Raw genomic sequence first — 116559 nt, 5'->3', positions numbered from 1 at the left:
ATGTTTGGGCAATAGTTAAGCCAAAACTCAAAGTATGGGCGGTTAAAGAGTTACCAAGCCAAATTCGGGAGATTTGCCTCCACATCTTGCACAGAATGAGAGGCTTGTTAAGTGAGTGGGTTTAAGACGGCCCGTAAATAGATGGTAGCATCGTAGGTAACTTCATCTGCCCGGCACATCATCCCCCTCCTTCTAGACCCAACGTGTCGAAACAGAACGTTTGCTGAACCTACCATTAGATGAGTTAAACGGTGGCGATCGGTGACTACACCGCACTAGCGGGACCTAGTGAACTGCTACAACTTGCGCAAAAATAAACACAAAGTATGACTCGAAGATATGTAGCCATAATAGCTAATGGTGGTGATTGTAGATTTTATTGATTATATTGCGTTTTATAAATATTATAAGCCCATACAATGCAGTTTGTTAGAATCAAATTGGTCAAATAGTTTCAAAGTTATCGTGGGAACGCTTCTATCAGGTTGACTGTATGTATTTTTTTTTTCTCAATGTAGATTTTACGCACGTTAATTTGGATCATTTGAACGATCCCACCCATAAATATACATACCACTGAACTATTTACCAATGGCTGAAATTTTTTTAAAATATCATATATACTAGTTTTCCGATCAAAACCCGATGTTCTACGTTACAAATTTGCGGGGCACTTAAAACAGCGAAATGATAAAAATTAAATTTGAAACCTAACCTTCGAATGTATTTCTTCAATGAAAAAATAAGTTCAAAAAGAGGCTTTCAAGTCTTGCAACTATTGCTGCAAACTAGAAGCTGAATTTAAAAAATATTAAATTTCATACTGTTAGTTTAGAAGAATAATATTCCTTTACATAAAAGCATTAACTTTTTATTATTTTACTGAAGTCTATTTTGGTAGACATAATCTTTCCACTTATTTTCCGATATTCTAAGAAAAGTGGTAATTATTAAAGTAATCTAAACTATACGATTGTTAATAATGAGAACTGACACGAATCACAATTCATTTGGAGAACATAAAATTATTATTACATATATAAAATTTCAAGATATTATAGGTACAAATTTAAAATGCACTCTTAAATATATGCAATTTATTTCAATTTAAAAATATTCTTTAATAACTCTACCTTAAAACTCAAAGCACTAATTCAATTCAAATCGTTTATGCCGGTAGTTGTAGTTTCTTTCCCTTTAGTACTTTGGTTATATACAAATAGAAGAAATCGCAGTATAAAATAGTCTGCACTATTCCAGCAAATATCGCAATCAAATCGTAATGAGTTTCTGCAATATAGCGATGTATCCAGTTCAGTAAATAAAGAGCACGATATGAACCAAGCGCGAAGAGATAGTGACTAGTAATTGATTCTGCTTCTCCTGTTTTGCTAACCATAAACAGCTGCGGTAGAATTGCCACCGACTCCAAATATATTGAAAATGTCCAAAGTATCTCCATTAAAGTAAATTCGTGATTTATAATCATTGCTAGTAAGCCACAAGGAATCAGCAAAAACTCGATGCGGAAGGTGTCATGGTTGTGGTCGTAAGTTCCTCTAAATTTGCCATACATCAAATATAATGTGGTTCCAGAAGCTGACAGGAATAATATCTTCATCAAAGAATTATATAGGCTGACATAAGTAGTAAACAAGTCCAAATAACGTGTTAAGTAAACTAAAGCAAAAAGAATCTGAGATTTTCCCGATATTCCTGCGCACGATCGAGTTTTCCAAATTTTTAACAGGAGAATTATAATTGCAACTACGTGCGACAAATCCCCGGCTAAACGGAAAATATTCATTTCTTGTGATTGGTCTAAAATGTCACTTCTTATTCCATAAAATCTTTTAACTTTTCAAAAAAAAAAACTTTTAGAATCTGCCGTTTCTCACTAAATACATCAGTATATGATAGGCAATAGAGAAAGATAGATAAGCACACAAATGACGTGGCTGACAAATCATATTTCCTAATTTGCAATACATAACATTAAGCGGTAAACACACTACGCAATGGGATTACAAATTAAGTCAACATATTTTGTTGGATCAAACTAGTTGAGAAGTGTACAGGGATATTGTTTTTTTTTTTTTTGTTTTATTACAAGCCGTTTGACTCTTGCTTGACTTGAAAAGAATTTTTTTAATTTTTTGTCCGCCATGTCGAATTAACAAAATTTTCATAGACTGATTGAAAATGAAGAGCCAACAGACATTTCTAGTTTAATTCTTGGAATATACAAGTACATATATTGTATGGATTCATATATACATATACATATATATTAGAGTTAGTACGATTCTACATTTTTGGTCGATGGCGCTATTGAAATAAAAACAAAAACAAAAAAAAAATAATAATCTGTTCAATTGTCATCCTCTGTCACTTCATCCTTAAATATGTGTCAAAAAAGAGTATACCACTTAAATATTGTCAGAGTGTATATGCCGAGGAGCGCTGAATATAACCTGGATATAAATCCATCCAAAACAGCCACCACTCCCTTCACCAGGAAAATAGTCTTACCAGGAATGGGGAAGATCAGTATGGGCGGGGTTGTCATTAGATTGGTCAGCGAAGTTAAGTATCTTGAACTTATCCAAGCTGATGCCAAGCTTAACTGGAAGAGGTATGCTGACACATCTTTGTCCAAAGAAACAAAGGATCTTATGGTCTGTAAATGTCTACAAGGAAAATCCTGGGGCTGTAGCCTAAGAATTCTGAGATGGGTGTACATCATTGATGCTTGAGCTGAAAACGATTTTCAGCAATCAGCCAAGTGGACCATGTTGAATATTACTAGGGAAGGTTTCGGTTTCACTAAAGTCATTAAATTCGAAAGGAAGTTCGTAAATGGAAATACACCTGCATTTGAAAGGAAGGCATAGGCGCTTGAATATATGGCCCCAGAACCAAGCGGTCTGTGCCGATTGGCAGTTTTCCAAACATCTTCCAAGCGAAGGTCTTTACTATCTATCTATGTGCAAAGATAAACTTAGACTAGCTCCTGAATACACGAATGGCCATTCTGAGCGCCAGTCAGGCATCATTCAAAACGTTGCCATCCTTTCAGGTTAAGTCCTCATTGTCCACCTTCTCCTTGAATGCAGAGCAATAGCATGGAGAAGGTTGAGATATCTCAGTCATTTTCAGCCAGAAGAAAGGCACATATGCTCAATCCAACCCAGCTCTATTTTAATTTAATAAATGAACTGGGTCTGGATTAGGTACTGTGATGAGTAGAGGGCACAAAAGGCCATGAAGTCAAAGTGCAAACTTCAAATTAATTTGATCTAAACATTGCTTTACAACACTTTGACGAATCATGAAAATTCACATAACAATACGTTCCTACTAGAATGAAACTTAAGTGACAGACGACAAAATAGAATTTACTAGAAGCAGAGTCTTAAGGTGAACCTGTTAGCGTAAAAAATTACGATTTATAGAATACAAAAGGGCCACCTTCCGGAAATCGCTACTTAATTCTTAGCGATTTTGAAATTCAATGACTGCCGCGCTACGAACAAACAAAAGGAAGAGATTTTACTTGTTTTATAATTATTCAGTGAATGGCTTAGTAATTTTGTGATTTCAAGATTTGTGATTCTTAAATTAAACAAATTAATTTAAATGAAGTGCCGCGTGTTAAATTATGATAGCAGGAATCATAAAAATACCTCCAAATGCAGTTGTTAGTTTTTTTTTCACGCCGTGAGAAGAAAGTGTGTGGGGGTGTATAATATCTTGTGATGGAAAGTCATTCCGATTGCTGTTTCTCTTCACAAGCACGCTGTTTCTTTTCCTTCCTTCCTGGTCTACTGCTTGACTTAGTCGTATATAATATTATTATATATATATATGATTGGCGCGTACACCCTTTTTGGGTGTTTGGCCGAGCTCCTTCTCCTATTTGTGGTGTGCGTCTTGATGTTGTTCCACAAATGGAGGGACCTACAGTTTCAAGCCGACTCCGAACGGCATATATTTTTATGAGGAGCTTTTTCATGGCAGAAATACACTCGGAGGTTTGCCATTGCCTGCCGAGAGGCGACCGCTATAAGAAAAATGTTTTTATTAATTTTGGTTTCACCGACGTTCTATCTGTGAATTCCGAATGGTAATCACGCACCAACCCATTCGGCTACGGCGGCTGCGTCTTATATTATTACTCGTCTAATAATATAGCTTTTGAATTGCAAGTGACCAATTACTTTTGAAGTAAGCTTTCTAGTATATTTAAAATATTGTTACAATCGCGGAGTTTCGCAAGCCGACTGGCAACAATAGCAAACGAGAGGCCAAAACAAAAACATGAATTAGCCTTGATGGCGACAGCAGATAGTCAGATATTGCTCAGAGAACTGTAATGTATAGAGACGTCTCACGAGCTACGAATGGTGTAAATTGTTAAAAATTAAGTGAAACCGCGAAGACTTTTTCACCTTGTTCAACTCGACAACGGGGAGCTTCAGTACATTGGCTCTGCTCAGTTTTTGGTTTCTGTATTAAATGAAATTGACGAATGCCGACGGCATTTTGCAAGGAATTTGCTTATGCATTTCTTTGTTCGCTTGATAAACGAAAATTTATTCAATTTATATTTTCAAACAAATACAATAAATAAAAGATTTCAAATTGCGTCAACATTTAACATTTTCATGTTTGTGATTTAATTTAAAAAGAATAATTTAAACAAAATACATTATAAAACGACCTCACATTTTGTGTGTGTGTTTTAGTATTTGAAACTTCATACAAATTTGATGAAATTTTTTACTTATTGTTCGAGTCGAAATTAATTTTAGACGAGAATTCATAGGGCATGCAAGTGCTGCTCAATATATGTATGTATGTATGCATATTATATTGTATGTATATTATATTGTATGTATAAATCTTATAGTGTTACATAGTATGTGCATACCCACTGCAGAAACCATGACCTGAATTTATTTCAATTTACATTTTACAACAGGGAATAATATATGTATGCATTTTCTAGATGGTATAAAACTTTGAAATTTAAAATAAATAAAAGAAAACTTCAAAGAAACGTGTTTGCATCTATAGGACAACTAAGTTCCATTGCATCTTTAATAAATATAGTGTTTTGCACATATGCGTGCACTGAAGCAACCATGACTCACCTCACGAGCATCGCCTTTTCATAATATTTCATGCAATAATTAGGGAGTAAATATCCGAATGATCGAATTCCTGCCTAACAAATACTAAAACAATTCTCTTCTACATATGTATGTATTTCCATGCTTGATGCCCTAGCCTATATACGTACATATATGTATGTGTTTTGACATATATTCACATATATAATTTGATCAAATCAAAAAATTCTTTATAGAAAACGCTTCATTACCAGGCACACAGGAAGATGGCATATGCAAATATAAATATGTTTATTTTTTATACATATGATATGCTATAGCAACTAGAATCATGGCATAGCAACGTACATACATATTTGTGTTCTGAACTTCCAGCAAAGCAATGCTTATTAGCATACACATACAAATGCATGTACATACAGCCGCACACACGGGCCACTCACTTTATTCCTGTATATGCGTATGTCGTTCAAAGCTAAAATTCTATGCCTAGTGACTACAAGAACAAAATGCATTAATAGGCGCAGGCGTAGCTACCATCATTCTAGTTGCCATAGCGCTGAACAGTCTGAAATAGTCGCGGCGGCGCCGAACAGTTTCAATTATTGACCTGTACAACCAAAACTCATCATCAAAAAATTCATTGATAAATTCGAGCTCTTAGTTTCATTCATAAAACGAGCCGCCCATATGCCAATTTTCTCGACCATTCGAAAATAGTCAATATTGGAACATTTCTTGTAGAATTATTTGCCAATATTTGGTAAACCTTGAATTTTTGTCAAGTCGAGTTCCCGCGGCTCCGTATATATGTTTACACCCGTATATGTATGTAAATTTGTCTTCTAAATGCTCGACAACCGCAGCTGCTGTGCGTTAAGTGCGCGCATGAGTATACAGTAAGTTGCAGAAAAACACAAATAGCTTAAAAAAAAGGTCTGTTTCGGACATTTTAATACTAGGAGAAAATTTGACGACAAGTTGTTAATAATACCATTTTGTTAAGGTTTTTATTATTAATTTATTAGTGTATATGAAAGAAAAAATTTATGGTAATGTTTGCCATATGTGTATATAATATTCCTACATGCGTTGTATACTAATATATGTATATAAACATGCATACAAATCATATGGACATATCAAATGAACGAATCTATTCTGTACGCAAGCAATTGAAAGCTAATGCAAACTATATTTTTCCACACTTGCGCGGCAATCTCTCCCTCTGATTTCTCTCCAGTAGCTATATTAAATAATTTTGTACTGTTAACTTGTGGTGAAGTAATTTCCGAGTTGAATTTCTTACCCTTATTTTGTTAGAGCCCAATATGAGGAACGGGCCGGGATTGAACTTTCTCTATGCATTTACGTTCTCTGGTTAAGTTAGACGAAGACGACAGGTGACTAGTAAGCTGCTGCTACAACAGAACTTTTAAGAAGATACGAGCTGCCATAATTAGAAATTACGATAGGGCACAAGTGTTAACCACTTAAAACCACTTTAGTGTGTGGCAGCTCTAAGTGTGAAGTTGTTGGCATAAAAACATTTCGATATTTTATTACACTTTTCTATAAACGCACTAGTGTTGCGTTTGTGGAATGTGATATTTAATGCATTTCCTCTTGATTTAATAGAAACATTTCCTTTCGCATCGTGGCTTTTGCGTATATGGGTGAGTTTCTTTTTTGATGCGTGTATTTGGGAAGTAATTTAAGTCCAAATTAAGTTTTATGTGTACTAGAAAAAACTTAATTGTGATATCCGTAGTATTAAATTAATACTATATCTATTTGTAAGTTTAATGTCAATATAGATATCAATTGTGTGAGAGGAGCAGTTATCTACATAAACATATTTGGAAGTGGTGTTGTGTTATTCAATTTTTTTGTTTTTAGTTCCAAAAGTAATTCATCATGCCTCAAAATGAGTATATGGAACGCCATGTGAGACTTTACGGTCGGCGATTAGATTATGAGGAACGTATTCGTAAAAAAGAGGCTCGCTTCCCTAAGGAAAGGGCACGCAAAGCACGTAAACTGCGTGGTATTAAAGCAAAATTATTTAATAAAGAACGTAGAAATGAGAAAATTCAAATTGCTAAGAAAATAAAAGCTCATCAGGAAAAAAAATGCAAAAAGCAAGAAGAAAATGTTGAGGAAGGCGCAGTACCTCATTATTTATTAGACAGGGGCCAACAGGCCCGTGCTAAAGTCCTGTCTAATATGATAAAGCAAAAACGGAAAGAAAAGGCTGGCAAATGGGATGTACCACTTCCAAAAGTACGAGCACAATCCGATGCAGAAGTTTTCAGAGAATTAAAAACTGGAAAGACCAAACGAAAGAGTTGGAAACGTATGGTAACAAAAGTTACATTCGTTGGGGAGAACTTTACCAGAAAACCTCCAAAATTCGAGAGATTTATTAGACCAATGGGGCTAAGAATGAACAAAGCTCATGTTACACATCCTGAACTTAAGACCACGTTTTATCTCCCCATAATTGGTGTTAAAAAAAATCCTAGTTCCACGATGTTAACTTCTTTAGGAGTAATAACAAAAGGCACTGTCATCGAAGTAAATATTTCCGATCTAGGACTTGTGACACAAACTGGAAAAGTTGTCTGGGGCAAATATGCTCAAGTAACAAACAACCCAGAAAACGATGGGGTTATAAATGCAGTGTTGCTGGTTTAAATTCAAAAACTTAGACTAGCCTGAATTTGTTCAATGTTAATAAAAAAATAGAATAGAATAAATACTTCTACATTTATCGTTCACGATGTTTATTGTTTTTGGTCTCTAGTCCCATTTTGTTTTTGTTTTTTTAATAGGTTTGTAGAAATATTTAGCCATGCAAATTTTCGTTAAAACCCTAACGGGTAAGACCATCACGCTTGAGGTCGAGCCTTCTGATACCATTGAGCATGTCAAGGCTAAAATTCAAGATAAAGAAGGAATTCCACCAGATCAACAGCGGCTAATTTTCGCTGGGAAGCAACTGGAAGATGGTCGCACATTGGCTGATTACAATATACAGAAGGAGTCTACCTTACATTTAGTACTTCGTCTTAGGGGTGGTGCGAAGAAACGCAAGAAGAAGAACTACTCAACCCCAAAGAAGATTAAACATAAGAGGAAGAAGGTTAAGTTGGCGGTTTTAAATTATTATAAGGTATGAGATTTTATTATATTACAATACAAAATAAATAAAATATTTTCTTCATTTAGGTCGACGAGAACGGAAAAATCCATCGTCTCCGTCGGGAATGCCCAGGTGAAAACTGTGGGGCTGGTGTTTTCATGGCCGCTCATGAAGATCGGCATTATTGTGGAAAATGCCAATTAACTTTCGTTTTTTCAAAACCAGAAGATAAATAAAATGTGGAAACAATTTTGTTAAACACGGTATTCAAAAATCTTTCGTTTGAGCATTCAGTTCAGAATACAAAGTTGGGCGCCATATGATAATCGTTACTCTTGTTTTCTTTTTACGTCGATAATTAAGTGAAGTCTATAGAAATATCAGATCTGCAATCATTCGCTTTTTGTAAGCATTGGTTGACTAACAAGAAAAAGTACTAGAGAGATATAAATAAAAGAAAAACATTCAAGCCTACCCGCTAAACTATTTTACGCGCATATACTAAGGGTATGAACAATAGAGGTGAGATAGGTGTCTTTGTTATGACTGTATTGGGCTGGGATGTCTATACTTTCATTTTGGTTTGGTTTCGAATTCGATTGATTGCGGAAACGACAGGGGTCGGCCATGCACATCCGCATTCTGTCTTTAGGCAGGTTTGTAAAATGAGTATACCCTCCCAATAATCGTTTGGTACTACCTTATATCTCTTAGGTACATATATTTGTTTCTGTTAAATGGCACTGTTTGTTTGATAATTGCCATTTGAAGGTGTCATGAAGTTGTAACTGTGAAATATCAGATAGTGAAAATTTAAGTAATTTTCATATTCAGTACGGCATTAGCTTTAAAAAACAGTTATATAAAGGGGGAATAGGGAGTGTATTCTCATTCCGAAAATGGAAGCTGGTAGTTTTTAAGTATTTCACCCTGTCGCGAAAATTGTCCGACAGTAGAATATATTTTTCTAGCAGCATAAGCATCTCCCTAACATATTTGGAGAATGCTGCTGAAGTGACATTTCTTGGCCAAATATAAATCTGGGTCGTTCCGGTTAAGTAGAACCGGCTATTGTGGGAAGGCTTTGTGGTTGTTGTAGCAGCATAAACATTCCCCTACTTACATACGGGGAATACTGCTGGAGTGACAGTCCTTGGCCGAATATAAATCCGGGTTTTTTCGGTAACGTAGAACCGACTGTCGTGAAGGCTTTGTCGTTGAGCCGGTTCTGTTCATTGTATAGATCCATAATTAAAAATACTCTTAGCTGTTGTCAAAAAATGACCACAGCTGAGATTCCTTGATTCTAAAACCCTCTTTTATGTAACATGGTTACATAAAAAATTATTAAATGTCATAGAAAATCGTATCAAAAAGTCTAAAAAAATTACGTAAAAGTTCAGATGTTTTTCAATAAAAAAAAATAATCGCTAAGAAATATATGTATTAAAAAAATTTCTTATGGTAAATTTTCCAAGTCAAAGATGTTCTATTTTTTTGTCGATATTATATTGTGTTTAATGTTGTCATAAATATTTTAGTTTGGCATATCAACTTCGCCAATATGCCAAACACTGCCATCATACACTTCACTATCTCCCCAAAAAATAGGAAGAAGAGTGTTCTTGTATTTTTGTGCAATGGTTGTACCGATTTTTATTTAGGCCTCTTCTAGTCGTCATCTCGCTATCTTTATGCTCGATTAACTTAACGAAAAATCTCCATGCCAAGTTATCGAGCATAAGTATTAGCTCCTTGCAACGCTCAAGCATGATGTTCTGCAGCTTATATGTGTGCGTGTCGGATGCTTGACGCTAATATCTAAAATTTTTGATTTTCATCATGCAAAAGTATGTGTGACACGAAGCAAGTACGAGTGTCACCCGACACGCACACATATAAGCCTGGTGGACATGCATGCTTGAGCGTTACCAGGGGCTATATAAATAAACATGTAGGCATCGCCGGACTAGAACTGCCTTAAAGTACGTTCACATATACATTAATTAGCAATAAATCCAAAAAATTCATCTACCCGTTAAGACTGTTTTGAAAGATTTTTCTTGGTTTTGGTATTTTGATTTGTTTAATTATTATTCACGATATGATGAAAAGACAAGGAGAACGAAAAGCTAATTTAATTGCGCAACTGGCTGCTAGTAATAAACAGTTGAAGGAAGTCCGTAAACGACGTTTACTGAGTTTTCAAAAAATTATGCCAGTAATACGCGTGCAAAATTCGATATGACATAATAACTAATAAGAGGAGAAAGCGTTTATGGACACATTTTTCTTGTAATAAGAGTGCATAATTAATAATATTTAGCCTACATTTTATTAGAACTATGTCTACAAACCTGTTTTCTTTTTCGGCGTCCATTTTATTTAGTTTTTACTTTGACATTTTTCGACATCGTCAATAAATGTTATCAAATAGTTGCTCAAACTGCTAAACAATAGTGCACCACTTGAATTCTCGATGTGGTCCAGATGTCCATCAGGAAAGCTAAAGCTTTCAAAGCTTCCCCGACGGTAGCAACGTGTTTATGTGAAAAATTTGGGTCCGACGGGACTACCCTATATTACGAAGTTGATCAACCTGTCCATGATCGGTCTCATCATTCGAAGTGTAAATTATTGCAGAATGAAAAATTGTCGCAATTCAAAATAAATTTTAATTTAATTTAGTTAAATGATTTGCTAACATAATGAGTAGAGCAAAATTCGTGGAAATATAGTCCCAATCACACTACGGAATGAAATGCAACCACAATGCGGTATCTTTGCTCACAGCTTATTTCATGCAAGCACTTGTTTATGTTGTGGCGGTGGCTAGTCGCTTGGTTAACGGTATTTTGAATTTCTATTTTATATAGGTAGCGCACAGTTATTGTTCTATGCAATTTTTAGTATGTGATCGCCACGTGAACAATATAAAAATATATAATATAAAAAATGGGCCGACGTACTACGATTGAACAGCGAGAACTGGCCATCAAGTATTTTCAAAGCGGAAAGTCGGAGCGGAAAGTTCCGAAAATAGTTTGTTTGCGTAGTGCTACAGTACAAAGTATCATTGAGCTCTTCGTCCCTGAATATCGGGTGCAAAATAAAGGCCGATGTGCCCCAAATAAAATTTTTGACGAACGTGATGAGCGTTTAATTCTTCGAAAAATGAAAGAACACCCAATGCTATCGGCTTCAAAACTGCTAAACGATATTCAGCAGGAAGTGGGCAAGACATGTTGTGTCCAAACAGTGCGACGGGTACAAAGTGAAAAGGACTTTAATGGTCGAGTAGCACGAAAGAAACATTCTTAAATACAAAAAATTAATTGAACCGAGTTACCTTCGCCAGAGAGCTCGAAAGTCCAAAGTCAATCTATTCGGCTCAGATGGAATGTCTTACGCCTGGCAGAAACCTCATACAGAGCTCCACAAAAGCAACATAAAACCAACTGTGAAACATATTAGCAGCCGGAGTAGGGTTTGTCGAGGGTATTATGAACAAAATAATGTACTTCAATATTCTAAAAGAAAATCTTCTCCAAAGTTCTGCGAAACTTGGAATACCTCAAGATTTCCGTTTCTACCAGTACAATGTCCCTAAACATAAGGCGGCAATCGTGCAAACATGGCTCATATGGAACTGTCCACATTTAATGGAACTAAAATACAGCATTCGCAGTTTTAGTAGTTCGCCTGCATGAAATAAGCTGTAAGCCACTGTATATGAACGGCGAAATTCGAGGTCTTACGACCTACTTAAATTTTTCTAAATTTATTTTATTTACCTAAATAGGAGAAAAGTTATGAGAAAACGTAATAAGCTTATGCGATAATCATTATATTCGCCAAATCCTACAAATCAGTCGGGGGGAAATATTTTTCCCGGTTTTTGATAACGTACAACAGGTAACAAGATCACATCATTTGAAGTCGATATACTGCGAAAACCCTATCTTCTTTGACCTAACCAGAGCTTCGGAATGCGATTTTAAGTCATAACACAGAGGCATGTTAAAGTACTAAAACGATTTACTGAATTATTATAGAAAAATAGTGTGTGTTGCGTAATCACAGGTCGTCTTCGTCTAGTTCATCTAACGGTAGGCCCAGGATACTAGCTGTTTCGAAAGGGTGGGGTTCAGAGGGAGAGGGGTATTAGATGAGTGGGTTTAATAGGTCATGTGAAGAGGTGGTTAGTGTCGTGCGGGGTGCCTCCACATGCTGGACATATGTTTAGTATGTCGGGGTCGATTCTGGATAAGTAGGAGTTTAACCTGCTACAATATCCAGAACTTAATAGTGTCAAGGTTACGCGGGACTCGCGGGGAAGTTGGACCTCTTCGTCTGCGATTGGTGGTGGTTGGACTCCGATAACGGCATTCGGGGGCCGGAGGTTAAGAAGGTGGTGAGACGCGTGGTGTTGTCTGCGTTGGTAGTGCTGTGCGTTCCGTAAGAGTTGTTGTGGCCTGACGTTGACAGACAGCCGCACCGCAGGGGGCGGTTGAGGGTGCAGAGCACTGCAGCAGGCGGCAACGAAGTCGCGTGTCCATTCACGGGTCGTGCGCAGGCCAGAGCACCTCCGACGTCCTCGCTGAACTTGCGCAGTCTTCAATAAAACTTAAAACGTATGTAAATTCAGCTTTATTTAACCGGTAATTTTTGATAAACCTGTTTTAAACCGTATTTAAGTAAACTTTTTCTAAAACAAAGAGGGTTCCTTGCATCTCTCAATATTTTTAGCTCAATTCTGAGACTCCATTCGCTTCTCTCACTTTCCTTCTCCATTAACACAGCCGCACATGTCAGCGAACACATTTTAATTTGAATATTCAGCTAACTTGACAAAAAACTTATTTGCTAAATTGTCTTGTTTACATTGAAGTGAGCTGTTGTCGAAATATCAAAATTTGGTTACAGACATTTCTACGACGGATTCCATGATAGGACTGATTAGGATATCGCCTATAATGCGAATCGCCCTCTAACACTCAAATGAGTCAAGCTGGCCCCCAAGTGTACTATGGCCTGTTCGTAAGCTATTCGGCGTGAATAATTCGCTCAGGTTGACTAGTCTTGCTGATGACCGATTGGTCGATCACCAAAGCCAGAAGAACAGCGTGTCGTTCCTTCTTCTAATCACAGAAGAGAGCCTTGAACCACTGCAAAAATTGGAAAATAAGTGTCGGTTCGGCGTACGGAAGGCCCAGCTGAAGATATTCCGTTCTGCGAATCCGGAGGAGGAGTAGGGTGAGGTCGACGGCACCAGCGAACTACTGACCGGCATGCAGTTAAATGAGGCCGATCCTGGGAAAACAAACCAATAAAAAATGGTTTTAAAGGTTGTCCAAATTAACCTGTAGCATTCACAGACTGCAACGGACAACCTGATCGTTCTTCTAGGGGAGGAGAACGTTGACATAGCCTTAATCCAGGAACCCTGGGTGCGGAGCAACGAGGTGAAGGGGTTCTCGGGAAAAATTACAATGTGTACTATAAGCGAACTCAAGGTGATCCTATATCATGTATTATAACCAAAAAACATTTAAACATTTTTTTAATCCCATCATAAAGTTCATAGGATATGACAGCCGTTGAGGTGGAAGTCGCTGACGGTGTCTATATGGCCATGATCGGCCAGCACCGTCTGAGGAGGCGTGTAGGATGCGACGTCAACGCGAGGCATGCGTTGTGGAGAAGCTCTGAGACAAACGGCCGGGGTGTCTTTTTATAATTTTATTATCAATACTAACTTATCGGGAAGTACAGAGTACTTCAGAGGGTGAGAGGAAGTGATTGATGTTACTTTACTGTCTGAAAATAGCTCAGTAAGGGTAGATAATTGGAAGGTATCCAATAAAAGGTCCTTTTCGGATCATAGTTGGATCCTCTACGATTTGGATCTTAAGGTAGGTCCACCCATACCGTATCGAAATCTTTTAAGAACCAACTGGAAGAGGTTCAAAAATGCAGGAGAGATTCCTATCCACCAAATCACTCTCACGAAAAGCCTTGAGAGTCGGGTTATAACACTGGAAAAGGCATTTAGTAGGGCCTACAAAACGTCCTGCCCATAAAATTTAGTAAAAAAACTCACCCTCCTTGGTGGAGCAGGAGCTCTTAAAACTAAGGGAAAAATCTAGATCAACGTTTAACCTCAGCTACTCGACGGGAAATTGGGAATTGTACAGAAAAAGTCGGAGAAAATACAAGAAGGCAATCAGGGCTGCCAAAAAAGAGAGCTGGAGGGAATTTTGTTCGTCAATCGAATCCACCAGGGATTCTGCTAGGCTCAGACGTGTTCTTTCTTTTCAATGGCTTCTTGGGTTAAGAAACCTGATGGTATTTGGACTGCTACGGCAGAAGAACGTCTGCTAAACACGCATTTTCCGGGATGCAGCGCTCACGAAAGTGGGAGGGGAAATATTAGGCGGAACCAATATAAGCCACAGCATCTTGCACATGAAATAATTACCAAGGAGAAAGTTGCATGGGCAATCAAATCTCCGGGGCCAGATGGGATCATTCCAAAGATGGTACAGGAAAATTGGGCTGTATCCTACCATGGCTAAGGAAATTTTTAAAGCTTGTTTAAAATTAGGCCATATTCCAGATAGTTGGAAACTAATCAAGGTCGCCTTCATACCAAAAGAAGGTAGGAGGGGACATGAATCAGCGAAAGACTTCAGGCCAATAGGTCTTTCGTCTTTCCTGTTAAAACTTTTGAAAGACTTTTGGATATACACCTCAGAAGCTCTCTGGAGGGCTCTGGTATATCAACTGCACAACACGCATACCTTAAAGGCAAATCTACGGAGACAGCGCTTCACGAGGTAATCCGAACAATAGAGGGCTCTCTAGAGAAAAACATTATTCCATGGCGGCATTCTTGGATATAGAAGGCGCCTTTAACAATGTTAGTACAGATGTCATCCAACCGGCGTTGACCTAGAGGTGGACAGTTGCATTAGTAACTGGGTCATCTCTATGCTATAAACTAGGATCATCAAAGCTAATATCAACATAACCAAGAAGGTTCACAGGGGCACTCCACAGGGGGAGTATAATCTCCACTTCTTTGGCTAAATCTTAATAAAACTTAATAGAGGTGGGGTAAAAGTGGTGGCGTACGTTGATGATGTGGTGCTAATGGTTTCAGGACTGTGTCCCAATACGATCAGTGGGATCATCCAAAGGCCGTTAGGCGAGCTTAACTCTTGGGCCACAGGATGTGGCCTAAGTTTAAGCCCGCGTAAAACTGAAGTTATGCTTTTTACCATCAGATACAAGGTACCAACTTTTACCCTACCAAATATCAACTGACAAACTCTTTCACTTTCACCCAGTGCAAAGTACTTAAAGTTAATTCTGGACTCCAAACTTTGCTGGAAATTAAATATCGAAGAACGGGTAAGGAAAGCAGAAATTGCTTTATATGCCTGTAAACGTATGCTTGGAGGAAGATGGGGTCTTCAACCTAAGCATACATTATGGCTGTATAAGGCGGTTATACGAGCTATTTTATCGTATCGTTCGATAGTTTGGTGGAAAGCTTTAGGGAGAGAGTACAATACCAAATTACTCGGCAGAATACAAAGATCAGCCTGTGAAATAACGGTCGGTGCAATCAGATCATGTCCTAGAGAGGTTCTCAATGCACTGACACACGTTTTTCCGTTAGAAGACGTGCATTTAGGTTAAATGTAGCGGTTCGCTGGAAAGAAAAAACTTATGGTCACACTAGTCTATTATTGCGACAAACTCAGTCAATCCCAGTGAATACTGACTACATCGTCCCGACGGTAACTTTCAATATTAATTTCGCCACTCTCTTTCCATCTAAGAAAGAATGGAATAAGGGAATCTCTCTAAACAACTTCAGCACTACAGTCTATACAGATGGCAGTAAAATGGATTATGGTGTTGGAGCTAGCATATATTCTCATAGACTTGGAAATGAAAAATCTGTGCGCCTCCCTAATACCAGCAGTATCTTCCAGGCGGAAGTACTGGCAATTGGGGAAGCTTGTAGGCTACTAATCACGGATTTCCCTTTTAAGGACAATATCTCTATTCTTTCGGATAAGCTTTCAAGCTGCAATCCAGGTACTGGACTCGGCTACAACAGCCTCTAAAGTTGTGGAGCAAAGTAGGAATAGCCTGACCACCCTGAGTGAAAATCATAAAGTAACTTTAATTTGGAACATCGGAACATAGAAGGTAACGAAAAAGCCGATGAACTGGCAAGAGGGGAATCTGCCATGAATAACGTTCTTGCAGTACCGGTATTCACACCATTAGGTGCAGTCAAGAATGCAATTTCCCTAAAATACCTTCGAATCGCAGATTGTAGATGGCGAGACCAGACGAAATCAAAATCAGCAGGACGTTATGGCCCACCTACAAACTCAAGCAATCGTCGACATTGATAAGCATGAAACGACGGGATGCCTGTAGACTAACGGCAGTCATAACTGGCTTCTGGTCTATCGGAGAACAAGCCGCCAAAATGGGCATCCCTCACAACACATACTGTCATAGTTGTAAACAACCGGAGAAAAAGGAAACAATCTTCCATTTCCTGTGCGAATGCCCTGCACTATGGAAGGATAGAATGCTAACCCTGGTCTAACCGCTCTTCGAGAGTCTCGAGCAACTGTCTGGCTTAGACGTCAACAGCCTAATAAAGCTCAGACTGGATATAGTCTTGCTGTAAATAACTGTTAAACAAGTTGGTAACGAGGATGTGGCAACAAAATGGTGCGGTAGCGCTAGTTGGGAATCTGGATGAATCAACACTCTAACCAACCAACCAACCAGACTAGTCTTATTTAAAACTTTTTAATCTATTGCCGTTTACGTAATGTTTAAGACAAATATACATGACTTGCATGATTGCCCTATAAATGTACTTCTTTCAATTATGAAAAAAGAATTTTGAGACCTATGATCTGCCAAGCTATTATAAGCTGCCAAACTAAATTACATTTGTCATATATTATATATAAACTAATTTATATTTATGCTAAACATAACACCTATGTATTAAAAACATGCTCGACAAAATTTTAAAACAATTTATTGGTGGGTTTTAACTAGATTTTCACTATTTTTCAAGAAAGGATAAAGTTTGTATCTCTAAGACGTGAGACTTCAACTTGAACGCAAACTAACTTCATTAAAAAGTTTATTAACTGTACAAATTTAAATGTTTTAAAGTAACAAATAAAACCAAGAAATCGAAAAATACATATTGTTAGAGATTAATAACTTTGACATTTATAGTCTTGCTTATAAAAGTAAGAATATCAGCTGCTTCTTCTATCCTCTTGGTCGTTGGCTTACCAGCACCATGACCAGCTTTGCTATATACGCGTAAAATAATAGGGTTTCTTTGACAAGAGTTCTGTACTGCTTCCTGAAGAGCTGCTGCAAATTTTAAAGAATGCAGAGGACTTACACGATCATCATGATCAGCGGTTAGAATCAAAGTTGAAGGGTATTCTTCAGATTTGGTTTTTGGAACGTGTACGTTGTGCAAAGGTGAATATTTAAATAAATTTTCAAAATGCTCCTTTGCATTAGGGTTGCCATAGTCTGAGCACCAAGCTTGACCAATTGTAAATTGATGAAAGCGTAACATATCCATAACACTATTGAAATTAAAAATAAGTTAAACACTTAAATATAATTGTCTCCCATACATATAATATTAACTCACCCAACTTGAGCTACTGCCGCGCCGAAAAGATCAGGTCGTTGATTAATGCAAGCACCTACTAACAGTCCTCCATTTGATCCACCTTGTATAACAAGACGATCCTTAGTTGTATATTTATTATTGATCAAAAACTCTGCGGACGCTTGAAAGTCATTAAAAACATTTTGCTTATTTAACAGACGCCCTGCGTTGTGCCACTTCTCGCCGTATTCACCTCCACCACGTAGATTTGGATACGCTAATACGCCGTCAAATGTATCAATAAACATTAATCCAGTTGCAGAAAAAGAGGGCTGTAAACTTATATTAAAGCCTCCATATCCATAAAGCAGACACGGTCGTGGATATATTGCTTCTTTCCTTTTATGAATAATAAACATAGGAATTTTTGTTCCGTCGTAGCTATCATAGAATATTTGTTTTATTTCGTAGTCTTGTTGAGTAAAGCCATCCAGTTGCAAATTAATTTCACGGAATATCTTGGGTGGTTCCTCTGGTGTCTTAAAATCATATTGGTAGATAGTACCAGGATTTAAAAATGATGAGAAGTTAAAAAAAAATTCAGAATATTTTTTCTTGCCGGACACCGCCACAACTGTACCAATATCCAAATGAAATTTTCGAATTATCGCTCCAGTTTTTAAGCAATTTACTTGAAGAGCACTCTGAAATGAAAAAAATAAATGTAAGCTGCTCATATTTGAATTCAATGACTATCTAAAAAATTTAAATAGATTTTAATAAACAAAATACAAGCGTCCTGCACATCACTAACACAAACGGTTATATAATTCCATTGCGCCTGAAATAGGTATGCAATGAAAATCCACAATACATCTATCACATTTTTTTGCCCGACTTTACGCGCATTTGACTATAAATACCAAAAAGTAATGTCCTCTCTGCACATGCCTTTTTTCCGTTTATGAGTTCATTGCGTAATTGAGGGTCGTGCTACAAACATTTCAAAGTTAAAGTGAAACATTTTATTTTGCCATTTGGAGTGAAATGGCTAGCCAAATACCAGAAGAGATTCATATCCGCCATTGCATGATTTTGCAGTTTGACAAGGGTAGTAATGCAACATTTGCTACTCAAGTGCCTTAGATTGCCGAAGGTGAATTTCTAAGTTAAGATCCGGTAATTTTGATCTTTCCGACTCCAACAACTTTAGACAATGATGTATTAAGGGCGGAAGTGGAAGCAAATCCATGTCAGACAATCGAGGAACTGTCAAATACTCTTAACCAACCTTGGGCAAGAACCCAAGAACATTTGTAATAAATTGGTAAAACAAACAGAGAAGGTTTTTGGGTTCTGCATAATCTGTCTGAAGAAAATAGAGTTCACCAACCCAAAACATGCAACTTTTTGCTTTAACCGTACAATACAGAACGTTCTTCGATTCCTTGATCACTTCTTCTTCTTCTTAATTGGCGCGATAACCGCTTACGCGATTTTGGCCGAGTTTAACAAAGCGCGCCAGTCGTTTCTTTCTCGTACTAACCGGCGCCAATTCGACACACCAAGTGAAGCCAAGTCCTTCTCCACCTGATCTTTCCAACGCAGAGTAGGCCTTCCTCTTCCTCTGCTACCACCATCTGCGGTACCACATCGAATACTTTCAAAGCCGGAGCGTTTGTATCCATTCGGACGACATGACCCAGCCAATGTAGCCGCTGGATCTTTATTCGCTGCGCTATGTCTAAGTCGTCGTAAAGCTCATACGGCTCATCGTTCCATCACCTGCGATATTCGCCGTTGCCAACGTGCAAAGGTCTAAAAATCTTACGCAGAGTCTTTCTCTCAAACACTCCAAGCGTCGTTTCATCGGATGATCACTGCAGATGAGAAATATAGGCTCTCTCCGCATAAACCGCCAAGGAGGACTGCTAAGCCAGGTTTACTTCGCAAATCAATCATTAATTGAATAGTATCCAGTGATTACCAATAGAAAAGGCGTTATTTTGCAACACTATAATGCAAGACAAAAAAATTAATTGATTTTATCGATCCGGCATTGAAACTTTGCACACTAGATGGCAAAAGGTTGTTGACAACGAGAGTAATTACATCATTGATAAAAAATGAAATGTATTTATTTATTTTAAGAAATGTATTTATTCGAATTTCCTGTAAAAAAAACGACATTATTTTCTGGTCACCCTAATATTTTCCTTGCCGTAAATCAGAAATTTCGTATGGAATTCCAGACATAAAAACTAGAGGATTAGAGGCAGCCGGTTCTACGTTACCGAAATGATGGTTTTTCCCAACCAAGGGCTGCCGCCCGAGCAAACTAGCTCTGTCTAGTGTATCGCACCTTACCTCACCAGAAAACAAGAACTCTACCGTTAGATAAGTTAGACGCAGACGATCGCTTACTACACCGCACTGCCAGGGTTTAGTAAACTGCTACAACAACAACAAGTGATTACCAATAGAAAAGGTATTAGAGGAATAGAAGAAAAAAATAACACGTTCCAGAAAAGTAGTTCAGAACTGCAATATTCGCTCTGAAAGACTTCATAGACTAAAAGTCAACCGATCGTGCCCACTCTGCGTAACGAAAAAAAAAAAATTGTTCCATAATTCATTCAATAGGTAACAATGTAAAAATTGTATTTATGCTCTAATTTGGCGCAAATTCAAAATATACGTATTTAGCCAAACTAAGAGAATTTATTCATTCCAAAATTTACAAGATAGGTCGGTAAAGTTGACATATTTCTAAAAATAGTATTTATAGTATAATATAAATTACAATATATTATAGGTACATGCAAATTGTTCAAGTAAAAACAAGTAAAAACTACAGTGAACCAAAAATAAACTGGGGCACTTGTTTGTTCTGACTTTAATCCTTATATATAACTTGAGACCACCGGTTGAACCAATTAACAAAACGCAAGAGCTAATATAAAGTATTCAATTCAATGTTTTATTATAAAAAACTAAAATAATAGAATATATTTTTTTGGAATTTTTCCTGTAAGGAATATATGGAAATAAAGGACAATTGATGAACAAATATTTTTGCACTAATTACTGCTTGTAGACGTCGTTGCTCGACGTCTACTAGAGTTTTGGGGACATCTCTTGGAATATTTGCCCATATCTTTTCAATGGCTGATTTTAGGTAATTTTTACTACTCATCTGCCGCTTCCGTAATTATCTTTGAATGTGGGCCCAAAAGCAGTCGATGGGATTGAGAATGGGCTCAGAGGAGTATGGGCCAATACATTGGAAATCAACCATTCAATTACAACCAGCGCAGTATGCTTTGGGTCGTTGTCGTGCATGAATATTTCGGCAGTTTTGGGAAAGTGTTCCTTCAATATTTCTAGATAACTTATTTTAGTCACGGTGTCTTAAATAAAACAAAACGAGCTCATTTAATTTGCCGTCATTAATCCCCACATCATAACGTGCCCGCCACTATGTTTCACAGTACCAACCACATTAGACAGATTGAGCGCTGTACGTTCCCTTCTCCAGACAAAACTGCGGTCATTCGACCCAAATATGTTGAATTTCGACTCGTCGGTAAAAATAACGTTGCTCCAACTTTATTTGGAATGCTAACGCATTCTTCAGCTTAGTTCAACCTTTTACGCACTTTAATCCTTGAAAGAAGGGGCCTTTTTCTAGGAGTGTACACTCTGTATTCGTTACTGTGAGAAAATTTCTGATTGTGTGTGGGTGTACGTCCACAATTGTCGAATTTCTAAGTGATTTGGCAATATTAAATTCAGAAATTTTCGGGTCCACAGACGAAAACAAAATTAAAATTTTTTTTAATTGAAGAGGTTTGCCTTTGTGAGATTTGGCAAGCGTAACATACATCATCGGCGGCCGCTGTAGCCGAATGGGTTGGTGCGTGATTACCATTCGTAATTCACAGAGAGGTCGTTGGTTCGAATCTCGGTGAAAGCAAAATTAATAAAAAAAAAAAAAAACATGTTTCTAATAGCGGTCGCCCCTCGGCAGGCAATGGCAAACCTCCGAGTGTATTTCTGCCATGAAAAAGCTCCTCATAAAAATATCTGCCGTTCGAAATCGGCTTGAAACTGTAGGTCCCTCCATTTGTGGAACAACATCAAGACGCACACCACAAATAGGAGGAGGAGCTCGGCCAAACACCTAACAGAACGTGTACACGCCAATTATTTATTTATTTTATTTAAGATACATCATCATTTTGGTAACAGCTTTTTTCTGCTAATACGACCAAAGAGTCGAACTTTTCTTGAGTTGTCTCCTGGAAACATCCAGATCATATTCTTGATTTATTTCAAGCGTTATTCGCCATGATGATTTAAAAGAATTTGCTTTGCTCTTTCCCACTATAGCGCCGTCAGCACTAATATTTATTTTTCTTGGCCTAAGTTGTCGTGTAATTTTTTTTATTTAAGGGCCTTCTGTAACTAAATTAAGAGCAGTATGTACCATTTTTGGAGAACAAATTCTTATTTTTGCCTTCTCGGTATGGATTTTACCATTATTGATCATACGGGGTATAGACTACTGTCTTCCAGTCAGAAGTGTTTACAACGTCCCATTTTGACAAAATATCAATACCTTTAGAAATATTTGGAATAATGAAGCTAAAAAACTGCGAAACTGCCCATTCTCAATTAGTGTTAAGCTCAATTACATTCGACCGTAAAGAATTCAATGCAAAGAAACGGTATTTTTTTTGTATAAATGTAAACTTCATTGTGGAACATTTAAAATTTACTAATTTAACAAAGTTTAGACAAAAACACAATATTAGTTTAAAATCTGCGTTATTTATGTGTCCCTAGCTGCAAATGCTGGGAGGATGGTTCCATGTGTAGAAGTCCACGCAAGTGGGGAAAGTTACTAATCGCCATTCACTTGGGAGTGGCCAGGACGATTCTTCTGCATATGGTTCAAGCAGCTCTCAACGTCCGGGATTAGCCCACGTATCCTCTGGGTAGCTTCCGAACACCCGTTCGGGAGTGAGCTAACGTGAGAAGGCGAAGCATTCCAGAATAGCTGGTTGTGCGCTCCGCTTGATATTGACATCATCGGCCTTAACAACCGCGCTGTTAGTTCTGCCTTCTCCAAACTGGATAAAGAGGCAAAGCGAATGGGTCTGGTGGTGAACGAGGACAAAACGAAGTACCTCTTGTCTTCAAACTAACAGTCGGCGCACTCACGTATCGGCACCCACCTCACTGTTGACAGTTATAATTTTGAGGTTGTAAAAGACTTCGTGTATTTAGGAACCAGCATTAACACCGATAACAATGTCAGCCTTGAAATCAAACGTAAGTAGGCAACTGAGCAGTAAAGTCCTCCCTCGACGAACAAAACTAACTCTACAAGGCTCTCATTATGCCCGTTCTAACGTAGAAGCTTGGCGAATATCGCAGGCGATGGAACGATGAGCTGTATATGAATAAACATCCAGCGGCTACGTTGGCTGGGTCAGGTCGTCCGAATGGATACAAACGCTCCGGCTTTGAAAGTATTTGATGCGGTACCAGCTGGTGGTAGCAGAGGAAGAGGAAGGCCTCCTCTGTGTTGGAAAGATCAGGTGGAGAAGGACTTGGCTTTACTTGGTGTGTTCAGGCTAGCACGAGAAAGAAACGACTGGCGCGCTTTGTTAAACTCGGCCAACATCGCATAAGCGGTTATTGCGCCAATTAAGAAGAGGAACCTGCAAATGCTGAGTTGGGTAGAAGTAAACAAAGCCAGCTAAACTAGCTCATATTGAGGCAGCGGCCTAGCGACACTTTAAATGATCTTATATCAAGGATATTAAACAGAAATAGCCAAAAGATGGAAAGACAACACAACTTGGAACGTTGCTATCAAAGATAAAATATTGTAATACCCTTGGGCGCAAAAGGACGCAGGTATAAAAATCACATCATAGTATAAAGATTTCATATCATAGTATAGAATTTTTACTCACTTTGACATCTTGCATGTAACACAGTAATAATTTATCTTCATCCACGCATTTTGCCCAGTCCAATACGTCGCTTTCTTGTTCCTAAAATGGTTAATGTTTTGTTATTTATTCATTTTTTACAAATCTTCATTTATAAATGCTTATATTAATTTCTTTTTAGTTTATACTTAACACTGTAATACTTAATTTTGTAATAGTTGAGCCCTTCTGGGAAATGGCTAAAACGTGTCATGTGTGGGGCGTATGTTTTTAAATAGTCGGCGGTCGCCGTAACCGAATGGGTTGGTGCTTGATTACCATGCGGAATTCACAGAGAGAACGTAGGTTCGAATCTCGGTGAAACCAAAATTAATAAAAAAAAAAACATTTTTCTAATAGCGTCATGAAAAAAAGCTCCTCATAAAAATATCTGCCGTTCGGAGTCCTCTTGAAACTGTAGGTCTCTCCGTCTGTGGAACAACATCAAGACGCAAAAGGGTGTACGTGCCAATTATATATATAGGGTTGTTCAATAGGTGCGCTTCAACTTTTTTCCGATAGGGAGGGCGAACGACGCAATATTTTTTTATTTTTCGCTTGTCATTTGTAAACTTCATTAGTATACATTTCATCATGGAACGCTACACACTTGAGCAACGATTGCAAATCGTGCAAATTTTTTATGAAAATAATCGTTCTGTTGCTGCTACTTTAAGAGCATTACGGCCATTTTACGGTCCATTTAACAAGCCGTCCCGTTTTGGGGTTATGTGAAGTCATTGGTCTACAGTAACAAGCCGGCGACGATTTGTGAGCTCAGAGCCAATATTGAACGCGAAATTGCTGGAATTTCGGCCGATTTATGCAAAAGAGTGGTCGAAAATTGGGTTCAACGATTGAACTTCGTAAAACGTGCACGCGGTGGTCATGCAAAAGAAATCGAATTTCATACTTAAATGTACATGTTCAAACTCGATAATAAAAAAAAAAATTAGTTAAAAAAGTCAAACCGTTTGTGTTTTATTCAAAAAAGTTCAAAAGTTGAAGCGCTCTTACTGAAAAACCCTATATATGTATATATGTTTTTAAATAGTAGTCTTAAATAAACGCAGAATGTATAGAAAAAGTTTCAAAAACGTAATTTATTATAAATTTTATTTAATAGGTCTATGAATAAGTTCGTGCGGTTTTTTTTCGAAATTTTAATTTCGGATCATTCCCATGGCTTTTAAACGTTTGGAAATGGTTGATTGATCAACTCCCAAAGTTTTTGCAACCTCTTCTTGCGTTTGAGCCGGATCTTGATCGAGCAATTCCTCCAATTCGGTATCCATGAACTTTGGCGGCGCGGCCAAAATCACCACTTTTAAAGCGTGCAAACCACTTCTGGCACGTTCGCTCAGCTAGAGCATGCTCACCATAAACTTCCACCAAGATACGATGACTTTCGGCTGCTTTTTTCTTCATATTAAAGAATTCCCCGCAAAAACACATTATTTGGCACGAAATTCGACATTTTCAAGTGTGGTAAAAATATTGTTGTTTACGCTTCAAATAAAAAACTTATACTGACGTTTGTGCCTTACGACAGTAGCTCTCCAATGAATGTTTGGAAATGTGGATCGATGGAATAATAATCAAGTTACGCCATCTGTTGTAAAACCGCACGAACTTATCCATAGACCATTCATTTTGAATATCGACACAGAATTTATTCTCGGATTTTTGGATGCTTTTTGAAATAAGTGCTTTGAAGTGATTGACTTCCAAAGAGAATATTTTGAAAAACAATAAAGCCATTTTCATTACTACGTACGATATAAAATTCAGCCCTCGTAGTACATCGAACTAAATTAAATATTATTGATAAACAGCTCCGAATACTTAAAATAACACAGGCCGACAAAATTTAACCAACATTCAGACCCAGAAACCAGACTACATATTTCCGAAGGTTTATGATGCGCTGAATTCAAATCTGGCCTCAGAATTCTGTCAGCTCTGGTTTTCGAGATATCCTAACCTAAAAGTGCAAAATACACCGTTTTTGCCCATATTTGAGCTTATGTAGCCTTGCAGATGTTTTCTTTCACCAAAATTAAAGGATAGCATCTGTAAATACAAGCCTTCTTTTTTCAAATGGCGTTGAGTTTGCTCAAATATCATTTTTTTCGCTGAGATATCGCATTTTGAAATTTTCATGTTTCTAAATTTTCCTACACCTGAAAATCGATTGAGATAACATAGACATGATATAGTCGATTACTAATTTTCTTGAATTGAGTCTTATTTTTCTTAAAATTTTGTCTCACACCATAAGTGTGCTGACTCATCACACCCCTACACTATCTAACCTTTGGGTACCGAGTCACACAGTCCTAACCCCTAGAAACCACCCCTATCATACCGATAGGGGGGTTGGAGCACTTCGTCTGCGATTGGTGGTGGTTGGACTCGGATAACGGCATTCGGGGGTCGGAGGTTAAGAAGGTGGTGAGAAACTCTCGATGAATGTCGTTTATGGGTGAGGCCTACGGTAACACCCTAGCAGAAACTGCTTACTGAGCAGTTTGTTATGCTCCTTAACAGGCAGCATTTGGGCCTCATTATGTAGATGTTGTATAGGTGACATCAGAAGGCATCCTGTCCCGGTCCTTAAAGCAGTGTTTTGGCAGGTCTGAAGCTTCGTCCACTGCGAATCACTGGTTCCAGGCGACCAGACAGGCGCGGCATAGTTTAGAACCGGTCGGCCTATTGTTTTAAAAGTCGACAGCAACATTTCCTTGTCTTTGCCCCCAAGTGCTGCTGGCGAGCGACTTGAGAACCTAGTAGCGTGGCGTGGCTGACAGTCCTCTCGCAGGGGCGGTTTTGGTTGAGGCCGCGGTTTCCTGGGTATTTATGACGGTGAGTGCCATGGTGGTGCTGTGCACTCTTCGGAAACCATGCTGGTGCAGGGCTGGGGTCAAGTGTTTCGTGAAAAGTGGGAGTAGAAGAGAGAGGCCTCAAGAGTCTTCACTATTGGGGAAAGGAGAGTTATCGGACGATAAGACTCCCCTTGATTGGCGGGTTTCCCAGGCTTCAGTAGTGGGACCACTCTCCCTAATTTCCACTGTCTGGTGGCACTACGTTTGGATCTGTCGGCTGGAGGATGCACAATAAATTGCCGGCTAAAGTTGCACGCGTATCTCTTCGGATCCGACGAAGCACGACCGTTGAAGGCGATATCAATCTTGAGATTGTGCTTCGTCGGGTTTGACAGAAACCTTACGGTGAACCAGAGCTTGCTCATACCAGAGGTGAAGTTGCAGGACTTCAAATGCTCTTCCCATTTGTTCCTCTTGTGTAGGGTTACCAGTTGCCGTATCTCGGAATTGAGATCCTTTATCCGAGGATCCCCTGGATCGGCCTGGCGTAGGCGATCACGCTCGTTCGTCAGAACAGCTGGTTTAGCTGGGAAATTGGGACGTATGTCCCTGATCCTTCCAGCGGGTATGAAGCGAGCAGCGGCAGCTGAGATCGCCTGGCGGAATGCGGATTCGCCTGCGCGCACATCGGTGGGAATGGGGAGAGCGGAGAAGATGCCTTCAGTAAATTCCGCGAATCTGGACCAATCAGCTTTGTTGAAGTTGATGTATGACCGGTGATCCGCGGAAACAAAGTCGGCAGGTCTCTTGATCGAGATGATAAGGGGCAAGTGGCCTGATGCAAGCGATAGCATAGGTCACCAGGTTATGCTATTTATCAGACCCGCGCTAGCTATTGTGATATCAGGCGAGCTGCAGCAATTGCCCACTACCCTGGTGGGGGCGTCGTCGTTTGAAGTGGGCACTGAGGGCGGTAGCGCCGTTGAGGCAGGGGCCGCCTGATGGCGGGAGCAACACGTGGCCACATACCTTGTGGACCACTCCTTATGATTCTTAAGGCCTGAACAAGTCTTAAGATGACACCACCCGTTGCACTTGTTGCACCTAACCGAGGTGGAGTTCGGGTGGAGCCGTTTGTGGCAGATGCAGCAGTAAAATACCTCTGGTCCAGGGTTGGGTTCGACGCCATCCCTGAAAAGAAGTATTCGGAGCAAACGTGCTGCAAGGGATTGCTCCTGGGACGAAAGATTGGGGGTGGGATACGGTACACTAGGCAGGGCTAGTTTACTGGGGCGGCAACCCTTGGTCGGGAAAAACCCTGAGTCATTCCGGTAACGTAGAACCGGCTGCCATGGGAATGCTCGTATATAACTGCTCGTCGAAGGTTGCGGGTAACAAGTTGAGTGACAATGTGCGATACTGTGCGATTTCTTCCCTAACAAACCGATTGGCCGTTTTGGTGCCATATTCTGGCCACCCAGGTCGCCCAATCTTACCCCTATGTAGTTTTACTGAGGGGGTAACGAATAAGCAAAGTACAGTCTATGAAACAAACACAGCGAACATTTCAGCTTTAAAATAATAATATCGTTCACGAGGTTACTGGCATCCAGACATCACCTTCCCAGAGAGTGACACGGAGTAAGGAGGCCAGATTCCAAGAATGTATCCGACAAAACAGTCAACATTTAGATAATAATTGAAAAAAAAAAAAAAAAAAAATGAAGTTCGCTCTTGTTTTGAAATAGCATGGAACCTTAACCTACTCAATTCCCTGGCGTTGAATGTTTTCAATTACGTACGTGTTAGAAAGAACATCTGTTTTAAAATTTTAAGAAGAAGCTTACCGGAATGATTGTTTCCCAATATTCTTCAAGGGGATTTTCCAAATCAATTATAACAATTCTGTAGTTAGGAGCATTTTTATTTGTCCTGAAATAAATTTTTGATCCCACATTGGTAATGTACTGAAAATATTCTTATGAAGTGCTTTCCTTTCATTTATTCACTTGATTTACTTACCTCGTAATCATACTCAAATACATCTATCACTTTAATAACCTTTAAGCCTGGTCGTATGTTTTCGGCTTCGTTTAGATCAATGTAATAAATAAGGTTATCACGACAACCTTTCACTATTGGCATAATCAAATACCTTCCGCAATCAGATACAACAGCTTGTCTGTAAAATAAACAGATAATCAGATTTAATAAGAGCAAAATTAAAAAAACTCCCCATAGAAAACCATCTATTAGAAAACTTTTTCTTAAGAGTAAGTATATATACTATATATTAATGATAAACATAGTAGAAAATATATTTTGTTTTAGAAGTTGCAATAAGAAGCATCAAAAATAATTACATACAATTGTTATAAGCTACTTGATTGAGCGAAAACGATAGTGCTCTTATTGCCAACAATTATAGTTTTAAATATTACTTTCAGTCGATCCAATAGTCTGTTAAATTTGGTTAAATTTCGTGCAATAAAAGCGACAAAGTTTGAGACTATTTTGTTTATTTCGCTTAGTGACGAAGCTATATTATTTAGAAGAAATTTTCCAATTCCCGTAAAAACTATATATAAGTGTGTACATATGTAACTATATGTATGTATGTATACTCTCTTATCGCTTCCTTTCCTTATTAGTTATGTTCCAAATACATGGAAGCTCACTAAGAATTTACAATTTTTTTGAAAATTAGCAAAAACTGTTGTTACTCTAATAACTTTTAATTATTGGCAAACCGTTTTTTATTACACAGTGCGACAATTTTCAGGTCATCGGCTCGGACCCAAACCAAACCAATTGCGAATGAAAGTACTCATGTAGAATAGTAAAACCTCAATTGGGTTTTGGTCTATCAGATTACAATTTTTTTACAGTGTATTAAAGTTTCGCAATATTGATCAAATGCTATATTAAATAATATGGTAAATCCAGTACAAATATTAATTTTTCTTAAATTTCGTCTTAGAAGACTTTTAGTAAAATTCAATGAAACATTTTTTTGTAGAACATTTTAACCCGTTGAATCCCACCATTATGTGACTATTTAACCCATTTTTTTTTTTCAAAAATGGTTCAAAAGCCTTCTTAAACTGGGTATTAAAGGGATAATATGTTCTACAAAAAAAAATCCTTGGAATATTTCACTAGGAGTTGTCAAAGCCATTGAGCACCTATGGGTTAAACGTACTTGAAAAGAATGTAACAAATAAATCCATATAAATATTGCATGCATTTTAACTATACCAAGCTCCCATACATATGATTACCTTTGTGTTTACACATAAATAATATATATATGTACATATTTATATGCATGTATTTTTGTATATGTCACCTATATATGTAAATGTAAAATATAAAAGAAAAATATATTATGTACCATACATATATATACATACATATGTATGTATATTTACAAATGGCTAATTCCAAAAAAACGTCAACCTAGTAAAAAAAATTAAAATATCTTATTTTCTTTTCCAACTTGATTAAGAAGCCGAAATGTTCAAAGTTTACAATTAGAAAATATCCAAAATTGATCTTTAATGGTTCGTAAAAATCAACTTTAATTTTAATGAGCTTTTATTAGATTTGGGAACTGTTTTCCGTGTGCACTTCTCTATAGTGAGAAAAGGTAATACTGCAATAACAGCTCATAATTTATCTTACAAGAGCAAAATGCAAAAAATGTCTAAGAGAGTGATAAGAGTCGAAATTCTGTGGACTGTGTTCCTCAATTTATGGTTAGAACCAATGACTGCACTCGTCGCACCAATGCGGTGATAAAATACCGTTGCATATTGTTGTGGAATGGATCAACTAATAAAGTGGACAAAAATGTCAATAATTCGATTTTCGTGGTAAGAGCAGAAAGTATTCGCGAGTGATCATTTAAAGTGACAACTGTTTAATTAAAATGGAAGCTTGCAAAAGGAAACATTAACAAGTTTTGTTCTATTTGTGGCCATTTTACATTAACTAATCGCAAAAATGTCTTTTAGTGAAGAGTTCAAGTATGAATACGAGAAATACCTTGACCAAAGTGTTATTACAAATGTCTCGTGAGCTCCCAAAAACAATTGTAAAACGTGCTACAACTCTTTACTAGAATGGCTGCATAAAAAACGCAAATGTATGCCTTTCGGAGTTCCAACAATCTGGATTGAACCCATTGTGCACGAGCCGTCAAATTTTTATTGTGTCAATACTTTTTGGGGCTTTACGAAGAAACAGATGAAGAATTTTGTGTACAAAAACGTTGTTAGTGCACAGACTTCGCTGTCACATAGTAGTAACATTCCGCAAACTATTTTGGATGCATTAGAAAAGTTTCATGACAAAATGTCTCTCAAAATTCCGCGACAGTCGGTTCTACGTAACCGGAACGACCCGGATTTATATCCGGCCAAGGACTGTCACTTCAGCAGCATTCCTCGTACATGCACGGGGAATGTTTATACTGCTACAACAACAACAGCATGGAGAACGATATCATCAGGTATCTTTGCCATTTGAAAAAGGTGACTTTAAAAAAACGATATAATTTTACAGCAATTCTTTTCTTATTGAATTCTTTTATATGTTGGCTGAAATTTGTTGGGGGTCAAAAGCTGTGGAAGGTGTGGCGTTAGTCAGCGAAAGAGATTCGGAAATATGTCCTCCGAAAAAACAGTGAATTCAACCCTGCCTCTAAGTTTAACTTCAGCATCACTAGCTAAATGAATTAAACGGATTATTTATTTCCAAGCCCAGCTCGTTTTCCACCAAAAACATCTGAGAGTTTTATTTGATATGGAGTACATGAAATTTTTGAAAAAAAAAAGAGTTAAATAGTCACATAATGGTGGGATTCAACGGGTTAAAATGTTCTAAAAAAAAAAATTTATAATTGCATATTACTAAAAGTCTTCTAAGACGAAATTTAAGAAAAATCAATATTTGTACTGGATTTACCATATTATTTAATATAGCATTCGATCTATATTGCGAAGCTTTAATGCACTGTAAAATAAAAATTGTGACCCGGTAGACCAAAACCCAATTGGGGTCTCACTATTCTACATGAGTACTTTCATTTGCAATTTGTTTGGTTTGAGCCCGAAAATTGCTGTCGCACAGTGTTATTAGTTCGCCTGCTAGTCCTACTCAAAAATTTTGTTTAGTATTTTTCTTAAATACTCAATACAAACCCATAAATAAAAATAACCAGACACATCCTCATGGAATTATACTGGTGAAGTGACAAGGGTAGTGCGTAAGTGCCAACCTCCCGTTTACGAATCATTCCAGCGAATGGATTACTCGGCTACGCACTTTAAGTTTTTTGTTCCAATTGCACTCGCGCTCAAAAACAGAACAAAAACCAATGCAACTAGAGGTCCCCATGTTTGGGGTTTAATTGTGTTTTTATCTCTGTAACGGTTTAAGGACTTTCATATGGAATTTTAATAACTTTTGGTAGAATTACAAAAAATTGCACTATATCTTTAGACTTTTTAAAACATTTATTTAGTAATATAATTGCAGAGGTTTTCCCAGAGGATTTAAAATGTGCGATTGTAATACCACTTTATGAAAAAGGCAATATAATAGATAAAAATAACTACAGGCCTGTTTTTCTCAGCTATACAGTTACAGGCATAATGTCACTCTTTTTGAATTCAGTTCAGTTATATATAAAGCAATGGTTGATAAGACATTTCGTCAGCCTTTTTGTGATATACCAAAAGCAATATGGTTGATCATAAATTTTTTTTAAGTAAACTTGACTCTGCAGGTTTTCGCGAAAACGTTCTAGATTGGTTTAAATGCTATTTAAGCAATAGAAGAAGTAAAATTTACAATAATCTGAGCACAAGCAGACTCATAACATTGGGTTTCCCCCAATGTTCAGTTCTTGGACCAATTTTGTTTTTTTCATAGCCTTACATGGTAAAAGTTATAGCATTTGCTGACGACTTGGCGATTGCATATGGTTCAATTAATACATTCAATATTTTTGTTGATATTAATCACAATGTGCTACCTGAACGAGAGAGTGGTTCGCAAATCATAAGCTAGTCTTTGTAGCAAGGAAGTGCCGAGAGGCGATATTATTTTTCATTCCATGGAGGGACCTATCGTTTTAAGCTGTGTGCGACACAAATTATTTACCCATTCATATATTTGTGACAGTATATTTTCAAGATCAAAGTAGAATTCTAATTTCAAGTATATCTGGTCGACCAAATTTTAAGTTCTACGATCATTTTATCATCGCAGAGCAGTCTACTGAAAATTGTCCACAAGGTATTGTACAATCTAAATTATAAAGGGTATAAGCTGCTTGGGTGGAAGCCTTTAAACAATCGCTTTGTAGGCATTCACACCTGAGTGGCAAATGTGTATTTAAAGTTGGTTCCAGCGAATGGTAAAGTGGACAATATTTTGAAAAACAGTAAAGCCATTTACATTATTTTAGTACTTAATACTATTAAAAAAAAATATACATTAAATAATTGTTGCGTAAACTTGTGTTAGGCGTTTGGCCGAGCTCTTGCTCCTAATTGCTGCGTGCTTTTTGACGTTGTCCCACAAATGGGGGGACCTATAGTTTTATGCTCCGGCTAGGGCCGTCCCGATTTACTCACGTGTACTAAAATTAATCAGAGTTTGATGTACCCACATTTGAAGTTTTCTTATTTTCATTTTTGGGTTTAGCTATAAGTATTCCCGCAAACTATATTTAAAAGGCATCCGGATCAGTAAAAATGTGTATCTTCTAGGCGCATTGCCCCAAAAAAATGTTCTATGATATTCTGACTAAGCGTCAGGATGTATTCCATATCGTTATGGTCATTAGCACACCCTTTTGAAAACGAAATGTTTTTCCTACAAATTATACTTTTACTCAAAATTTCTGGAGTTAGCAACCCACATCTCATCCACACGCAACACCCTTATTTAACTAAAAGTCCCCTAGATTATTTCGTGGAATATATCAATGACGAAGCATAACGTCAAGGCACACAGTATAGTTACACTATTGTAAAATTAAAAAAAAAAAAAAACAACTTACATACGCCAAGATGGCTCCTCGGGAAACTCCACTACCAAGATATCTTCAGTTTGATTTTTTCCGATATAGTGATAGTAAAGCTTTTGATTCTCATTCTGCTTTACTTCAGCGCCGTTAGCAATTCCTTTCTGATCGGAATATTGCTGTAAATAATTCAAATAATTTAGCTAAACAATTATGTAAAAGGAAATCGAACGCACAGAATAAAAAAAACCCTGATTATCAATTGTCCAAGAAATCGCGCTAAATTTAACATTTTCCAAGGTCTCCTTTAGATCGTTACCCGAATTTACGTCGCGTATTCTTATCTTCAGCCAGTCGGATCCATTTTCACTTATGCCATATGCCATGTATTTTCCATCTTCAGAGAAAGACTTTTGAGATAAAGCAATAGTTCCGTCTTCGGACCATGTGTTCGGATCCAAAAATATTTTTGGTTTATCCTCCAGTCCAGTCTGCTGGTATAGAACACTAACGGCGACAACATATTAAATGAAAATCATAAAAAGTCTACTTTCTGTTACTTATGGTTTTGTAATCCTGTATTCACGAAAAAATAGTAGTAATCTCCATGCTTCGTTGGACAACTATATTTTGGATAATTCCATAACTTTGTTAGCTTCTTTAAAATACGAGACCTTTCATCCCCTTCTTCAATAAATGATCTGCTAATTTTATTTTGCTTTTCAATAAACTGTTTGGTTTCAGCGGAATCAGGGTCTTCCAGCCATCGATAACCATCGGCCACTTTAACACCATGAAAATTATCCACAATTGAAGTGTCCTTCCGAGCAATTGGATATTTCATTTTAGGGATTCTGTTAGGAATTTTTCTTATAAAAGTTAACACTAAAGTTTTGGAAATCTTTTGGATATTTAATTTAGTGACACCGCACACTATAGACATTAGTTGGCTGACTGTATTATCGGGTTGGACTGTATGAACGCAAATTAACCCAACTAAAAAGTCGTGTTGGTAGTAGGTGTGCACACTGAAGAGTAAATCGTCTAGTAATTGCTTGTGCAGGGTTGCATACGTACTAGCTATATATATAATTAAGGTTTTTATTTATAAATGACATCCCCAAATTGGCATTGAAAAATTCGGCAATGTTCGTGTTTGCTAGCTGATTGACAAATTCTTGCCAAAAAGTGTAGTTATTCCAATTATTAACAGACGAAAAAGAATTAACAAGAAATTAAGATATTATTTTATTCACTCCGTCTACAGCGATCTTTTAGTAATCGCATTATTTCACATGCTCATTCTAGACTGCTGGATTTTGGCGTAATAACGTCTTATAATTCGATTTAGCCGGCTGCACGCACGAAAAAATGTGTCGTTATCTTGCTCAATCGTCGTTATCTTGCTCATTCGTCGTTATCTTGCTCAATCGTCGTTATCTTGCTCAATCGTCGTTACTTTGCTTGAACTGCAAGCGAGAGCGCGGAACGAACGACAAAGAGCACAATCGGCCCCCGCGTTCGGCAACGTTCGACATCTGGCCCTTTCCTACTTGAGTGAGCATATATATGTATGTATATGTATGTGTATGCGCATTTGTATATAAATTCACATATTTGTATTTGCATATGCCTTCTTCCTGTGTGCATGGTAATGAACCATTTCTCTGTTGAGAATAGGACGATGATAGGAAAAGTAGTCCATTTACCTCCTTCTCTATATCCATACAAAGTATCTATCAAACAAATAAAATTAAAATTTTGTTTTGAAAATTGCAACCATTACATCAGTATTTTCTTATGACGTTGTCACGTTAAACTATCGTCAGTAAACCCACTTTACAGACAACCTCTTTTTCGGTAAATTATTACAATTTTCTAGAATGAGCATAACTATCTTCAATAAACTTGTTCAGCTAGTTGCGTTACAATAACATAAGACAAAAAGAATTTCAGACTTTTCATTATAGATTATTTTTAGAACATCAGAAATAGTTGTGTACCAAATGGTCATTTGAGACAGATTCGAAAATAGGAGATTCATCTAAGACAAAACTAAAATAAGACTGAATTGAATTAGAACTTTCTGGTGATGGAGTTTTTTGAATAATTTATTTACAAGTTATCCTATTTTATTTCTCCTCAAGGCTGCGTCGCATCTCAATATGATAAAGGGTAAATGATTCGTGGATTATGAATGAATTAATCAAAAGAAATAATCAAACGTAATAAGTGAATATATATATATATATAGAATTGGCGATTACATCCTTTGGCCGAGCTCCTCCTTCTATTTGTGGCGTGCGTCTTGCTGTTGTTTCGCAAATGGCGGGATCTATAGTTTTAAGCCGACTCCGAACGTCAAATGGATTTTTATGAGGAGTTTTTGCATGGTAGAAACACTTTCGGAGTTATTTCATTGTCTGCCAAGGGCCGACCGCTATTAGAAAAAAGCTTTTTCTTCATTTTAGTATTTCACGGGATCATCTACTTATATGTGAACGTATTATATTAAGAGGATAAAAAAGTATTGGTAACGAGTTAATCTGTCACGACAATATTTATATTTTGTAGAACCCGCTCTAAAAAGAACTTTTTTCACTTTGTCGTTTATACGATTTGGTGTGAAACGACAAATTAGTGGATTTGAGTATTTTAAAGAACAACGTTTTGCAACAATTTTTAGTATTAGCTTATAAAGCTCTGATTGCATAGAATCACCTGAAGTAGCAATAAACGAATTCCATGAGAGAGCGAAGGAGTTGCTTCGCTTGGCCGAAAGCGGCCAATTTCCGCCCCAAGTAATGGTTTAGGCCACTGTAACCACCGATGGGCGCTCTGCAATCATTTTCATTAAGCCTGGCGTCAAGGTAAATGTGAAATATTATCGGGAAAGTATTCTGGGTTTGCTTTAAAGCTGTGGGATGACCAACATTTCGGTGGCAGACCATGGACGTTTCAACAGGATCAGGTGCGAACACGGTGTGATAAATTTTCAAATTAAATAACCTAATAACAATACGTTCGGTCTTCTGCAAGAATATTTTAGGCAATATGCACGCTTGCTTGGAGCTCACTAACAATCACCGTGAAAACAATTAAGAATGAGCAAGTATTGAATCAAAACATTTAAATAAAATAATACAACTTAAAAAAAAGGTCCTGGGGACGTTTAGAAAAACTTAAATTCAGCTGGCTGCTAATTATTATAAATAAAATAAACTCTTAAACATGTGTACGGAGAGCCGAACATTGATATACCTTTTTCGATTACCTTATTCTGTTACGTACAACCTCTCGCCAGTATGTGAACCCTTGGGTGCAGATATAAAATATACTGGAATTTTTGCCACATGTATATTACTTGTGTTCTTGAAAATGTTCGAATCGGTCGTTCTCTAAAATAAAACCATGTATTACTAAATATTATTATTAAAATCATGTTTTATTGGGCTTCTATGTCCTAATTTTTTGTTTATTACAAGGATTACTTAGATCTATATATCTTATACACCGTTCGTACAACATAGAACAATTGTAAACGATCTTATCTTGCGCCATAACCTTCAAAAGAATATTAATGTTTTTTAAATCATTGTTAATATGGTTTTTATTCAGATAAAAGTCGGATGGTTTTTTGGTCCCGCTTAAACACGATTTTTGATGCCCGTCCTTAAGCAAACATAAACGAGTCTCGGCTATGAAACACAGAATATCAAGGAAACCAGAAATACTTAACCCGAAATTCGCCTTAAGAATTTCTTGACATGTTGATACAAAGTTACAATTTTTCCTTAAATCGTTGATCTCATAAATTACTTTTCTCAAATTTTCCGAAATATTACACCAAATATATTTTATATTAGCTGCATTAAACCAGTTATGGTTGACGGAAATGGTATCGGTAATATTCCATACTTGGTGATACCAACCGCTCGGCACGAATACTGCTTCATTTTCTTTTTGGTAAATCACAAAGAAATTTACATTGTTTTCATATAATAGCTTCTCGCTAACATTATATGCAATATTTCCGAAACGGTCTGCTATTTTATATTGTTCACCGGGAGGTAGAAGAATCCATTTTTTGCATCCGCACACATTAGTAGACCAACTGAATGATCCGAAGACGTCTACATGGAAAGGGGTCCTACTCTAAAATAGTAAAGACTGTATAATTAGTTTAGTATGTGATAATGTTTTACCATGAATTTTTCGGTCCCATATAAACAAATCGATAATCGTCACGGTTATGCTTCACAAGATACTCATTTAACCAATCTGAGCAAAAATAATCTGGCACTTTATAGAACTCATAGCTGGGTAGTTGTGCTTTTAAATGCCAGTCTTTCAGATATAAACTATTGCACTCTTTTATAGAGTCTACGCTGTGAGTCCCAGTTTTGTGCTGCCCTTCCCAGTATTCCAAGAAATTGTGAAAGTGCATCTCCATGACACTATTTTGCTTAAAGTACCCGGAACAGTTCGTTACAGGCACCAAACGATTGCTTATTTTATGCTTAAGATAATCGAAATTAATGACGCTTGTCTGGAAACTCTCGTCGGAAAGGAAATTTCGAAGTACCCAGTTTTTACTACATTCCCATTCATTGGACACGTTGGTTATTATAGCCGGCCAATTACTCTCAATATACCTCGCATAAAAACTTCTGTACGGTATTGTACCGTCACTTAATCTTTCAATGGTATCCATCTAATTTTGTTTTCATAATTTGTAAATATTAACTAAATCCAGGAGTAGCAATATTTTTCCTGAACACCTAGTAATGGAACTTTTGAGAAAAGTATCGATACTCATAGAAAAATCGATGTCAGTTTTAAAAATATTGACAATACTCATACGTCATATTAAAGCCTACGGTTTAGTTAATTACCAAATGATTTCGAGTTATAATACGTTCACATATGCATTAATCACCTATAAATCCAGCAAATTAATCTTCCCGTGGGAAACTTATATAACATTTTACAATAAGTAATAAGAGGCTGCGGCCGCCGTAGCCGAATGGGTTGGTGCGTGACTACCATTCGGAATTCACAGAGAGAACGTCGGTTCGAATCTCGGTGAAACACCAAAACTAAAAAAAAGATTTTTCTTATAGCGGTCGCCCCTTGGCAGGCAATGGCAAACCTCCGAGTGTATTTCTGCCATGAAAAATCTCCTCATAAAAATATCTGCCGTTCGGAGTCGGCTTGAAACTGTAGGTCCCTCCATTTGTGGAACAACATCAAGACGCACACCACAAACTGGAGGAGGAGCTCGGCCAAACACCCAAAAAGGGTGTACGCGACAATTATATATATATATTTATTAAATTAGTTCGCCTTGTTTTATTCTGTGCTGACAGCTACATGGACACAGCGAAAGAAAAAAAAAACAAATCAGTTGATTTACCAACACCACCTTTAATAGATTCGCCTTGACTGAATCACTCCATTAGTTTACGTTTATTCGCTTACAAGCTCAATTTTCAACTGAATACCTTATGCGCATTCACCTCTGCTTATATACATATATATATATATATGTATGTATGCTTCCAAACAAGTGATATAGTATTATCATTATAATTATCATAATTATAAAAGTGCTTAACATACGACTCATTTTTGTTCGAACCTCGGGAAAAAATTTAGTGCTTTGCTCCTGTCATTGCAAATTCCATTGCTGTACCATTAATTTTTATTTTCTCATGGTTGATAAGTATTAAACTAATATATTCCGTTACGTGTGGGATATTCCAATTAATAAGGATATTCCAATTAATAAAAAGTGCACAAGAATATTTATAGCCACAAAGTTAGAAATTTATTCATAAGCACGAGAGAGACTTGTTTTTTGGACTGTTAGTTAATGGTCACCTAAAGGATAGAACTCACTATTAAAGGACAGTCCTACAGTGACGATATTGAATGATTATTTTCTGCCTATATTGAGAGAATATCCTTCATTTAGTATACACACATGGTTTCAGATCATAGTGATACGGCGTGATTTCGTCCCTTCTAATTGATAGGAAACAAGCTGCTTTAATCGATTGTATTAATAAAAACTTATTGACGTGATAACGTCTTATAATTCGATTTAGCCGGCAGCAAATACAAATGTGTCGTTACCTTGCTCAATCGTCGTTACCTTGCTCATGGTCGTTACCTTGCTTGAACAACGTTTGACATCTGCACACCTACTTGAGTGAGCATATATATGTATGTATATGCGCATATGTACATATATAAATTCACATATTTGTATTTGCATATGCCTTCCTATTGATTATTATTAATTTGATTTACTTGAAGAATTTAAAATAAAACCAAGTGTATCATCATCATCCCTACTGAATTTATAATTAGTGTCTAGTTGTTAATAATACCTGTTGTTTTAATGTTTTTATTATTAATTTAGTATTATATATGAAGGAAAAAATGTATGGTAATATTTACCACATACCTTATAAGATATGTTGTATACTAATATATGTATATAAACATGCCTACATACATATACTTTGGTGCAATTTTCATAGACTAATATATGTACAATGTACATATGTACTTGCCAATTATATATATATAAATATAATATACAAATGTTCTATGCCAATACATAGTATAAACATGCATATATAAAATTTTGCGCAATTTGCAAACAAAAAGTACAAATCTATATGTAAAGATGCATACAAGTCATATGGACATATCAAATGTACGAATCTATTCTGTACGCAAGCATATGTAAGCTAATGTACATTGCTTGAACGGCAAGCGAGAACGCGGAACGAACGACAAAGAGCACAATCGGCCCCCGCGTTCGGCAACGTTCGACATCTGACGCTCTCCTACTTGAGTGAGCATACATAAATATGTATGTATGTGCGCATATGTACATAAATTCACATATTTGTATTTGCATATGCCTTCTTCCTGTGTGCTTGGTAATGAACCATTTCTCTGTTGAGAATAGGACGATGATAGGAAAAGTAAGAAATATGAAAGGGAGTGTTTCGAGTGTAATGTTTCTTGAAAAAGTCAAATCGATGATGGTGCTTATTCGTGTTGTTGATATATCTTTCATATCTTTCATGAATTTGATAAATGTTTCGTAATTTTTCACGTTTGTGTAAATGTAACATTTACCTCCTTCTCTATATCCATACAAAATATCTATCAAACAAATAAAATTAAAATTTTGTTTTGAAAATTGCAACCATCACATCAGTATTTTCTTATGACGTTGTCACGTTAAACTATCGTCAGTAAACCGACTTTACAGACAACCTCTTTTCTTCAATACTTTATATGTAATGCATATATTCGTCACTGTATCTTTTTGGCACAGTTCAACGGGTTGGAAAACTGTTTTGGGCCATTCCTCGGACTTTATATTGCAAATTATTTTATGCCAAAGATTTAATTCCATCTCGTCTTCCAACGTCTCAAAGATCTCCTTCTAAGCCTTCACTATTAAAAATATTAAATTTTTTAAATTAGGATTTTTTTTATTTTTTATTAAAACAGAAAAAAATTATTTACATTTCATGCTATTACACCTAGTTAAAAAAGAGTAACAAATAATATTTTTTCCAAAACATGGACATATTATAACAATAGGTTAACCACAAGGTCTAGTGGTTTGCCCCTTTTCAATCTTCTTGTGTAATATTGCTTGTTGCAAAGAGAGGTAGCTTTAACGTTGGTGTGCGTTGTATTCTTTAGCATGCTTAGCAGCGAAAGAGTTTATTGCTGATTGTGTTCACCTACAGATCTCTGTGTATGTCGCCGATCCGAATGAACCAAGGTGCTTCGTTGTATTATCTCAACATTACCTTACGCTGTACACACCCATATTGGTTTGGTGCATAAGTCCATACTGGTTTAAGAATCTGGTTGTAAATAAAGAGTTTACAATATTTCGGAGCACCTTATTTTGAAATCGTTGTATAATCTCAACATTACCTTACGCTGTACTACTGTGTCCAAAAAATAAGGTGACATTTGATTTTAAACTGCGCGCTTTGAAGGATTAGGAGAATTCTTTTTTTTTTTAGGTTGGTAGTACTGTGAGTGACATCTATGTCAAATTTCATGTGAAATATTCATTTACTGTTTGAGATACGCGTCGTTTTGTGAGCTGCTAAAAGTGAGTTTCTCGTTTTTTGCAATGTCGAAATTTGTTGAGCAAAGAATTTGCGTTAAATTTTGTTTGCGGAATCAATTTTCGGATACGTTGAGGATGGTGCAGAAAGCCTTTGGTGATGAGGCTATGTCTAAAAAAAATGTTTACAAGTGGTATAGTGAGTTCCAAGCCGGTCGTGAACGTGTCGAAGACGAAGAGCGTCCTGGGCGACCATCAACCTCAACTGACGAAGCTCACGTCCAACAAATCAAAGATTTGGTGTTGAAAAACCGTCGATTAACGATTAGAGACCTTGCTGATGATGTTGGCATATCGAAAGGCTCAGTCAATACCATTTTGAAGGATGTTTTGGGCCTCAAGCGCGTCAAATCTCGACTGGTACCGAAAACATTGAATTTTTTGGACTCGTAATTCGTGATCATTTCATCAAAAACTCAACCCATATCGTTCCGCAACCACCGTATTCACCTGATCTGGCACCGTGCGACTTCTGGCTGTTCAGCAGGCTCAAAAGACCGCTCCGGGGACACCGTTTTGACACGATAGAGGAGATTCAAGCCGCAACGAAGACGGAACTGAAGGCCATCCCGGAAAGTGACTACAACCAGTGTTTCGAAAATTGGAAAAAACGTTGGCATAAGTGCATTGTGTTGGGAGGGGATTACTTTGAAGGGGATGAAATTGATTTGGAAGAATAAATAAAGAATTTTCAAAATAAATACAATGTCACCTTATTTTTTGGACACAGTAGTACATATCCATACTGGTGTAAGAATCTGATTGTAAATTAAGAGTTTGTTTTCGACACTCAGCTTTGAGTTTTTGCCGATAAGTCAATTAAGTTTATTCAGTTCAGCTCTTTAGTTTTAATATGCTCCTTACATTTCAGCTTGGCATCTAACGTCATGCCCAAGTACTTTGCGCTGTAAGCGTGTGGAACGTTTTAGCTAAAGTTCGATGTATTATTGGAAAGAGAGTGCTTGAAAGCCAAGGAGTATATCTTTATTCTTAAACATCTATCTTCTATTTGAACCCACAAGGGGGGTTTCTTGCGTTCATGCAAACGTACACACATACTTCCGTAAATAATTATATAGCTCACATAGGGTGAACTAATTAAAGCACACATATTTCTTTATATTGCTCCGTTCTCTCTCATTTTAGCTAGAAACTAGATTTAACTGGTTTCAAGTTAGAATTCGGTCTAACTAAAATGCGTCTTTGAAAAATCGAAGGGCATTTTAGTCTTGCTTTTTGTCTAAATAACTGTTACCCTTGGATTTTTTTCTCATTTCGAAATGGAGTCTTAACTCTATGCTTAATCAATTATTTTAGGTAACGTAAGGTTAGTCTTCTTAGTTAGTAAGAATCGTTGTATTCATTGACTAATAAATAAATAAAGAGTCTTTTTTCAGCCGTTTTATAAAACCATTATGTGAACAAAATTATAATACCTGAGCGCACAAGTGCGTGCTTGCATAAAAATTAATGGGCTCACCCTAACGAACCTACATTCATACATAAATCATTCAAAAATTAATTGCTTAACACTTATTTTACTGGATAAATTTAATATTTAAGTATTAAGTACATGTAAATATGAAATATGAAGGGTTAATATAGGAAAATTAATTCCTAAGAAATTCATAGTTAAGAATACTGTCTGCACTATGATGTCGCCTCCCGGAGTAATTACATTTCTGCTATATATAATAATTCCAAATTTTTGCGTTCAAAGTGACTATCACAGTATCGCCGGATGGATTTTGACAAATTTTTCTGTTAATTTTACAGTGACTATGAATGTGTTAATTTTCGCATGCAATCAGAAAAGTAAGTATCTAGACACGTATACGAGTATATTTAAATAAAATTATCGTATCCGTACCGGTTTTCCACTGAGTTTCAGGTGTTTTTGTATTACACGTTTTAGTAAATAATGTTACACTTGGGACTTGGAAAAAACTGTCAGTCGTGGATTAATATTCACAAGGTAGTTATGTTGACCGCCATAGCCGAATCGGTTGGTGCGTGACTACCATTCGGAATTCACAGAGAGAACGTAGGTTCGAATCTCGGTGAAACACCAACATTAAGAAAAACATTTTTCTAATAGCGGTCTCCCCTCGGCAGGCAATGGCAAACCTCCGAGTGTATTTCTGCCATGAAAAAGCTCTTCATAAAAATATTTGCCGTCGGAGTCGGCTTGAAACTGTAGGTCCCTCCATTTGTGGAATAACATCAAGACGCACACCACAAATAGGAGGAGGAGCTCGGCCAAATATCCAAAAAGAGTGCACGCGTCAATTATATATAATATATATAAATAGTTGTGTTGCACTTTTCTTTCATCGTCAATTTTGATGGGCGTCCTAAACGTCATAGGATTTCGTTTGCTTGAAGTTGTTAATCAATCTTTGGATTATTGAGTACTGCCTGCCAACAATTTTCGCAATTTCCCGAAGACTCTTACCATTTTTCCGGCAATTAACGATGATATTTCTTTCGCTAATATCAATTTCCTTTCTTTTTTATCCATTGTTTAACAAAATATCTTCCTCTGATCTGTTATAACTTGCTTCTTAACCGCGACTACTCATCGAATGGTAAAAAAATAAAAACTATCTTAAAAAGCGTCTTTATCATGCAAATTGCAATGTGAAGTGAACGTACACTTTTTCTGTTCAACGTATTTGAGTATCGCTACTTTAATCCCGTTATCTTACAAAGGCATAGCTAAAATTCCGCGAATTTTTGCGCATGTACTCTACGAATAATTACCTTTAATTAGTAAAACGAAATTGCATGTAAAAATTTAAATTCCTTCAGCGTTTTTATTCAAAATACGACTCTTAACAATTATATGTGAAAAATTAAATAATTTAAATGTCCACCATGAACAAGTCTACATGTAAAATCCGCCAAAGAGTCGATTATTGAATGCCTTCATGTTGAGATAGTCGTTAATGTGGAAGGTTATTCTGCAACACTTTGCGCCGCAGCAGCAATACCAACTTTCTTAACAGAACGTCCAGTCCTTTTACATCCTCTACAGAACCAGTTTTTTGCAATTTCTTCACCAAATTTGAAATTTTCGACATCATTTTCAAGGGTGATAGATTTACTAGGTTTGGCCAATGACTATGGTGAAAAACAAAATTGTACGGCAATTTTGGCTGACATGTCACAGGGTTCGCAGTAAGGATGATAGATTACTAGGTTTGGCCAATAACTAAGGTCATCATCATCATCTATTAGTGTTACAGCCCCGGGGTGGCCTTAGCTGCCCCTGCAATCTTCCTCCATTCAACACGATCCAGCGCAAGAGATTTTCAGTTTTTGACGCCCAAATTTTTCAAATCTTCCGTTACGTTATGCAGCCAAGTTGTTTTTGAGTCGTGAGCAAAAAAGATCGTAGTCCACTTGTAGTTTTTACTTTTGAGATCCTCATATATGTATTTGGTTGGTTTATTTATTTGTTTATTGCCAGTCCTACCAATCTCACATTTTTTTCTATCGCTAAGATTTCATCTAGGTACCGTCTACTACGGCCGACAATGGCTATATCGTCCGCGTATGCTATAGTCAGTGTGGTCCTGGAAAATAGGTTCCCTGATTTCGAGAAGTTTTTATATTTTTGTATAGAAACTCTTCCTTTCGTGCCTTTCAGCGTAAGCATCGTCAAACGAACCAACTTTGATGGGATTCCTAAATCATGTATTGGTTGGCGATGGATTCTCTATGGATGCTGTCGAACGCTTGTTTGAAGTCAATGAATAGGAGGTGAACGTCACAGCCCGATTCAAGACATTTGTCGATATTTTACTTAAGGAGAAACGCTTGGTCTATGTCGATCTGTTTGGTCTGAAACCACATTGATATTCACCTTGGACCTGCTCGGCTAGGGCTTAATTGCGCTCCGATAACAACGTTGAAAACAATTTATAACATACGTTAAGCAGTGTTATGCCCCTATATTTCCTGTAGTTAGTCTTGTTCCCTTTTTTGTAAGGAGGTTGAAATCAAAATGTCAGAAACATCTCAGAGGTGACGTCACACCAATGGTATGTGGGGCACGCTCCCACTAATACTATAATAATCCTCCACCTCGGCTAATTCTACCCTGGTACCACAAAAGTATAACGTCTGCGTTTGTGTCAGAAGACACAACAGTTACCTCCGTCCGGGTTCCTCTCCTGCAGGCATACGAAGGCTATACACCGTCGATAGTCCCAATTATTCCCATTGTGTTTATAGGTAACGGAGACATCGGAAAACTTGCAGTAGTGTTATCTTAACTCACTACCGTCTTGTGTTCTGTACGATACTGAATTGAGACTTTCACTCAAACGCTTGTGCTTGTTGTCGGTTCATCAGAAACTGTCGGCTTTCTCTGTTGCTGAAACGCTTTGCGTTCCCAATCAATATAGCGAAGTCCCGTCATGATCTTACCTGCGAACGTTTGCGCTGCCTCCCACTTACCGCTGGTTGCGCACATATCTTGTATGAGGGTGCTGGGGGATGGTTGATGACCCAGGGCTTGCTCCAGGATAGCTAGTTCCTTTCTGAAGCGGTCGCAATAAAACATGACGTGCTCTGCGTTTTCGTCAGTATTCGGGCAGTTTGGACAGAAAGGGCTGTATGCCAGCTTAGAACGGTGCAAGTATTCCTGAAAACAGCCATGTCCGCTGAGCAACTGAGAAAGGTGATAGTCGCGGGCATGTACTTCCAGTAGGCATATTGTACAGATCTTCAAAGTAGGATTTGCACCTCTGTAATATTTGTTCTTTTTCCGTTAGGTGTTCTCCGCTTTGCAGTTTGCAGGTGTTCTATCTTGGCTAGTATACTCGAGTTTATTCTTTGATTCCTTTGAAAAATGATGTGCTCTTTTTGAGGTTAAAGTTGTTATCTATTTCCCTAATTTTCCTTTGATGTAGTTTTCGAGGCTAGCCGATTGTTGCGCTGAAGCTTTTTTTTTTGTCCTAGCAAGAGGTTTTTCTTCCATTATTTTGACGCATTCGTCGTGAAATCAGTCCCCATTTTTTCAGACCGACACATTTGAGTGCCGTCGTAAGCAATGCGTTTTTAATCATCTCCCAGCTTTGGTCAACGGATGGGCATATACCATTTTCGTTTTCGTTTTTGTTTAAAGAACCTCGGAGATTTTCTTTGAACGCGTTATTAAACACTAAACGGGTTTTGAGGTTGGACGGCTTGTTCCTTGTCCCATATTTTTTTTTTGTACCTTTCGTCTTGGCTACTATGGACAGTTTTTGCTTGAATCTCGCCTTAACTTATAAGATAAATATTTGATGCTTTTATAAAAACTTACTGCTTTTGCATTTAAAACAAGCGAATTTGAAGTTTTTTTTTATATATTAAGACGTAATAATGTTCACATTGAGTAATATAAAATAAAAACAGATCTTTTGCAGGTCGCAAAAAACGTAGGAAATCACACTCATTTAGTAAAAATAGTTAGTGTGAATACGAACTATGTTCCTGAAATTGTTTTGACTCGTGCAAGTTATAGAAGAACGTCGATAATGATTGATTGTACTTGTACCAATACTGATTATCTTCTGAGACAAGCATCACTTGGACACTATTTCAACAAAACCTACCAGTGGTTTCTATGGTCTTATGAAAATAAAAACGTCGAAGAAATTATCCCATCTGACATTAACTATTTGGGACCAAATTCGCAAGTAACTTGCATTAACGGAACAAATTCTACAATCTGGAACGTTTACTCAAATGGAAGGCATTTGCTAAGTCCATTGAAATTTTCTTTAATCTCAAACAGCGTAAGTGAGTCGCCATTTACGAAATTGCCTGATATAAACATCGGCAAATTGATCTTAAAAGCTCAACATGCAAGAACGAGGAATCAATTTGGTGGTCTCAAAATGAGAGCTGTGACAGTTGTAAGTGACTAATAAAATCATCATATATTCGTATAAGTTTATATTAATATACATGTATTAATTTAAAGATTCTTATCCCCATTGTAGCTCATTTCGCCCGCAGTTATTCCAAAAAATCCCTATAACTCATTAATGAGAACCAATATAAGTATATTACATATATTTCAATCGGTGTCAATTCATTTAAAATTTTACTCACTATATGTAAGTTATATTATAGTTTTATAAACAATACTGTCTCGCTTATTACTATTGTATATTTTGTAAAAAAACTCAGAAGTGCAAGCGAGAGCGCGAAACGAACGATAAAAAGGCACAATCGGCCCCCGCGTTCGGCAACGTTCGACATATGTATGTATATACGCATATGTATATAAATTCACATATTTGTATTTGCAAATGCCTTCTTCCTGTCTGCATGGTAATGAACCATTTCTCTGTTGAGAATAGGACGATGAAAGGAAAAGTAGGAAATGGAAGGGAGTGTTTCGAGTGTAATATGTCTTGAAAAAGTCAAATCTATGATGGTGCCTCTTAGTGTTGTTGACATATTAACGTCTGATGCACAATCGAAATTGAACATATCTTTCATGAATTTGGTAAATGTTTCGTAATTTTTCACGTTTGTGTAAATGTAATATAACTTGATCAATTCCATTCCGATTCCATTTACCTCCTTCTCTATATCCATAAAAAATATCTATCAAACAAATAAAATTAAAATTTTGTTTTGAAAATTGCAACCATTACATCAGTATTTTCTTATGACGTTGTCACGTTAAACTATTGTCAGTAAACCGACTTTACAGACAACCTCTTTTTTTCATTGAAAACGACTTTAAAACGTCAAGGTTTTAAATCCAAAAACATTTCTGGCGACGAGGATGGTATATAGTATGTTAAAAGATTGTATACTAAAGACCTCAAAGAAAGCAGCAGCATTACGTAATTTAAAGAGGTAAAATTCGTAAAGAATAAAGAAGATTAAAACAAAGGATAACGGAAAGCAGGCAGCAACGAAAAAATGTAGAACGCTGAAAAATGTGTCTTCAACACGACGTTGGGAAGAAATTCTATCAATACGATACGATCAATACGAAAAAGATAAACCAAAATTTGAGGGAGGGTGAATCAAAAATCAAGATTTTGACGGAAGTAGCGGTAGAAGCGTAAAAGCCAATGGGTAAAGATAAAGAGCGCGAATTGATTTTCTTCAGATATCATGATTCAATTATAGAAGGCTTTCTCGCTGCCTCTTGACAAATCGGCTCCTTTATTTGAAAGCGTGTTGCTTCTTTATAAAAAGAAGTACATGTTTCACAAAAAAACTTTTGAATTGTAGTAAAAACTAAACTTTTGGTGCAAATTATATGGTCGGCAACACTGTTTCCGGCGGCCGCCGTGGCCAAATGAGTTGGTGCGTGTCTACCATTCGGAATTCAGAGAGTGAACGTCGGTTCGAATCTCGGTGAAAGATCAAAAAATTAAGAAAAAAAGTTTTTTCTAATAGCGGTCGCCCCTCGGCAGGCAATGGCAAACTTCCGAATGTATTTCTGCCATGAAAAAGCTCCTCATAAAAATATCTGCCGTTCGGAGTCGGCTTGAAACTGTAGGTCCCTCCATTTGTGGAATAACATCAAGACGCACACCAAAAATAGAGGAGGAGCTCGGCCAAACACCCAAAAAGGGTGTATGCGCCAATTATATATATATATAACACTGTTTCCATTTTGACACGTTGCTTTATTCATATTCGTTGAAAACCGTTTTTTTAATTGGGAACATTCGAGTAAGTATTATAATAAAAACAAATTATTTTGCAAATTAATAATGTTTTTCATTATTTAGATCGAACATGTTCTGATTCTGGTTATAGTCGGTCATTTGAAGCTGTCTTTCTGCTACAGGCAACACTCGTTTGTGAATACTCATGCATGTAAATCTCGATCAGGCATTTGTACAAGTTCTTATTAAATCTTTTCCTTCATAGGTTGTTAGAACTGCAAATACAATCGCGGTCACCTTACATATACCAGAGTTAGTAAAGTATTAAAAGTTTTTATTTGCAGGAGTTCACATGCGCGTAAGTGCAGCGGGAGGTGTGTTGAAGAGCTAAGTGGTACAACTGTTCTTCGGACAATTTCATGGATGACATTGAGCGAGCTGTGGTGATAGTGTAAATAACTTCAAATGTTTGGCACGTGAAGGTCGGTATGTGTCTGGTGCTGGAGCCACTGAAATCGACTTGGGTTCCGAATTGGCTGTCTCCGCCGATACCTTAAACGGGCTGGAACAGTACGCTGTACGTAGATCTACGATCAAACCCTCGCACTTTCTGTCTCCAAGGGACGTAAGTCGTAGTTATATATTTGAAGTTAACAATTTTGAAGACTTCTGGTTTATATGCTTTTGGTTTCTGCGCAAGCTCAACGACCCTACATCTGCTTGAATCAGTGCAGCGTTCCAACACCCATACGAGCCACTTTCCGGAATTTTTCTATTGCATTTGATTAACGTAAATTTATGAATTATATATATAAATAAATGAAATATTTGTATATAATATAATATATGTATATAATGTAATATATGGTCTAATATGAATACATTTTCCCAACACTTACTAATATTAGGGCCAAGTATATTAAGGTAAACAAACTTTAAACTATAAACTACACTACTTGTAATAAAAAATATATTCGCAAACCTACATAAAAGCATTTTTTTTTTAATTGCAACATTTCCTTTTTAATGTAATGAAAATACTTCGTTAGAGACTCCATGTTTTTACTTTTTCTCGTTTCACATCTAACTAATATTTGCTGCGTGCTCTTCTGTTGTTAGATAAACATCGAAAATATTCTAAATAAATATTATATTTGCTTTAAAAGAAAACAATATTTTTTTTGTTGTTTTATTTTAATGTAGTTTAAATAACCCATATACTTAGTTTTTCTCTAATTATAAGACTAATTAGCTACTTAACGTACTTTTTTACTACCTTTAGGCAAGAAGGGAAAAACATGTTTCCCTCTTTCTCCATCCTTCGTAAATGCAGCCCTAAAATAAGGGAGTGTCAAAGCGCCCTTGTCATTACTTACCTAACCTTCTATAATTGAATCATGTTCAGATATAATATCCAAGAAGTGAAATTAAACCAAATAAGAAAGAGCAGAATTGATATACTGCGTGTAAATCACGTGTATGAAAGTGAAAGTTATAAATAAAGAAGCAGCAATGTCCCTGATTCTAGCAGAATACATATGCCAATTATTCAAGAGACATGGGTGTAGTTCTTCCGTTCGCTCCTAGGGAATATCATCCCACTATATAGGCGGTGTTAAGTGGGTAAAGCTCTAAAGATAGTTGAATCTTTTATCAATCTATCATAGGAGGATACTAAAGGGTGATTTTTTAAGAGCTATAGGCCGCCGTAGCCGAATAGGTTTGTGCGTGATTACCATTCGGAATTCACAGAGAGAATCTCGGTGAAACACTAAATTAAGAAAAATATTTTCCCAATAGCGGTCGCCCCTCGCCAGGCAATGGCAAACCTCCGAGTGTATTTCTGCCATGAAAAAGCTCCTCATAAAAATATCTGCCGTTCGGAGTCGGCTTCAAACTGTAGGTCCCTCCATTTGTGGAGCAACATCAAGACGCACATCACAAATAGGAGGAGGAGCTCGGCCAAATATACCCAAAACGGGTGTACGCGCCAATTATATATACATATATGTATATATAGGAAAGTTTTTCAAAACTTAAACACACGTAAAATTCAGAAAAATGCATGAAATTTTTATTTAAATCGATAGTACAGTCCATATAATTTAATGTTCGAAGATTATTTAATGTAAATGTTGACCGCGATTGCGCTTCAAATGGTCCATCCGCTTAGTCCAATTTTGGCATACTCTTTCCAGTGTTTCGGCCGGTATCTCACATATAAATGCTTTAATGTTGTCTTCCAATGCGTTAATTGAAGCAGGCTTGGCTGAATGGACATGAGCTTTAACATAGCCCCACAAAAAATAATCCAAAGGCGTTATATCGCACGATCTGGGTGCCAATTGACAGGTCCCGAACGTGAAATAAAATGTTCACCGAACTCGCCTCTCAACAAGTCCATTGTTACGCGTGCTGTGTGGCATGTGGAACCGTCTTGCTGAAACCACATATCATGCAAGTCAAGCTCTTGCATTTTGGGCAAAAAAAAGTTGGATAACATTTCACGGTAGCGCTCACCATTCACAGTTACGTTACGATTCGCAGCATCTTTGAAGAAGTACGGTCCAATGATACCTCCAGCCCATAAACCGCACCAAACTATGACCTTTTCTGGATACATTGGTAGCTCTTGCAATTCTTCTGGCTGATCTACACTCCAAAATTGACAATTCTGCTTATTTACGTACCCATTGATCCAAAAATGAGCTTCGTCGCTGAACACAAGTTTTCACTAAAAAAGTGGATCTTCGCCAACTTTCCAAGAGCCCATTCACCAAAAATCCTGCGTTGCGGTAGGTCGTTCGGCTTTAATTCTTGCACCAGCTGTATTTTGAAAGGCTTTACACCTACATCCATTCGCAAAATTTTCCACGTTGTTGAGTAACACAGGTCATCATTAACACTGGCCCATACAACTGCGATATTTTCTTCAGTTCGCTTTCTATGTAATCGTGTTGGTGGTTTTATGTCCAATAATGTAAATTTGGTTCTAAATTTAGTCACAATAGCTCGAATAGCCGCTTCAGTGGTTCGATTAAACTGACCATAAAATAGAAGAAGCGCGCGAGAAACTTTCTTAGCAGAACACGCATTTTTATAATAAAATTCAATGATTTGCAAGCGTTGTTCGTTTGTAAGACGATTCATGGTTAAATTATAGACGAAACTGAAGATGTTTGACATTGAAACAAAACACGAAACGTGCGTCAGCTGTTTAAACCAACTGTTTAAAAAGATAATAGCTAAAAAATCATCCGTTATTAGTACAATTACGGAATAATTTGGTTAAAAACGAACATTTTTTATTTTGCGAACTGATGCGTTAAATGTAGATGCAAAAAATATAGAAGATCTTAGTTATACTTATACTTTATAAGCTGAGAGAGAATTTAATAATTTGTATAATATTTACCTGACCATAATGATCAAATATTTTTTACCAATTCATATTGTTGATTCAAAATAATATATGTACATACCTTAAGTAAATCCCCTTCATTTATATTACAAAATAACTTGTTAGCTGATATAATTGTAGTCAATAATAAACATATATTTAGTGTTGAAAATAATATGCAAAAAAGTAATAATATTTTAAATATGATAGTGCTTCTCATGGCATGTCACAAAATGCTATACCAAAATTGGACACATTTTTATGCTTCCATCACTGCTGCAGTCGGAAAATGAATCTCTGATTATTTAACACATAGATACAATCGATTCGATTTGTTTAAACCAATTTTCTGGCAATGAAATGCCCATTTCGCGTAATTTTTAGTGCTTAATTTTCTTGATACACCTCACAATGCATTTTTTGTAGCGCGCCTTATTTGCAACTGTTCACTAGAATTACACTTTATTCTTGGCGGCATTGTTTAAAATAAGTATGGGATTTATAAGACGTATGAAGTATCGAAATGTCTTAAAGTCTTAAAATTTCTTAACGTAAAATAACGGTTGAAATGATTTTAGGAGATTCCCAGTATACGATAAGTACTAATTATATACTTTCTGTCAGTTTAAAAACACATCAGTGTAGTTGAATGGGTTGGTGCGTGACTACCATTCGGTAGAGACTGGGTTCGAAACTAAAAGCATGAAACACCTAATGATAGACAATTTTTTTCTAATAGCCTTCGCTCCAGGGCAGGCAATGACAAACTTCTGACCGGATTTCTACCATAGATTCTAATGAAAATGTTTACCGTTCGGGGGCTACCAATATCTGCGCAATGTACCGATTTTCCAAATTGGGACAATCTGTGCAGAAATAGTTCGGTGTCGTGGATTTGGCATATATGTATGTATCTATATGTATCTATATATCTATCTATCAATTCTGTACACCAAGCGAGCATAGGGTTTCCTCCACCTGGTCTTTCCACCGGAGCAATGGCCTTCATCTGCGTCGGCTCCCTTGGGCTTCACCCTCGAACACCTTCTTTGCTGGAGCTTCTTCATCCATACGTACGACATGCCCTAGCCCACGCAGGCGTTGGATGGCGATGCGTTGAACTACGTCAATGTCGGCGTAGAGCTCATACAGCTCGTGGTTCATTCTTGACGGTAGTCTTCGCCAACGCGCAGAGGACCGAAGATCTTACGAAGAACTTTTCTGTCGAACACCCCAAGAGCGGCTGCATCGCTTTGTTACACTACCCATGCCTCTGCGCCATACAGCAACACGGGTATGTTGAGCGTCTTGTAAAGTGTCAGTTTGGTCATGCGAGAGAGGGCTCGACTACTCCATTTCTTACTTAGCCCATAGTAGCACCTATTAGCAAGAGTGATTCTCCGCTTGATCTCCAGGCTGATATCGTTGTTGCTGTTAACGGCGGTGCCAAGATAAATAAATTCGACTTCGAAGGTATAGTTTTCCGCAATAACGTGCGTTCCTACACGTCGTGTGTTCCGCGTTGTAGACAGCATATACTTCGTTTTACCCTCGTTCACCGCCAGACCCACTCGTGATGATTCCTTTTCGATAGCAGAAAACGCAGCGGTGACATCTCGCTTACAGCGGCCGAAATGTCAATGCCATCGGCGTACGCAAGGAGCTGGACACATTTGTAGAAAATAGTGCCATTACGATGAACACCCCTTCCATTACGAAGTTAAAGAGGTTGCATGACAGTGGATCGCCTTGTCTGAAACCTCGAACGGTACTGAATGGCTCGGAGAGGTTATTTCCTACCTTGACGGAGCTGGTTGTGTTGCTCAACGTCATTCTGTAAAGCCGTATGGCGTGGTGGCGTACAGGAAATCCCTTATCGGGCTATCGAACGCAGCTTTATAGTCGACAAAGAGATGATGGGTGTCGACTTGCTTTTCATGGGTCTTTTCCATGAGTTGGCGTAATGTGAAAATCTGGTCGATCCCTATCAGCACATCGCCGCCAGTTTTGAACAATTCAGCGGGCAAGCCGTCAGCGCCAGCCGCTTTGTTATTCTTGAGTCGCTGAATGGCAACTCTGACTTCGTCATGACTAGGTGGTGGAATGTCCAAATTATCGTTGATTGGCGGTATTGGGTCATCTTCCACTGGGGCGAAATTGTGTGCGTCATCGCCAGCAAGTAAATTGCAGAAGTGTTCCTTCCATATGCCCAGTGTGGACTGTGTATCCATAACCAGATTTCCGTTTTTATCTCTGCAGGCTGATGCTCCGGTCTTGAAACCTTGTGTCAGACTTGACTTGTTGATAGAATTTTCGAGCATCATGTGCAACATTACACAGAAAAATATAAAAGCCCCAAACAAGCTATGTACAGAGCTAGTGAAAAACACATTGGAAGCAACAACGGAAGTTGACGGGTCAAATTAGCGAAAATTGTATGTTTTATTTTTAATTCATTTTGAGTTCAATTTAGTTACTTAAAAAGAGTAAAAGTAAAAAGTAAGTTATTTATTAAGTACAATTATTATTATGTATTATAATTCATACTGCCATGACATAAAAAAGCTTTCATACTTCTATCGTATAGCCTTTGCTTCGTTGCATATTTAAGAACTTGGAGTTCGTGAAAAACACGAACATACTTAGTCTTGCCATAAATTCTGTGAGAAATTTTACAATGCATAGGGCGAGAACAAATTCGCAGAAAAAAATCCGTTGTTTTTGCTTTTGGTCATATGCATTGTCTACTTATAAATTTTACTCAGTTTCTTGGCAAATTTCGCTAGTTAACAATAGAGTGTGGAATTAAGGAAAGTCGCATTGCAGTAATTGCATTACATAATTGTGGTAAAAGTGCAAATGAGATTTACGACTGTCTGGAAAACTTATTATTTCGAGAATGTTTGTTTTTCTCAAATGTCTGAAGTGACAAATAGAATACGAAGTGGCCGTCTCGCGTGGTTCGAACCAGTGTAGCCGTAAACGCCGTTCGAGAAAGAATTCGCAGAAATAACCTTAGAAAGCAGAAAATCATGTCCAGGGAAATGAATGTATCGACCAGATCTATGTCAACACTAATTAGAGATGATCTCCACATGGAAGCCTTCTGTCGCTCAACTGGTCATCTTTTGACAACACGCTTGAAGAAAATTAGACTTGACCGATGGAAGCTGCCTCTTCGGTGGCACGTGTCAACGGCCATGAAAATATTCTTTTCACAGCGACAAAATCGATGTTTAAACTTCTAAAGCCGTAAAATATGTTGTTTCAAGGGTGCAGCGTGGTCACCGTTCAGCCTCCGTAATGGTTTGGTATAGAGTGTCTTGTAAAAGCATTACTTCTCTTCATTTCTGCAAAAAAGTGGTTAAGACCGGGGCAAAATTGTACCAGGAGGATGTCTTAGAAAACGTGGTGAAGCAGTTCACTAGTACTCTCTTCAATGGAGGGGCACAAGCTACCCTAAAGTGGCTAAAAAACAATACTCCTGCGTTCATAGCCGCAGAAGATTGGGCGTCTGGACGTTGAGATGTGAATCCATTGGACTACAGTTTGTGGTCAGAATTGGAGAATATGGCCTGTCGAAGACCTCACAGAAGTTTGTAGAGCCTCAAACAATCTTTGGATCGAGCAGCGACCTCAATATCCATGGAAACCGTGCGTGCTGCCGTTGAATGGCCTAATCGTATGATGACTTGTGTAAAAGCAAATAGTGACCATTTTGAATGAAACTTATGTAATGTAACTGAAAGGTATTTAAATTAAGTATTCTCTAAGTTTTTATAATAATAAACAATTGGGAACACCTAACCCACGAGAGAAAGGCAATGAGAAGTAGGATGAAAAAGAAGATGACGCTTCGTTGAATGCCCCGTTATAAAGAAGAAAAGCGATAACTGGGAATAGATTCCTGTTTTTTTGGATGCGCCTTGTTTTGTTCGATTGTCAAGTCAGTCGTTCGTTTTTGGTGAGTGGCTTCACTTGTGCCGGATGGGCCTATATTATTTATTAAAAAAAGTTTTAGATTTCATTAAGTAAAATCAACCGAAGTAAATAGAAATAATTATCCTTAAATTTTTTTTTTATATTTATTGTACATTATTAAATAAAATTAACTTCATTAAAGAAGTATTACAATTTCATATATGTATATAACGGACTTAACTTGTAACTTATAGCAGGACTAAGTATATATATAAATATATATATATATAATTGGCGCGTGCACCCTTTTTGGGTGTTTGGCCGAGCTCCTCCTCCTATTTGTGGTGTGCGTCTTGATGTTATTCCACAAATGCAGAGGCCTACAGTTTCAAGCCGACTCCGAACGGCAGATATTTTTATGAGGAGCTTTTTCATGGCAGAAATACACTCGGAGGTTTGCCATTGCCTGCCGAGGGGCGATGTTTCACCGAGATTCGAACCTACGTTCTCTCTGTGAATTCCGAATGGGAGTCACGCACCAACCCATTCGGCTACGGCCACCGAAGTATATATAGACCTTCAAATATCGATGGTTGATGACGAAATAAAAAATAGCAAAGAAAAACATCTAAAAAATTACAGACCTACCCGAACCTTCTTAGAGATGTATCGACTGCATAAAAATGTATTAATCGATTGCTTGAAGTAATGTTTTTGAAAAAAAAAATTTCTGTAATTATAATTTCACAGTAAACAAATACTACCTTGATGGAAAAGTTCACGGAATATATTTAGAGAATTCAAAATACAAATTTATTCCTCAATACGCACATATGCCAGCATTTATACCAGCTCAAATTTCTATCTAATTCCCATGCAATGTCAAGAGATGGGCATTATGACTTTTTCAATATTTTTTATGATTATAAAAATAACAAAGGTGATATTAATGGTTTTATTTTTTTCTCGATCCTATACAGATTGACCTTGACAACATTACAAGCAACACTCAAATAACTCGACTACTTTCCGAAAATGTAAAGCATATTGGTATATCTGCTTTTACTAAGTATTACTTTGAGCTCGTTCAAATTTTAAAAGAGCATATCAATTTCTCCATTGAATTTCGTGTTGCTCGTGGCTGGGCAGGACGTTTGGATAATACAAGCTTCAGGCTAGGATTTTTAGGCATTATGGCCCGGAACGAAGCTGACGTAGGAGTATCTGGTATATTTAATCGGATTAGTCGTTTCGCAGAATTTGACATAATACATCAAGGCTGGAAATTCGAAACTGCATTTTTATATCGATTCGTACCGGAGTTAAGCAACAATATTAAAGCTGGAAGCTTCTTGGTACCATTTCAAAGACCCGTGTGGATTTTAATTGCATGGTTGATCATAACCACAAGCTTAGTTTTTTGGCTTATAGATAATATAAAAATACGGCATGAGAACCAAAAACAATTATTGGACAATAAGTTTGTACAAAAGATTTTTGTTTACAAGGCAATACTGCAGCTTACGATACATTTCATTTCAGGGAACAAACTTCCTTAGCCAACATATTGCTAATTTCGATAGCCGCCATTTGCCAGCAAAGTGTGAATCCAACATCAAAATGGCAATCAATAAGAATACTATTTCTTTCGGTATTTGTTTTTTCGCTTCTGATATATAATTATTATACTTCTTCAGTCGTTTCTGGATTATTGTCCTCTTCTGCGCAAGGACCCACTAATATAGAGGAAATCATTTGCAGCCCTCTTAAAGTATCTTTTGAAGACATTGGATATTATAAAGTTCTGTTTAGAGTAAGTAATAAAATCTTCTTAATAGATACATTTTTACATTAAAATATTCTATCCTATTAAAAGACATAGTGCTCAAGCGAATAACTCTATATTAAAGGCATTGTACAATTTTAAAAAATTAATCACCCAACCCGAACGCAAGGAATGGAAGTCATACATAAGCCCACTTGGTTCTGGCGGGCACCTTGTTAACCGTCTTGAACACAAAGAACCTTTGATAGTGGTGGAAGGATTGCCTTGTAAATATGACAATTTTCTCAGAGGTCACACTCACTTCATTTTAAACCGAAAGAGGTTATATAAATTAATTATAGAACACTGTATTATATAAATTGAACAAATGATATTATATGTATTAAACAACTTAATAGAGTTTTGATAGTTTCTATCAACCTTCGCCAGAACTCAAAGGAAAAAATTTATTGCACGAATTTCGTCACAGCAAACAGTTGTGCGTTCGTTTCCTTTTTCATTCTCAGAATTTGCGTAAACTTAGCGCTTTTAATCACGGAAACTGTTAGAACCGATAATTGTACCTTCCAATGAAGATTTGTGAAGTGAAGTGAACCTGTTTCGTAGTTTTGCATAATATTCACGTTGTTGTATTATATTTGGCGTAACTCGTTGCTGTACTGACGTTATCGGTTGTCAAAATCGTGCCACCTTTTGTATTCTGTACACTGTGCCTTTGGTTGATGGCACGATTGAAGTTTAGTTCGTTGCTGTTGAAAAGCGATCGAACGTTTTTGGTAGCTGCTGCAGTTTATCCCTTATTTTTTGCTTACTCTAGTCATTCTGAATTCTCTCCGTTGTGGACATTCACTACATACATATTTGTGAATATCGGTATATGACGACATACCAAGGATGATAGATTTGCATGGTAAGAATTTTTCAGAGGTGCGGCCAAGATCAGACCGTAGTATTGCTTCACGCTTGCTATGAACTCTTCTTTCAGAATTTTGTTTTTCGTTTTTATCGCGAATAAACCAGATTGTTGGTATATACCCACCACTATGAGTAGTTTTTTTTTCCAAAATAAAAGTCAGCCAAAAGATTCGTATAATTTTAATAACAAATCTTCAATGTTTTAAAAATCGAGTACATTGCATTTTTCAGGAAAGTAAATCTGCCACTGTAAAACGTCTTATAAGACAGAAATTGCTACCCTCGCGAAAGGAACTTGATGATTTACCAGTTTATACTCACATTCAAAAGGCCATTTCTTTAATTAAGAAAGGATCCTACGCATTCCATTGTGAATTAGCTGACGCCTTTCCAGAAATCGCTAAAAACTTTGATGCGAACGAACTTTGCACACTACGAGTCGTCAAAGGATTAATGGATATAGAATTAATGAATGGGATAGTGCCTAAAAACAGCCAATATACTGAGATTTTTCGTTTCACGTGAGTATATGTATATAATATTAGGCTAGGTTTTTCGAATGATATTGATTATATTTATAGGAAACAATCGAATATATATGTTATTCCTATTTAACTTACTTCCTCAAAAACAAAAGAAAAAATATTCTTTTTACAATAGAAAGAACCCAGTAAACAGCTTTCTCATTCTCTCTTGGCAAATCGGCTCCCTTAGCAAGACACTGGGTTGCTGGCTCTAGAAACTTTGACTAAAAGTGGAGGAAAAGTAAAATTTGTAGAAAAAACATTTCATTTTCAAAATGGACTGCTTACGAGCAACAACTCGCTCAAGAGTTTTCATCGGTATGTTCAGGATTATGATAGTATGACATGGAGTACATACCGCTTAAGTCAGGACATGATAGAGTATTTGACGCAATCCGAGATCGAGATGGAGAATTTACAAAGCTTTATTTCTTATGATGTGGTGATTTAAACGGAACTCATGTTTTGCAAAGAGCTGGCGTTTGCTAAAGAGTTACAGCAGGGAGAATTATTGAATAGTCCCGACGCAGTCGATTACATTACAGACCTCATTATAAAAAAAATGGCAGAACTTGTTTCCAATGAGCCCACCTTCCTATAGATGGATGAAGTATCCAGAGGAGGCTTAGAAAAGCACAGTACCAGTATGAAAGAGCTTCTCATAAAAAACCATCTACCGGAATCGGCTTAAAACTGTAGGGCCTTCCAATTGTGGAACGCGCGCTACAAATAGGAGGAGGATCTCGGCGAAACACCTAACAGAATTGTACGTGCCAATTATTTATTTATTTTTAACAAAATAGTTTCATATTGGCGAAACTTCGTGATTGGTTTTAAATTTAAAAATTAATTCACAAAATAAAATCTTGGATTATATGAAATAATTTCTTGTTTTAATATTAGACTTGGCAATTTCCGCTAATCACTTCTATCTATACCATTATTTACATTCAAATATTAATTAAAATTTATTTTTTAAACCGTTCACAGTTTCTTTCCGTTTAAGTAATAAAATACTATTTTGATACCATTTTTACCAAAAAGGATTTAATTTTTTCCTTTTTATGCACCTTCTTAAATACAACCTTTTGTAAGGGAGTGTCAAAAATCGAATGTCACTAGTGAGCAAACCTTTAATAATTGAATTATGACATACTAGCAAACCCGGCCCCCTTCGCTGGGCACACTAAAATAGAATATACATGGTTTAGAACAGAAAATATATGGTTTTCATATTATTTATTTCTTTATTCTTTATTCAAGCGCTTTGGCATAAACAATATTTTTTGTTTTTCTATTTGTTTTTGAGTAAATATAAAATATAAATTGAAAATCAGGAAAAAAGAAGATTGTTTTTAAATTTCAAATCAACGCATATGAATAAACAATCGTCTTTTTTCCTGATCATCCATGAATTTTTCGTTTCAATGAAAGAACCAATTGTTTGTTTTTATTTTTATTTTTTATTATTTTTGTTGTTTTACAAATTTATTTTTGTTGCCTACTTTATATGTTATATTCAAACATTTCAATATTTTATCTATCTCTTTATAATTATTTTTCGTGTTTCTTACTTTTGTGTTTCAATTTTGGATAATTTCATTTAAATCTTAATTTTTCAGTTTTATGAATATATATTTATATATATATATAAATATATTTATAATTGGCGCGTACAGCCTTTTTTGGTGTTTGGCCGAGCTCCTCCGCCTATTTGTGGTGTGCGTCCTGATGTTGTTCCACAAAATGAAGGGACCTACAATTTCAAGCCGACTCCGAACGGCAGATATTTTTATGAGGAGCTTTTTCATGGCAGAAATACACTCGGAGGTTTGCCATTGCCTGCCGAGGGGCGACCGCTATTAGAAAAATGTTTTTCTTAATTTTGATGTTTCACCGAGATTCGAACCTAAGTTCTCTCTGTGAATTCCGAATGGTAGTCACGCACCAACCCACTCGGCTACGGCGGGCGCTTTTATGCTGACTGTGCTTATTTTTATTTTACTTATATGTGTATGTATTTGCGTGATATAAGCCTACTGGGGAACCCAGCACTCACTGCTAACCACAATGGTGGTGTGGAAGCTGAAAATTCCCAATTTTTATTTACAAAATACCCAAATAAAAAATATAGGTACACGTTAACCTCAATGTGTGATGTGAAAAGTTACAGTTTTTGTTTAAAAAATACCCAATTCACGATTCTTTCTTCGTTCTCACGAGGAAAAAAGTTCGGTCTCTAGTCATCTCTGACTTAGACGGCAATCAAGTAACATGATCAGCTAATTCCTTCAAGATCGCTGAGAGCCATTTAACGGTCTCATGTTAGCCACACCTTTGCATTCTGTACATCGTGTAACCGTCACAAATACTCTCTATCGAGAACTGAAGTTTTTTCAGTGATTCAGTACAAAAATACACAAAATTTAATGCGTTTTACGTTTTGAGGCGTATCAAAGTACATATGTCGGCTAATTGCTATTATTACCTGCATATAAACCAAAAGAAAAATATTCAGATTGTTAATTTTACAGAATTATTTGCTTCACTGCATTAACACCAACTTCCATTTCGTTATTTTACAATTCAATTATCATTTTACCGCGTCATTTGCATGCGCCAATACAGTGTTCTGATTTGTTTGATGACCTTTTGAATGTCAAAATTTTAATGAGAATTTATAGATGCAGATAAACCAATAACAAAGGAGCAGGGCACTTTGATATTCAAACCAGCAAGACGAAAAAAAAAAAATCATCTGCTATAGCGAAGTAAACTTGTGAGGATTCATCTTGATACCAACTGTAATCTTGTTTGTAATCTCTCTCATTTTCAGAGAGATAGAGAGGGATTTGCGGCTGTGTCGTAACAAGAAACAAAAAAAAGTCAGTACAACAAGAAAAAAAAAAAATTAAAACAAATAACCACTTATTACGTCATCTCAATTGCTGATCCTGTCAAATTCGCTGAGAGCAGGATATCGGTTAGCGGATTCTGTATTCTCTCCACCGTGATTTTCAGAGACACTTGCAGGTTAAGTATGGTGGGTTGGCGAATAGCGAATAGAATACAGAAGGTGACAAGATCAGTTGACTGATCTTTGACGCACTCTTAGTTATCGAGTTTATTAACATTAGGGTGGTCCGGTTTTTTTCAAAAGCTTGGGGTGTAGTCTAAATAAATGTCTTTTATTAGCCATAACACCCAAACTAAATGAGTACTTACAATTTTGATATTTTTACAACTTTTTATAAAAAATATAACGTACGAAAATATAGTTTCACTTAATTCATAAAAGGTACTTAATTACAAATACCGCCCTTCGGTATTTTGTAGAAGACAAAACAAAAAATGTAATCGAATGGATTCTAATAATAACCATTTCTTATTTTTAGGCTTATCTGGTTCCGAGAGACTGGATTAATTGGAAGAGTTTTATATAAACGATTGCCGAAAAAACCAACATGCCAAGCAGTGTTTATCGTTTTTCCAGTAACTTTTTCAAATGTACTGGGCCTGTGTTTTTTGCTAGTTGGTATGTCATGTTTATATAAATCAATGGAATATGCAGTAAAATTTTTATTACAGGTGGGATTATATTATCTGTGTTAATCGTATTGTCAGAGATATCAATTAAGGCGTACTTTATTCACGAGTAATACAATTCTTGTGGTTTGTATCAATTCTTCATTTTTGCTTAACCTAATATCGCTTCAAAATAATTTAAAATAAAAAGTGGTTTCAAAAACTTTATACGTGTTTGGCCTTTCTGGGGACCACAAGATTATGAAGTTTCTTGGTCAAATAATTTTTTAATCCTATATTTGGCTCTTATGGGAAAATGATAAAAAATAATTAAATAAATAAGACAGATGAGTTTGGCGGTGCCCTCATTTAATTTGCTATTTCTTTTTGTGCGTATGTATATTTGTTACTAGCTCAATTTGTTTATTTTACGTTTAATAGGCTAACCCTAAAGCGGATACTTTCTGTTCAACAGTGCAGCGGCCAAATTTTTTGCAATACTCAACTCCCGTCTACCGTCGCGCTGTCATCAGACCCTAACGATTTCGGATATATTATTGTCAAGCAAGATTCGGATATATTATTGGTTAGTGATTCACTACGTAGCTTATCTGGCCGTTCGTTGGAACATAAAAATATCTGCAGTTTGGATTATTTTGATATGATCACCTTTGTCAAACGGCGTTTTGGAGTCGCTGGTATTCAAACTACTTAAGTGAGTTGCGCGAACGAGTCAACTGGATCTTCAAGAAACCTCATAGTGTGAGCCTTGTTAATAATTCACGACGACTATCTACCACTACAGCGCTGGAAACTTGGTCAAATCGAATATACTGTACTTGGGCGAGATGATCGCATCTGCACCTTCTTACTGTTAATGGGCCATGTTGCTGGACGATACATAAATTAGTCATCCTACGTCTATCTTGAAAGGGAGTTCTTTCAACATGGCCGGGATGTTGGACCACCCTAATAGTTTTCCCTGTAAATATTTAACGCATTATATTTAATTGTCACTCATAATATAACAATTCATATTGGGTTTTTTACAAAAAGTTAGAAAAATTAAAATCATGCAAGATTCTTATAGAAAAGTTCTTGGGGACCTCAAGCACATCGAACATTTTTTTTACAGCTACATTGACAGCACTCAATTCTCCTTGTGTTCATCGTAAATGTTAGATCATCCGAAGCTAAATTGTGAGAGTAATTTCGGCTGCCACGTCACGCTTGAGAATGTTGTCTGAACAGTGGGTAATAAAGATATAATTTGTACAGGCTTTAAACCTTATGCCTACATAATAATAAATTATACATACATAAATACAAATCACTTTAATTACACTTTTTTTATATTAATCGTAAAAATATTTTTAAAAAAGGACCTTAAAGCTAGAGAGTAGTACTTTGCGATGCCGTTGTGGAAAATTAAAAAAAAACTTTATCTTGCTCAAAAAAAAATTTTTTAAATGGTCAAAATCTGAATTTTTTGACTATTTAACCTCAAATTGCCAAAAATCCTGACGTGCTGGAACATTTTCAAGGTCATATTCGTTTTCAGCATAAAAAAACCTTCAGGAAACACCCATAGCGGTTTTAGAAACTGTAAAAAAGCGAGATTTTGCAGGCCTGTGTAATTTTAACATGATTAGAACAATCGTCTAGAGGAGGGAATGTTTCTGTCGAAATGGAAGCGACAAATGGTGGTATCAATGTCCGCCTAGCCGAAACCGATCAAACCGATCTGCTTGCAGGTGAAGCTGGGGAAGAGTGTTTATAACTGCCTCGAAAGCGAGATCGATGCTGCGAGGAAAACATCTGGCCAACAGTTTGGCTTCAGCAGAGGATAGCTCTGCTGTGTGTGCTTTAATGCTGTGAATATCGCCTTGAAAATGCCACAAAAAGCGATAAATTGTAGTCAATGGTTCGAAATATCCAACTGTTTACTCTCTACTGGTTACTATAGGGTGGGCCATGTAAAATTTGCTTTTTGAATCGGCTATAAAAAAAACTACTCAATATTTTTTCAGACTCTTTTTTTTTATTTTGAAGAATGAACATTGTCATTTATGAATGAAAAATAATATCGTTCAAATGACTGCCACGACTAGCTTTACAGTAGGCCATTCGATCAACCCACCACCATTTTTTTGAGAATGGTAACAAAAATGACATGTCAAATGTGTTCATAATTTACTTAAAGGTTTGACATTTACGAAATGAGACGCTATACGCTTGAACAAAATTGGGAAATACAGTAGGTTCTGTTTTTATGCGGCTTTTTTTTATGCGGTTTTGAAATAGTGCGGTTTTTTTTTAATTACAAAATGCATGTCGACCTATCGGGAATTGTACATATTATAAACAAGATTCTAAACCAGCTAAGCAAAAACTCATCACAGATTACATCAGAAATGCTAACCCTACAAGTATGGAACCGCCTGCATAACCATCTAGATCAGACGTGTACATTTCCTCAAGTGACGAAAGTGATTTTTCGCCAAATCCTAAACGAACGCGCAACATGTGGGTATTGTCTGATTCTATTTCTGACTTAAATTTATTTTTCGATTCTGACGTTTCTTAAATAAAGATATAATTTTCAAAAAAACAATATTTTGTTTATGCGATTTTATTTAATTATTTCAGATTCATGCGGTCTATGGAACGTATCTATAGTTATAATATGGGACTAGTGCCCTTTTTTATGCGATTTTATTACATTATTTCAGATTTATGCGGTTTTAGCATTTGAAACGTATCTATAGTTTTACTATAGAACTAGTAGCTTTTTTTATGCTGTTTTTTTTTATGCTGTTTCTTGCGGAACGTATCTACCGCATAAAAACAGAACCTACTGTATTGCAAACCTTTTTTCAAAGTGGTGAGTTTTCTTCTTCTTCCGCGGTTACAGTAAATGGCGAGCGTTACCGTGACATGCTCAACGAGTTTTTGTTTCCAAAAATTGAAGAGGATGACATGGACGACATTTGGTTTCAGCAGGACTGTGCAACTTGTCACACTGCCAAAGTTACACTCGAACTTTTGGTTACCGTTTTCGAAAACCGAATAATCAACCGAAATTCCGATATCAATTGGCCGCCTCGGAGCTGTGATTTAAGCCCGTTGGACTATTTTTTATGGGAAGCCGTTAAGGACAAATGCTATGCGAACCATCCAGAGACGATTGATGTTTTAAAACACGAAATGAAGTTGTCATTCATGAAATTGGAGCCCAAACAATCGAAAATGTGCTTAAAAATTGGGTTGATCGAATGGGCTACTGTAAAGCTAGTCGTGGCAGTCATTTGAATGATATTATTTTTCATTCATAAATGACAATGTTCAGTCTTCAAAATAAAAAAAAAGTTTGAAAAAATATTGATTAGTTTTTTTTTTATAGCCGATTCAAAAAGCAAATTTTACATGGCCCACCCTATATTATATTGTCTTCATGTGATTTATATGTACATCGAATCATCACTAGATACCTGTGTGGAGACCATTTTTCATAGAATCTGTACTCTTTCAAAAGCATTGCGCAAGTTGGAGTAAAGTATTCGCTCGCTCAGCAATCAGCTTTCAGCTAGGTCTCAATGAGATCAAAGATATCAAAATCCAAATGGGAACTCATATTGAAGAAGGTTTTTTGACTGCGACCTATTGATGGAGACATTTTGGAAATAGATCTTGAGTTGATTTGAATGGTATTTAACCAAAGAAAAGGCATTTCAGGAACTGGCTAAAACACTTCGGCTTTTGGAAAAAAAAGGAAAAGGCCGAATATTGACATCCGGGAGCCGAATATTTAAATTCAAAACCTTATTACAAAAACATTCAGAAACAACACATTCTGTCAGTTGAGTAACCTTTTTTCACCACGGAATAGCAGGTCAGGAACTTTGCACCAATTTCAGCATGCTTAGACCAGGATATTAGCATTACGTTCATTACTACTGCTGCTAGATTTGGAGACAGTCCTCTAAACAGGTGTATTGCAAATAATGGACAAAGGTTCAGTTGTGGAATATATACTTCATGTACAGGTCCCCAAAGTTCAAAGCATTGTCAGCAGGTGTATTCGCAGCAGCAAATGATGATAGATTTTATTCAGCAACATCATAGGCCCGTCACAATGAATCCGTTGCTTCCGTTGCGGCAACGAATTTTGACTAACAGCAAAATAGATTGTGTGCATTTGAATCGAAGCTGCCCCATACGTGCCTTACGGTATGCAGAAATGCACAAAAACTGGAAACTTTCTACTTTTGTGTAAAGAAGAAAAATTTTCTTTTGCACAAATTTTTATCGATGGTGTTTTTTATTATATCAAATTAAATGCAGAAATAAACGGAATTTAAATCTTCTTCTTCTTCTTAATTGGCGCTATAACCGCTTACGCGATTTTGGCCGAGTTTAACAAAGCGCGCCAGTCGTTTCTTTCTCGTGCTAACCGGCGCCAATTGGACACACCAAGTGAAGCCAAGTCCTTCTCCACCTGATCTTTCCAACGCAGAGGAGGCCTTCCTCTTCCTCTACTACCACCAGCTGGTACCGCATCGAATACTTTCAGTGCCGGAGCGTTTGTATCCATTCGGACGACATGACCCAGCCAACGTAGCCGCTGGATCTTTATTCGCTGTGCTATGTCTATGTCGTCGTAAAGCTCATACAGCTCATCGTTCCATCGTCTGCGATATTCGCCGTTGCCAACGTGCAAAGGTCCAAAAATCTTGCGCAGAATCTTTCTCTCAAACACTCCAAGCGTCGCTTCATCGGATGTTGTCATCGTCCAAGCTTCTGCGCCATACGTAAGGACGGGCATGAGGAGAGTCTTGTAGAGTGTTAGTTTTGTTCGACGAGAGAGGACTTTACTGCTCAGTTGCCTACTTAGTCCAAAGTAGCACTTGTTGGCAAGAGAGATTCTACGTTGGATTTCAAGGCTGACATTGTTATCGGTGTTAATGCTGGTTCCTAAATAGACGAAGTCTTTTACAACCTCGAAATTATAACTGTCTACAGTGACGTGGGTGCCGATACGCGAGTGCGCCGACTGTTTGTTTGAAGACAGGAGGTACTTCGTTTTGTCCTCGTTCACCACCAAACCCATTCGCTTTGCCTCTTTATCCAGTTTGGAGAAGGCAGAACTAACAGCGCGGTTGTTAAGGCCGATGATGTCAATATCATCGGCATACGCCAACAATTGTACGCTCTTATAAAAAATTGTGCCTGAGCGATTAAGTTCTGCGGCTCGTACGATGCTCTCCAACATCAGGTTAAAGAAGTCACACGACAGCGAGTCACCCTGTCTGAAACCTCGTTTGGTATCAAACGGCTCGGAGAGGTCCTTCCCAATTCTGACGGCGCTGCTGGTGTTGAGCAACGTCATCCTACATAGCCGTATTAGTTTTGCGGGGATACCAAATTCAGACATCGCGGCATACAGGTAACTCCTTTCCGTACTGTCGAATGCAGCTTTGAAGTCGACGAAAAGATGGTGCGTGTCGATTCTTCTTTCATGGGTCTTTTCCAAGATTTGGCGTATTGTGAATATTTGGTCGATGGTAGACTTTCCAGGTCTGAAGCCACACTGATAAGGTCCAATCAGTTGGTTGACGGTGGGCTTCAGCCTTTCACACAATACGCTCGCTAGAACCTTATAGGCGATATTTAGAAGACTAATCCCGCGGTAATTGGCACAAATTGCAGGATCGCCCTTCTTATGGATTGGGCAGAGCACACTTAAATTCCAATCGGCAGGCATGCTTTCATCCGACCATATTTTGCATAGGAGCTGATGCATGCACCTTACCAGCTCCTCGCCGCCATGTTTGAATAGCTCAGCCGGCAGTCCGTCGGCGCCCGCGGCTTTGTTGTTCTTTAGCCGCGTTATCGCTATTCTCACCTCGTCATGATCGGGTAGCGGAACGACAATTCCGTCGTCAACGATTGGGGTATCGGGATCTTCACTTTCTCGGTGACATGCGCAGCTGTCACTGTTTAATAGGTTCGAGAAGTGTTCCCTCCATAATCTAAGATTGCTCTGTACGTCAGTCACCAGTTCGCCGTCTTTGTTCTTACAGGAAAACGCCCCGGTCTTGAAACCTTCTGTAAGCCGCCGAACTTTCTGGTAGAATTTTCGGGCGTTGTTCCTGTTGGCCAGCATCTCAAGCTCTTCGCACTCACGTATTTCGGCCTCTCGTTTCTTCTTTCGGATAATACGTCTCTCTTCCTTTTTCAGCTCTCTGTAGCGATCCCACATGGCTCGCGTTGCGCCCGATCGCAGCGTGGCTCTATAGGCGGCATCCTTTCTTTCTGCGGCAGCATTAAATCAATTGAGTAAATTAAAATACGCCCTGATCTTTTTGATAAAAGCTTGAAAGAGTAGAGAAAAAGCTAGTCTTAGCCAAGTTGTCCTGAAAAATTAATGAGCGTCCTGCTCTCGAAGTTCTGGTCGCACCCACCGTTTACGATTACTACATTCGTCTCGAAGATATGTTCACTGTTTTAGCAATATAGCATGTTTAGTTTTTTTGTGAGAGCTATTAATAAGACAGGTGTTTTGCATGTTCGGCGATTTTTTGCTATCGGCTCTCCTGGACTCTTCCATTGGGACGATTGGGCTTTGATTTTGATGTCGTAACCATATACCCATAATTCGTCACCAGTTATGACCCTTTTAAGCTCATTTGGATTATCGTCATTCAACAACTCTTGAGTGATGCTCATGTGACGTTGTTTTTGGTCAACGTTTTGGTTTCAGCAACTTTGGAACGAACTTCGCTGCCACACGCTTCATGCCCAAAATTTTCGAAAGGATTGCCTGGCATGAGCCAACAGATATTCCGATATGCCGACATCCTTAGCAACTTCTCTAATTCTGATTCGACGATTCTCCACAACAATTTTCTTGACTTTCTCAACATTTTCATCGGTTGTTGATGTGCTGGGGCGTCCAGAGCGAGCTTCGTCATTCCCCTTTTTTCGACCTTCTGTGAAAAGCTTGTACTACTTGTAAACATTTTATTGACTCGGAGTACTTTCACCGTATGCCACTTTCATTATTTCAAGTGTTTTTGAGCATTTAATTCCATTTTTTACACAAAATTTGATGCAACTTCTTTGAAAAATTATTTTCGAAAGCGGAAAATCGTCGAACACGTAAAACGCTTGTCTTATTTATGTCTCTCACAAACAAATTGAACATACTATATTGCTAAAACCGTGGACATAACTTAGGGCGAGTATACCAACATAAAAAAAAAATAATCGAAAGTCGAATGTACGCAGTCCGTGAAATTTGAACCTTCACCTGATTTTTTGAACACACCTGGTATAGCAGCAGGCGTTAAAGCTGCGACGTCATAATCATACGGACGAGAGGTTTGTTTACGAAAAAGCTAAGATTTTGTTGGCGATATACGAAAAAAATCAACGTAATGTCACTTCGTTGCCGTCTGCGTAAACGACTGATTGGTCGAGTGTGTGAATACATGTGAAATTATCATGCAGAATTTGGCTGGCGAATTCCACCTGACGTGGCAGCCGGAGTTGCTCGCAAAATTTTGTTTTTCAGAATAGTTAATGGCCAAACCTGGTAAATCTATCATCCTTGGAAGTAACAGTGTTATTGTTGCTAGTCAGTCTTAGGTGAAGGTTATTAGCATTAACAATATAGTGGATTTTTCGCAGAGTATCGCTAAGCTATCTAAGCGAAATTGCGTAAAATCTAATCAACCAATAAGGGTCATTCAATCGGACTCCAATATCTAGCCGGAAGAAATGATTGAATATGTAGATGAAAGGAATCAGCTTTATCTCGGATAATGCTAAACGTAAGCGAGAAAACGAGGCTGCAATGTTAGTTGGAACGGAACAGTTCGTAGTTCCAGAAACAAGTAGCGTCACAACAAAAAGCGCTGGACCCATCGCCGCATTCCAGACATGAGATGTAAGCACTGATTTTTCAACACAAAACTAAATTGTAGTCAATTTTTCCTATTTTTGCGAGTTTAACGAGATGTTGTCGACAATATTGAAATGAAAGATTTATATATGTATTAGTAGAAAGTCTTATAGCTGTGCTATTCCGAATGTATATTTAATTTCAAAAATTGATCAAAATGTGTCGAAGTAAAGGATTTTTTTGTAAAACACAAAAATCAGTAAACTGAAAGTTTTGTTCACTATTTTTATATTTGCAAATTTAATGCGGTTCTCCGTTATGATTCGCGAAATACGTGTAGAATTAAGTATATTTACTCATATTTGTGTCCATTCCGAATCTAGCAAGCATTATTTCATCAAAATTGAATTTTCCAAGTGAAGAACGTTTTTGTAGAAATAAAATAAAAGCAGAACATTCTCGAGTTGAACAGAGACCGTAGAAGGATATTATAACGTCAAAAAAAAAAAAACAATAATACAAAAAGTCACGCAATTTGCTGACTTACTTCTGCAATTTTTTGACTTACCCGGATATAGTATTACCTAACTAAACCTCACCTAACCTAATGTTATCGAAATCAATCCAACCGTACACAATGTGAGACAATCGAACCCATTATACTGCTTTTCTGCATTGCAAAAGGAAGTCATTTTGATTAGTTTGCAATGCCAACCTATCCAAACTCGAAGTAACCTTGAATAACTTATCCTAATTTCACTTCACTAAATAGAACCCTACGTAACACAATTGAATCGATTGCATTGTACTTCTATGTGTACTCGATTCAATACATCTACAAGTAAACGTAACGTATCTTTACCTAGCATTACACAAAATAACATAACCTTACAGGAAATTCGTAACTAAAATCAACCTAACCAAACGTCATTAACCTGAACGAATCTAACGCAACCTGAGCTGAGTTTTTTCCATGTAATACAAGATTGGCTAATTTGAACATAAAATACTGTTAAAAAATTCTGATTTATGTTTACTTAATACACTTAGGTAAGGTTAGGTTAGATGCACTTATGCTAAGTTTTAATAGGTCTTGATAATTCAAGAGTGATGATTTTTCACACTCATTAAATTGTACATGCTTACCAGCAAATTGCAAACGGTTCTGCTGTGTCATGCAAGCTTCCGTTGGTCAGTTTGAATTAGATAAGCTTGGGTTATAATAAGTTTTGATATGCTAGATGTATTTATAGTTATGTAAACTTATTGCTGTCTTTCAAAATTAGCCACAATGAGCAGTAAAGCATTATCGGTCATGCGGTATTCTCTCGCAGTCTCGGTTCAGCTGGAATTTAAAAAATGTGGAAAAAACTTAAAAAAAAATCGTTACTTTTACAGTTTTCAATGTATCAAGATGAAAAATAGCTTATTTCGAGCACATTTTATTGGAGTTTAAAAATATGTATATATTTGTGGTGCCCGTTGGAGAATAGTGGCCAAAAAATTGCACCACATTGAAAAAAACCGTGGAAAAATTGTACAAATCAGAACTCGTTATTGAAAATTTCTTTTGAACGTCAATCGCTCAATCTTAGAATTATATATATTCATAATGTACATACACTCCCCTTCCCAAGACCATATTGAATTAAAGAAAGAGGTTGTCTGTAAAGTCGGTTTACTGACGATAGTTTAGCGTGACAACGTCATAAGAAAATACTGATGTAATGGTTGCAATTTTCAAAACAAAATTTTAGTTTTATTTTTTTATAGATATTTTGTATGGATATAGAGAAGGAGGTAAATGGAATCGCAATGGAATTGATCAAGTTACATTTACACAAACGTGAAAAATGACGAAACATTTATCAAATTCATGAAAGATATGTTCAATTTCGATTGTGCATCAGACGTTAATTAGTCAACAACACTAAGAGGCAACATCATCGATTTGTCTTTTTCAAGACACATTACACCCGAAACACCCTCTTTCATTTCCTACTTTTCCTTTCATCGTCCTATTCTCAACAGAGAAATGGTTCATTACCATGCAGACAGGAAGAAGGCATTTGCAAATACAAATATGTGAATTTATATACATATGCGCATATACATACATATATATGCTCACTCAAGTAGGAGAGAGCCAGATGTCGAGCGTTGCCGAATGCGGGGGCCGATTGTGCTCTTTGTCGTTCGTTCCGCGCTTTCGCTTGCAGTTCAAGCAAGGTAACGACGATGAGCAAGATAACGATGATTCAGCACGATAACGACGCATTTTTTCGTGCGTGCAGCCGGCTACATCGAATTATAAGACGTTATCACGTCAAAATTTGAGGGTGTTTTGAATTTTCTAAACACAGTTTTGTGTTGTACTGGTCTTGACCTAAAACGTGCACTATATCACTTCAAGAGTACTTTCGATTTTTTTATTTTGTAGCACCGTGTGATTAACAGCAATATGTTCGTCGGGCAGGCTCCTAAGCGACGTATATAGGTTTAATTTTTATAGGTATGTATGAGAAAATATCTGTGAAGTATGACCATTAAATAAATGAGATTGCTCTTTTATTGCTTACTTATGAAACTTATGAGCTCGGCATATTTAAAGAATATTATATGAAACGTCATACATATTGCACTAAAGGCTCGATTCCTATTACAAACACGTACGACCCATGCTATTAAAAACCGACAATTGTTTTGTATTTTGCTAAATGGGGCATGTACCGAAGCGCCATTCCTACTTGCATTTACGCTGCACTTACGCTCATGTTTGTTTTCTTTATTAGTTGAAATTAAAAGTCATGTTTTCTAAAACGTATCTTCGGAAAATTAATACAATTTTTGTACTCTACTAAATTGCCCCCTAGCAGGAAATTAGGTTTATTCCGTATGCTCAAAAAGTAATTAATTCATTTACTAGACACCGGAGAATTGGTATGGTATTAGCCTATTTATTCGAGTATATGTAAACTTATAATTATTAATTATTAATATTAAATTAAATTATTAAATATTAATAAATTAAGTCATATTTTTATGTACTTATAGGTATATCTACTGGTTGGTCAAGTTTAGAAGTTTGCAACCATGACTGTCGATTTCATTTTATAGCCAAAGTCCAATCTTGGGTTTAATAACTTTATTAACTTTTATTAGATTTACAACTTTGAAAGAGTAAAGTCAAACTTTCTTGTTCAGCCTCGCCTGTTTTCATTACAGCGAAATAAAAAGAATAAATCGAATAAGAATTAGCCAAGTTATCGGCTTTGGCCATAAAATGAGACTTTTGGGGTGATTTCCCTCATATCATTTTTCTTCTTTTTACCATGGAAAAATTCAGATTACTCTAGTCTGTTCGAACCAGACCAATTTCTTATTTAATAACCATATCTTTAATAAATTTTCTCAGAGGTACATAATATTCATCTCTTAAAACAATAATTTCAGGTACATTACGAATGTAGTCAAATAATTCTGATTGGGACTCAAGAATGATAAATGCCGACAATGCCATTGTTACCACGACGAAAATCAAGGAAGGAAAAAATGATCGCATTATATGAAACTTACGGAGATTTTTCGTATGTCTTATTGTGTTTTGGTAAAGATTGGTGTTTTTTCCTATACTAGTGTTTCTGAGAGGAGAGGACTTTGATGTGGGATTATTAACATGTTGTCTTATGTGGTTTTGCGCAAAATTATCTAAACCAGGATTACAATAATTGGTTATAAAATTGTTGTGATAAATGCTATCTTCATCTGCCATTTGCGATTGTACTCTATATCCATTTTCTCTTCCCGAGTCATCCGAATAAGGAATCCAATAATCAGATATCTTTGATCGAGGCAAAGTGTTATATCCTGAAATATCAAAAATTAAAAAGAAGTCAGTCCCAAACGTATTATCATGCATACCATAAACGAGTACATATACAGACATATAGAATGTATTATAGGTAAGTATGTTGGACTTTAAATGGCGCTGGAGTCCCCATTTATAGAATGGTTTGATTTACATTTGAAATACAATATATCTACATATGTTATTTAGTCAAGCAGGGGCTAAGGAAATAGAAAATCTTACTTAAACAACAATATATAATATAAATTCATGAATAAGCAGTTTTAATACATACTCATCAACCATTCGAGATTATTTGCGGGTGCTAAAATGACTGCGCTAAAAAAAATGTTGTAACCATCACAAGAGCCATTGTTGTATGTACGCAGCAAGTTGTGCTTTTAGACCCCCACCCACTAGTGTAGTTTTAGTGTAGATCAGACAGACGGACGGAAATTTAGTCGTAACATATAATAAGTAAGGAAGACTAAATACGGTCTAGATCGAACCTTATATACCCACATACATGTTACTAAATTTGGGATTCAAAAAACCTCATAGACAAAGAGTGGCGAGGTTTAATCCTAGCTCAACAATAATTATGTTTCATTTCCCAATATTTTACGTGCCTCTTATTGCTTTCTTGGGTTTATTATTTGTACCAAATTTAAGAAAGTTTGCTTTATTTATAACAGAGACATTACTTTTTTTCTTTTTTGAAAATGATCGTTAAATGGGAGGTAGGCGGGGTTATTGATCGTATTCGTCCCTTTTCAAGATGAAACTACCTTTGAAAAAGGGCATTGAAATATAATAAATACATTTTTTCTAGAGTTAGGGGCAGGCATGGAGGGAGGGACAGACATGGCTTAATCGACTCTACTCATCATTCTGAGCATTTCGGCAGGTATATTTCTAAATCTATCTCTACCTATCTAAATCACATACAACAGTCATGTGAATAAAGTTCTTATACCCTGAAGCGCAAGTGGGCGGGTATAAAAAGTGAATGTGGTTTTTATAGTGGGCAGGTACAGTGCGGTTCATTTAGATGTTAATAAATTAATAAATTATTATTTAAGAAATTAACAAAAATTAAGTTTTATCGGTACTGTATTGGTTCATTTAAAACAGCAAACATTCCCATTATTTATGGAACACAATTGCATTCATGTGGCTGTCCTGGCTGTAGTACACCATTTTAATCAAGTTTCCTAGACCTTGGTAACGGTTTCTAGCTCTCATCTCCCGAATGGCTTGATCAATATTCGCCTTAAGGGCATGGATTTTTCACATAAAATTGGCATTTCACGACAGTCCACAAGTCTAACGGCGTTAAATCGCTGCTCCTAGGTGGCTAACCAACATCGGCAATAGGGCTGCTAACACAATGACCGAACCTGCTCAAACCAAATATCATCCGTCCATCGTCCATGGCCAGTGAGCCAAAGGATTCTACCGCTTCAAAATCCGCGCCAAACTGTCTTTCTCTGAATATGCATTGGTTTTTCGATAATCACGCGCGGGTTTTATGATCCGCAGATACAGCAGTTTAGTTTGTATACATAGCTACACGAAATTTCACTTTATGAGGAAATATGATTTTGGCCTTTTCAATAACCGCACTCTTTGGGATCTACAACATTGACTTTGGAAATGAATTTGCAATGTTTCACATGTTGTACAAGCCTAAAGCGATTAATTTGATTCCGGGGAGATATTATACCGATTTTCCGTTAAGATTTCCAATGGAAATTAACTGTTATTGTCAAAATAATATATGATTAAAATAGTACTATATGGACCACCCTGTCCGTTTTTGTATCTTCTTCTTCTTCTTAATTGACGCGATAACCGCTTACGTGATTTTGACCGAGTTTAACGAAGCGCGCCAGTCGTTTCTTTCTCGTGCTAACCGGCGCCAATTGGACACACCAAGTGAAGCCAAGTCCTTCTCCACCTGATCTTTCCAACGCAGAGGAGGCCTTCCTCTTCCTCTGCTACCACCAGCTGTTACCGCATCGAATACTTTCAGATCCGGAGCGTTTGTATCCATTCGGACGACATGACCCAGCCAACGTAACCGCTGGATCTTTATTCGCTGCGCTATGTCTATGTCGTACTAAGGCTCATACAGCTCATCGTTCCATCGCCTGCGATATTCGCCGTTGCCAACGTGTAAAGGTCCAAAAATCTTGCGCATAATCTTTCTCTCAAACACTCCAAGCGTTGCTTCATCGGATGCTGTCATCGTCCAAGCTTCTGCGCCATACTTTAAGACGGGCATGATGAGAGTCTTGTAGAGTGTTAGTTTTGTCCGTCGAGAGAGGACTTTACAGCTCAATTGCCTACTTAGTCCAAAGTACCACTTGTTGGCAAGAAAGATTCTACGTAGGATTTCAAGGCTGACATTGTTATCGGTGTTAATGCTGGTTCCTAAGTATACGAAGTCCTTTACAACCTCGAAATCATAACTGTCAACAGTGAAGTGGGTGCCGATACGCAAGTGCGCCGACTGTTTGTTTGATGACAGGAAGTACTTCGTTTTGTCCTCGTTCACCACCAGACCCATTCGCTTTGCCTCTTTATCCAGTTTGGGGAAGGCAGAACTAACAGCGCGGTTGTTAAGGCCGATGATGTCAATATCATCGGCATACGCTAACAATTGTACGCTCTTATAAAATATTTTGATTGAGCGATTAAGTTCTGCGGCTCGTACGATCCTCTCCAACATCAGTTTAAGAAGTCACACGACAGCGAGTCACCCTGTCCGAAACCTCGTTTGGTATCAAACAGCTCGGAGAGGTCCTTCCCAATTCTAACGGTGCTGCTGCTGTTGAGCAACGTCATCTTGCGTAGCCTTATTAGTTTTGCGGAGATACCAAATTCAGACATCGCGGCATACAAGTAACTCCTTTGCGTACTGCCGAATGCAGCTTTGAAGTCGGCGAAAAGATGGTGAGTTTCGATACTCTTTTCATGGGTCTTTTCCAAGATTTGGCGTATTGTGAATATTTGGTCGATGGTAGACTTTCCCGGTCTGCAGCCACACTGATAAGGTCCAATCAGTTAGTTGATGGTGGGCTTCAGCCTTTCACACAATGCGCTCGCTCGAACCTTATAGGCGATATTTAGAATACTAATCCCGCGGCAATTGGCACAAATTGCAGGATCACTCTTATTATGGATTGGGCAGAGCACACTTAAATTCCAATAGGCAGGCATGCTTTCATCCGACCATATTTTGCATAAGAGCTGATGTATGCACCTTACCAGCTCCTCGCCGCCATGTTTGAATAGCTCAGCCGGTATTTCGTCGGCGCCCGCGGCTTTATTGTTCTTTAGCCGCGTTATCGCTATTCTCACCTCATCATGGTCGGGTAGCGGAACATCAATTCCGTCGTCAACGATTGGGGTAACTGGATCTTCACATTCTCTGTGACACGCGCAGCTGTCACTATTTAATAGGTTCGAGAAGTGTTCCCTCCATAATTTAAGAATGCTCTGGATGTCGGTCACCAGATCGCCGTCTTTGTTCTTACAGTAAAACGCCCCGGTCTCGAAAACTTCTGTAAGCCGCCGAACATTCTGGTAGAGTTTTCGGGCGTTGCTCCTATTGGCCAGCATCTCAAGCTCCTCGCACTCACGAATTTCGGCCTCTCGTTTCTTCTATCGAATAATACGTCTCTCTTCCTTTCTTAGCTCTATATAGCGATCGGACATGGCTCGCGTTACGCCCGATCGCAGCGTGGCTCTATAGGCAGCATCTTTTCTTTCGGCGGCAACATGACATTCCTTGACGTACCAACTGTTTTTTCGGGCTCGCCGGAATCCGATTTCTCCTTCGGCGGCGGTACGTAGAGAACGAGAAATGTTGCTCGATTGCTCGTGCATGCCGGTTTGTTGGGCAGTACTCTCTGAGAGCAGGAGTGAGAGTCGAGTGGCGAATTTTCTGGCTGTCTGTTGTGATTGCAGCTTTTCGATGTCGAACATTCTTTGCGCAGGTAGATGTACGTTTTTTGCTGCACAGAGGCGTGTGCGCAGCTTGGCTGCAACGAGGTAATGATCCGAGTCGATGTTGGGTCTTCGGATCGTACGTATGTACATCTAATACACTAGACGCGTGTCTTCCATCTATCTCAACATGGTCGATCTGGTTTCGCGTTTTTCGATCCGGAGACAGCCAGGTAGCTTGGTGTATCCTTTTATGCTGGAATTTGGTGCTGCGGACTACCATGTTCCGGGCCCCGGCGAAGTGGATCAGCCTCTGTCCGTTACCGGATGTTTCGTTGTGCAGGCTGAATTTTCCGACTGTGGGACCAAAAATTCCCTCCTTGCCCACCCTGGCGTTGAAGTCGCCAAGCACGATTTTTATGTCGTGACGGGGGCAGCGCTCATAAGAACGTTCCAAGCGCTCATAGAAGGACTCTTTGGTCGCATCGTCCTTCTCTTCCGTCGGGACGTTGGCGTAAATTAGCGATATCTTAAAAAAACGGGCTTTGATGCGGATTATTGCGAGACGCTCGTCCAACGGATTGGCGACAACCCCCAACAAATCCGACACCGAATTTGCGCTCCTTTACATGGCAGCTGTAGTAGACGTCGCAAGGTCCTATGGTTTTCTTGCCTTGCCCCGTCCATCGCATCTCTTGGATTGCAGTGATGTCAACCTTTACTCTCATGAGGACATCAACCAGCCGGGCAGAGGCACCTTCCCCATTAAGGGACCGGACATTCCAGGTGCATGCCCTTAAATCATAGTCCTTAGTTCGTTTGCAGGGGTTGTCATCAGTGTTGGAAGATCTCATCCGAGGCTTTGTGTATGTTTTCATTGGGGGAGGTTTTTAAGTGGCGGGTCCCAAACCCAGCGCACAACCAGCTATCCTGGAATGTTTCGCCTTCTCACTTTAGCTCACTCCCGAACGGGTGTTCGGAAGCTACCCAGAGGATACTTGGGCTAATCCCAGGAGTTGTGAGCTGCTTGAACCATATGCAGAAGAATCGTCGTGACCACTCCCAAGTGAATGGCGATCATTAACTTTCCCCACTTGCGTGGATTTCTACATATGGAACCATCCTCTGTATCTATTGCACGAAAAAAAAAAAATAAAAAACCTGTAAAAACCTTTAACTTTTTTACATTAGCCCCGTGACTGTTAAATGTGCTATATATTTTAATGTAAGTATCTGAAAAAATATACTTTACGGATGTTGGATAAGTCTCCTTTTGGACTGGAAGGTGTCGCCGGCATACTGTTGGCTTTTTTCCTGTTTTCTGATCCATTGGTTTCTAATGGGCAGTTCGATGTGATAATATCAGTCAAAATTTCTCGTTCTGTGCGTCCAGTATATTTAAATTTTGTACCTCGAGAAAAAATTCCACCTCCACAGTTTACATATGCGTTGCCGCAACGAGGAAGTCTAAAATTATATAAAAATTATTGTGAGTATTTAATTTCTACTCTGTAAATATACTAAATAAAAACATAAAACATTCTACATATCGCACAACCTCTTCAGAATAGACAAATTTTTAAATTTCTCAGCGACTAATTTATTCTAGCTGCCTCCATTGTACTGCTTCATAATATCAGGTAGTAAGGCACATGTGAGGAGGAAGAGAATTGTGACGGGTTGTGGCAGATATTTTTTAAGAGGAGCTTTTTCATGGCAGAAAATTGTTTTTTCATGGCGGAGGTTTGCCATTGCTTACCGAGGGGTGACCGCTATTAGAAAAAAAAATTCTTTCAGTATATACGGCGGCCGACCAACCAACCATTTTCGGTGCCTGACTACCATTCGGAGTTCGTAGGTTCAAACCTCCGTGAAAGTTTTTAGATTTACTTACCGTAATACAAGTCATTCAAATATTGTGGGTATTAGTTAACACTATTTTAATATGATCTTTTACATTAAGGAATGTGCAGTAATGGCGGTAGTGTTATGATGTAGTAATTATTAAAAACATGGTACTCAGCAGTAATTGACATGTATTTGATTGAGGCAAAGCTTATTTAAGATTACCCATGTAACGCGAAGAACTGTTGCATCAAATTGGTGCGTACATTATGGGTAGTTAAACAGGGACTAAAAATAATAGCCACCTCGAGTATATAAATTGAAATGGTAGTCCGAATTCTGAAATTAAGCGAATAAGGAAGAATAGGCGAAAGCAGTAGAAACTACCAAACACATTCCCATGATAGCGGGTTCTACGTTACCGGAATGACTCGGGTTTTTCCCGACCAAGTGCTGCCGCCCCAGTAAACTAGCCCTGTCTAGAGTACCGTATCACACCCCCAATCTTTCGTCACAGGAGCAATCCCTTGCAGCACATTTGCTCAGAATACTTCTCTTCTGCATTTGGAGGCTTTATACAATATTAATTTGTGCTTTCACAATTTAACACATGGCTTTCATTAGTTTGACTAGTTTGAATCTCACAAATTACAATATCACCAAGTCATTCAATTTTCACAAGCGTATGATTTCTCCTTCTTTTGTTTGTTTTGTGTTGCGAAGGGATACTCAATTCGCCTTGGGTTTTCTGAACGGAAGTTAGAATGATTTTTTCTCATCAAGAAAGTTTAGATTTGACTGAAGAAATTGAATTGCTTTATGGTTGATTTACATATAAATCAATTCCTATTCAGTATGAATTATTTTACACAGAAAAGAAATTTCTTAATATCATATAAAAAACCAAACACCCTTTTTTAAATCGATTCTAATCAAAGTCAATTTAAAAATTTTACCGAACTTTACTCTCTGGTTTGGAATTGTGGCATAAAGTGAAAAAATTGTGGTAGGAGAAGAAAAATGTGACTCCATGGGACTTGAACCTGAATCAAATATGCCACAAAAACTACATGGGTCATATCCTCTATCCGTTATAAGTTAATTCTCCGTAACAATTTTTAAGTTTATCTGATCCACTGAGAGCATTTATTTTACCACATGAATACGGTTAATCATTCAATTTTGTACTCGAAAAAGTGTTATTTAATATTTTTGTCTTCTCATTCAATTCACATTTTCTGATACCACTTTAACCACAAGTTTGAAAGATATTGGATAACGCTCCAGCTATGAAAAGGAACTTACGTGAAAAATAGCATATGCTCAATCGCACTTCTCCAAAGATATCTGCATGCGGCACCAGATGTACACTTAAATCCAACCGTAAATTTTTTCTGTATAAATGATATAAATAAATTGCTTAATCCAAACATTTATTTAATGAATACTTATGTAATTGAAATGTAAATATATTAATTTTTGAGGTTGTTTATTGATCTTTAAGTTTTTTTTTATAAACTTAATTTGATTGCACATAATTTGCGTTACAATAAAAAAAAAATGTTAGTGCTTAAGAAGAATCGTATTACGAGTTCAACGTATACTCGTAAAGATACAAAAATGGTTTTTATTGTATTCCTGTAATAAAATGAGTATAAATAAAATTTCGTTTTTGAAAGGAACGGAAGGAACTGCCTTCGGTAGTTAGCCAATTGATGGTCTACAGAAGCCAAAAACTTAACGAAACCAAAAGAGTGAATAGTGAGAACTCACAGCTCCCAATTCATCTCGTTCGATTTAATTTTTGACACTTCGTACTATTCGTAGCCCATGGGACTCCTCGGGAAAAGAACGAATTTGAAAGAATCAGCTGATTGGCTGACGTTAACGGCGACATGACAGCAGTTTTTTACAAAAAAACCGAGATTTTATTGGTGAAATAGGAAAAAAATCAACATGGCCTCCGCTCATGCTGCTTCGTTCCCGTCAGAACAACGACTGATTGGACGAGGGTGTGAATACGTGTGAAATAAGAGTTCGGCTGCCGAGTACCCGGTGATGCGGCAGCCGAAGTTGCTCGCCCAATTTTGTTGTTCACCATAGCAGATTGACCAAATCAGAGATGTGGGTGAACCTCCGCAAACAATTAAATGCTTGATGGAAAGAAAAATTAAGAAAATGCAGCGGAGAGGGAAATTTTATGCCTCAAACGAGCAGATACATTATGGAAAGAATGAGATGGCGCCTATCGTGGTACCGTTTACTTTGCTCTTAGCGAATTCGACAATGAGTTCGTCGTTTTAGCACCCATATGTCCAGATTACCATTTTCGTAGCTTGATTTAGCATTTTTTTGTTATTTAGTCTTGGAGTTTTACTTCTTTCTTCATGACATTTTTCTAGCCTGTTCTAATCAAAAGTAATGTTTATAATTTGGTAAAATATACATTTATTATATTAAAAATTAGTTCAATAATTCACTCAGTCTTATTTAGCTTTACTCTTTTTAACAACTGGTCGCATTGCCCGCGATTACAGCTGTTGTTGGTGTTCTTCTGCTTTCAGCAGTCAAATCTCTCTCTCGCTACAGCAGTATTGCCTTGCTTTTGATATAAAAACGCACTCAAATGCCCATTTAAAGAAAATAAAATACCAAATTTCTGTTGAACTATTTAAAGAATTTTGTATGCGTGACAAATTGTCTTTAAAATTTGTGTTTTTTAAATAAATATGTTATGGATATGTACAATTTAATAAATGACTTTTTTGTTAAAAGAAAGGGAATGACTTATTTGCTATATTTCAGGTTAGGTAACAAGATAAGGTATTCTTTTTGTAAAAATGTCGTTATGGTTTTTTCTGGTATTTTGTTGCTTATTTTTACTGTGAATACACCTCTTGATGCCCTATGTCCTACTAAGGATTGAGGACGGACGGAGCGATTACAAATTTGCATTAGCACTAAAATCTTCTCAGAGTTTGTTTAATAATACAGTTTTTTTTAACTTACAGGTTCGGTAGCATTACATTAAAAACAAAAAGACACAAACACCAAACTTAAAAATTTTCGCATTTTGGGTATAAAAAAGCACTAAATTTATTGTGAAGAACAAATGGTTCGCAACACTGCACAACTTGGCAAAACTGACGTTACGCACTCTCTGATGATAGCAATCTTGTTTCTATCATTTTTGGAGCAGATATGGTATAATTATCTTATCTTAATTTACTTAAGAGATACTGTTTAACAAATTGAAATCTAGAGAATACTATGTTGTTCATTTAGTTTTGCGGCTCGATAAGAGAGAGCTTGTTAAGAACATATTTGAAGTTTAGTATCGACCTGCGACAGTATTTTCTACAATGGAAAAATTCAAGTATCGTGCAGTGATTGAATTTTTCTTTTTGGAAGATTTAAAAGAAAAGGAAATTCATCAACGAATGTTGAAAGTGTTTAAGGACTTTTTGCCATCAATTAGTAGAGTAGAAATATGGGTTGCTGAATTTAAACGTGGTGGTACAAGCCTTGAAGACGACCCACGGCAATAATGTCAAAAAACAACAACAACACCAGAAATCGTACAAAAAATACAGGATAACGTATTAGAAAATCGTCGAGTGACTGAAAGAGATTTTGAAGAAGCCTTAGGCATCTCATTGGTCAGTGTAAGCAATATTTTGTCTGAAGTATTGGGCAAAAATTTTCTTTTGTATCCGGATTGGATTCATATTCGATCCAGACCCAATTCTATATGCCCACCAATATTTTAGTCATTTAATTTGGTTGCCTGTTATTTTTTGGAATAAAAAACTACACACTAGACAATGAGAGTTTTAGCTTTTAACATCAGACGAACATACAGTGGGAGATTCAATAGATGTACGTCCTTTTGGGACATCGATATTTTTTTAGTAGAAATAATCAAGTATACATCAGTGATTCTCCTTCTAAAAATTGCTTTCCGATAACTTTAGTGAACTCTATATAACGACGTTACCAACATTATTATGCTTTTGCTGCCAAATCGTTCATAGTAGCAGTCTCCCAATTTTATCTCATTGTGCCAAAGTAAAGCGAAAGCGAAAGCTGTATGCAAATAAATCACTGTTTTTGTATATTAGTCCCCTTGTGACTCACAATTAGGAAGGGGTGCTTGAATAATATTCGGCAGCGGTTTTTTTCAAACAAAATAATTAATGATCCATGAGGTGGAGCAATTTGTTTATAAGTTCTGAATATTTGAACTTAAATAACAAACTAAACTGTTTAGTTGAATAGTTAATAGGGTTTATTTCAAGGAGTTTTTCACCAAATCTTTGATCTTATATACACGAGAGCGTGGGTGGTTGTAATAAGATTTTAATTTTTTGTAGTGACCGACCAAACGACGAGAGGAAGAGAATTTTAGCAATGTTTTATCAAGTATCAATACATTTGGATAACATAATAACACATAATATAACAGAATACAATTTGGATAGCATAATACAATAACATATTTTTTTCAAAAATATTACTTACAAGTTCTCTACTCGCATCAGTATAGCCCATGTGAGCAATGAACATTCTGCCCTCGTAGTTTAACTTTCGTATTTCACTCCAGCGGAATTGTTGTGAGCGCTTACCCGAAACAAACGTACTTATACCCAAAAAATTTACACCAATATATATTTGGCAACTCTGGTGGTCCTTAACATAATGTGGTTCAATACCATATGCTTCAAGATTGCGTGCTATTCCTAAGAACTCATCTATTACAGCATTTAAATCTTGTCCTTTCTTCCGTCCTTTGTGTTTATTCATAATTTTTTTTTCGATTGCATCTATTTGCCGCACGGAAAATTGAAGAGTAGAAACGTAATTGTCGGTGTGAACATTCGCATCGTAGTCTCCAAATTCTTCTGCAAAGGTAGTTAAGTTAAGGGTTTGTATCATCAACGTTTTTAGAAATATACCTTGTACAATTAAAGATGCTAAGGTTATGAATTCATCAATTGAACAGTACAAGCGCCCGTGGCTTACGTCACGTTTCAATTGTTTATACAACAGCACCCGGACATTAGCGCTTAGGTGAAATGGATCCGCTGGATAAAATTTTACACGAAATGAAAATATTAAGGGGTTGACATCTGCAATTAGTTTTGAGGTTACTTCTTTACAGTGCTTCTAACATTCAATATAAGTTCGAGCATTAACCTTTGCATTGTTTTATTATTAGTTTTCCTAAATCCAACCATTGCTGCAATATTTATAATATTCATATAAATTATTTAAGATAGTTAACTTCAATTTTCTTACTCTTTGTTTACAAGTATCCAAGTAACGAAGCCCAAAGTAATCTTTTTCTTTAATGTTTAATTGTTGGCTTAACTGGTCTAGAAGATAGTTGCCTTTGTGAAATTCCTGAAAATAATGAGTACACAATATTTCTTGCAAATAGTAATAAACACGCGGTCCATTAGAACATTGAAATTTTAGCAGAACTTCACATCATTAAACATTTTTTAAATTAATTTTACATATTGTAAATTTTTCTTAAATTTGTGACTCATACATTTAGTTAGCATTACTAATACCTAGTGGCTCAGATTCGATCAAATACTTTCTCAAACACATTAATAGGTATGAGTGGTATGAAGCCCACAGTAATCAAATACCCTGTGATAAACTGGAAAAAGTGCAAAAACAACTCGTTAAGAAATTTAATATGGAGCTATCAGGTTCGATAAGTTAAAACACAATTTTATGGTTTGAAATACACTTTATAATGCAGTATTGTCTCCCTGAATATCAATACACTTGTTCCAACAAGATTTCAATTTATGAATTCCACAGCTGTTATGACCTTATCATTTGATCAAAAACGCTTTCCATGCATGCATTTTTGAGGTGTGGAAGCAGATGGAAGTCGCTAGGGGCTATATCTGGTGAAGACAATCGTACTTTAATTCATGGATTTTAGACACTGTTAAAATGCTCTTGTCACGCGGTGCATTGTCCTGATGAAAAAGCATTTTTTTCTTTTGCAAACTGTGTCTTTTTTCACGAATGTTTTCCTTCAGCTGGTCTAAAAGATTACAATAATACTCAGAATCTATTGATTTACCAGTTTGTAAGTAATCTACAAACAAAATTCCTTTTGCATTCCAAAAAACTAATTCTAACACCTTCTTGGTCAATTTCTGGGCCATTCTTTATCATCTTGTTTTGATTTAGGATCATGGTGATGAATCCATGCACAAAATCCACTTTAGCCTTTGGAAAATGCTTTAAATGTTGCTGAGAAAGTTGCATTTGAATATATTTTTGTTCCATTGTTAGCGAATGCGGCATTCATTGTCCACACAGCTTTTTCAATCCCAATATTTCAGTCAAAATATTACTTATACTGCCCAATGATATGCCTAGGGCTTCTACGAAGATAGAAGATACTTCAGCTACTTGACTATTTTCCAATCCGATATCCCGTATTTTTTCTACGATTTCTGGTGTTGTTGCTCAGCAATCCATCTTTCTACTGTACTAATTGATGGCGAACAGTCCTTTCCACATTCGTTCCTAATTTCTTCGGTTTTTAAACTTCCCAACAAGAAAAATTCAATCTCTGGACGATACTTGATTTTTTCCATTGTAGAAAATACTGTGACACGTCGATACTAAATGGCTTGCTTGACTGTATACTGCAGCTGTTTAGTTCAAAATTGTCAAATATGATTGACATACGTCGCAACTTGCAAAAATCAAAACCTTCCGATAAGGTAATTAAAATTCCGGCACCTTGATGCATGATGATGGATGGAGAGATGGGTTTGAAAGGTACTTGAGAGTTCGACTACCATCCCAGAGTTGGGTGCTTCTCCGTCCTTCATGAATACTGCTCGTTGCTTCGGTTGATGAAGCACACTTGTTAGCTACATCCTGCGATATACATGGATTGTTGAGGCTTGGAAGCCACAGTTTATTATCCAATTCGGAGCGAGCGGTGTCAATGATTCCTCCTTTAGAATCATCACTACTAACCTTCGTTTGTCATCGATCTCACCGATCTTCGCTATCTTCCAGTCGCTGGTAGGTAGACCGGCCATTTACTCTATTTAGAGCTAGTTCGTTTTAGTCAGTCTCAGCGCTTTGTTTCCTTCCATGTAGTTTGTGTTCTGTTGCTTGCGTGGTATACTAGAAGTGCGGGCAATATGTCTCGTCTTACCGCAGTTGTAACACTCTAATCCGAACTGCTAGGCTTCGTATTATTCCCTTATTGTTTCCTCTAGCGAGGTAGGCTCTTCGACTTCAACCCGATGGACTTTGTGCACTCGATTGCTGTTTCCTGCGTCAGGGCAAAATACACTGTTTCCGAGAACGCTCTCTTCATCGTTGAGGATGCTGTCCGCTTCATGTCCGAACCGCGTATATCTCTTATGAATGCTTGGTTTTTCATATTTTCCACGAAGTCTGCAGTTTCGTCAGTTCTATTTGGCCTTTGTTCACTTATGTATTGCCTCTCTCTTGCTTCCAGTTCTGACGTTATATGTGTCTTCCCTGCTTCTAACTTGGATATATGTTTTCCGCCCTATGGGGCGATAATATGTGCAGAGAGGTGTTTTCTTATAGTAGTTCTTTAGTTCTTCGGTCTTCTTTGTGTTGGCGATAGCTACTACCGCCAAATGAACTTTTTTTATTATTTATTAAGAAATCTTTACTATAAATTGAAGGGAGGTACTTTTTATTTACTACTTTAACATAAACTAATCATACACAACAAAATTTCAAAATTTAAGAAGCAACACCAAAGTGCAGTGTCAAGCTCCTTTTTCCAAATAAATATTGAATTCGGGCAAATTCTCTGTTCTGATCACTGAAATATCAAGTGTTTGTTTTTGTTTTTATACGTGTTGTGGGCCAAAAATCTCTAATTTTTTTTATACCGAGTTTCATTAAAATACCTGTTTTTATACTTATATACGACTTTGAAATAACGGGTCACTAATACATCTATAAACAAAAATGTTTTTTTAAATAAAACATAATTCCTAAAATAATGCCTTGTTAAACTTTTTTTTTAAGATTAATATGTTCTTTCAAAAGAAAAGCAATAAGTACATTTTATAACTAACCATGACCCACTGTGCATTAAAATTTCTACGTAATCGCTAGGTCACTTGTAGTTGGACAATAAGTCCAATAAGTCTTGCATAAGGTGGCGCATAATTAATAGTCCATTTTTTTTGCATCAATTTTTCACTTAATAAAAAAATTATTTTGAGTGATGGAAATCTTTATTTGACCTTTACGCACTCCATTGCTCCACAAATATGATTGACGTATGACGCCGTTTGCAAAAATTATAAATTTTCCGGGTGCTTAATTTTGCGCCACCTTGTATAAACAACTCGAGAAAGCAAAAAATAGTCGCTAACAGATATTGCTACAACGAAAAAAATCAACAAAAGTCGTTACTAATTTAAATAATATCTGGCATTGTATCTGACAAATCAATTGATGACAGCATTTTTGGTCAAGTCCGTAATAAACGTGAACGCTTGTATCAAGTAGCGATAAATAGTTGCAAAATAGATTTTTTTCCTTATTTCAATTTGAATTTTTATATGTTTTGTATTTATGGATTGAATTTTCACTGTACACTAATTTTTTCTACTAAAAATGAATTGTTTTTGTTTTATAAATACTTATGTAATATGGATTTCATTTTACTTCTTTTGCACAGTTTTTGGGAAAATATTTAGAGTTTTTTCATCTTACATGATTTTTTAATGTTCTGGAACATATTCCAAAATTTACCATAGACGCATGTATTTTTTAAAAGATCTTTTTTTCACGCTTTTCCAAATAACGTACATATTTACCCTGTAAAAAAAATTGAATGTATATATAGAAATTTTTACTATAGGTCCCAAGGAGGTACCCACAAAGAGTGACCAATTTCAAATATTTTTGGAATATTTCTTAATCAACATCAACTAAACATATGTAAGTATGTATGTACATATATACAAAGATTTATTATCCTGTATCACTGATTCTATTTCTTGCCAAAAATTGTATGAAGCTATACAACTGGCTAGTTTTTAATGAATTCAGTCAAGGCGCTATCACTCTCATTTTGAAAAAAATTGCTAAATCGTTTTTAATAATTTCGTATCCGCATACAAAACTAGCTTAGTCTCGAAAGTTATTAATTAGTACAATAATTCTTATATGGAAAAAATGTGCAAAATCATCAGGGGAAGAAATAAAAAATCTACGGCATTTTTAGCAACTTCAGACTTGCATGCATTTATTATACTTAAATTTAACAAGATATAAAACTGCATACCAATGTTTTTTAGAAATTATATTTAAGAACTAAGGAGTGGGAATGAAAAGTTTTCGGAATTATTGTAATTTTTTAATATTATTTATATGGTTTTTGCAAGACAGTGAACTTTTATACAAAAACTAGAAATACAGCAACAAGAAATATATTAAAAACTGGTTGATATATTGATGTGCTATCATTTGTGGCTGGCTGTTATATTACACAAATTCAATAGAAATGCTTGCTGAAGTTATTAAAGTGCACGTTTTAAGTTGTAAATCACACATTACGTCATTAATGCAATGTGCTGATATATTTTCTGCTTGCGCTCGTAATCAGAGTACCCAACTGATAATCGAAAATTCTAATAAAACCTCTTTTAATATTCGATTTTCGATTTCAACATTTAGTTCATGGAAAGTATAGTGACTTTAATCAGTTGCTTGCATGGTACACAACCTGATTATGTTTAGTTGTGCGTTTTACTTATACTTGTTGTATCAAGAATACCGACGCTTTAGAGATTCTACCAGCATGCATTTACATACTCGTCAAATTCTGCAGTAGTAAAATATAATCAAAACTTATGCATATGACTTTGAGAAAAATAGGAAGTATAAGTAATACTAACTAGAAACTCATACTCAACGACATTGAAGTCTTCCAAGAGATGCACTGCACATTTGTGGGCAGCATTTTCAGTTTTTTTTTTGAACATTTTATATGTTTAGTATCCTTTTTTTTAGAAATTGTAAATGCTTATTTCTTTATACAACACATAACAACTAGGAAGGCAGGATTTACTTTTCTTATTTTTACTTTCAAGTGATTTGAATTGTTAACCCTGATGTGATCTTGTACACATACTTAAGGCTCATATACCAGTGTACATTGGTTACTTATAACAAGTAAATCTTAACAGGTACACAAGCCAAATATTTTCTCGGGTAAAAAACACACATTTAAGGACACTCGTATAACAAAATTATATTTTTCTCATAATATAAACTCGGCAGTTGCGAATATTCTCAGGCTTATTGAATGACTGCATTCATTGCACCCTGTTTCCAATACTAAACTTTCATACATACATTTGGAAGAAAGGCTTTGAAGAAACAGATATACGAAGATTGAAAGGTTTTAGTTTGAAAATATATTTAAGAACCGTAAACAAATAAGAATGTGTCCTGCAATATTTTCCTTGTAAGAGCAAATCATTACATTACTTTTATCTAATTTTAATTTTTATAAAAAAGACTGAGATATTTTGATAAAAAATGCTATTTATAGTATTTTTTTTTTGGAAGTATAATTCGTTGGTGGCCATAGCCGAATAGGTTGGTGCGTGATTACCATTCGGAATTCACAGAGAGAACGATGGTTCGAATCTCGGCGAAACACCAAAATTAAGAAAAACATTTTTCTAATAGCGGTCGCCCCTCGGCAGGCAATGGCAAATCTCCGAGTGTATTTCTGCCATGAAAAAGCTCCTCATAAAAATATCTGCCGTTCGGAGTCGGCTCGAAACTGTAGGTCCCTCCATTTGTGGAACAACATCAAGACGCACACCACAAATAGGAGGAGGAGCTCGGCCAAACACCTAACAGAAGTGTACGCGCCAATTATTTATATATAATATATATAATTCCTTTAGCACAAAAAGGAAGCATTAAAAATCATGGTAAATGGTGAATCTATAATTGAAAATTGCATTAGACGTTGAAAAACACAGATATGGTCTTCTCATTGGAGATAAAATGTACATATGTATATAGCAATGTGAAATTTGTTACCCGTAATCATCTACAAAATAGTAAATATTTTGAAACTCTTTTCCATTTTGCACTTAATTGTTCTTATTCTTTTATGTACATATTACTTTCCCCTAAATGACGTTTATTCAATTGTTATGTCACAGCCAGATTTATGTCACATGGATTTACTTATACATAAGATGGCACAAAATTAACGAAATTGGATAGGTTTTTGAATAACTTTTTTACTAAATAAAACAAAAATGAGTTTTAGTGAAGGGCATTTTTATTTTGACATTAACACGTTTCATTGCTTATTTATTTGTAAAATAGGATTGACGTTCGAAGCCATTATGAACCTTCCGGTCTACCAGTATGCTCTGAATGGAAAGGGGAGTCAATTTAGCTATGTTGTTCGTCCGAGCGCAAGATACCTAAAGCAAAAATTAATATATTTAAATTAAACTTGATATACATATATTTATACACTATTGTCTAAGGAAGGGAATAAAACTCGTCCAAACACCACCTAATTTAGTAATTTCCTATTAACTCTTGATAACTCTTCACGACTTCTAACACATGTTGGTTCTTTTGTAGAAAGCTTTCTATGCACAGTTATTAGCGCATATACATATCTATGTACATACACTTTATTTTATAAGATGTAAAGATATGATTGCGAGGGCAAACATACTACTGCAATTTGTAACTTGTTCAGCATTTAAAGGAAAATATTAATAATCACGCAAGAATTCATTTTTTTCTCCGTGGATTTTAAACAATTTAATAAATAATTTATTATTTTCATACTCAAAGCGTTGAATTGTTGGGTCAGGAAGATTTGCCCATCGTGATCCATGTCTTATCAAGTCAGCCATTTGGCAGAAATAAATTAGAAAGTGAAAATAAAATATAGGGTGGGCTATTTAACCTTTGAGCTTAAACTACTGATTGTTTTTAATATGTAAACTATAATACATTGGTGTTAAGACAGAAAGTTAGGTTAATATATGCGGCTTACGAAACGGGTCAATATGCACTTCAACAACGTTGGGAAATATCAAAAATTTATTTGCAAAATGGCGATACTGCAAGAAAGTTACGTTTTAAATTGGGTAGAAGGGAAGCGTCATCCGGGAATCAATTTGTGAAACTTGTGGTTGAAACTGGATACATTACAGCAATAATCGAACCAGTTACGAATTTAAAGCGCATATAGTGCAACCCCTTTGTAATTCATATGGAGGCAGCTGTTTTCCTTTTGACGATAGGGTAGTTTCACCAGTTCTATCTTAACGGTATACCGAGAGGTTAAAAATGTAGTGTATTCACAGTCTTTCATAAAATAATTTACTTCTAAGGAAGTTAATTTGTAATTGTAAGTTAAATCATACGAGGTGTGTTCAAAAAGTATCGCGAATTTTGAATTTTCGCAGGTTACGTATATTCGAATTTCGATTTTTTTTGTGGCGATACATTGGTAGTCATGTCTCTCACTCATGCCGACGAGTTCAGACATTTCCAATGTTCAGTTAATTGTTGACATCTGCTTTGCTTGCACGTGTTTCGGCTCATCTTCGATTTTTACCTATTCAACAAGATGGATCAAAGGACCTGTATCAAATTTTGTGTGAAAAACGAAATTAAGAGCGCGGATGCGTTCCGAATGTTGACTGTGTCATACGGAGAAGCTACTTGGACCAAAGCAACATTTATCGGTGGTACAAAATGTTCTCAGAAGGCCGAGAAGATGTGAACGACGAAAAGCGTGCCGGACGCCCGAGCACTTCAACAACAGACGAAAAAATTTATGAAGTGAAGAAAATGGTATTGGCCAAACGTCGAATCACCTTTAGAGAAGTTGTTGAGGACCTAGACATATCGATTTTTTCAATGATTTGGGCATGAGACGAGTCGCCGCAAAATTCGTACCAAAACTGCTCAATTTCGACCAAAAGCAGCATCGCATGAACATTGCTAATGAGATATTGGACTCTGTCCGCGACGACCCAAATTTGCTCCAGAAGATCATAACTGGTGACGAATCGTGGGCTTATGGTTATGACGTGGAAACCAAAATTCAATCATCTCAATGGAAGTTGCCGCATGAACCAAGACCGAAAAAAGCTCGCCAAGTTCGCTCGAATGTAAAAGTTTTGCTTACCGTTTTCTTCGATTGCAGGGGTGTTGTGCATCAAGAGTTCTTGCCAACGGTCAATAAGGAATATTACCTGCAAGTTATGCCGTGCAGACCGACTACCACCATAACCTATGCCCAATTTGCGCTAAGCAATCCGCCAGAAACGCCCGGATTTGTGGAAGAACAAAAATTAGCTCTTGCATCAGGATAACGCCCCTACTCACACATCGTTGCTTGTGCGCGACTTTTTGGTCAAAAACAACACCACAGCCACCGTATTCCCCAGATCTGGCCCCCTGTCACTTATTCTTATTCCCGAAACTGAAGAGGTTCATGAAAGAACGACGCTACGCTACGATTGACGATATAAAGAAGGCATCGAAGGAGGAGCTGAACAAGATAAAAAAATGATTTTTTGAAGTGCTTCGAAGATTGGAAAAAACGCTGACACAAGTGCATAATATCTCATGGGGATTACTTTGAAGGGGATAAAATAGATATTAATGATGAAATAAATATTTTTGAAAAAACACAAAATTCGCGATATTTTTGAACACACCACGTAGGTTAGGCTAGATTAAACTGGTTGACTTGCAGTCACGCATAGACCGGTTCGGACCGTGGAGATACTAGATGGAGTTCATTAGATATGTGTTTTCAAATAGTCCATGTGGCCTATTTCTATTGCGAATTTAAGGAAACATTTCCAACGTACTGCTGAGATATCTTCCAATCCACCAAACTGTGGTGGTTCCAGATTTGCGAAGCGTGTTTTGAATAACGCAGGATATTATCAAAGGAGATGCTCTACAGCTTTTCTTAATCCCTGCTTCCTTCCTTTTTCCTGCATTCCTCGCTGTTCGAGATTTCTAATTATCTTATGAGTATGTGCTGCTATTAGGCTATGTTCCGCCATGATATGATACTATCATCGACTACGACTGTGATCATCATGTTTACACATGATCTATGCATTCCGGCAAGTGGACAATCTCTACCATTTTATTTTGAATTTTCTGACCATGTTTTCGTCTGGTTCGTTGCATATTACTCGTATTGAATTTAGTGTTTCGTTGGCAAAATCCGAGGATAGAGATACCCCGTTTTTCACTATATCATCTACTGTCTCGTTCGTTTCAATGCCCTCAAGGCCTGGAACCCAATAGAAATGTAGCTTACAAAACGCTGCCATCCTTTCTACTGCCTCCGTGCTCTGAAGAACTATCTTGAATATTATACTAACCGATGAAATTGCTTTAATGGCTGCCTGAATATCTATGTGAAAGTTAGCTTTGGTGTTGGTCCCAGTAGTATCACAAGCTAGGTCTGGTGCCTTTCCAACTGCGAAAACCTCAGCCTGGAATACACTGCAGTGATCTGAAAGCTTATACGACTTTCTTCGGTCTACCTATGGATAGTATGATATATTCCAGCGCCTACCCCACTAGTCAATTTAGAACCGTCCGTATAAAAGTTAAGTGGATAGTATCATAATATAAAATCTTTTTTCCCCTTAAAAAACCGGAGCTATATAGTCCATATTGACTATATTGTTTCTGTTTATTTAGCTATGACCATGGGTTCTATATAAGAGTTCCTTTAGGGTTTTTAGTCTTGAAAAATATGGTATTAGGTCGAGTATGTATTAAACGGCCACCGTTGGAGTCGTTCTTAGCGCCGCCGTCATGCAAAAAAAATACCAGTCTAACGGTTAGACTTGATAGAAGTGAAACCTTCCGTAAAACAAACTGAGAGAGAATAAGACGAAAGCAGCATTAGGAGCGGGATAATTATAGGTTCATTATAATATTGCTATAAAGTTCATATTTTATTTTCTTCATTTTATCATTATTCATCCTCAATGTTTTCAATTTCAACAAATGATACGAGTGGCTTATGATAGATAAAATATGATACAAATGCTTTGGTTTCGATGTTGTCAAAAAAAATACCCAAACGGTCCGAAGAAACAGACTTACAAATTTCTTCCATTTTCGTCTACTTGTATTCATATAAAAATTTATGTCTCTTCCCACCAAAGCTAAATGTATTAGTATATTTTTTCTTGTATTTATTCAAGGCTGAAATCCCGGCGGTACTGCAATACCGGGCCAACCCGTGGCAGAGGTGGAGAGCAAGCCCCTAAAACACTCCGCCCATTTCCAAAAATTAGTTTAACATTTGTTGTCCTCCGATGGAGGATCTATCAGATGTTAAGCTGATAGGAACAGATACCACACTACCTACTTCAATAGATTTTCTAATAAACCTTTTGAGAATTACACGCTCACAAAAATTAATGTACGAAATATTTATACCGATTCACTTAAACTGACTTTCAGTATCTAAACCAAAAAACTGTTTTCAATATATTAAATAATCAGAAATGTCCTACAATGCAAATTTCAAAAAAAAAAAAAAAAAAAAATTCCATTTTCGTCTACATGTATTCATATAAAAATTTATGGCTCTTCCCACCAAAGCTAAATGTATTAGTATATTTTTTCTTGTATTTATTCAAAGCCGAAATCCCGGCGGTACTGCAATACCGGGTCAACCCGTGGCAGAGAAGGAGCAAGCCCCTAAAACACTCCGCCCATTTCCAAAAATCAGTTTAACAATTGTTGTCCGATGGAGGATCTATCAGATGTTAAGCTGATAACCACACTACCTAGTCAATATATTACATTTTAAATAATAAACCTAATAAACCTTTTGAGAATTACACGCTCACAAAAATTATTTATATCAACATATAATATAACGCTTCGTAACTAAATAACTTTTAGGCCAGCGACGACAGCATGGCGCGGTAGCCGAGCGACTAGCAATGTGAGCTTCCGATCCAAAATCCTTGGTTCGAATCACAAGAAAAAATAAAAGTCATTTTTATTTAGTTCGTCGCTACTTTTATATCAACATATAATATAACGCTTCGTAGCCAAGTTGGTCGCTTTTTTCGTTTCACTTTTCCTCAAATCACTCCCAACGATTCTAAAGAAGTTTTCACTTCAAAAAGCTAGGCGCAATGTTTGAAGATTTTCTAGTCCACCACACCAGAGTACCATAGAGTAGTGTTGGTTTGACCACTGATGTGCAGCACCAATGCATCAGAGAGGGGATCTTAGGTCACCTCAAGCATCACTTTACATGCGTAAATGGTGTTATTGACATTTTTCACCCATGCTAAATCATTTCTCTGTTAATACTATGGCAATGCCATCTGCATATGCTTTTAGTTTGTAGCCATAAAAGCGGTGATAGCGCACCACCTTGAGTTGTACACTTGCCAACTACTCTGACTAACCTGGCTTCGTTCCATTCCGCTCTTATTCTTCTGTGACCTAATAGATTTTTGATCCTCATATGAATAGCGGGTTTTGTACCTAGCGTCTCTATTCATTAGATCCTGTTTGGGCATGTAGTTTAATACGCCTGAGATATTTAGAAATTTTCTTGTATTCATGTAATGAGGTCAGACTTACCGGTCTATATTTTTTTGAGTAAGTAGGGTTGCATTTTCCTGCTTGCGCTATACATAAAACGTTGATATTTGAAATTTGAATAGGTCGAGGTAAGGAGCATCAAGAGATTTGGTGGCTCCTAAAACACTCAGGCTAAAAAGCCCATTGTATTTAGAGCTCTGGGTAGATAGTCAAGGAGGGAAGGAGAAAAGTATCAGAGAAAGATATAGGAAAGAATAGAGACGGAGATAAAGGTAGTCAGTCCTGTGAGAATTTTCCAGATTCTTTGAGAAATCTGTAAATACCCCCCAGTTTTAGAGATAGAATATTACTCATTCTCATGACATCGGAACCCAAAACTCGTAGCCTTTGTCTAAAGGCAGGACATTCACAGATAAAGTGCTCAGTGCTATCCGCCTCCTCCAAGCACGACAGGCACATTGGGTCCTCAATGATTCCAATGGTGGTCATATGCTGACCCCAATGGTTGTGTCCTGTAATGATACTGACCATCAACCGAATGTCTTTCCTTCCAAGTTTTAGTAGAAAGTTTAACAATTTTCTGTTCGGACTTGTCACAAAACACTTTGCAGTTCTGCACCGTTCTAGACCAGACCATCGCTCTTTATGTAAATTGCATACATAATCGCTGATCCAATTTATGGTTCCTGCGGAACTGATTCCGATTATTGGCTCTGGCCCTTGTGGGGGAACCGCTGATCCACGGTTGGCCAATTCATCGGTAATTTTGTTTCCTTAAACACCGGAATCCATATAAGTACAAGCTTGTTCTGTCTTGCGACAGAATTAAGCTTCTTTTTACATTCTTAAACAATCTTTGAGGGTTGTTTCGCGTTCTCCAGGCCTTCAGTGCAGCCTGACTGTCACTGAAAACTCAAATCTGTTTCCCGCTCCATCTCCACTCGTATTCGGCTACTTTCAGGATGGCTACAACTTCCGTTAGGAAACAGTTGCCATTTCCCCCATAGCATAGTGATACCTATTACTATCCTTTAAGTACCATCCGGGTCCAGACACTATTTCGTTCTTCGACCCATCGGTAAAGAAAATATCCGTCAAACCTTCCCGAATGCATTCGGGATCGCTGCATTGCTCATGCAATGGAAATCTGACATCACATTTCCTTCGAAATGAAACTATGGGGTCGTCTTTAGGAGGCAAAAACAGTGGATACTGCTCAGATATCAAGTCATGGGCTTCTCTGGGTCCCGAAGTTTCATCTTCGTGCCAGAAACCATAGTTATGGAGTCTGCACATTGCTTTTATCGCTGTATTTATCGTTATATCTCAAGATCCAAGGGGAGCAAATCAAGCATAACATTTGTTGTACTCATGGCGCCCGTAATGTATAAACTTACACTGCTTTACAGCCTGTATAGGTCCCGGAGTGTGGACTTAACTATGGTCCGTCGCCAGCAAACCACAGAGGCGTAAGTGATAATTGGTCTGATAAGTGCTATGTATATCCATAGGACCACATCAGGTTTCAGACCCCAGGTTTTACCAAAGGATCTGCGACATTGCTGAAAAATCCTTAATGTGCGATTCACCTTCAGTGAAACGTGTGTCTTCCAAGTCAGCTTCTTATCCAAGATTACTCCTAGATATTTAACTTCAACGGAAAGTCCAATTGTCGCATCTTTCAGTGTTGTAAGACTAAGTCCATTCAATTTTCGTTTTCTCGTAAACAAGACTATGGTGGTTTTTTTCGGATTAACGGAAAGACCTTGTCTCATGCACCAGTCATCGATTTTGTCCAGAATCCGTCGTGCAAAGCCTGCTTAGGGATTTATCCGATGTTGGCGCACAGACATAGTCCGCATATGCTTGGACATGAAAACCGAGTTCCTCCGCCAGTAGAGAGTCTACAACCAAGCACCAGAGCAGCGGAGGAAGAACACTCTCTTGGGGACATCCTTGCTTGGCCCTGACAGTGATTAATTTGTCACTTTTCTCACCAGCGGATAACAGCCTCTCAGAGGGCATGGAATATATCCACTTTACAATGGTTTGATTAACTCCATGTTGTTCGGCAGAAGAGCATATTGAGCCGAAAGTGGCATTATCCAAACCCCCCTCAATGTCCAAGATCCTGACTTCAAGCTTGCTAAAAAGATCGTGTAAGGCTGATTCACATGATTTTCCACTCTGGTAAGCATGTTTATTTCTACTAAGTGGACTTCTCGGCAATACCTCCACCACTCGTTCTAGGCTTTTCAACACGAACGATGTCAAACTGATTGGTCTAGAACTTTTTGCTAGGGAACAGTCATCTTTTCCTGGTTTCGGAATAAATACTACTCTTACGCGTCGCCATTTGCTATAAAACATGAAAAATTACTTGAAGAAAGTTCTCGTAAAAAAGTTTTATTAAGTCGTTATCGAGATTACATTTACGCATTTACCGCCTACTTAATTTTTCTGTTGGAAAAAGAAATAGGGAAAAGTAATAATTGATTGCCAGTAACGACGAGTAACGTATGGCACTTGAAAACTAGCTCTGCGACGAAATTGAGAATGGTAACTCACTATATGATCCCTCTATCTTCTATTGGCAGTACAATCAATTTCGAAATAGCGCGTTCTAAAACAAATGTGCGTATAGTTGCGAGTCGGATGTTACCATCTTTACCTGGATGAACCTCAATTATGCGTAAAAGCGGCCAATGAGTAGGGGGAGAAAATTAATCTTTGCGTTAAAACCATTTATCCCAAACTTCTCTTGCAAATATTCATAACTCCGACCTTTTCAAAAATCGTGTTGAAGTGGTTTCCATTGTTTGAGTAAGATTTTATAAATTTTTAGTTGACTCGATTTGGGTATAGCTAAAATAGGACCGTTCATCAAAGGGTGGCCAGGGGTGAGTGCTGATAAGTACGACCTTGAGCTCATAACGACCTTGAGTTAAGCACTACTTCGATTTGCTTTAACACAGTGTAGAACTCTTTGAGCGTAAGTGTTGCGTTACATATTGTCCATTTTAAGCGATGTTTCGTGCCTTTAACGCTGGCCTCCCACATACGTCCCGTCCCGTAAAAATCCCGCCCAGTGAAAACGAAGCCTCGGATGAGCGCTACCTAAACTGATGACCGCCACTGCGAATGAATTAAGGATTACGATTTCAGGACATGAACATGGAATGTCCGGTCCCTTAATGGAAAAGGTATCTCTAACGGGCTGGTTGACGTCCTCGTAAGAGCAAAGGCTGTTATCACTGCCATTCAAGAGATCCGATGGACGGGGCAAGGCAAGAAAAACATGGAACCTTACGACGCCTACTACAGCAGTCACTTAAAGGAGCGCTAATTCGGTGTTGGATTTGCAGTGGGAGAGAGACTACGTCGCCAAGTACTGTCATTCACTCCGATGGACGATCGTCTCGCAATAATACTCATCAAAGCGAGATTTTTGAACCGCTCGCGCATTTGCGCCCCTACGGAAGAGAAGGACGATGCGGCCAAAGATTACTTATATGAGCGTCTGAAACGTTCCTATGAGCGCTGCCTCTGCCACAACATAAAAATCGTGATTGTCGATTTCAATGCCAGGATGGGCAAGGAGGAAGTTTTTGGTACCACAGTCGGTAAATTCTGTCTGCAAAACAAAACATTCGGTAACGTAGAGTGGCTGCAGTACCAGACTCCACCATAAAAAACACACCAAGTTACGTGGCTGTCTCCAGGTCGAAAAATGCGAAACTAGATCGGCCATGTTGTGATAGATGAAAGACACACTTCTAGTGTTTTAGACGCAAGTACGATTCGAGGACTCGACATCAATTCGGATCGTTTCCTTGTTGCAGCCAAATTACTCATACGCCTCTGTTCAGCGAAAAAGATACGCATATAATGTTCAAAATCGCAACAGACAGCCAGAAGATTCGCCACTCGACTCTCATTCCTGCTCTCAGAGCGTACTGCCTGACAAGCCAGCATGTACGAGCAATGGAGCAACATTTCTTTTTCTCTAAGTACCGCCACAGCTGACCAGACAGGGGACCTGTGAGGCAATGTGCTCGCGAAAGGAGAGGATCGGGATCCCCTTGACAACCTGCGCTCTACTCCTGGAAGGATGGGCTATGCACCAAATAACATGTAGGGTCGCGAAGTCCTTCTGGCCACGTTCGGATAGGAGGCGTTCGAGGGATATCCTGGGAATGACAAAATGTCATCTCTTAAATTTCGTGGGCATCATCACGGGGCACTGTCCGCGAGGTACACATGCCGTGAGACTCGGAATTACTTCGAGTCCTTTTTGCGTCAGCTGTATGGAGGATGAGATGGAATCATCTCAGCACCTGCTCCTTAACTGCCCAGCCTTCGCGGGACTAAGATTCAAGTATCTTGGTTCTCACTTCTTTTCTGCGCCTGCTGATATAGCAGGTGTTGATAACAAAAATCTGACGAACCTGATCAGCAGCATTATGAGGTTAACACAACCGCGGACTAGTCACCGTTCGTAGTCCACAAACACTCACCACTCCCCCATCCCTTCCCTTCCTCCCCCCTTTTCTGTCCTTAAATGGTATCACAAAGGACAAACCAAACTATTTCGTCCAAGTGGGCCCTACTCTCTGGGCAACTATCATAACAATTGGTGCGACGTCATGCTGCCACGTAAACAAAGGATGCTGTCTATAGAGCCACGCTGCGATCGAAGAGAGACGTATTATCAGAAAGAAGGCACGACAGGCCGAAATACGTGAGTGCGAGGAGCTTGAGATGCTGCTAGAAACAATGCCCGAAAATTCTACCAGAAAGTTCGGCGGCTTTGAGAAGATTTCAAGACCGGGGCGTTTTCCTGTAAGAACAGAGACAGTGATCTAGTGACTGACATTCAGAGCGTGCTTAAATATGGAGGAAACATTTCTCGAACTTTTTAAGTAGTGACAGCTGCGCATGTCAGAGAGAATGCGAAGATTCCGATATTCCAATCGTTGACGACGGAACTGTCGTTCCGATACTCGACCATGACGAGGTGAGAATAGCGATAACGCGGCTAAACAGCAACAAAGCTGCGGAAGCCGATGGTCTGCCGGCTATTCAAACAGGACGGAGAGAAGCTGGTAAGGTACATGCATCAGCTTGTATGCAATATATGGTCGGATGAAAGCATGCCTTCCAATTGAAATTTCGGATATTCATAAGACACGTATACAAGTATTGGAGAATCAAAATGACACTGCTCAATACCAGCAGCGCCGTCAGAATTGGGAAGGACCTCTCCGAGCCGTTTGATATTAAAGGAGGTTTCAGACAGGGTGACTCGCTGACAGACAGGGTGATTCTTTAACCTACTGCTGGAAAAGATTACGCGAGTCGCAGAACTTAATCGCTTAGGCACAGTTTTTTATAAGAGCGTACAATTGTTGGCGTATGCCGATGATATCAATATAAATACCATCGGCCAAACTGGGTAAAGAAGCAAAGCAAATAGGTCTGCTGGGGAATAAGGACAAACAATCATCAAACAAACAATCGGCGCACTCGCGTATTGGCACCCACGTCACTGTTGACAGTTATGATTTTTAGGTTGTAAGAGACTTCGTTTATTTAGGAACCAGCATTAACATCAATAACAATGTCAGCCTAACAAGTGCTACTTTGGACTAAATATGCAATTGAGTAGTAAATTCCTCTCTCGACGAATAAAACTAACACTCTACAAGGCATTCATCATGCACACGGAAGTTTGGACGATGGCGATATCCGAAGAGGCGTCCTTTGGAGAATTTGAGAGAAAGATTCTGCGGAAGGTTTTTGGACATTTGTACGTTGAGGACGGCGAGTATCGCAGGCGATGGAACGATGACTTGTATGAACTTTACGACGACATAGATATAGTGCAGCGAATAAAGAACCAGTGGCTACGTTGGCTGGGTTATATCGTCCGTATGGATACAAACGCCTCGGCTCTGAAAGTATGCGATGCGGTACCAGCTGGAGGTATCAGGGAGAATGACTTTTCTTAATTTGGTGTGTCCAACAAGCGTCGGTTAGCACGAGAAAGAAATGACTGGCGTGCTTAGTTAAACTCGGCCAAAATCGTGTAAGCGGTTATCGCGCCAATCAAGAAGAAGAAGGTATGAAGTGCAACGCAGCACCTAGAGTACGCATAGTACTAGCAGCTGTTTCAAGTTGCTTTTGTAATGTAGCTTTTGACTATGCATTCGCAACAACGAAATACGTATCATAATCATTGTATTCATATAATACAGTGAGGAGAATCGGCGCAACGGCGCAAAAACGTTTCCGTACTCATGTCAATAACGAGTTCCAAATGAACTGCTCGAGTATTAAAGCAAGCGAAGAGAGCTATGTGGCCTTAATAACTGTGGTGAAAAGAATAAAGGCCGCCTCAGTCCAACCCACAGTGACTGGAAGTTCTTGCAATATTTCAGTGCTGAGCAGGAAGGTTTCCCATAATTTGTGTTGCAGCAGTGCTGCGATGTCTAATACAACGACTACGTCTGTGAATATGACGTTTGACAGATGAATAAAAATCGATGATCCAGTATCACTGTCAGGAAAAATGTTGATTGAGCGCCCCCCTTCCATAGTGTACTCATGGGCTCTTTGTTTTTTGCTATTAACAATATACTCAAGGCGCTATACTTGGGCAGTATGACAGGAAAACATTCGTATATTTGTATTGTTGTATTCTTAATTTTAAGTAGCTTGTTCCTACGGCTTAATACTCACTGCAACGAGGATCTGCAACTTCATTAGTAATTAGTAGTTTGAACACACCTGATCCAAAACTGGAGTGCAGCTCATTCTGTGGCCGTACGAAAGATGATCGATCATGAAGTTAATTTAGGCGTATTGCAATGAACCGACGGAACTAAGATGTCATTGCCAGCAAAGTGCTTATGTTCGAATATATTTCTGGTAAATATGGAGCGAGCGGTAATTTTGTCAGTGTCACAGAGCCAATGGATTCCAAGAGCTTTGGTCCTCTGATCCAAATTTAAGTTGCAGCAGATATCTAGTTGCCTATCATCGGCGACAGATGTTGCAGAAACTTTTTGTAATTGGAGCTCCATTTGCGAATCACCCATCACATTAATGTCAAAAACTTTTTCGACTATGTCGACGTCATGATAAAATATATCGTATTTGAACTTTGATAATTTAACCACATACGAGCGGTTTTTTTAAAGGAAATTGTTTTTTAATGCAAACCAATTATCGAAATATACTTAATGTTCAAAAAAAATTTTTTAACCGATAATGACAAAATTTATAACTCATCTAAGAAATGATCAAGCTTATAAAAAATGTAGACCTGCTCAGGAACGATTTGCACCAAATAAATAAATTCTGTAGACTTTCGACAAAAAATTTCTTTCATAATAATACTCCGTAAACTAATATAATTTTTCAAACTTCATAGCTACTATACTTTAATGGAATGCTTGATTTTTTAAACAGGGTGGATGTTAGTTTAAAATGAATTAAGTTAATTAAAAAAAATTATTTAATATGAGAAGTACTAATAATATTAGCTGCGCAAGTAAGTTCGCGCTGTTTTTTTGATGAAAATACAACTTTATTCTGAAAAATGATTACAAGTGAATCATTGAAAGTGCCAGCGGGCTGCTACTTTTTCCCATCTTTCTGGTAGATCTTGTATACATCCGTATATATATATGTATATATCTTTTGAGGCTATCCACGGATAAAGGCATTTTTTGATGTCTTCATATGAATGGAACTGCTGGTCAGCTGGACCATGTGCCATCGATCGGAACAGTTCTTTTTTGCCGCTGGCGCAGTTGCTCACAGTCAAAAAAACGACGTTCAACATCCCTTGATTTTAACTCATGAGGAACCCAAGTCCCCTGTTTCTGAATCATTCCGAATGATTTTTAAGATATTTTTTCTCCTGAAATCAATTGCTCCCTTTATTTCAAAGAACACAAACTGTTTATTTAAAAACAATCAAAATTTTATTGATGGTTCAAAAGCATCTGAGAATTAAGTAACACGAAAAGTAAATTCTTTATAAAGTGGGAAACACGCATTTTTATAGATTTGTTTTTATGCATAAAAAATGGAGAAAGTTAATTTCCGGTTGGCTCTTTTCAGAGAATGCCCGATATATGAATTATGTACTAAGATATGCCTCAACAAATATTTATCAAGGACAAACTCTAAAAGTAGTCAGAGTGAATTCTTCTTTTATCTTCGGTCCTGAGCAAAAAAGAAAAAGGCCCAAAGTGCAAAATAACTGTCAGCAGTTCAGCAACGGCCAGACAATATTAATAAAAAACATACCTATATAAGTATATGTCATAAATATAATCAGATAAAACTTGATATTAAGCTAAACAATTTTGTTTTGGAAGGTATTTCTAAATTGATATGTATGTAAGCAAAACTTTACCTGAATTCATTACTTCTTGGCTGCTAATTCTATAATCTTTATAAGATTTTTGCACACCAGCACCATAGGGTGTTGACCGAAAATTAGTAGTTATATAAGTATGTAAAAGAGTGGGCATGTGAGTGTTGGGGCAAATTATATTTGTGCTACATTTTTTTCTTTGCTCTTAACTGCGCAACTGCAACAAATTTTACAATGCGTTAGCGAGGACTAAAATTTCGAAGAGGAGTTTGTGTTTGGTTTTTCAGTGAAAAACTAAATTAATTAGTGGTAGCTATCTTTGTATACCTAAACTTGAAACCGTAAATGTAAATAAATAAATCTGAATCAGTTTAATAATTTCTTTCAACTTCGTGGCCATTAAAGAATTTATGGAAGTGAATTAAATAAATTAAAATCTTAAGCTCCCTTCACTTGCATTCTTCAGAGGTAAGTTGAGTCACTATAAGTATACGTAGTCAAATCTTTACTTTTAAATTGTGTAAGTGTTTAAAATTAGTCTATATGTTTACGAAAATCATGAATTCAACTCTAAAAAGTTTATTTTAGAATTTTAAAAATTGTTGGGAAAGGTATAATATTTTGGTAAATTTGAATATCTTTTGAATTTTTAGTGTATACACAGAAATGAAATAATAATTCAAAGTAAAATTACTTAGTAATAAAAGCATAATATGACAAAAATGCCTGATTAATTAAAATAACTACATAAATGTATACTTTTGTGCAGTGTTGTGAAAATGATAAAATATTATAAAAAATTGTGTTTCAATTGGAATGTTTAGCCCTAATTATATATTTTAATAACGCACTCTATATACAACATGATTATGCTTTTAATATTAAAATATACCCATCCTTTGTTTAAATAAATCACCAATCATTTGATACATCAAATCCCCTTTATTCTCATTAAACAGAGTCTTATGAGTCAATGAGCAATGGAATTTGCATAGTACTTACGCACGGAAGGCAGCTTCTGGAACTGAATATGTAGACTTTCTGCATATGTAAGCTAAGTGCGACGGTGGTTAAACGGGGCTCAGGGCGCTTTATATCTCCTGCTTAGCGTGGTTCTCATTTAAGATTTCATTTAGTTTGGGAAAAGCGAGTAGTTCGCACAATTATTTATTGAAAGTTTATATGAAAAAAGGATGTTCAGCGACACCATTTCAAACTAATATTCAGTTGCCGGCTGGTGGAGAAAGTGCTTACATGTCAGTCTGACTCTAAAATTTTCACGATCACGCGCACTATTGAGTTTGATTGGGCCATTAACTATGGCGGAATAATAAAAGTGAATTAATAAGTCAGCTTTCTTAGTTCATTTTCTTGCGATAAGCTGCCTTATATTTTAAAATGATGGCTTTATTTATTATGAAAAAATTTAGTATTTTTCTTTGGAGTTTCATTTATTTGTGAATAATAACGTAGGCTGATGAAGGAGTAGGTTTGTTCCGTAATATAATATTTGAAGTTTTAAACGACGAAATAATATCTGGCATTACCAGCTTCTCCCGGAAATTTTTATGCCCCATCTATGAAGTAAACTTTCTTAAATTTATTTTCAAGTGCCTGATGCATTTTCCCATAAAGCCTTCAAATAAGCGTTTGAAAAGCAGTAGGCTACTGCAATGTCAATCAGACAGAAGTTCCAGCTATAAAAGAAGTTTCTACGTATCTAAATACGCATGCCGTAACAAAAGCTACTATAAGTATACTCTCAGATAGCCAGTCGGCCATTAAATTAATGAATGAAGCTATAATTAGATCAAAGTTTTCAGGAATGCCGGGCAGCCCTAAATGATATTGGTGTCGTATTCATGGTTGACCTTATTTGGGTTCCGCCGCACAGAGGTATTGAGGGAAATAATAAAGCCGATGAGCTAGCCAGAAAAGGTACTACTCTTCAACTACTCAGAATAACATTATCACAAAGTGGTATTAATTGTATTGAAATCATTTGTACCAAATATTTTTGTAATCATTTCACAGTTTTGATAGGTGTTTTTACCTCAGAGTATTTTAAGCCCGCAGTTGCACTTTTCATCTAGAAAGCGAGGATGTGTATGCTGTTAACTCCGAACGGTCTTCGCGAGCAAAGGTTCTCGTTATCTGCGTTGGCATTTGCTTCATTTTGTATTAATTCAATTTTTTATGTTAGCATAATTGGAAAAACCATCAAAGGAGAATCGACACACACTACAATATATTTTTGCCGATTTGAAGGACGCATTTGACAGCACGAAAAGGAGTTCTTATATAGTATGTTGCGATGTCTGAATTTGGTATCCCCGCAAAATTAATAGGGCTGAGCAAGATGGCATTGAGAAATACCAGCAGCTCTGGACCATTTAATACCAAAGGAGTTTTTGGACAGGCTGTATAAGATTGTGCGAGCCGCAGAACCAATTTATTATTAAAAGAGCGTACAATTGCTGACCTATACCGATGATATTGACAACATTGACCTTACCAACCGCGCTGTTAGTTTTGCCTTTTCTAAGCTGGATAGAGAAACAAAGACGAAGTACCCTCTGTCATCAAACAAACAGTCGGCACAATCGCGTATCGAAACCCTCGCCACTGGGGACAGTTAAGACTTTGAACTATAATACAATAGTAAGTAGATAACAATGTCAGCCTTGAAATCCAACAGAGAAATTCTCTTGCCAACAAGTTCTACCTTGGACCAAATAGGTAATTGAGTAGTAAAGTTCTCTCTCGACGAACAAAAATAACACTTTTTAAATCTCTCATCACGCACGCCCTTTTCTAAGGCGCAGAAGTTTGGACGAGGACGATATATGATGATACATCCTTTGGAGTGTTGTATAGGAAGATTCTGCAGAACATGTTTGGATTTTTGCATGTTGGCTGCGGCGAGTATCGAAGTCGATGAACAATGAGCTGATTATGTCATGTCGTCGGAATGGATGTAAACACCCTGGCTCTTAAAGTATTCGATGCAGTACCAGCTTGTGGTAGCAGAGGAAGAGAAAGACCTCCTCTACGTTGGAAAGATCAGGTGGAGAATGGCTTGGTGTGCCTAACTGGCGCCGGTTAGCACGAGAAAGAAACGACTAGCGCGCTTTGTTAATCTCCCCCAAAAACAACTCAGCAGTTATGCGCAAATCAAAAAGGAAACAATTGTTCCGCGTATTTAAAATATCTCATTACTTGAATAGTATGAAATTCTATAACTAAGTTTCTACGAATTGTTTGTGGTAATATATTGTAAGAATCCTCTGAAAGTTCTTTCTAAGTCTGTTTACTCCGTCACATAAAGCCTGTGCATACAATTAACCTATATGCTGCCCTTGAGATTGCTTCTTGTCTGAGTTGTCTGTGTTTCTTATTGATTTTAGAGTTGTGCTATAAATGGTGATTTTAATGTTCATTTACTTGCCAATGGCTTTAGAACATTAACCTACGTGATCATGCATTACGCAATTCCTACGAAATATGGTAATAACTCAAATCAAAGTCTTTTAGACTTCGGTTACATTTTATTACTGCGACCCCAGTACAATAGACGCAGGATGCAGATAGTCCTAGGGCCTCAACGCCATAACTAGGAATGGTCATTGGACGATTGGTGAAAGCATTCCAATCAGTGCTGGCGTACGGCAAGGCTGCTTATTGTCTCCTTTGTTATTTTTAATTATTATTGATAATATACTACAAAGCTGCATTGAGGGGAAAAGAAGAGGTATCTATTGGAACTTCTATGAACATCTCGAAGACCTTGCCTACGCTGATGATATATGCCTTCTCTCCGTCAAACACACCGACATGCAGAACAAAATTGACGATTTGTTCTTAACCTCATTGAATGCAAGACAATTACGAGAAACCGAAAGCCATGCAAATTCGGCCCACGAGCAGCCGGCCGTTCCTCTTAAATGGTGATCAAATGGAGAACGTTGACACTTTGACTTACTTGGGTAATCTCTTTGCCGCTAAAGATAGTGCGATACTACAATAGATGTTATCATCAGAATAAATGAAGCGAACGGCGCGTATGCACAGCTCCGATCTATTTGGTCGTCCAGTTCCTCAATGTACTTACAAAATTACGGATTTTTAAGCCAAATGTATTATCAGTACTCTTGTATGGATCAGAAACCTTCTCACACACAATTGGATTGAAAACAAAATTCAAAGCTGTGTGAACAGATGTTTACGCAGGATATTGAAGATCTGATGGCCCAACATCATAAGTAACGACGATTTATACGAGAGGTGCAAACTTCAGCCAGTAACTAACACGGTAAAACCATGAAAGTGGAGAGGGATTGGGCATACGCTCCGAAACGACGCAAATGAAATCAGTCGTTAAGCACTGGACTGCAATCCATCGCAAGGTTGGCCGTCCAAGAATATCTTGGAGGAGAATGGTCCAGAAGAAAGTTGAAACGTCAGGGAACACTTGGAATGAAATCAAGCTTCTTACAAAAAACAGAACCAGATGGAGGTGCTTTACTCAGGCCCTATGCTCTAGTGGGATCAACAGATGATTCGTACTCTTACGATATTCAGCTATATCTTTATAATAGCATTGACCTTATCGAAGATTTATGCCGCAAAGTTAATAGTCTGAAACTTTTTTTTGTGGAAAAGAAAATAATCCATGTCGTATGTTTGCTGACATATCACCATGGAAAGATAAAATTCTTGGATTCAATATGGTGAATCTTTTGGTCACAAGACTGTATGTTCGCGTTTAAATTAATAAAGTGGAAGGTTCATAAATATTTATAATAAAAGCTTCAACCAACCAAATCACACAGACATATGTAAGTAACTGTTCCTAAATACAATTTTTATACTTCCACCCGACTGCCCGTCCGTCCTTCTAATGATACAAGCTATAGCTCTCATTGTTTATGAGTTTGTTTAATTCTAAAATTTGTTTACTAAAATTTGCGTGGGTATAATATATGGGCTGGAAAGTCCTGGGCCTAATAAAGAAAACACGTTTGCTTTTGTTCAAAATTAGCTTTATTCATCAACGTAATTTCCATTAAGAACAACGCAATGATTCCAGCGCCGCTCTAACTTTTCAATATCACTTTTGTAGAACGATTTATCTTTTATCATCGTTCGAGCGAAATTTCTTACCGGCGGGTATTTTTGTATATAAGTTCGCGAACAGCCAGTAGTCGCTGGGAGCCAAGTTGATGTAGTTTTACCATTTTCTTGAATCATCAACACGTTCTTGATTTTGGCCAACAGTGAGCAAACGCGGCATAGACTTTTAAGAGCTTTCTCATAGTCAAATGCTCATGCAATATATGTATGTATATGTGAAACCAGCACGTATCTTTACGATGTCAGCTAACTCACGCAACTTCACTTTTCGATCATTCGAAAATATTTTGTGGATTTTTTGATGTTTTCTGGTGTTACCGCCTCATTTGGACGTCCACTGCGTTGTGCATCCTCGGTATCTCTACGAACACGTTTGAAGTCAACCAACCATCGTTTTATTGTGGTTTCTGATGGAGCGGAGTCCACATAACACTTTTGAATCCATTGCTTCGCTTGAACGGTATTTTACCCATCAAGAAGTTGTGTAAAATTAAAACACGAAATTCTTTTTGATTCATTGTTTTAAATTTAATAAAAGTATAGCATTAAAAAGGTTTCCAAGATTATTACCTTATGCTCAATGGAATAGACTAGTATAGCAACTCCTCCATGAACGTTAGTAATGTTGAGGTCGTAGATGCAAAAGTTAATCAGAATAGGGAAGGGGTAGATGCAATGCATTGGATGTGGGTTTCTTATTTTGTTTGGGGTAGCTCATTAATATTATTAACATTGCTTATAAAACGAACAAAATTAACAAAAAAAAAAGTAATGGATTCCAAACGTAATAGTGTGATTGCATTATATTATATTTGGCAGGAAAATCACAACGAGTGATTGTTAGTGAGCTCGAGCACCTTAAAGTAAATATTGTAAAGTTTTTGTTTATCGCACCATTACTCGTTACAATGATACTGGCAACATAATGGTAACATCATGGAGGTGGTCATCAAAAGGCTGCAACGTCACGTGAAATGGTTCAAAAAGTGAAGAGGCGACTTGAGTGAAATGCCAATCAAATGGCGAAAGAAATGAAAATATCTGACCGTATCATCAGCCGCATACTGAAAAATGATCTCAAAGTCAAGCCTCGTTTGGCCGAAAGCGGTCAATTTCCGAACATTCTGTTTTCTGACGAGAAATTTTTTTAAATTGAGCAATTCGTAAACTCCCAAAACGATAGGGTTTATTTGGCCGACCATTCATACGAGAATTTGAGTCATCGATTGGCCACCAGGAGGTAACGGTTTGGGCCACCGCAGATGGGCGCTCTCCAATCGTTTTCATCAAACCTGGCGTCAAGGTAAATGAGAAATATTATCGGGAAAGTATTCTGGAGGTTGCTTGGGAGCCGATGGCAGACAAATATTTTGAGGGCGGACTATGGACTTTTCAATAGCACGGCACCGTCTCACAAAGCTCGAGTGAGCCAAGAATTGCCGAAAAGCATCGTTCCGAACTTCATAACAAGGACTGGTCCACACAATGACTCTCAAATTCGAGTGCGATGGATTATTCACCAGTCTCGAGGCGCTGAAAAAAGGTATTGTCCGCGAGTGGGCCAAAATACTCACAAGTCACATTCGGCCAGCTTGCGATTCGTTTCTGGACCTTCTCAAGGCCATAGTCAAGGCAAAAGGTGGTCATATCGAGCAAAAGTAAATTGATTCTTCATTTTGTATTATATTCACACATTTTTTACTTTGAATTACATAAAAGTAATTTTCCAAACTAAGTTTATGGCCTGTTTAATTGGTTACACTTTGAATGCCGGACCCTGTACATACATAGATAGTTTAGTTTTAAACTTTGTTTAGGTTAAACTTAGTAAGTTCAAAAATCGTCTCTGTACTCAGCACTATTTTCCTCTTTGTTTATTATTGTTATATTATTTGAGAAGAATTAGATTTGTTACTTTTTGCTTTCTTCTTTTTAATAGTGAAATAAACCGACTTGGGGTACCTCTCGGGTAGACTGTAAACTTTATACCTATGTTGCCGCAGGTAAATTATGACGCTATTTAGTGTTATTGATGTACTGTATTTGGTGACACCAAATGATTTTCAGTGACAAACTTATATTGTGGGTTATTAGTTGTGTCGGTTTTTATAATTTAAATTATTATTATTTTACTTTAGCCCTTAAAAACAAGTTACAAGCATAAATCTTGAAGTTGTTAATACATTAATTTTATTAAAAGCTGAGTAAAATTTTGTGTATTTTTCCAAATTCGATTGGGCTGTGGGGCACCTCAAGATTTAAAATTATTATCAACTCTTACAAAGGCAACTTTTCATTACTATGCCAATACAGAAAAAAATGAAAAAAAGTTTGTATATACAATACCATCGCTCCACCTCAATGTATATCCAGGGTTAATGTTGTGAAACAAATGTCAGGATAATTAATCCTGTCTCGATCCCTTTCCATCTTTTTTAAGTATTTTTTCGAATTTGAATAAATTTTGCGTTTTTAATGCATTTAGGACTTCGTCGGTTGGGATGCCACGTAGGCCGTTGCTCGTATAATGCTATTACTGCTTTTGAGTAGTTAAACGTTTTTTGTTCAGTGATTTCTAATGATGATTGTAATGATTTGGAATTGCAATATTTTAAGTTAGAGCATAATTTAATGCCAGGATATAATATTTTGCCTTAATTAAGATGTCTCCATTATGGGATTTTTTTACAATCTTTTACCTCACTATTGCATGAAATAGCTTATTTTTAGTAAAAAACAAGAAATGTTGGGAAGTATATTAGTCCTGTTTGTTCAGGCCATAATCTGATATTTCGGTCCGGCGTTGTAGAAATTTGGATTTATGGTTTTGTCCCGTGGTAGTAAATGTTGATTGGCAGATATATATTGATATATTTTGTAGTTCATTCATTTTAATTAACAGTAGCAGAGCCGGAAATAATTTGGTGTTATTTACTAGACTTCACCAGTTGTTTGTTTCTTTTTAAATTCTTTCTTACGCCTTCTTTGTTTATCACTAAATAGTGCACTAACTGAACTGATAAGAAAATAAAAACGCGTAGTATTTTATTTTCTTCACATTCTTTCAATTCTCTTTAACGCAAACTTCAACTTCAATCTTTTCACGTATACTTCAGGCCATATCTATGCAAGGTGGTGGCATTCGGGCAACAACAACCATTTTCAATTTTTGGATGTGATGATAAAAAGGGAATAGAAGAATGAAAGCCAGCTGTTTTTCGTACTTAGAATGTGAAATATGTAGATAAATTTAGTTTTTCGCGCGTTCACAAGGCAACACTTTCGTAGAACACTTTAAGTTATTTATAATTGAAAATAATGTGCAAAATACAATAAATTTGATATGGGTAAGTTGAATTTTATGTACATCATTTATATTTATCTTCTTGTGATTGATTTATATCAGTATAAGTTTATATATCATATAATTCGTACAAATTAGGCCCAACATATGACATTACGGAAGGGGCTTAGAGGAGCGCGCTCACCGAGGCAAACGAATAATTACACTGGATCACAAATTTCAGCTTTTTTTCTGCACCAGAGACGCCGTTATGAAATTCCTATGTAAAATCACCGTCTGATTCCGAAAATCAAGGTTATTTTTTATTCTATGGTAACGTTTTTGAGATATTTACGAATTACCGTTATTTCAAAAAAAAAAAAAATTCGGCTCACTTAATCATATATATCTCGAAAACGAATTGAGCGATTCCAAAACCGTTGAAAGCTTTTAAAAGGTAATAAAATTTGCTATAAACTGTGTGTAAAACACTTTTTGCTAGGCCCTGCAGATTTAAAGATAACGAGCTATCATAACGGATTTTTTTAATTTTTTTTGTAAAAATATAAAAAAATTTGTACTTTGAGAGAAAGGATCTCGAAAACTTTTTACTTTTTCGTATATTTTTTGTTTTCACTCTAAGCTCCGTTTTATTACAAAAAAAATAAACTTTTATTAAACAAAATCGATGAACTAATACAAAAGTTACAAGCATTCAAGTAAATATATCCATTTAATACTTAAGTACCCTACAAATAATACCATATGTACATATGATTCTGTCTTAACTCTATGATCTTATTTTATAATTGAAAAAGTTATGTGTCTTGTTTTGACGCTTATTTATAGAAGGATCGGTTTCTCTTATGAGAAACCAACAGTAATCACCCATCATAGCGACATCCCAGAATCCTTGATACCTACTTTCAATCATTTGCATTTGCTGGTGAAACCTTTCGCCATGCTCATCACTTTCGTCGCCAAGATTTTGCGGGAAAAAATTTAAATGGGAGTGCAGAAAATGAATTTTTAAAGACATATTTACTCCTGAAAGAAAATTAAAAAGGGAATTAGATAAATACATAAGTGACACATTAGCATATAATTTTCTTAGGCTGGATTAATCTTCCAATTCAGAACAAATTTTGGTGGTTCTTGTTTGTTCGGAGCAGGGCAATAAATTCAGATTAAGGGCTATATGTTCTCATGTAAATTTAAAAATTTGCTTTCAAACTTTTTGTTTAGTTTTAAAGTTAACTGAGAAAATGGTCTTATATGTGTTTTTTATTTACCCATTTCCGCATAGTTTTTGATTAAATCGTTTACTATCAGCTCGAAGTTAGGACTTTTGTGTTTGCCTAAAAAAGAAGTAACGACCTTTTCAAAAGAGTCCCACGCCGCTGCCTCCACTGGTGACAATAATTCTTTGAAATGGGTATTGGCCATTATTTTCCTTATTTGCGGCCCCACAAAAATCCCTTCCTTTATTTTTGCTTCTGAAATCTGTGGAAAGATTGTTTTCAAATAATGAAAAGCTTCGCCTTCTTTGTCCAAAGCCTTGACAAAGTTTTTGATAAGGCCGAGCTTGATGTGGAGCGGAGGTAGAATTATTTTTTCCTTCTTTATAAGTGGTGAGTATTTTATGTTATCCACCCCAACTTGAAACTCGATTCGTTCTGGCCAATCCTTTATGATGTAGTGGTCTTGACGTGCCCGGCTATCCCATTTGCATAGAAAGCAACAGTATTTTGTGTATCCAGATTGTAGACCACATAGCATTCCAACGACTTTTAGATCGGCACATATTTTCCAATCATGTTCTTCGTATTTA

The 116559-nt window shown here is 37.2% G+C and overlaps 7 protein-coding genes, 1 long non-coding RNA gene and 2 pseudogenes across 13 annotated transcripts; 4 read left to right on the top strand and 6 right to left on the bottom strand.

Moving 5' to 3' along the window:
* Positions 1-845: 845 nt before the first annotated feature.
* Positions 846-1956, bottom strand: LOC129247566 (ER lumen protein-retaining receptor). Its single transcript, XM_054886737.1, has one exon. It carries the CDS (start codon positions 1805-1807, stop codon positions 1169-1171), a length of 639 nt encoding a protein of 212 aa, XP_054742712.1. The 5' UTR covers positions 1808-1956; the 3' UTR covers positions 846-1168.
* Positions 1957-6721: 4765 nt separating this feature from the next.
* On the top strand, positions 6722-7913 carry LOC129247564 (ribosome biogenesis protein NSA2 homolog). Of its 2 annotated transcripts, none has more exons than XM_054886733.1 (2): positions 6722-6811; positions 7035-7913. In XM_054886733.1, exon 2 carries the CDS (start codon positions 7053-7055, stop codon positions 7830-7832), a length of 780 nt encoding a protein of 259 aa, XP_054742708.1. In that variant the 5' UTR covers positions 6722-6811; positions 7035-7052; the 3' UTR covers positions 7833-7913. The 2 variants fall into 2 exon arrangements, with proteins under 2 accessions (XP_054742708.1, XP_054742707.1); XM_054886732.1 differs by lacking the exon at positions 6722-6811 and adding an exon at positions 6816-6931.
* Positions 6729-8606, top strand: LOC129247565 (ubiquitin-40S ribosomal protein S27a). Of its 2 annotated transcripts, none has more exons than XM_054886735.1 (3): positions 6729-6811; positions 7970-8310; positions 8367-8606. In XM_054886735.1, exons 2-3 carry the CDS (start codon positions 7990-7992, stop codon positions 8514-8516), a joined length of 471 nt encoding a protein of 156 aa, XP_054742710.1. In that variant the 5' UTR covers positions 6729-6811; positions 7970-7989; the 3' UTR covers positions 8517-8606. The 2 variants fall into 2 exon arrangements, with proteins under 2 accessions (XP_054742710.1, XP_054742711.1); XM_054886736.1 differs by lacking the exon at positions 6729-6811 and adding an exon at positions 6834-6931.
* Positions 8607-17348: 8742 nt separating this feature from the next.
* Positions 17349-34814, bottom strand: LOC129247559 (prolyl endopeptidase). The gene is made up of 8 exons (XM_054886727.1): positions 34395-34814; positions 34071-34341; positions 33871-34013; positions 28821-28980; positions 28646-28765; positions 23956-24036; positions 18008-18672; positions 17349-17939 (listed from the first exon to the last, which is right to left on the bottom strand). The coding sequence occupies exons 1-8, from the start codon at positions 34775-34777 to the stop codon at positions 17543-17545; spliced, it is 2220 nt and encodes a 739-aa protein (XP_054742702.1). The 5' UTR covers positions 34778-34814; the 3' UTR covers positions 17349-17542.
* A 1772-nt stretch (positions 34815-36586) lies between these two features.
* Positions 36587-37272, top strand: LOC129247563 (uncharacterized). The gene is made up of 2 exons (XR_008582565.1): positions 36587-36805; positions 36874-37272. It is a non-coding gene; the product is annotated as an uncharacterized LOC129247563 (long non-coding RNA).
* Positions 37259-38627, bottom strand: LOC129247561 (2-oxoglutarate and iron-dependent oxygenase JMJD4 homolog). Of its 3 annotated transcripts, none has more exons than XM_054886729.1 (2): positions 38040-38627; positions 37259-37984 (listed from the first exon to the last, which is right to left on the bottom strand). In XM_054886729.1, the coding sequence occupies exons 1-2, from the start codon at positions 38546-38548 to the stop codon at positions 37291-37293; spliced, it is 1203 nt and encodes a 400-aa protein (XP_054742704.1). In that variant the 5' UTR covers positions 38549-38627; the 3' UTR covers positions 37259-37290. The 3 variants fall into 3 exon arrangements, with proteins under 3 accessions (XP_054742704.1, XP_054742705.1, XP_054742706.1); XM_054886730.1 differs by having other exon boundaries at positions 37259-37989; positions 38040-38152; XM_054886731.1 differs by having other exon boundaries at positions 37878-37989.
* Positions 38628-43746: 5119 nt separating this feature from the next.
* Positions 43747-63896, top strand: LOC129247560 (glutamate [NMDA] receptor subunit 1). The gene is made up of 7 exons (XM_054886728.1): positions 43747-43825; positions 47417-47919; positions 57946-58445; positions 58508-58778; positions 59898-60187; positions 63586-63725; positions 63779-63896. Exons 1-7 carry the CDS (start codon positions 43792-43794, stop codon positions 63847-63849), a joined length of 1809 nt encoding a protein of 602 aa, XP_054742703.1. The 5' UTR covers positions 43747-43791; the 3' UTR covers positions 63850-63896.
* Positions 63897-74581: 10685 nt separating this feature from the next.
* Positions 74582-91409, bottom strand: LOC129248507 (FERM domain-containing protein 3). Of its 2 annotated transcripts, none has more exons than XM_054888077.1 (8): positions 91212-91409; positions 86566-86670; positions 86464-86506; positions 86223-86396; positions 85789-86168; positions 82573-82661; positions 80675-80889; positions 74582-75488 (listed from the first exon to the last, which is right to left on the bottom strand). In XM_054888077.1, the coding sequence occupies exons 1-8, from the start codon at positions 91296-91298 to the stop codon at positions 75001-75003; spliced, it is 1581 nt and encodes a 526-aa protein (XP_054744052.1). In that variant the 5' UTR covers positions 91299-91409; the 3' UTR covers positions 74582-75000. The 2 variants fall into 2 exon arrangements, with proteins under 2 accessions (XP_054744052.1, XP_054744053.1); XM_054888078.1 differs by having other exon boundaries at positions 75232-75488; positions 80670-80889.
* Positions 91410-96548: 5139 nt separating this feature from the next.
* LOC129249645 (U2 spliceosomal RNA) lies at positions 96549-96736 on the bottom strand (annotated as a pseudogene).
* A 254-nt stretch (positions 96737-96990) lies between these two features.
* Positions 96991-97176, bottom strand: LOC129249600 (U2 spliceosomal RNA; annotated as a pseudogene).
* Positions 97177-116559: the final 19383 nt, after the last annotated feature.

This window comes from Anastrepha obliqua, chromosome 5, assembly GCF_027943255.1.
Source record: "Anastrepha obliqua isolate idAnaObli1 chromosome 5, idAnaObli1_1.0, whole genome shotgun sequence".
Taxonomy (NCBI): Eukaryota; Metazoa; Arthropoda; class Insecta; order Diptera; family Tephritidae; genus Anastrepha; species Anastrepha obliqua.
This window is presented reverse-complemented; position numbering and strand designations above follow the sequence as displayed.

Coding starts and splice junctions, on each gene's coding strand:
- LOC129247560 (XM_054886728.1), top strand. CDS start 43,792: ATGAATGTGTTAATTTTCGCATGCAATCAGAAAA. Junction 47,920..57,945: donor AAATGAGAGCTGTGACAGTT/GTAAGTGACTAA, acceptor GATCCTATACAG/ATTGACCTTGACAACATTAC. Junction 60,188..63,585: donor ACTGAGATTTTTCGTTTCAC/GTGAGTATATGT, acceptor TCTTATTTTTAG/GCTTATCTGGTTCCGAGAGA.
- LOC129247566 (XM_054886737.1), bottom strand. CDS start 1,807: ATGAATATTTTCCGTTTAGCCGGGGATTTGTCGCACGTAGTTGCAATT.
- LOC129248507 (XM_054888077.1), bottom strand. CDS start 91,298: ATGTTCAAAAAAAAAACTGAAAATGCTGCCCACAAATGTGCAGTGCAT. Junction 86,671..91,211: donor TCGTTGAGTATGAGTTTCTA/GTTAGTATTACT, acceptor CATTATTTTCAG/GAATTTCACAAAGGCAACTA. Junction 82,662..85,788: donor CTGATGCGAGTAGAGAACTT/GTAAGTAATATT, acceptor TCATTTATACAG/AAAAAATTTACGGTTGGATT.
- LOC129247561 (XM_054886729.1), bottom strand. CDS start 38,548: ATGGATACCATTGAAAGATTAAGTGACGGTACAATACCGTACAGAAGT. Junction 37,985..38,039: donor ATGGGACCGAAAAATTCATG/GTAAAACATTAT, acceptor ATTTTAGAGTAG/GACCCCTTTCCATGTAGACG.
- LOC129247565 (XM_054886735.1), top strand. CDS start 7,990: ATGCAAATTTTCGTTAAAACCCTAACGGGTAAGACCATCACGCTTGAG. Junction 8,311..8,366: donor CGGTTTTAAATTATTATAAG/GTATGAGATTTT, acceptor TTCTTCATTTAG/GTCGACGAGAACGGAAAAAT.
- LOC129247564 (XM_054886733.1), top strand. CDS start 7,053: ATGCCTCAAAATGAGTATATGGAACGCCATGTGAGACTTTACGGTCGG.
- LOC129247559 (XM_054886727.1), bottom strand. CDS start 34,777: ATGTCTATAGTGTGCGGTGTCACTAAATTAAATATCCAAAAGATTTCC. Junction 34,342..34,394: donor ACAGGATTACAAAACCATAA/GTAACAGAAAGT, acceptor TGTCGCCGTTAG/TGTTCTATACCAGCAGACTG. Junction 34,014..34,070: donor ATCAGGGTTTTTTTTATTCT/GTGCGTTCGATT, acceptor AATTATTTACAG/CAATATTCCGATCAGAAAGG.